General features: G+C 35.3%; 3 protein-coding genes and 1 long non-coding RNA gene across 6 annotated transcripts; 2 read left to right on the forward strand and 2 right to left on the reverse strand.

The window, feature by feature from the left end:
* Window positions 1-4516: 4516 nt before the first annotated feature.
* LOC136029179 (uncharacterized) lies at window positions 4517-42813 on the reverse strand. The gene is made up of 7 exons (XM_065707296.1): window positions 42686-42813; window positions 28076-28232; window positions 24759-24951; window positions 17821-18119; window positions 12999-14451; window positions 8582-8692; window positions 4517-5451 (listed from the first exon to the last, which is right to left on the reverse strand). Exons 1-7 carry the CDS (start codon window positions 42700-42702, stop codon window positions 4670-4672), a joined length of 3012 nt encoding a protein of 1003 aa, XP_065563368.1. The 5' UTR covers window positions 42703-42813; the 3' UTR covers window positions 4517-4669.
* A 13-nt stretch (window positions 42814-42826) lies between these two features.
* On the forward strand, window positions 42827-56476 carry LOC136029182 (U3 small nucleolar ribonucleoprotein protein IMP3-like). Its single transcript, XM_065707304.1, has 4 exons — window positions 42827-43014; window positions 49240-49347; window positions 55120-55399; window positions 56258-56476. The coding sequence occupies exons 1-4, from the start codon at window positions 42878-42880 to the stop codon at window positions 56276-56278; spliced, it is 546 nt and encodes a 181-aa protein (XP_065563376.1). The 5' UTR covers window positions 42827-42877; the 3' UTR covers window positions 56279-56476.
* Window positions 56477-56707: 231 nt separating this feature from the next.
* LOC136029184 (uncharacterized) lies at window positions 56708-71900 on the reverse strand. Its single transcript, XR_010617992.1, has 2 exons — window positions 71813-71900; window positions 56708-56852 (listed from the first exon to the last, which is right to left on the reverse strand). It is a non-coding gene; the product is annotated as an uncharacterized LOC136029184 (long non-coding RNA).
* On the forward strand, window positions 69226-110169 carry LOC136029183 (isoaspartyl peptidase/L-asparaginase-like). Of its 3 annotated transcripts, none has more exons than XM_065707305.1 (7): window positions 69226-69361; window positions 99036-99477; window positions 101014-101091; window positions 102093-102318; window positions 103275-103399; window positions 106730-106840; window positions 109909-110169. In XM_065707305.1, the coding sequence occupies exons 2-7, from the start codon at window positions 99288-99290 to the stop codon at window positions 110118-110120; spliced, it is 942 nt and encodes a 313-aa protein (XP_065563377.1). In that variant the 5' UTR covers window positions 69226-69361; window positions 99036-99287; the 3' UTR covers window positions 110121-110169. The 3 variants fall into 3 exon arrangements, with proteins under 3 accessions (XP_065563377.1, XP_065563378.1, XP_065563381.1); XM_065707306.1 differs by having other exon boundaries at window positions 69256-69341; XM_065707309.1 differs by having other exon boundaries at window positions 69270-69383.
* Window positions 110170-129755: the final 19586 nt, after the last annotated feature.

Here is a 129755-nt window from a genome sequence, read left to right on the forward strand (position 1 = left end):
GATAATGGAAGCGAATTTTCCTCCTTTTTATGGAAAAAAAGTCCAGACAGCTGAAAGCGTGGGACACCCGCCTCAATACCAAGACGCCACGTCGGTGATTCTCCTCTTCAAAAATTTCTCTTTTCTTTATAAAGACTGTCTTTTCTCCACACCTCAAGCAGCTATGGGAAGAATTCTATATAAGATTTCTTAACCAACGAAATATAGCATTTCAATTCCTACTGCTCTTCCCTCGGTTTATTGTTGATGCTATGTTAGCCGAGGCTGTGACAAAGCTACGAAAGTATAAGCAGTTTTGTTTCCCTGAGACTAGCCTCCTTGCTCAGCTAATTGTCAGGCAACCCAAATGGAGTTCTATTGGAGAGTCTCATCATTTTTTCTTAAACTCTTCTGAAGTTTCTGAAACTCTTAGTGCATGCAACAACTGTTTTTCCAGCTGTGCATTCACTCTTTCTTTTATTCTCCCTCTTTTCACAACTTCTGAAAAACGTTCATTTAGCGTGCTAAAGAAGTTTAAAACCCCCAAAATAAGACAGGAGAAGGCCGGATGAATGGTCTTGTACACGTGTCTATCAATCGTAATATCAATCTGGATACGGACGATGTTTTAAGAGACTTTGGAATGAAATCGAGACGGATCAAAATATAAGAAGCATTTGCAGTTCCTGTGTTGTTTTGTATCTCATTCATGGAGAAGCAAGATTAGAGCTCTTCAGTTTGCTTAATTGAACTTATTATATTATCATTTTTATTGGGATAGTAATAATTACGCTCAAAAAGGGGACAACGACTGTAATATACTCAGTTTCTGAACTTCAGGTAGCTTTTAGCTGATGTCCCCCCCCCTCCGGATGGAAATTCCGCCACTGTATATTAGCCATAATTGTCGAACAGCCATTGTTTCTATTTTTAGGTGTAACCTCTCAGAAAATTTGGTATTTTCACACTTGGAGCCTTTAAGGAAATACCTAAAGTAATATAATACAATTTTAATTGAAGAATTTCACAACGAACACGAATTATGCGTGGCAAGGCATATTCAACTTTCGATACATCAAAAATAACTAAAGCTAAGAGCTCATATGGCACTCGTGACGAGGTCGGAAGAGCCTCTTGGCTCTTCCAACCTCGTCACGAGTGCCATATCAGCTCTAGTAAAAAGAGTTCTGAGATACGGAGTTCTTCTGAATATCAAAATTCGTTAAGATCCAATCACCCACTCGTAAGTTAAAAATACCTCATTTTTTCTAATTTTTCCTCTCCCTTCACCCCCCCCCCAGATGGTCGAATCGGGGAGAACGACTTTATCAAGTCAATTTGTGCAGGTCTCTGACACACCTACCAATTTTAATCGTTCTAGCACGTCCAGAAACACCGAACTCGCCAAAGCACTGGACCCCCCTAACTCCCCCAAAGAGAGCGGATCCAGTCCGGTTACGTCAATCACGTATCTAAGACATTTTCTTATTGTACCAACCAGGTTTCATCCCGATCTCTCCACTCTAAGCGTTTTCCATGATTTCCAGTTTCCCCCAAATGTCACCAGTTCTGGTCGGGATTTTAAATAAGAGCTCTGAGACATGAGTTCCTTCTATACATCAAATTTCATTAAGATCCAGGCACCCGTTCTTAGGTTAAAAAATACCTCAATTTTTCTAATCCTCCCGAATTAATACCCCCCCCCCAACTTCCTCAAAGAGAGCGGATTCAATACGGTTATGTAAATCACTTATCTAGGACTTGTACTTATCCTTCCCACCAAATTTCATCACGATTTCTCCACTCTAAGCGTTTTCCAAGATTTGTCGTTTCCCCTCCAACTCCTCCAATATCAGCGGATACGGTCGGGATTTAAAATAAGAGCTCTGAGAAACAAGGTCCTCCTAAATATCAAATTACATTAAGATCCGATCACCCATTCGTAAGTTAAAAATACCTCATTTTTTTCAAGTTTTCCTCTCCCGCCAGCCTCAAGATGGTCGAATCGGGGAAACGACTGTTATAAATTCAACTTGTGCAGGTCCGTGACATGCCTACCAGTTTTCATCATCCTAGCACGTCCAGAAGTACCAAACTCGCCAAAGCACTGGAAATCCCCCACCCAAGTCCCCCAAAGAGAGCGGATCCATTCCAATTATGTCAATCACGTATCTAGAACTTGTGCTTATTCTTCCTATTAAGTTTCATCCTGATCTCTACACTCTAAGCGTTTTCCCAGACTTGTGTTTCCCCCCTCCAGCCCCCTATGTCCCCGGATTCGATTCGAATTGAAAATGGAACATTTGAAACATAAAATCTTTCTATATATCAAGTTTCATTAAGGTCCGATCATCCATTCGTAAGATAATGATACCTCAATATTCACGTTTTCCAAGATTTCCGGTTTACCCCTCCAACTCCCCGCTAATGTCACCTGATCGGTTCGGGATTTAAAATGAGAGCTCTGAAGCACAAATCCTTCTAAATATCAAATTTCATTAAGATCTGATCACCTTGTTCTAAGTTACAAATACCTCATTTTTTCCGAATTACTCCCCCAAAGACAGCGGATCTGGTCCGGTTACGTCAGTCACGTATCTTGGACTTGTGCTTATCCCCCCCAATGACACTGCATCCGGTTGGGATTTAAAATAAGAGATCTGAGTTACGAGGTCCATCGAAATATGAAATTTCATTAAGATCAGATCACTCCCTCGTAAGTTAAAAATACCTCATTTTTTCTGATTTTTCAGAATTAACCCTCCTCCCCCCCTCAGCTCCCCAATAGAGCGGATCCGTTCTGGTTATGTCAATCACGTATGTGGGACTTGTGTAGTTTGTAGGTAGGACGATACGTAGGTATCACGTATGTAGGACAATATCCTTCTAAAAGTCAAATTTCATTAAGATCCCATCACCCGTTCGTATGTTAAGAAATACCTCATTTTTTCAAATTTTTCCGAATTAACCGTCCATCAACCCCCCCCCCCCCATATGGTCGAATAGGGGAAACGACTATTTCAAATTTAATCTGGTCTGGTCCCTGATACGCCTGCCAAATTTCACCATCCTAGCTTATCTGGAAGTGCCTAAACTAGCAAAACCGGGACCGACCGACAGACAGACCGACAGAACTGGCGATCGCTATACGTCAATTGGCAAATACCAAGTGCCATAAAAACAATATAAATATACATAAGAAAAGAAGTATCGAAAAAATTATACATAAAACAATTTCTACAATACCCTTCTCTGTAATATCCATTTTTTATTTTCCAAGTACGAATGTGTCGAGCAGTCTCATAGTAGATGATTTCTCATATTAAAGAGACAAAACTGTCAAGACGGAAATACTTGAAATATAAATATTATTTGAGAATCTTAATTGACTGGAAAGATTTAAAATAACAAGTACAAAAATGAACTGTCCACTAATAAAGGGTGTTGCATTCTCAACTTTTTATGCGCCAAGTCTAATTTGTCCAGCAAGCAAATAAATTTCACACAGCGCGTCTGTTCAACCTTCTTCCGTTGCTAAGAATAAATATCCCCGTTCACAACACATTAACTAGTCTTTTAAAGACAATAAAAATAATCTTACTTTGTGTAATTGGCAAGTCACACGTTATGCTCTAAAATAGGTAACTAAATCGATTATTTCCGGCGATTACTTTTACAGTCAGAATCCAATTGACTTCCAATCATCACAAGAGAGTATAATCTGAATTATCTCACGGTCAGGGATTGGGGATAAGTGCACTTATAAACTTATTTTTTTTAAGGAGGCAATTTTTTTATATTTGTTCCTCACAGGAGAGCAGGCGTTACGGCTTGACATATCTTTTTATACCTGTTGTCTGACAGACTCCTTGTAGCTGACCAATTTCAGCCTTAGTCAGGAGGGCATACTGGAGGAGGTGAGAAACTTCAATACTTATTCTTCAACTGCAACATTTGCCTTCTATATACATCTTTACCCACAGACAGATGAATGTTCAATTCGTGGGAAAGGATGGTTCAAAGCTTCCCCAAGAGGGGGGGGGGGAGGGAGTTCAAGAAACAAAACATTCAGCTGGGGCCACAATTTCCATTTTTTTTGGTAAAAGATCTAAAATCTCTCTCCCGGGAAGGATCTTCTATACATTGAAAGAATTTATACAAACGTTGAGTTGCATAAGGACAATTGGATCGAAAAAATGTTTCTTTAATCATCACGTCCCATTGGGAAAGGTTTTATGAGTCCAGCCCAATACTAATTTGATATGATCTGTTTTATAGTCATAGATAATCTCTAGTTTTGTTTGCTTATTTAATTGCTACAAAGAAAAACGACAACATCATGTGAAAATTTAGTGGTACTTACGTAACCAGACAAAGTGCGACTTCCAGAACGGTATTAGCTTTTTTTGAGGGATGTTTTTGAGCGTCTTAAGGCAAAAGAGGTACAATCAAGAGTTTTTCAGTTTCTCGGGACGTTTACTGACCGCACAAACCAAGGTTACCATTTCAACTGAATACACCTTCGAGAAGAAACATATTTAAACGGTATTTAGTTTATATTCTGAACAGTTAATTACAAAGAAATACATGCAAATTTAATGTTGAATGAAATGTTCGATATAACATTAACGTTTTCACAATTTAGCTGTACAAAAGTAAAGGTTTCCATAAGCCGAAATCAATAGCAGTATTATGTTGTAGGTGCACTCTCCATCCGTTGATGCATCTCCACATGTTTTGTACAGTCACTCTCAGAAACAAAACCTAAGCCACATATTTCACATTGAAAGTTACTAGACTGAAACATTACTTCCTCTTTTATATGTTGTTTTCCTTCTTCAATTGGTCCCACATCCTGAACAATTCGGGATTCTTCTTGATAGCCAGACTCCACAAGTTTATTATCACCTTCTTTTTGGACGAAATAAAAACCGCTTTCTTCATTTGGAGGTGCATTCTCATCAGTCATTTCAATAAATGTATACCCTTCAGTTCCACTACTTAAAAATTCTAATTGAGACTCGGGAATGACTTCACCGGCTTCGTCAACGTAGATAACTCCCGGGTTTCCACTCACATTATTATCAGGAAGAAGTTCTTCCGACAGAACACCCACTGTTTCAGATTCAGGGGCGATCCCACATGTCTCTAGAACATCTTTAAGTTCAAGTGTTGTTTGATCGTGTTTAAGTGCCTCCAAAGAGCTATGTACTTCATCCACTTTAGAGCTATCATTAAAAAGCTCTGCCATTCTATCTTCTACGTCACTGAAGGCACCCTCCCCCTTGCATTTTCCACTCAAGTCTACATCTGGCTCTTCCGGAGCCTCGAACAGTTTAACGACTGGCAATTCATCAATTGGCTCTTTATCACTATTAATTTCATTTTCCAGCAAAATACTAGGCATAGGTTTCAAAGCGTGCTGCACTTTAGCCTTATACGTTGTACGGTATCGACTCTTCGAATTTTCTCCTAAAAAGAAAAAAAAGTCAAGAATGAGTAATTTTGTATCGGAAAACATACTTTGAGGCTATTGTATATTCTTAACTATCGTTAAGCGGACTTGATCTTGAACAAACTGATCATTTTTCCGTTAGGCATAGAGACAGTTTTTAACCTCTTTCCCCCTTTCTCGTGTAGTTCATTCTTTAGTTGATTCAATACTTATCATAATATTGATTTTGAATAGTTGATTTCAGTATAATGTATCTTATGGTAAGCAGGTGGAAGCAGGTATACCCTTACAATTTTACTAAATTTGAAAAGGGGAAATCAACAATAAAATGTTTGATTATTTTGAATTCCTGCAAAGTCTACTTCCAACACATTCATCAATGTCATGATCATGTTGGTCATTCGAAGAAGAATTACAACTTCTGTGCAGTTTCTTTTATTTTCAGACGTATTAAGACATTATCTCAGTCATAAAAAAAAGATATTCCCTTCAAGCGAATTTTGTACACTGTATATGATTATTAGTTCTACTTCATCGACAAGTGGGGTGACACCCTCGAATTAAAAATGTCTTCATTCTTATTTATCGTTGTCGCGAATACCGCACTTTTTTCATTTTTTGTAGAGTTTAGTGAATTCAAACTGGATTTCCTCAAGTCTTGTTTACTGCGGGGAATGCTTTTGATCTTGTACAGCCGATCTAGAATATAATTGCTCAGACTTAATATACTTCTCTAAGATAAAACTAATTCTTTTATTTTATGCTTTTATAAAATTTGATACTGTTTCTCTGTATACAATTTTTCTGTCAATGACATATGTATAAATCTTAAAGAACATTTCATTCTTCCGCTCTTGGGTTGCATATAGTTTGTTTTTTTTTTCGTTAGCTCGGTCTATTGGCGATGGTTTGAGGAAGTCCTTCTTCCATAAAAGAAAGATTCAACATTAATTAGTCATGCTTGTACCAAGACACATTTTTCTTATCTAGGTGAACTCAACGAAAACGTTTTTTTTTTATTTTTCTAGACTCTTTTTTTCATACTCCTTTTATTTATACCTACTTTTGCTATAAAAACTCAAAACGGTATTTATAGAAGATAAATATTGTCAAAATCTATCCACTTTCCGTTTGTATTTGTACCACAAGCATGCTAATGGGGTTCAGCTCTAAAGATCCTTATAGTGGAAAAAAATTTCTCAGTTCTACATTGTCAAAAAATTATACTTTTAATAGGACGAATCTTTGGCGCAGTGAATTTTGCAATTTCCTTCTGTAGAATTTTGCCTAAGTATACCCCCCCCCACTTTCCTTCGTTGCTTAGTCAGAACGAATATTAAAAGAAAAACCGATGGCAGTTCAGAAATGTTCGGAATTTGTGCAAATCGCGGATATTGGCGAATGATTCACTTAATTGTTGTTAGGTATTTGCTTTTAATTCTCATAATTGTTGGTCTTTTATTGAATTTTATTTATATTTAAAAATTTTTTGCCGATTTTTTCAATTGGCTTTTTAGTTTTTTCTTCGGCATTTTCCTTGATTATATTATTTTGTTCGCGCTGAAGAAGAGAGGCGGTTGTTCTCTCGAAATATCCGCTTTCTGTGTTTGTTCAACATTTTTTCGTTTAGCCTTTAAACACCCCATTTTTGATCATTTTCTTTCTTAATGTTGTGTGAAACAAATAAAGAATCATGTGTGAAATCATGCAAACCTCTGAGATTTCAGGAGAAATGGTGCTATAGTCCGCAGCACGATATCTCCGCGTGCGCCTGATTATATTAACTAGCATTGAACTAATACTTAATCTGCACTTTCAAGCGAGACAACCTGTCCATCTCCAGTATACTTCGTTATAGGTGTATTGCGTAAAAGCCCCGGGTTAATTATTTGTGTCAAGATTGGTGCTAATTTCGAGGATGTTCTTGATGTTTATTTCTGGGTTCTACCAGATAACAATATTGGTCATTATTCAGTTTATCTATTGAAATTTCCTTTGTTTTAAGCTCGTCTGTAATGCTGAGATAACGTAATAACTGTTTTCTTTGACCGTTAGTAATTCTTAAATGGGAAACGATTACAAAACCAGGGTAGGAGTATCCTCCAGGTAAATTCCCCCCTCGTACAAAATTGAGCAGCCAATGAGAAAGTATGACAAATAACAATAATAAAGAAAAGAAGGAATTTTAGAATATCCTATATATATTCCAAATATAAGTAAAAATCCTATAGCATCTATTTTTATATTTGAAATTTTTCCGATTCCATTTAATCGCCTCATCACTTAAATGTCAGCAAGTTTATTCCAAAAGATCAGCTTTTTCAAAGGTTTAAACAGTTTTCTAGATAATTTTCATCACCAGGATACGAAAGATAATATTCGCCGAAATCGCTTTGACATCAGTCCAGAATATAGTACAATCCATCATCTTGCCTTGGCGATGGATGCCATCTTAAAAGTATTTAGAAACTAAGGAATAGTTTGCCACAACTGTGTCCGTCCTTCAAAAGCCTTTGATAATCTGGACCATCAGAGTGTTCTTGACAAAATCGGACAATCTGATGCTCGAAAGTCTATTGAGAAAATAACATGGCAGTTTTCTGCCTGATCGTGATCTCTGTGTCACTCTTCCAAGCACAGACAAGTCTACAATTTTTTTTCGCGAGGCCCAAGGAGTTAAATTAGGTCCTTTATCCTTTTTGATAGTTTTAATAGTGTTATGAGCAATTAGCAAAATTGTTTTAAGCTTATAAGCAAAAAATAATACCCCTGGTACAGAACTTAGTCTTGACGCCTTACTTAAGATACAAAACCACCATCTGGGTAAAGCAAAGCTTTTTTGAAAAGTAAAAAAAAAAAAAAAGCTTTTACATCGACTTCTTCCCTTAGAAATTTTGCAACTGATCCAACTGTTTCATTGAACAACGATTTATAGTTTAATTTTCGTTTACCTAAAATGACCTCTATTGAAATAAAACGATTTGTTCCTCTTAAGTTTTGCATTTTATATAATTTTGCTTAAGTTTTATTTTTGTTCAACTATTTTTTAATATTGGCATGGTCATTTTACCTTAAAGCTATTGTAGAGATTAAATACATCCTATTAGCTACTATTTGTATAGGAAATGTAAAAGAAGAAACCAATACCTTTTGTCAAATGTACTGATGCTATATGCTTCGTCAAATACTGATGACCAGCGAACCATCCTCTGCAATAAGGGCACTTGACTTTCCGACAAGCGTGGGGAACAAATTTTCCTAGAATTTATTAATTTTTACAATCAAATTTTGGCAATAGCATAATCTGAAAAAAATATATACATAAACAAAGTCTTAATCCGGAGACTCTCGGAATAGCTTAGGATCAAGGTAACAGTTCACCTTTAAGATTGAAAATATCAACAAATTCTAAGCACTGACATTCTGAAACTTAATGAGAAAAAATTTTCCTTACCCCCTAGAATAAGAAAAAGAAAAGTTTTAATTTAATTACAGTCTATGCCGCTACACAATGACAGTAATTGTATGGTATCAAGTGACAGCTGGTTTGAAAAAAAAATTCTGTCTGTGTTTTTCTAATAGATAAATGTTAAAAAAATTGGCATTTCGCTGGTTTTGCCACACTTAGCGGAAAGGTAAAGTTCTAAAAATACAAACTAAATTTTCCGTTCATATGATATAGTCAATGAAACAGCCACACAATCAAATTAAATAGAAAGATTTCAGCGCTGAACTTTTAAACGAACTGTTCTCAATATTTGCAATACAATGCCACCTCTTAGATTAGTGGTTCTCAACCTTTTTTTTACCCCATGGACCCCTTTTCCATTCTTTTTATCTTGGTGGACCCCTTCATAGCTATTGGACATAAGAACAATTTTCTATTCTTCACTAATATAGATTTTAAGGTTTTAATTATCAGAGAAATAGTATACAATTAAGCTTTATTTTTAAATGAAAACTAATTTAATACAAATGAAATATTCTACTATAATAATAATAATTATTATTATTATTATTACTTTTATTGTGATAATATCTACACTATTACAATGTTTCTTCCATGGTGAAGCAACACAAGCTCATGGAGAGTAGAGCTCCTCAGGCAGTTTAATTCACTCCAACATTATGTAAACTGGATAAAAAAAAAGTGTTGAAATTAAGTGTGTGATTTAAAAAAAAAGGAAAAGGCATGTTTATTCAATGAAATCCCTGTGGTTGATTCTTCTCGGCGAGTTTATTTATATTTGGTTCTATTGATGTTAATGATAGTCAAAGATCACCCCTTTTCACAATGTCAAGTCTATTGTGATCTTTTGATAACATTTGAGAAACACGACTAAATGCCGCTTCAACAAGATAAGATGTAGGAAAAGCAATAACATAGAACTGCGCTTTATCCCAGAGCAAAGGGTACTTTGTAGCAACGTCATTTGTTTTCCATATATTGTACTTTTCATCTTTGAATTTTGCATGCATTATTTCATCACTCTGTATTTCGTTGAGGGGCTCATGCAAAGATATGTCTATTTTGGCAACATTAACTTCAAAAGGAATTGAAATCCAAATCAGTATATCTATCCCGAGTAGGTCGCCAACCCGAGTTTGCATATCTTCATGTATATTTTCCAAATATTTACAATATGATGCAAGATCTTCATCTTGCAAATCGCTGTTAACACAGGCCAAACAAGGAAACTATTCAAATGCATGAAGTTTGATATCATTCTTATACAGCTGTAGTTTCCTTAGAAAAGTAGCAATAGCACTTTTACTAGATATCAGATCAGAATTGTTTTCTTGAAGCTGTTTTTTAAGTGAATTAAATTTTTCAAAAATATCTGATAAGTAAAACACATCACATTTATTTGCAAGCAGTTTTGCTTCAAGTTTTGTGTTAGCAAGAAAGGAAACAATAGAATCCCAAAGTACAATGAAACGCTTAAGACAATTCCCCTTAGATAGCCATCTCACCTCTGTATGTAATACAATCCGCCCAAACTTTTCTCCATTTTGCTTACAGAATTCACGAAAAAGGTGGTCTCGGAGAGAATTTGATTTACTATGGTTAACTACTTTTATTACAACAGTAAGGGCATCATGCAGACATGCACTCATTTTCTTTGCAACTAAGTGTTGATGGTGTATCACACAGTGAACACAATATATAGTGAACAGTAAATTACAGCAGAAACTGAAATTTTAAAAATAAAGGGCGTTCTGAGTTCGTTTTCTTTATGGACCCCGGTTGAGAACCACTGTCTTAGATTAAGTTATTTTTCAGTTCTATTTGGTTAGGAAAGGCAACTGCATGAACATTAGACGTTGCTAGGAAAAGAAAAACAAACTGTAATTTAAAACCTTCAAGGATTTCCACATTTCAATTATTTTCTAATTCGATTTTATTTTTTTTTCTAATTTGAGTAAAAAAACGTTATTAGACAGTAAATAATTTTTTAATAGACATAATAAACCGTGTTCTAGAAAAAATTACAGAGCTTCCTTCCAAAATAAAGGATTTATAATAGGCTAATAAAAAAACAACAACTATGTCTTGCCTAGGAATATATCCAATTCTGATGTGTGTATTAAATCTACTCTACATCTAACAATACATATAACTACGTTATATGTGATGCCAATAAAATATCCAAAGAATGGAATAAACAGGTCTAATTACCTTAATTAGAATATCGAACAGCGGAACAGTAAAGAAAATTTTAAATTTTGTATTTTATATTTTTGTATTGCTATATATTTTTTAGTCTCCCAATCTGCATTAACTACTGCCTCTGAAAACTCACCGCAGTACCAAGCCGCCTGGGGATAACCCAGCTAAGCACACTATTTCTCCTCCCCACTCTGCTCAGGGCTATACTCTGTAATCCGTCCTATGAGATTCCTACCTATTTTGAAAATTTTTTATAGCCTTTTCCAGCACCACCGAATGTCCTGGTTATTGTGCAATTTTTGCGCCATATCATACATTATTCAGAACAGATAAGCCAACCATCTTAAGTTTTCTGTTATTGTACAGAGCCCGAGAAAGTCAAGCCAAACCATATTTTTTGTAAAGCTTATTGTTTGATATACAGTCATTTAAGCGAGTATCTAAACACAAAAGACACTTCCTAGCGAAACCATCTAGCATGTCTTCCTCAGTCTTTTGAGGCACTAAGGGTTCATTGCTTTACCTCTGTCATTGCCCTGGCTTCTGCTATCCTATTCTTAGATCCAAGACCCACCTCCCTAATCTAAAAAAAAAAATTAGGTGCATTCTGTACCTTGGTTATTCAAATTTTTATATCTTTAAAGCCAAAGCTCTGGCAAATATTTGTCCTCCGCGCCACCCTATTAACAGCCTCTCCCATGGCTGCCTTCCAGTAAGATTTTAGGTCTTTTTTTTGCAATCTTGTCCAGGCTGAATCTTGGGAAGTTCTGAATGTCTTTTTACGTCTTTAAATTCTCCTTCTCTACCTCTCCTTCAAAGAAGAAAAAAAAGAAAAAAAGGCGGAGGTGAAGAGGAATCTGCTTTTTTTCAATATGGTATATACAATCTTACCCTTTTAATGTTTATATTTTACTTTTTTTTTGCACATTTATGCAAGTTTCTACATATGAACCACTACTTGTATAAATCACAATCATTTCAAGGTGCTTAGGGTTTTAAGTATACCAGCTAGAAATATTGATACCATTAGAAAACATAAACCAAAGGGGATAATCCATATACTATACTTTAGTTTATTGCAATCCTTATTTTCCAATGTAAATTCAACATTAATTACTGAATAGTTTAATAATTGCGTTCTGATTCAATATTCAATAAGCTGGGGGCTTTCTTTTTAACAGTTCACTGGGATTCACTTCCCAAAAAATAATGGTATTAGAATACTAGCTAATATTAGCCCTTACGAATCGCGTCGTAACGATAACGTTAAATAGTCAGTAAATGGTTTGTCTCCGTAATTTTTTACTCTTATTTTCATGCGTAATTGCGTTAAAGGTAAGTCTGCCTTTTTACTAGATTTGTATCACACCTTTTAATAAGATAAGAAAAAAAACACTCAAAAACAAGAAAAAACAAGGATATTTACAGCCAGTGAAAACGAAAATGAAAATATTTTGGCCAAGACCTCTGCTCGACCGTCCTACGTGCAAAAACAGCCCCCCCCCTCCCCAAAGAAAAAGAAACACACCATAAGTAAATAAAAATCAAACCGCAGAAAAAAACATCCCTAAAATAAAAGTAAGACCTCTCCAAGCAAAGGCGAAAGGGTAACTTGAGTAACTATATTTCACGGTTAAGCTAGAGCAGTTTAACTACCAATTTAGGATGGACAAAATACATAAACGAAGACACACAAGATTTTATGCATACAGACATAGATAAATTATGAGGTCGTGGCTATCTCAAACAATAGCCTACTTTACTGTAGCTAGCATAGTTCAGAAAATTCTAATGTGCAGGCCACCATTTTTGTCTTTACTTCAACATTAAAGAATTTCCTAATGATATGCATCTATGAGTCTGGAGAAAAGAAATAAAATAGCATGTACAAACCTGGAAGCTTCTTATCACAGAATTTACAATATGAAACATTGAATCTGTAAGATTCGGAGAGAAGTTCTTTGAGCTCTTCCACGGTGTGCGTTATCATGTGGTCAAACAGCTGAACATTTGTTGGCAGTAAGGCTGTACAAATATCACAGGTCTTCTTCCTGGGGTTCTTGAAAACATGTTTCCTCAAATTTTCTAGTAATTGTTTGGGTAAGCTTTGCACTATCAAATTCTGCACTGAATCTGTAGGGCCTGATATGACTTGATTTGAAGTATCTGTTCCTTGATTATCACTGGTTTTGAAACCATGATCGATATCAATATGCATGCGCATTTCACTGCGAGAATGAAATTCCTCACCACAAAATGCGCACTCAAAATCACCACTTTCATCATGGTCATTTTCTATATGCCGAGACATGTCTTCACCTGTATCAAACTGAATGTCACATATTGAACACGATATTGGTTCTGCTGATTTTTCTACTTGTACAACAGGCAATGGCTCACACACGACATTATATCCGGCACGATCAGATTCATTATTTTGAGGAAGATCGTCAGTTTCATCATGACTGCTTCCAAGATGAAGAGCTAAATCTTCACTTGTAGCAAAGTGTATGTCACAAATTGAGCACTGATTCGACACTACAGAACTTTCTACTTCAACGACGGGCATCGGTTGGGGTAATACATAATAACCAGCACGACCCGAAATATCACGTTCATAAGTCCTCTTTGGAGGAATGGGTCTTAAAGGTGAAGACCCTTTCTTTGAACTATCAATTCGATGTTTTATTTTAAAATGTTGAGTCAATGACTCTTTGCATGTTAGAATATCATGGCATAGCTTACACCGATAATAATTCTTCTTCTTTATTTGTGGGACCCAACGGCAATCATGGGTGTCAAAGTTCAGCTGGCTTGAAAACTCCATTGAGCATTCATCACAATGCCACAAACAGTCAACACTATGGACTGCCACCATATGAGATCGAAGAATGTCCACAGACCGAAATTTCATAGGGCAACGATCACAAGGGTGATAACGTTGAATTGCTTTAGCACCAGCGCAATGTCCTTCGGTAACATGCTCAACAAGAAAGCGAAAAGTAGAGCACTGTTTCTGACAATGCTCACACATAAACATATAAACAACTTTAATGTTATGAGTTTTATACATGTGCAAAGCATAGCCGTTCATGTGAGCATACTGGGTTTTGCAAACATCACACGTGAATTCGTGCTTTACATCACCATATGTTTCAGGATGAAGTGTGATTATGCAAGTGTGATTTTCAGGAGGAGAAAACGGATCTCGATCTTTTGCACCTATCATGACAACCGCTTCACTCTCAGGTACACCAGGAGCCTGTGCCTCAAATACTTGTAGTGGTTCAGATACCGAGTGTACTGTTTCTGTTGCAATATCAAAATTATCCTGAATCTCTCCAACCTGCAAGGCAGTAACATAATTAGTGCATTCATTAAAAATTCTTAGCCAACATCAGTTATGCAGTGTAACATAAACGATGTCTAAAAAGCTGTAAAAAATGGTAAAGAACTAAGCCCATATTTGTAACTGATATGATAACTCCCCACTTTTCAGGTCCAGTTGAACTAGAAAATAAAAATATGGAATGACCAATCATCAATTTAGGAACAGATATAATCAGACGACAGTAATTCAGCTTTATGTTCAATAAATGGCAATAAAATATACCAATTTTCATGGTTTTTTCATGCTGAATGAACGTCGTATATTTTTATTGACTGATTTTCAATATAATTAGTGTTCTTACAATATTACCCGGGGTTGCTACCCATTTTACAAAAGCCCAATAGTTTATGATGATGTAATACTTTCTGATGATTGTCAGGATCTAAATGTTGTCTGAAGAAAGCACGCTTTAAACCGAGTGTTCACATAAATTAGCCATCCGTACTACCAAACAGTCATAACAAAGAGCTTGGTGGATCGCTCTATACTTAACAAGCCCCATTTTCAGGATAGTTTTTACTAAACCCTTTCATATTTTCTTTAAATTAATACGGACACTACTGACATCTTATTCACCGGTTTTTGCACCTAATGGTTCATTAAAATTTCAGAAGCCCAATGGCCATTCTGACCTCTCTTGCACCCAGGGCAAAATCTTGATTATCCCTTTCCCCTGTCCCACATAAATTCCATGCGGAATTTTAACAAAATTTTCAATCATTAACAAAATTATTTTCAATTTATTAATTAATTAATAATTAATTTTTTCCTTTTTTTATCTAAATTTATTATTACCTTTATTTAATTATTTTTAGTTTATAATTTATGTTATTTTATTTATTAATTAATAATTTATTAATTACTTTCATTTATTAACTGCACCCTCTACTTTATTTCAGCGAAATATAATTTCAAAAATTACAAAACGATTTTAACCGTTAGATCATTTATTTGAAATTTTGCTCCCCTCAAATGTCTGCACCCGGGGCAAGTACCCCCTCTGTCCTCCCCCTAAAACCACCACTGCGAGAACCTTCAGCTCCCAATATGAAGTAGCTAGTAATTTCCTGCAATTTCAGTGCAAGTCACTCGAAATAAACGGGGACATATAATCAAAACATCAAATTTTAAGTTTTATTATTTGACCACTCCATGCTCGCCATCCCGATCTTTCATAAACTGTTTCAATTTTTAACAGCATCTATTAATCAAAAAATATTACTGGAGCAAAGAATTTCCTAGTTACCTGTTTTGGGCATAGTTTTGGTCTTTATGACAATTTAGGAAACCAAATTACAAGTTAGAAATTTTAAAACATATTTTTTGTCATTCTGCCAGTTATTTAGCAAATATAGGCCATCAAGCTGGCAACATAGCTCTAATAGGAGGTTTTTTGCTGACAACTGGGAGATAAGTTCATCGCCCTCCAATACCTGACAAGTCCCATCTCCTATTCATATATGCAGGTAAAGGATTGTGTCAAATATTAAGACTTGATTGAGAAAATACATCTTAACGCATGACCTTTTCGGTGAGTTTCCACCTACCAAATTATTTTGCCCCTTATCATTTTCAGTACTTCAATTCGAAACACTTTACCGCACAAGCCTTGCAAACTTGAATCACTTATTGAAAGCTTTACGATCTCAGCTATAAAAGACAATCTAAAATATTGGTCATGAATATCAACGAAAAATGTTTATGAAAATCATTATCAGTTATACATCCGATTATTATTATTCGGAAAAATTTTGGTACTTATTTATGGAAGTAATATACGTAAGAAGAAGAAGAAAAAAAAGATGAAAAGCTAATTTAATTTAAATGGAAAATCATTTCTGAGATACTTGTCAGCGTTTGAGTAGATAAATCAACATAAAACTGGAATGGGTTCGATCAGGATGGAGTCAGTAGATGACAACAAAAATTATTAGAATATATTACTTTTTGGTGAATGTGCATTAATATCAGCCCTTTTCACTTCACTTTTTTTTGGACATATTTACGTTTGATTTCCACCAGAGATATTTTTCAGTCGTTAAACAGAAAAAAAAACCAAAAAGCTACTCTGCTATTTTAATATAATCCAGTTGCCTGAATAAACCAAACTTCTTACAGCTAGAAAATCCCGCGCTCTGGATCTTTGAAAAGGAAAAACTCGCGCATTAGCTTTAAAGCTCACTGCTAATGAAGACAAAGAGAAAAAAAAATAATAATAAAATACGAGGTGAAAAAAAGGCAAGTCCACCGTTGGAGTAGCATATACTTGGCCTACCCCAGTGGTTCCCAACAGATTTTGGGCCATGCCTCATCCAGGCATTTCTGAAATTCCCTCGTGATATTTAAATTTTGTTACTCAAAATTTTACGCGTATTCATCTGAAGAAAGCTTAATTCACCATTAGCTTGGTATCTTTTTTCGAGTCGTCCTCTAGGTATATTTTAAACAATTTTTTTCTAGTATAATATTCTAATTAAAAAGAATGTTTGCCTGTATAAACACCTTTCATACAATACATGACATCATTGCAACAGTATCATGTGTCTTTATTGCTCTTTAAATACGTATGAATGTCGCTTTATTCATATGAAAACACTTTTCCAAAATTAAGGCTATTGAGTATAATCAGCCGAAGGGTGTACGTCCTGCACATAACCCACCAAAATATTACCAGGCCCCACTCGTGACGCCTGTGTCCCACGTTGGGAATCTCGGGTCTAACCCCATGCTGTAAATATAAATATTAAACCACTGGATCTCTGGTTAAGGTGACGTGCACGCCTTCCGTATGGTAAAAATGTCAACTATTGAAAAAAGGGAAATAACTATTTAAGCACGCTTTGTGAAGATCAAGAACACTAATTAGATAAAATTTGTCCCAAGATGCACCATCCGTTACCAGCAATATTATGAAAAAAAAAAAATAATTCTCTTGGCTGTACCACAGTCAGACACAAATATTTATCAGGTAAACAAAGAAAAGAAGAAAAGTGAGATCACCATTTGGTGATACCCTAATTTTCGAATTACAAAATTGAATATCCTTCAAAAAATGCACACGAAGGTCTCAAGTAAAAAAAAGGGGGGGAGTATAACGGGACAAACAGGATATTGACTCCTACTAAGATACGTAAAGTTTATTTAGAAAGAGGAAGGTAGAAACTTGAAAAAAGATAAAAGATGCAGGGGAATCATCAGGAAACCATGAAAATGTATGGAGGGTTGAAGGCATTGATATAAGGAAGAGAATAAGGCTAAAATCTCAACCTCTTCGACGCAGTGTAAGAGCCTGTTAGACTAGTTAAAAGCATTTTAAGTTCTTACATGTTGCGGTGTTTCGATATACTCCATTACAACTTCTTCACCTTGTTCAGCATCAACATCCAAACCATTCGACTCCAATATGTCACTGGGTTGATGCCCAGAGTTGTCATAATTTTCAATATTCATCAGAATTTCAGCAATAGCTCGCTCAATTGGCTCAACTTTTCGAATTTTCTTATCATCTTGTTTTGTCACACTTTTGTATTTAGCCACTGTCTGGTCAATTTTGCAAGCATGAGCTGAGAACCCATTATAATCTGTGCTCCCATAATTACATGTGGAACAGAGATAGGTTGTAACTACAATAAACGGAATTTTGCATTAGACAAGAAGAAGTAATATAGTCAAAATACTTTAAAAACGCAGATTCATGAACTAAAACAACCAGATTATTAAAATAAGTTTGCATTCATGTATAGTTGAGCCCCAAATAATCGAGCAATTTCTACACATTTACACAATCTTTTAGAAACACGACAAACACAACATTTTTTAAAGCTATTTTCAGGAAAACTTAACCGTTGCGGAATAGAATTTTACTACAGTCAATCAGATTTTCTCTCATACTGTTAAAATCCGTATTTTATCCTAAAGCTACAAATACACAAGGGTGCATATGGACCTGAGAACAGATTTGTTTTACCAACAATTGTGGATCAGTAATGATTTTCGCAAAAGAGCACCAATTTTTTAATTGCTGAAATTAAAATTCTAAATCAGTCAAACATTCTTTTACTATTTTCAATTAAACTCATGTTTACTCCTTTATTTTTATATTTATACTCATTGACACTGTCCGATCAAATTCGGAAAGTTTCAGTTAAATCCAGCGAAATTTCTTCAGTCATTTTTGGAGGGGAAGGGAGTGAGTAATACAGAAGAAATATCTTTTCATATCTTATCTTAGGTAAGAGATGAAGCAAATAATAAATACAACGACGTTTATGGCGAAATGACTGAATTTCTCTTCTAAAACTGTAAGAACCAAAAAAAGCCTCCTGATATTTAGCTTTAAAAATTCCTGCTTAGATTTAACTAACAATATTGCCAAACAACGATTTCAACGGTGGGTCGTTTCCATCCACGAAGTTGATCGACAAAACCTTTGTTGGTCGCTAGAACAACGTCACCAGATTTGGCATAGAGCAATGATGATCCAAAAGTCAACTTTCGCCTGGTCGACGTAAATACTCACTTACTATTAGTAAATTTAATTTCAGACAGCATTGGAGGAGAAGTATAGGTGCAAGCAACTGGCAAATTTTCCAAAGTTTATCTCACTTCGCTTAACTATTACATAAAAGCCTTAATTCATTGCTCAAGTTCATTTTATTTCCCCACCTATTAATAAACATATTACCTTCAAAGAAAAATAGCTGTGTTTTTACATGATTCTTACCAAAAGCAAATATTACAATCACAATACAATTTCCATAAACAGCGGCGAAAACACCACCATCTTTTTGAAGTTTGATCACACACATTATAGATTTTCGCAGGCGCTTAAAGTTTAATCTATTCAACTTCAATTACTGTCAGCTTGTGAAATACAAAATTTGTTTTGTTTGCTTGGAAGACACACTGCCAAAGTCAGAGATTAAGAGTAAAATTCTCTCATTAGTCGTGTACAAGGCCGTATCCAGGGTTGAACTCCCTCCCCCAAAATGTTGGCGTGACTCGTAAAAAACGTAACAAAAATCAATGTAATCAAAAATTGACGCGCTTTTTAAAGTTTTTTACAGTACCCCCCCCCCCCCCAAAAAAAAAAAATATTTTGCAAAACCCCCTCAAAAAAAAAAAAATTCCTGGATACGGCCCAGTTCGTGTGCAAATCTCCATTCGATTTTTGCACATATGCACCCACCTGTTTACTAATCCTCTCACAACTACGGTAGTCATATGGTTACTGTTATGTAAGTTTTTTCTTCACTTACTGTTCTAGGTTTCAACCAATATCATCTACTATTCAAATATACATATAACTACACGTGTGGAAAAATGTGGTTATTCTTGGGATATTTACTGTATCTAAAATAGGATATGGAACATGTACGTCATCCCGGCGTAATTTATTGGTCAATAGCAAGCAAAGAGGCGACGATATTATAACCAATAAGATTCATATTTTAGGTTCGTTTAGGTCCCAAAAAATAGGAAAATATTGTCCCGGCTTTAAATCAAACAGAGAACCAACCCGGGTACTGGAAAACTGATATTAGTGAGGCTCATCAATTGGTCAATAGCAAGCAAAGAGGCGACGATATTATAACCAATAAGATTCATATTTTAGGTTCGTTTAGGTCCCAAAAAATAGGAAAATATTGTCCCGGCTTTAAATCAAACAGAGAACCAACCCGGGTACTGGAAAACTGATATTAGTGAGGCTCATCAATTACTATTTAAAAACTTATATTTTAAACAATTAAATGAATGCCTCAACAATTGAAAACTAAGAAAAAAATACAAAGAAAGAAAACAACTTGAAATTTAACCCCATAAAGAAAGAAGAAAGCAAAAACAGTGAAGACTGAAAGGAAAGGAATATGGACATGGCTGATTGTTTTTTCCGTGAAGATGCTACAAAATTTGAATATTAGTCACATTTACATGTTTTGTTTGAAAATAAAATGATACAAATGATCAAAACACGATTATACCATTTCTTATAGCTGTATTACCGCCTACAGCAATAATTTTCAGTGTATAGCTGAAACTATCGTCAGCGAAAGCGTCTTTCGCAATAGGCTGCTAGTTCTTGGTTTATCATCGTAAAATAAGGCTATTAACATAAAGCAAGAACGGAATTAACCCAACAACCCAAATTGCCGAACACTAAACTCAACTCTAGATGGTGATAGGAAAAAAAAGATATAACCAGGTGTGAGTATTTCTTTTCATACCATAAAAATAATTAAGAAATCAGAGTTAGGTGGGTCAACAAATCAAGAGGCTTTTTGGGTGTCCAAAAATATAGCTGCAGAATGAAACCAGACTTAAGAACCGAATTTAGAAAATCCAATGAAGTAGTGCAAAGATACTCGATTGAGCGTTTTGCTCTGAAATTCATAGATATAGAAAACACATTTTCGCAGATTTCACAATTGACATAGACATATGCATTATAAATATTGGTTCAGTTTAAGAGATTATTTCTTGAAAATGAGCTTACTGTCAAAAAATTTAACTCGGTCATGCAAAATCACCAAGGAATAAAATTGAATACAACACCCAAACGAAAACCAAACCAAACGTTCTTCTTATATAGAGCAGTGTATATATATTACAATATGATTATGCCGTTTTATCCTTTTTTTATGCAATTTATGCCATTTTATCTTTTTTATTTGAACTTAAATCCTTCCTTTCTTTAATTACATGGTATAAGTTTATTTTTCTGCAGCCCAATGGTTTAAATGTTTCATCATAAGATTACGACATTGCTAACATACAATAGCTGCGATTCAGCTTTATCCATCTATTAAGGCGAATTTAAGAAATTTAATCTGTATTTTCTTTAGACTAAGAAATTTAGAAATTTAAACTATTCATAACAAAAATTTAATTTGTATTTTCTTTAGACTCAGAAATACGTTGAAGTCCGCTGAAAAAGTACCATTTTTCTATTTTATAAGCAAGGTCTCGACTATTATCTACAAAAAGGTCTAAGCAATACCATAATTCCGGCTATTTTATAAGCAAGGTTCCGACTATTATTTACAAACAGGTCAAAGCAATACCCTAATTCCGGCTATTTTATAAGCAAGGTTCCGACTATTATCTACAAAAAGGTCAAAGCAATACCCCAATTCTGGCTATTTTATAAGCAAGGTTCCGACTATTATCTACAAACAGGTCAAAGCAATACCCTAATTCTGGCTATTTTATAAGCAAGGTTCCGACTATTATCTACAAGTCTAAGCAATACCATAATTCTGGCTATTTTATAAGCACCATAATTCTGGCTATTTTATAAGCAAGGTTCCGACTATTATCTACAGGTCTAAGCAATACCATAATTCTGGCTATTTTATAAGCAAGGTTTCGACTATTATCTACAAAAAGGTCTAAGCAATACCATAATTCTGGCTATTTTATAAGCAAGGTTTCGACTATTATCTACAAAAAGGTCTAAGCAATACCATAATTCCGGCTATTTTATAAGCAAGGTTCCGACTATTATCTACAAAAAGGTCAAAGCAATACCCTAATTCTGGCTATTTTATAAGCAAGGTTCCGACTATTATCTACAAACAGGTCAAAGCAATACCCTAATTCTGGCTATTTTATAAGCAAGGTTCCGACTATTATCTACAGGTCTAAGCAATACCATAATTCTGGCTATTTTATAAGCAAGGTTTCGACTATTATCTACAAAAAGGTCTAAGCAATATCATAATTCCGGCTATTTTATAAGCAAGGTTTCGACTATTATCTACAAAAACGTCTAAGCAATACCATAATTCCGGCTATTTTATAAGCAAGGTTCCGACTATTATCTACAAAAAGGTCAAAGCAATACCCTAATTCTGGCTATTTTATAAGCAAGGTTCCGACTATTATCTACAAACAGGTCAAAGCAATACCCTAATTCTGGCTATTTTATAAGCAAGGTTCCGACTATTATCTACAGGTCTAAGCAATACCATAATTCTGGCTATTTTATAAGCAAGGTTTCGACTATTATCTACAAAAAGGTCTAAGCAATACCATAATTCCGGCTATTTTATAAGCAAGGTTCCGACTATTATCTACAAACAGGTCAAAGCAATACCCTAATTCTGGCTATTTTATAAGCAAGGTTCCGACTATTATCTACAAAAAGGTCAAAGCAATACCCTAATTCTGGCTATTTTATAAGCAAGGTTCCGACTATTATCTACAGGTCTAAGCAATACCATAATTCTGGCTATTTTATAAGCAAGGTTCCGGCTATTATCTACAAACAGGTCAAAGCAATACCCTAATTCTGGCTATTTTATAAGCAAGGTTTCGACTATTATCTACAAAAAGGTCTAAGCAATACCATAATTCCGGCTATTTTATAAGCAAGGTTCCGACTATTATCTACAAAAAGGTCAAAGCAATACCCTAATTCTGGCTATTTTATAAGCAAGGTTCCGACTATTATCTACAAACAGGTCAAAGCAATACCCTAATTCTGGCTATTTTATAAGTAAGGTTCCGACTATTATCTACAGGTCTAAGCAATACCATAATTCTGGCTATTTTATAAGCAAGGTTCCGACTATTATCTGCAAAAAGGTCAAAGCAATACCCTAATTCTGGCTATTTTATAAGCAAGGTTCCGACTATTATCTACAGGTCTAAGCAATACCATAATTCTGGCTATTTTATAAGCAAGGTTCCGGCTATTATCTACAAAAAGGTCTAAGCAATACCATAATTCTGGCTATTTTATAAGCAAGGTTCTGACTATTATCTGCAAAAAGGTCAAAGCAATACCCTAATTCTGGCTATTTTATAAGCAAGGTTCCGACTATTATCTACAGGTCTAAGCAATACCATAATTCTGGCTATTTTATAAGCAAGGTTCCGACTATTATCTACAGGTCTAAGCAATACCATAATTCTGGCTATTTTATAAGCAAGGTTCCGACTATTATCTGCAAAAAGGTCAAAGCAATACCCTAATTCTGGCTATTTTATAAGCAAGGTTCCGACTATTATCTACAGGTCTAAGCAATACCATAATTCTGGCTATTTTATAAGCAAGGTTTCGACTATTATCTACAAAAAGGTCTAAGCAATACCATAATTCCGGCTATTTTATAAGCAAGGTTCCGACTATTATCTACAAAAAGGTCAAAGCAATACCCTAATTCTGGCTATTTTATAAGTAAGGTTCCGACTATTATCTACAGGTCTAAGCAATACCATAATTCTGGCTATTTTATAAGCAAGGTTCCGACTATTATCTGCAAAAAGGTCAAAGCAATACCCTAATTCTGGCTATTTTATAAGCAAGGTTCCGACTATTATCTACAGGTCTAAGCAATACCATAATTCTGGCTATTTTATAAGCAAGGTTCCGGCTATTATCTACAAAAAGGTCTAAGCAATACCATAATTCTGGCTATTTTATAAGCAAGGTTCCGACTATTATCTGCAAAAAGGTCAAAGCAATACCCTAATTCTGGCTATTTTATAAGCAAGGTTCCGACTATTATCTACAGGTCTAAGCAATACCATAATTCTGGCTATTTTATAAGCAAGGTTCCGACTATTATCTACAAAAAGGTCTAAGCAATACCATAATTCTGGCTATTTTATAAGCAAGGTTCCGACTATTATCTACAAAAAGGTCTAAGCAATACCATAATTCTGGCTATTTTATAAGCAAGGTTCCGACTATTATCCACAGGTCTAAGCAATACCCTAATTCTGGCTATTTTATAAGCTTAGACCGACTATTATCTACAGGTCTAAGCAATACCATAATTCTGGCTATTTTATAAGCAAGGTTCCGACTATTATCTACAAAAAGGTCAAAGCAATACCCTAATTCTGGCTATTTTATAAGCAAGGTTCCAACTATTATCCACAGGTATAAGCAATACCCTAATTCTGGCTTGGTTTATGGATAGACCTTAAACTAATAATTTCAATCATAAAACTATCTTGTCTTTTGAAAACTCACGTATTTCATAGAGAATATGAATCTTAGAAGCAACTAAGAGAAAGTCCTGGAAGGTCATTCAACATGGCGACAGTAAGTCATACAAAGCTCTTTCTTAGGTACTTGGGGGGGGGGGGGTAACCCAGCAGTAGGTAGCCTAAGCAGCACAAAGGCGAGTATATCCCATCAGCTTGGAGGACCGGTTTCCGGAAAATAGTAACTATACTGAGGATTATCTATTCTGATATTTGTTAACGAATTTACAGGTATGAATGCATGTATAATTATTAATAAATCTCACTCTCATCTCCAATGCCTTGTTGGGGTATTTCTTCAACAGTAGTTTCAGAAAAGTACGCTTTATCTTCTTGTCCAAAATATTTCCTGTCTTTGGAATCAAGAGATTCAATCCATTGTTCCGTGTCCATGTCAGGTGGTCCTAACAGCTTTTGGTAGGACTCCCCGGCATTCCACGAAAAATTCGCCAAAGGTACCTTCAAAAATTAGAATGGTATTACAGTGATGATAATTTCAAGCTGTAGGAAACAGAGAATGTTAATTCACGCTTTTACGATTGTAATTAAATTCTTAATGATTTGGTATTGAATACCAGATAACCATGGAAGGATATCTTTATCACTCATACTCAAATTTCCCTTTAGATTATTCAGACTAGTCCATGGAAGGAGGAGTAGGGGATACACTTCTGCGTAAGGCTATGCATACAGCGTAGCCGTGAAAATAAATAGAAACTCACTATGTCATAATCCCTGCAATGTTTCATGACAGGGAAATACAGAATGGGGTGAGAAAGAAATAAAGAAATATAACACCACAACAGAAAAAAACGAGAAGAGAGCACACAAAAAAGAAGAAAAACAAGCTACCCCCCCCCCAAGATAAGATGCTATAGCGATGGGGGAATTCCAGAATTTCTCCCGACTCTAATTCGAATCAAGAATTCCGATGCAACAGCTGAAAATCCGTAATTTTATTTTTTTGAATTTCATGTTTAAGAACTGTTAAATAAATAAATTCTCAAAACTTAATTGAGTTTCATACTTTTCACATTGTTCATTCCTTCAAGATTTCCTTAAGTAAAATCAATTTTATTTGTAATCCAGTGATTTACATAGTAGACAAAAAATTTTTAACTCATCTACTATTTTATTCATACGAAAGTACATAAACTTTAACCTCGGAAGGTTTATGCAGTAGCAAAACAGAAGAGCAAGACATTTTTGTATGGTTGAGTGGGACTAATGCAGAGGCGGTCTTGGGGAGGGACAGAGAGGGCACTTACACCAGGCGTAGAAATCTTAGCAGTACGAAATTTCAAATAAACAATCTTATCTTTATAATCGTTTAGTAATTTTTAGAATTGTATTTTTATTAAAATAAAGTAGAGGGCGCAGTTACGAGTAAGTATAAGCAAATTGAATTTAATATTTTCATTCTTTCCAATATCTTTTGCTGTATAAAGTAAGGAAAGTCAGATATAAATACATGAAAATTCTTGTTGAAATTTGGCATGAAAATTTTTCTTAGTTAGGGGAAGAGGGAGGGGCACCAATCCAGATTTGCCCCTGGCATAAAAGGCCAGAACCACCACTGGCCAGAACTTATTCAAAAAATCACAAAATAACATAAATATATGAAAAACATCACAGAATATTAACTTTGAAACTTAATGTGAGGGCATTCCTAAATAGCCCACAACATACATCTGGTAATTACTAAAATTTGACAAAAATAGAAGATCAAGAATATTGTTTTTATTATTAGACTAATAGAAGAATTTCAGTTCTTATCGCCATAAAATGATGAGGTTTTACAAACAACAAAAATGAACTCAAAATGAATATTTCCATCAGTCAAATGACACAAATAAAATAAAGACAAATAATGATTCTCAGGTTTTATCATAGCATGATTTTTTTTTATAGACAAAGGGAAGAACTACCGTAGTGTTGTTAGTCTTATCTATAGCTGGGTAATCAATAAAAAAAAAATAACGTGGCTTATTAATAGCTAATCCGGGACATATACAGGGAAAAGGATGCTCTCCCACCCAAAAGGGAAGGGAATACCTTATGTTTTTCCTATACACGTCTTTTCTAAGCTTTGCCCTCTACAGGCGTGCAAAAAGTGCAGTAACAAAGTAACATGCTACTTGGCAGTTTTCAAATCTGTTGACAGATTCTGTTCGAAAATATCATTTTTGCATATAAAAATACTTTTTGCTCAAAGAAAAGCTATCAAAAGACAAGTTGTACTGCTAAAGTGTCGGCAGTTTTTAGGATTTTGTTGAGTTCTGCTACTCGCAGTTTGGAACATTTTGCATACCTGGCCCTCTGATATAAACACATGCCTGTTCGTAGTGATGAACTGATGAGTCCTGAGTGGAGCAAATATTTCCATTGAAACAAACCCATAGAGCAATTAGGGTACATTAGAAAAAGTCAAGTCAGCAAACTTAATAAAGATACTACCTTAAATTTGCTGATGCATTAAGGAAAAACTTTTCTTTACTGGGCAAAAAAAAAACACATTAGCAAAATTCTGGACATAAATGTCCCAATTGCAACATAACTTTCATAGGTAGTAACAAAAAGAAAAAAACAACAACAAGTGAGGTCAAGCAAAAGTGACCACTTTTATTACTCAATTGACCTACTTCGTCACAAAATGACTTAACTAAACAATTTCAAGCATACAAATTTGATTGTTTGGTTTTGAAAACCCATGTCCTTTGAAAAACTACGATTATCACTATTATCCATCCCGATCTATCACACACTGCTACATTTTTCTTTAAAGTAGTAAGAGTGACACCATTGAACTAACATGGGCAAGGTGTTCCAAATTATACGCTACGCTATTAGAACATTATTTTAATGTGGTAGAGACTGTCTCGAATTTAGCCCTAAGGGGGGGGGGGGACTGTCAGAGACTATTAAATTCATTATTTCAGCTGCCATTTCTTTTTTCCAATTATATTGATTATAGGTGAAACAAACAAACGTCACAGGTTTCAGCTGACCTTGGCAGCCATACGTATTTGTTTGCTTTATTTAATGGTTTAATTTAGTAAATGGAAATACATGCTTTGCTGAGTAAATACATCTATTCTCCCTAACGCATTTATTATCAAATAACACATTAAATAAATAACCAAGTAAATATTTAAGCCAAATTTAAAAAACATCAATTGCAAGAATATAAAAATAGCCTACAAAAGGTGTCACAAATCTGGAATGTCTTCACTAATAATTATACTATTTAGTTCCCAAATCAATAAAGAACCATACAACCATTAATGGAGGCAATAACAAGAAGATACATTGGTTGTTTTGATTACATGATAAGGTGGGGGAAAAAAATTCAAGGACATTTTAGTTTGCTTACATGAATCAGTAAAGACAAAGTACATCATAGAATAGAGTTTGTTTAACCAACTGTTTTAAAGATTCATTATTATCCAATTATTTTTATGTTTTTTTATGGGAGAAATTTTGAACAGAATCCATAAGTCACTTAACAGAACTAATTACGGAATGATTTTTAGGTTCATCTAATGTACTTCTGAATAGCTCAAATATCAACATATTTTAATACCGAGACGGGTTGTGTTCCTCCATAACGCCCAGAAAGTAGTGCTGGCTTTCTTCGTCGAAGGATACCCCGTGGCTTTTTTGCTGGCAATGAAGCACTTATTTGGAAAGCATAACGACTTGCAATTGGCATGTTATGTCCATCAATATTATCAGCTTTCCTATAAAAATAATAAAACATAAAAACGTATTCTCAAACATGAAGAACATTAATCAGGCAAACATAAAAAAATAAGTGTCATGCAACTTTTAAGTCAAGTCTATAAAGTAGAAGATGGAAAATAAATTGTAACAATAAAGTAAGCAATTCTTGGAACCAAATAATCAAATGATGAACAACCAATGGGTTTCTCTATTCCCTTCTTCAAGCCCAAAGTTCTCTTCCCATGCCGTAGTGTCAACAGACCACCCCAATAGCCCCCTTAAGAGGGGTGGCAAATTATTGAGATAGAATGAATCCACCTTCACTCCCTCCTCAGAATAGTTTTCAGTGGACATTTAAGATTGCATCACAATTGATCAAAACAAATCCCCCAATCCCAACCTAAATTGAAATGCTCACATTTCGAATTGTTTGACGTAGATCTAAACAAAAAAAATCTATTATTTGTTTCACGTTGACAATGACATAGCCGTCTATCAGCCCAAAAAATGTTGTTAGCATTAAAATTAATATTTTCAAGTCCCTGTTTTTAAATACAATTTTGCCACCAGAACTAACACAAATGATGGTATAAATCTTTGGTTTCAAAATGAAGCAGATCTGAATGAGGCCCTACCAAGTAAAATTCATTGGAAGCACCTAAGTCGAAGCTGAAGTAAAAACCACCTATCAAACATAACAAAGGTAGAGTTAATAATGTGCTCTAGGAGCTAAACCCCTTCTGTTGCTAATTCTCAACAAGTGGGAAAAAACTATTTTTTTCAAAAATTTGCTGTTTCAGACATAAATAAGCTATTACAAAATTGGGTTGCTTAAATTCATTTATTAAGACCCATAAAACCAAGGTCAAATTAATTTAACAGTATGACTAGCTTATAAAAAAACCGAGTAAATTGGACTTGAATCCACATGGAAATAATGAGACAGTTCCTTTTATTCAGTAAAACAAAGCTTTACTTTACCATTTTTACATTTAGTTCTGGACCAACAACTAAAATAAGTTGTTGGCTTATCTTTTTCTTTTTACCAGTCACAGGTTATCCCTTGTCATCTCTGCTTCACAATCTTGGTTGATCAGCTGATTGTGAGACAGATGTATTGATATGGGAAGAGGATCATGGTTATATCTTTCTGGGACACAATGAGATTCAGCTTCCCTCTCTTACCCAGTAGTAAATACAGCGACAAACTTTGGAAGCCTTAATTAAAACAAATTTTTTCCACAAAAAAAATTTTAAGGAAAAGTAATGAGCTAAATTACATCAAAGACGAGCACAAATGAAGTAAATCAATATTTCAAGCATAAACAACCATAAATTACTATTAATAAATAAATCAGCCCAAAACGAACAGAAATTGCAATAAATAGCAAAGTCAAATTTAAAACAAGCAGAAACTACAACACAGAGGAGTAAGACTAATAATGCCCCTGTACCTTATAAAGAACAGAGCATGATTTGCACTTTACTGAAAACAATTTTTATTTCGACCTGCGTGTTTTCATTTCTCACAGCATCATCATCATAAAAAAACAACAACATAATAACCAAGATAGCTGAAAAGAGCAAATGAATGTGGACTAGTATATACTGATATTCGTTCCTGAAACTCTAAAGTATCTTGGATCTATTAACATTATGAAAGAAAAGAAAAATATTTTTGAAGGACATTTTGTTTTCAGTAAAGTTTAAATTATGTTCTATTCTTTAGAATGTACAGGAGGAATTGGCTATACCCTCTCGATTTTCCCTAAATTTTCAAGTTATCACCCTATTCTGTTCCTGAGATTCTGCCTCTGTATCATTTTTACAACCTGAATGCACTTGAAAGAGCAATAATGAGTTTTGATTTAGTTCAACAAAGTTCAAACTATGTTCTGTTCTTTAGAATGTACAGGAGGAACTGGATTTACCCTCTCGATTTTCCCTAAATTTTCAAGTTATCACCCTATTCTATTCCTGAGATTCTGCTTCTGTACCATTTTTACAGCCTGAATCCACTCGAAAGTGCATTAATGAGTTTTGATTTAGTTCAATATCCCCCTCAACATTCCCTGAAAGTTCCACCTTAATACTCTTAGCTTTAGAAACAATCTTAGAATTAGCAGTAGTAGAAATACTAGTATGCACATAGTGCAAGTATTAGTGGTAGTAGCAGCAGAAGAAGTAGTGCGCATACAACACCTTTTGGTTAGTTCAACATACACTGAGATTTTTACCTTCCCTTAGCCTTAGTAGTAGTGGTAGCAGCAGTAGTAGAAGTAGCAACAGTATGCACAGAATTTAGTTTCACGTTAATGCTCTTAGCCTTTTTAGACGCAACCAGGACAAAAAATCCCCCATTCCTCAATGATAAATCAAATTGCACATACCATTCCCCAACAATGGTCAAATTGCATAATTATAATCATTGCCCTGGATGCTTCGGGAAGGGGGAAGGCCATCCACAGAGGCATGGTTATTAAACTTCTTGACTATCCTGAACAAAACGGCTTTTTCAAAATGGGGGAGAGTATTTAAAAGGGAGCAGGGGGACCCTTGGATCATTTTCCAACATTCCACAACATACCCTGAAAGTTCCTTAACCATTGCTGATATATTACTAATACACCTTTTTATCAACCACCATGCACATAGTGTATTTTGATTTTTTTAAGTATCCCTCTCAACATTTCCTGAAAGTATTTGTGAGAACAAGCAGTTGCAAGTAGTCCAAGTTATAAGTAGTTGCAGTTGCATGAAATTGTGGTTTCAGTCACAGTAGTAGTGGCCCTAAAGGTTTCAAGTTAATACCCTTTGCCATTCCTAAGTTATTGCAGATATGCCTTTTTGATAACCTGGATGCATATGGTGTCATTTGATTTAGTTCAATATACCCCTGAACGTTTCCTGAAGTTTCTACTTCATACCTTAGCCTTTTTAAACACAATTAGAATAAAAATTGTTTTATTTCTAAATAAAAGAAATAAATCCTTGCCCTGGGGACTGTGGCCTTCTATGAGCAAGATTTCAAGTGAATCAGTTAAATACTTTCCTATTTTCTGCTGCTGCGTTGAATAATAGCTTTCTTGCACATTTCATTGGTTTTTTATTAACTTTTAATTGTATCCTCAAAATGTAAAATGTAAATATTGCTCAAGTTCTCTCTTACCAAACTGGCTGAAGTTTATGTGATAGTTGTGGCACATTTTTCAAAGAAAAAAGAACTTGTTACATCACAAGAATACAACTAAAATTGGGAAACCATAATTTTTTTCAGTACAAAAATTTATAACAAGCAAAATTTCTGAAATAACAGACATACTTCAATAGCTCAGTGGAAACTTTGACTTGTGAATGCCTATTTTACACATGAAGAGATAAGAGAAATAGGCATAACCAAATTCATGTGCTCAGTTCTTGGTATCAGTGATACTTGTGTAAAAAAAGGAACAATAATTGTTGATTTTGCAAGACAACTGTGATAAAATCAGAATCTTATAAAAAAATGACTGCAGTGTAAAATTCTTGACAATAAAATTCCACAAATTTGACATTTTGTAGAATTGTGCAAAAACCGAATTTTGACAGTCAATTTTCCAATGAGATTACAAATTTTCATAGGAACCATACAAAAACATTTCTATTAATTTCTGGCTTCAATGAATCATAATTCTAAGGACATCAGAGGTTTTTATATTTCAAGCTTGCTAAAATAAAACAAAAACACAAACAAAAAAAAAAACTGGATAACATACAAAAACGATTAGTGCGTCCTATAAAATTTCCCAAAGATAGAGGTTTTTACAGGTAAGTACAAAAATCCCATTTAATTCACTTTTGAACTGATAAAACCTAGCAGTCACTTGTGTATAAAAACAGTCGAAGAGAAAAATGAAAAAATGGTAGCCTAATTTGTTTCAAATTTTATGATCATTTAATTGTAGTTTATGTATCAAAGTATCTGTACTGCCCATTTTGTAAATTATTTTTTTTAACTAAATAAAGATGAGATAAGATTTTTTAGATATACTTCCACGTTCTATGCAATCCATTGTGTACATACCTGACGACAAAGATTATACAGTAAGACTTATTTTAAATGTAACTCACTTGGTGAGATAAAAGACCACAATAATAATAATTTTTAGTAATGTGCAGCCCAATTTACTCAATAAAATTTATTGCCTTGACTAAAACATGACTAAGTTGGGTGGCAACACACTTGAATGGCTAAACCTACTTAAACCTCCTGAAGATACTGCTACTAGCCTTAACAGGTTTCTAACCTCCACTGTCCAAAACTTTCCAGTCTTAACTTATTAAACAATACTTTGACCACATAATCCTCAGCACCAATATACTATGGGTGATAACCAGCCATGGTCCCCATTTAACTCTCAGTTTGCACCAGCACAAAAGACCTGGGACTCACTACATATGACCTTTTACAGTTCCACAAACACTCTGCACAAACTGCCTCCACAGCAAATTCGAGCCTCGGACTTACTAAAAGAACTATTACTAGCCAATCATATGGAATCTTTTTGAAGCTGTTTTAGGCAATTGCTAGATCAGTCCTTGAATTTAGAACCTGCCTTGAAGTCCAGGAAGGGAACAGTTTGACCAGGAACCAATTGCAAGAGAAATGATTCTTTGACTGCCCAGCCCAGAAAAATGTGGTGATTCCAAATATGCAAAGTTGGCTCATCTAGCTGTTTCACAAATATGCTTTTTTAGGTCGAGGTTGATTTTGAGGGGGTGAATTTTGTCTTTCCATAAATAGGCATACAACAACAAAATTGATGTCTAGAATAGTGTAATAGATCACAGTGATTATGAAAATCACCAAAATGAATCCATTTTGAAGCCCCCAAATTTCACAATCAGAGCTAAACACAGATCTTCATCTTACAATTGAAAATCTTTTTTATAAACTTAATGCTGTTTAGGCCTATATTTCTTAAACTACTTCTTAGTACATTCTATATTGCCCTTAGTCCTCTATTCTCCATTAGATCAATATGGCTTCTCCATTTGACAAAACCTTACACCCTAGGTATGCAAACTCATTTGAAATTTACAATTTCTTACCATTTGCAATGAAATTTTCCCTAAATTCCACCTTATTTCTCAATAACTACTATAGCTGACTTGTCAGCATTTAATCTTAGCTTTTTCATTGCTACATACTCATGAGTCAAATCTAAAAGTTTTTGCAATTCAGTGTCACTTTTTGCTACAAATACAATGTCATCACAAAAAGAAGAATATAATAATCAAACCTGATCATTTTTAACACTATTAATAGTTTTTAGACAGGTTTTGCAGCAAGAATGATACAAATTATATGCTAGTATCAATCGATTTTGCATCAATGTAAATTACATATCCATTTCCAAAAATTATAGAGAAGTATATAGACTATAAACAAGTCCTTTCACCTCTTTGACTCCTTCATCAGAAAAACTAGCCACTGGAAGCATTATTATCCTCCAGTCAGAAAATAATGAGGGCACACTATTATATACATTAATACATTATTATTGATTGTGCGAAGTGTGGGTACATAAGCTGCCTGTCCCCAGCAGTTTAAGGCCACTAGGCTGGCTGGTACCAATATAGCTCTTCCTACTCACTCCCGCTCTCTTCTGCATAATCAAACTTTATAAGTAAATCATCTCCTTTTCAGTTGACTTCTTCATGCTTTAATAATCACTAAACAATTTGTCTCTTCCTTATGATATCAATAGATGCCTTAAATATCTTGTGATCAAAGTGCCAAGGCAGGTTAGAATTCAGGATAGCTGTAAAAGCATTTGGAATCTTAGCTAAAGAGCAGAAACGCTATAGAGAAATAGTCTACAAATGGCACATAATTCAACAGACAAAATAGAAGATCCCAATAGGAGAGGAGAAGAGGTTCAAATTCAGGGATGGGATACATGCTCCAGCTCTCTCACTCTGGACAGATCCATCTGTATATATTTTTCTATGATTAGGGTATGCCTTTGAGATCTGTTCAGCCAAAATACTCTGGTTCTCATAATTAGGAATCAGGTTTTTTATTAGTTGAGGTAAGTTCTACTTGACAACATGGTGGAATCATTTCCCACAGTAAATGGATATGCATAAGGAGAGTATTGATTCCACATTTGGACCTCCATTTAAAATTGATTCCATGATGAATAGGCATTGGGACATACTGACTTCCTAGTAAAAGTCAGTATGCACACATAAAGCATGCTTGGTTCCATAAGCCTGGTTTTACAAGAAATATTTAATCCTTAGACAAGATGCTCTTTCACTTAGGGGCATCAAATAGCATAATTTTGTGAAGATTCAAGGATTTTAAATGAAGATGGGGATGAGCTGAGAAAAATTGGATTCCATATTTTAGATTTGAACAAATATATAATTTTTAGAAATCCAATATAAATTAGGACATCCCCATTTAGTTCCAGCAAGTCTCTTTAGAATACAGAAGTCTCTAAATAACCAAAAATTTCAAAGAAATAATATGTTCATGCCACTGCATTTTAGAATCTATCCATAAACTTCTGACTTTTGGCCAATGGTTAAGCTGCAAAAAATTTCAAGATGCTAAAAGTAGCAATGAAAAAGCTACTATTTTCCAAGAAACTTTACTTCAAAATTACAAGGCCTGTTTTGCTGAGAAGTCAACAAAACGTTTCTTGTCAGATCAACCATATATTACACAAGAAGTTAAGAAAATGGTAATGGAAAAGAGATGGCTTTTCCGTCATGGTAATACCCAACAAGCCAGCAGGTTGAAAAACAAACTAAGAAAAGTCACTCAAAAACACGCAAACAAATATGTAGAATGTGAAGTTAATAATCTGTTTGAGTCCAAACCAAGCCAATGGTACAACCAAATCAAAAGGATGACAGGCAAGGTGAAAAAAGGAGTCCATTTTGGCATTGATGAAGATGACATCATAACAGCCAAATCCCTTAATAAACATCTGGGTAACATTGTGCAATCCCTCCCACCTTTGCTGAGTGTGGAAGTACCCACCCCTCCTCCTGAGTCTTTTGATTTCCCTTTAATATCAGAGTCCCAGGTGTTTTTTTTTTAATTAAAAGGGCTTAAAAGAATAAGCATTACCCCTGTAGATATCCCATCAATCTCATCAAAGCATTTCCAGATTATCTTAGTGGCCCCCTAACACCCCTTTTTAATCAGGTGACAAAAACAGTGAGTATCCATCAATTTGGAAAAATGGGTTCATTACACCAATACCAAAAAAAGATGTGCCCAATTATTTTTTTGGGTGTCCAACCAATCACCATGACACCCATTTTTAGCAAACTGTATGAAAGTTTTGTTGCAGCATGGCTGAAAGACCACATTCTGGAGAAAATTGATCAAAGGCAGTTTGGAAATATGCTGAACACATCTACATCTCATTACTTAGTAAGTATAATTGACAGTAATTTGCAAAAACTTGATGAACCAGATTCTTGGATTAATCTTATTGCAATAGATCTAAGAAAAGCTTTTGACTTAATTTGCCACAATATTCTTGTAAAAAAAACTTCTAATTGCTGCGTTTAATTGCTAGTTTTCTTTCTGGTAGATGTCAACTAACAAAATATAAGTCCACCTACTCTGACCCACTGCCCATTCTTTGTGGAGTTCCCCAAGGTACCCTATTGGGACCACTTTTGTTTCTTGTCATGATAAATGATTTGGCAACAACACTGGATGACTGCTGGGAGTATGTCGACGATCTGTCACTCATTGAGTGTTGTCAAAAAAACCTACCAAGCAGAGCAGGTTCACTAATGAATGATATATGTCAAGAGGCAAAGGTGGACAAAATGATTGTCAACTTTGATATATCTGTAATTTAGCCATTTCTTTTTTAAAATCTATGCCAGTTTTTAATCCACTTATTCCCAGTGACAGTCATGTGGCATTCATATCACTTCCAATCTGAAGTAGAACAAACATGTTGAATGAATGTTTAAAAAAAACTAATTTGGCCATCAAGTCTCTGAAGTTGCCGGCTCACCATGGAATCCCTGCACCACATCTCCTATGCATCTATTTCTCTTTTATTCATTCCACACTTGAATACTGTTGCCCAGTATTGCATAGAGAGGGTGCAATGCCATGCCCTCCTAGTAATCTCAAAAGTACTATACATATCCCTCCTTAATCAGTTTCAACTTCAAACTTTTCAATTTGTTGTTTAAAACTCACCCTATCCTTTGCAATAAAATCCTGTCCAACCCTACACACTGAAACATCTTTCTGTCCCAACATCAACCAGCATGGGTAAGGCCAATCAGGGCTGTTGCAGAGCCTGTACTGAAACTTCAACCTGTGACTGTGTCACATGCTTGTGAGCTTAGTTTTGTGCCCTTGTTTGTTAAGTTGTTAAATGCTGGGTCAACTTTTTAATCCAGATTATTCTTGTTAATTGTATGTTTATAATTTTGTGTATTCTTGTCAACTTATTTTCGTGTGTATGTGACAATTATTGTTGTTAATTGTATATATTATAGTTTTGACTTGTCAACAGATTTTTGTGTGTGCATGACAATAAAAACTAATAATCAGCTCTGTCTGTTGCATATTTTATAAATAAAATGAATTTGAATTTAAACCAAGTAACTTCACTGAATTGCAGTATGAGATCTCCCTAAAGAAAATTGTGAGTGGATTAGGAGGATCTGTGGTACCATTAGTAAATATAATGGCTTTAGTTTTACTGATTGAGATTAGGAAGCCAAAAGCTAAAGAAAATCTCTGGACTATTCTTATATCCTGTTGAATAAGACTTTGAAGAAGGCAAATATCCCTTCCAGACTTCCAAATAATCAAATCATCTGCATAAAGGCCAAATGATGCATGAGATACTTGAAATTCATAGACATACAAGTTGAATAGAAGAGGACTCAATATTGCACCTTGAGGAAGATCTCTTGTAATGGGACTTAACTCACCTCTAGATTGATTTACTTGCATAAAAAAATCTATCTGTTAGAAAGGACTTTATAAAAATTATTAAAGAGTAAGGGAAGTCAAGATTAATTAAAAGTTCCAGTAATTTATTGTGACCTAGATTGCCATTTGACCAGTCAAACAGAACAGCCATTGTGACATGTTTTATTTTAAGAGAGTTACAAAAATCAATTTCTAGCTGGGTAATATTGTCTAAAGAACTATGTCCTTTTCTGAAACCCTAGGAAAGAGATTATTGACTTCAGCAAACCACTCAATTCTTGATAGGACAAGTCTTTCCAGAACTTTACTGAAAGCAGGTAAAACCAATATAGGATAGTAACACTTGGGGTCACTAGATGAGTAAGAGGGTTTTAAAGCTGGAAATATCTGAGCAATTTTCCAAGCATCTGGGAACTTTTAACTTGACCAATTGAGAATATAAAGACTTAAGAGGGCAGTATGAACCACCTTTGGGGATTCAAGAATCTGCTTCATATAAATACCACCATGACGTGGGGAAGACTTGATATTAAGAGAGTTAAGTGCTACACTGAATTTGTTGTGGGACAAATGTTTCATCAGGGTGCCTTTATATGAGCAGGTAAAAGGCAAAGTGCAAAAATTTGTCTGGCCTTGGATGCACTTATAAATTATAACATAGAATCTGGAAATATACTCTGTCTCTCTGGCTCCAAATCAGCATTACTATTGCTCCAAAATATTAATAGAATTACTAATGACAAGGATTTACATGATATTAGAAGACAGCTTCTTAATCTTAAGACTAAAGGCATTCAGATTTATTTTCCAACATGTTCCAAGTCATAAAGACATCAAATATAATGAAACAGCTGATTTTCTAGCAGCAAAGGTTTCCATGTTAATCCCTAGTTCTTCCTCTGACCTCAATTCATAAGATATTATCAGGCAAAGATCTAATGTTAATCATGGTATATTAATTTTAATCTCTATTTAATTCTAGACTAAGGCTATGCTATATTACCAGCAGAAATTATTATTCTATTAATTTATATTATTATTATTATATTATTAATTACTATTATATTATTATTTCCTTGTTTTTCTAAGAAATCTGTGAATTTCTTAGAACCTGTATATTCACAGAGTATATACCCTACTCCCCTGTGCAAATAAATACCCAAAATTATATCCTGGATCTAATTATAGCCCAACATTAATTTGCATCACAAATGAACTTTACCCTCATATTTGCCATATGGTGGATATCCACATTGTAAAAGGCCAATGTCTAGTAAAATTATAGCAGCTCATATAACTGGCTTACCAATAAAGTAAACATACCACTTGATGCCTTTTTTTTGCTCTTTACAAATATAATAATTGCTTCTACTGTAAATTCAAATTTAAGCACTATTTAACCTATCCTAACCTAACCTTATTATAAGTAATTTTAGCACTGAGAAAATGTAGCATTATTTTTTTCAAAAATGATTTATTTATTTATTTATTTATTAATACCAAATACGGTAAGCTTTCAAGCTTGTTGCAATAAATATAATAGATAGAAGTTATGACAACATAATACAACTGACAACATAGTACACACATATAAATCGATGAAAATAACGACTACAACAAACACTGACAAATAACACTATAAATTATTTAAAAATGATTTACTTTGAAAATTTGTTTCTGCTAGTCTTGTTTTGAATTTATTTATGTCATCTGTTAGAAATGTTTTAGGTGGAAGGTCATTCCATGGCGTCCACACCTTACTGTAAAATGAATGTTGGCCTATTTTCCTTTTTGAAAGTGAGGGGTAAAATTTATGTGGGTGATAACGGGTCCTGTTAGTGTCATTAAATGTGAAGAACTGTGATGAACTTATATTATCAATGCCTTTGATTATACGGAATGTGTTAATAATGTCTGCCCTATCCCTTCAGAATTGAAGACTTGACAATCCTAGCCTGTGCAGTCTATTTTCATACAGCAAATGTTACAAATAAGGTACAAGCTTAGTTGCTCTTTGCTGTATTTTTTCAACCCTTGCTCTGTCATTTTTATTCAATGGATACCATACTGACAAATTGTATTCAAGTATAGGTCAAACTGTTGATTTATAAATGGCAATGAATGAATGGAGATTAAACTTACGGAAATTCCGTCTAAGACATAATAGCTGATAGTTTGCCTTACAAGTTACTTCAGAGACATGCTTGTCAAACCTAAGACTAGAATCAAAATGAACACCAAGGTCATGGACATTTTCAACAGGTAAGATTGAATGTCCAGCAAGATGGTATTGGTAACTTTGTTCTACTTTGCCAAAGTAATGGACAACCCTACACTTATTTTCGTTGACAAACATGGAGTTAGCATTACACCAATTGTGCACTGCATCGAAGTCTTTTTGAAGCAATGAAGCTTCATCTGAATTTGTCAAGGAGCAGTAGAGCTTTACATCATCTGCAAACATTTTAATTGTGGAATGGTGGACAACAAGAGGCAAGTCATTGATGAAAAGGCAGAAAAGTACTGGACCAAGGCAACTACCTTGTGGAACACCATTTAAAACTATCTCAGCAGAGGACAAAGCATCACATACAATCACTTTCTGCATCCTGCCTGTTAGATAATCACTAATGCAATTCAACGTTCTGGCACCAAGGTGATATACCTCAAACTTTTGAAGTAAAAGTGGAATGGAAATTTTATCAAATGCCTTAGAAAAATCTATATAGATGCAATCAAACCTGAGACCTTCATCTGCCATCCTATGGAAGTCAGTAATTACTTCCAAAAGCTATGTATTACATGAACGTTTTTTACAGAATCCGTGTTGAGATGGATGCCAAAGAAGATTTGATTTGAAATAATTTTTTATTCTCTTGACAATTAGTTTTTCCATAACTCTGGAAAAAATTGAAGTGTTTGATATTGGTCTATAGTTTTTAAATTGCGTTTTTGTGCCACTTTTATACAGGGGTTTAATTATTGCTTTTTTCCATGCCAAAGGGCAAGTACCAGACGCCAGACACATATTATACAAATGTGTCAGTGGTTCAATGAGTACTGTTGCAAGCTCTCGGATCATATGGTTTGAAAATTCATGAATATCTGGTGATTTATTTGTGTCAAGATGCTTCAAGACCTCAAAAACTTGTTGATCATCAAAGTCAGAATCATCAAAATCTATTGTGAAATTGGTAGAAAAATTAGGATCAATAGGAGTTTCATTGTGAGGTCGTGTAAAAACAGATGAAAAAAGTTTATTAAAATGTTCAGCTTTTTCATTATCATTGTCTATATTTGTCTGTGTTTCAGGGTCAGTGAATGAAGTTGAGGATGGGGACTGTGATGTCTGGTTTTTTCTTAGATATTTCCAAAGCCTTTTTGGGCAACTTTGAGCTGATGCAATGACAGCAATGACAGTTGATGCAATGACCCACTACCAAAGCCTCATGAATCAGCTCAAATACTTCATTAACATTGTATTTATTTTCCCTCAACTGTTCTGTGATACATAGTGATAAAATGCAATTTTGGAAAGACTCATAATCACCTTTAGTGTAATTATATTTAAGAGTCTGTTTTTGAGGAATAGGATCATCACCTGAAGATTTAATGACAGTTTAAGAACAGTGTGATCACTTTTTCCTAATGGAGGTAGAATTTCAATATTTCTAACATCATCAGGAGATTTTGTTATTACCAAGTCAAGGACAGAAGGATTCGAATGATCCCAAAATTGTGTAGGCTCCTGAATGTGTTGGCATAGGTACGTGTCCTGCAATTTTTGAAGGAAATGATGCTCAAATGACTGATTAGAAAGCAAGGTTATTTGATTTTTCTAATCAATGGAGGGTAGGTTAAAATCACCCACCACTAATACCCTTGAACTAACTGTTGAAACATTGTGAAGATACTGTAATAAATTTGCATTATTATTTGGAGATAGCTCATTAACACTAGGACTTCTATACACTGCAACAATTCTAATACTATTTGTAGACCTAGGAAAATGATGGAAAAGATAGGGTAAAATTCTAGTTAATTGACTTCTTGCTATCTCAGAAAGGGTTTAGGTTAGGAAAATGAAACTTTGAGGGATGGATCTACAGGCTAAAGTATGTTCCGAGAAGGTATTTTGAAGTACCTATCTCCACTCCTTCTCCCTCTTGAGGGCCCTGAAATTTGCCTACATGGCAGGTCTATACCTATTGAAATTTTGAAAAAACAACATTTTACCTTAATTTTCAGTTACTAGTTGCTTTTTCTATGCATGTAGTTCTGAAAATGTAATTCCTGTTATTTGAGTTGAATTTTGAGCCATATCAATATTTTTTTCAAAATTTAGGAGATGTATTTGCATTTCTTTAAAACCTTATAAAATGGGATTGAGCAAAGTTATGAAGCTGAAAACAATTTTGTTGTACTTCAATTAAGCAGAAGATCTATTTTGCAAGGTCTCACTTTTATAACACACATATTTTTAAAGGTCAACAAAGGTCAGGGCCCTCTAGAGAGAGAAGGAGTAGAGATAGGTACTTCAAAATACCTTCCTGGAACATACTTTAGCCTGTAGACCCATCCCTGAAAGTTTCATTTTCCTAACCTAGACCCTTTCCAAGATAGCAAGAAGTCAATTAACTAGAATTTTACCAAAGATAGTGCTGAGAAAACATAGTATTATTTTGTAGAAAATGAGCAATAAGTCATACTTTAATTGAAAATTTGTTGTTTTTAAGAGCTCAAACAGTGCTTAAATTTGAATTTGTGGTAGAAGTAATTATTATTTATAAAGAACATAAAAAAGGAATCAAGTGGTATGTTCACTTTATTGGAAAGTCAGTTAATATGAACTGTTAGCCTATAATTTTTTGAAAATTTGTCATTTTTAAAGAGCCTAAGAAGTACTTAAATTTGAATTTACAGTAGATGCAATTATTATAGCCTATTTGTAAAGAGCATAAAAAATGGCATCAAGTGGTATGTTTACTTTATTTGTAAGTCAGTTATATGAACTGCTATAATTTCACCCAGTGTCATTTGGAAGGGGAATCACTGAGTCTTGGGATCTATTCCTGAAAGTTAGACCTATATCTAACTAACTCAACTGCTTTCCAAATAGTCACAAACCCCTAATCTAGAATTTTACACAAATATTTGTCATGTAAGCTTAGGCTTATTTAAAATCGAGCCTTTTATTATGATAGGCTAGTTCAGCTTGTTTAAAGGGCAATCTTGTAGATAGCCTAAGCTCCCCTTCTAAATTTGGTAGGCTACAAGGTCATTCTGTATAAAAATATTTCATATTGCCTTTTTCTTTGGCAGGTTAGCAAGAATTTGACTAGGATAAGTTACCAAGTCGAACAGCTTAAGCTAAGATTCAATTCTGGAGTAGGCTAGCCTAAGCCTGGTTCAACAGCTTTCCAATTCAGCAAAGCCTAAAGCTGCAAGACCCGGCTTTAAATAATAACTCATTTTTATTTTGATAAAATAACTTACTTGATGACAACCTTCATATTCTGCTGGTGATATTTATTTCATTACAATCTATCACGCAGCCTAAAAATCAAACTTCGAAAATGGCCTCGACTTGTTCATCCAATACTGGGATAAAAATCCAAGATTGCGAAATTATTCATCCGAGATATAACAGTTTCAAATTGAAGGCACGTGATCTCTCTCTAAAGCAAAATGGTTCGGAAGCTAAAGTTTTCAGAGCAAAAGCTACTAAAAAACTGCGATTTTCTATCATGGAAAATAGACGATAATAATCATGAATATAAAGTTCTAAGACGCTACCATATTCAAAAAAAGGAAGATTATACACAGTCAGTATATTTGCTAATTCTTGGTTGAGCTTTAGGAAAGCAAATACACTAGGCTAGTTTACTGAATATTTTCTTGCTGATCTATCCTATAACTGATCATTTTTTGGATGCTGCTTTCTTGAATAGGAGCTCTTGGTGCAAGATGTATTTTCTGAACTATTTAGGCCTGGCCTATAGCAACAGCAAGATGGTAGCCAACCATTTTTGATGTTTTGATGAAAATTTTCTAAGTAAAATATGGAAAACTACATGGTTTACCAATGGTAAAGGTTAAGAATCTGGTTTACTTAGAAGGAGCTAGCCCATGTTAAGAAAATGAATCTTAGCCTACTTCAAAGCCTAGTAGGCTTATGCAGAATAATTGTAGCTTACACATTTTGACTGCAGTTTCACTATACCAAAAATCCCCCCTAGTGTGCAAATATATATCTCAAACTTTTTCTCATGCATCTTGCCTTCCATCAGTCTTGTTTTGTCATTGTGTCATTGATTCAATTTATGGGTAGCCTACACAGCTTTGAAATGTTCTAAAAAGTCTGGTTTACCCATTGCACCTGCAAAATCTGTACCATTGCACAAGTACTAAACAGTGCATGCAAAATTAAGATTAAATGGTATTGTAATCCTCATGATAACCACATTAATCATTTAGGCCTTAAGCTTGGCCAAAAGCTCAAATTCCACCTTCACATTACTACCACAATAAATAAATGCTATAGGAAAGTTAGGATAACTTAATAAAACACTAGCCTATTATCTACATCTTGGGGTTCCAATGAGAAAACAAAACTCCAGTTTTATAAATTTCATACAAGACCAAAATTGAATTTGGGCTCATTATGTAGGATGCTTATGCAAACACTCAACTGCAAAAAGTTGAAACCTCACAAAATGATATGATCCACCTCATATTTGGTCTCAGGAAGATTACAATTATTAAGTTCCTACATAAAGAGAGTGGCTTATCAGCAATAAAGGAATAAAGAAAGTTCCTCCTAATAAATTATTTACCAAAAATACAAGCCAACAGATCACACACCCTGCATAACTGGCTAAGAACTTCATCAATATATAGAGGCATTGCACATGAGTTTATGCTTTACTTACACCATACTTTACCCCTTCCTGCCATCTAATTTCCAAATATATGGCCCAAACTATTTCACATGCATTCTACTATGCATCACTCTTGTTTTTCATGTTTTGTCACAGTTGATTCAATGTATAGGCACACAGGTATAGATTTTCTCAAAAGTCTCATTTACCCATTACTGCTGCAAAATTTACAAACATTCCAATCCCACCACAAGTATAAAACAGTTCATGTCAAAACTAACAGTAAATGACATTGTAACTCCTGATGATAACTACATAAATCATCTAGGCCTTAAACTTGACCAAAAATTCAATTTCCACCTTCACATTACAACTGCAATAATTCAAAGCTATAGGAAAGTTAGGATAGCATAATAAAACCACTTATCTGTAACTCAAGGTTGCAATGAGAAAACAGTGCTCCAGTTTTATAAATCTCATACAAGACTAGAATGATTATGGGCTCATTGTATATGGTGCCTGTGAAAACACTTAACTGTAAAAAGATGAAACCTCACAAAACAATATATTCCACCTCATATTTGGTCTAAGGAAGCTTACAATTACTAAGTTTCTGCATAAAGAAAATGGCTTATCAACAGTGAAGGAATGAGGGAAGTTCTAATGAATTTTTATCAAGAATTGAAGCCATCCAACACCTCACACACCCTGCATAACTGGCTAAGAAGTTGATTAATGTATAGAGGCATTGCGCATGAGTTTACAAATGTTCAAATGTAATTTCCCATGTCAGCCAGGTCTATGGCCCCTACATTCCCCCAAAATGTCACCATGGACCTGGATCATCCCTATAATAAATATATATTTATCATACTGGACAAAAAATCTTACCCCCATCCAACACATACAGAAAAAATTTGCTTAACTTAATAAAATTGATTATTAAGAGAATCTCCAAATTTTCATTGATGGGTCCAGAATGAATTGTAAGGTTTCATGTGGAGCTTATCTCCAATTATTTAATGTTAGAATGTGTAAGAAACTCCTTTGATAATTTTTTTTATCATGTCAGCAGATTTAAACACCATGAAATGGTTTTGAATTATGTTATGAATATTTATTAATTGAGTCCTAATATGTAAAATAGTATTGAATTATGAAAACTATTATTACTAATATGTAATAATGGTTTTGAATTATGTCATAAATAATTATTAATTGAGTCCTAATATGTAAAATAGTATATTCTGATTCCATGTCAAACCTGGAGCTTCTTGATATGTTATCTCATAATAAGATGTATGTATATACTTTCCATTGTCTCACTCTCACAAATGCACTTGCTTCAAGAGGAATAATGACAAATTTCTTGTATATTCCTACCCACTCATGCATTGTAGGTTATCATCAGGCTGATAAAATTGCAAAAAAAAAAAGAAATCCTAAATATGGACCTGCAAAGTGGGAGACTAATCCCCCTTTGGGATATATATCATTGGATATTATCAGATACCCATCTGACTAATATTAAGCCAAATTATTTATCTCCATTCTCCAATAAGTACCACTCCAGATTTTACCACCAAATCTGTCCAGGCTCTAATGGTGAATTGCTCACTCAGCAAATCTACTGTGTCTGCCAGATCAGTTGACAGCTTCAAGATTGGTTTTGACCATGATTAGAGCAGTAAGTCATGGAAACTGCATTGGAACAAACCAGTATCATCTAGCAGTAGTTGTGGATCCAGGGGGGCACCCCCTACTGATGTAATGGTGAATTTGTGGTTGGGTCTGCTTGCTCTGGTTTTGGTTGGAAAGAAAGTTATTTTTTCTGCAATTTATTTTTAATAAGTTTTCAATTATTAAGACTGTTTCTTTTTGCAAACAAGGTTTTAGTTACTTTGTGTGGTCTCTGTTAGATTTTACTAATGATGCAAACTGCAAAAAAGTATTCAATTAAATTTGGGTTTATCAAGGGAATCTGTCTGTTTTACCACAAAAGCCATCTGGGAGGCAAAAATCTTCATTTTATAATAACAAGGAGGGTAGATTTAAAGTACTAATAGGCTGTCAAAAAGATTTTTCAGGACTGTGCTGTCACAACAGGGCTGAAAAGCAAAATATTTAATTATTCTTATTGTCAAAAATTTGTTTTCAAGTCTTTCTATGGCACTGAGGCAAAGAAATTGGTATTGTTACTTTTTTTGGCTGTCTGTTTTGGTTTTTTGGGTTTGCTTTTTTGCAAATCAGGGTGGTTTTTACAATATTATTGTTTTTTTTAGAGGATTTGTATAATAGAAAGTAAACATGTGAAAAGTGCAAAAATTATTAATTTAAGCTTTGGATTTTGCTGAGCAAATGGTGGCCACTTTACTGCCTATTTTCATCTAATTAAAGCTCTACATTATATGACAAATCACTTCTGTTCATCCTAAAACATTAAAACAAGGACCATATTCTTTAAACTTTAATAAAGGGTCATATAAAGTATATACTTAAAACTAAGTATATGAGGCAAAATACTCCTTCAAGGGTTGGAGTAATCATTTAAGAAACATAGATTTTCGAAAAAAATTTTATGAAAGAAGGTAAATAATTGTATGTTTATTTTTTTTTTTTTTTGTCTAGCTGTTTTAGATTGGTCTCTGGATTCTCGGTTTGAATCAGTGGAATGTCATTGATCTTTTTCAAACATTCAAAAATAAAAATAAATGATAAAAAGGGGAAAATTGTAAAACTTCTAGTTAACCACAGAAAGAGAATGCAACTGCAATATTACTTCAGAATTTCTCACCTTTGAAATACCAACCAGTCACAAAATATAGTTATGTTTTTGAATAGAGGTTGTATATATTTGTATACAAATATATACAATACCTTCTCAATACCAACCGAAAAGCTTCTACTCAAATAAACAACATCTAGGAACATTTATTGATGTACTGCTTTGAACAAAACAATGTACCTTAAATATTGTGCAGGTACACTTCTTGTAGGTTTTGTTCTTGTTTGCACTTACAGTGCAAACAAGGTCATATAGCAGGGGGCTCCATAACTGGTGGACCCTATTAACAAAACTAAAGATTCTTATGTATCATTCAGGTTTGGTGGGACACTTTCATGTGTGTGCTGGCATGTCACCTGATGCATTGAAAATTGAATTACTGGACTTGGATTTGCATTATCAATGTCCCAGATAATATAAGCATTATTAATGTTGAATTGATTCAATCTAAATTCTAAGCTGGTGCCTCCATCCAGTGACGTACATCCAGTGGAAGTACATCAATATCTTTTGTAGAAGCAATCAGTCTGAGTCACTTTCAGCTTTTCTGTAAAGTTAAACTTGGTTTAAAAAAGCTCAATAGTTGAGTTTTTAATTACAGGGGTCAAATCATTCACTAAAAAACATGCCCTTTCCCCAGTTAACATCTCTACTGCTATTTGCCAAACTTTTGCCTCGTTATAAACTTCAATTAAGGCCTGAAAAAGTGAATAGCAAGGCAAATCCTCATTTCATGCCTTCAACTTTGATAATGTACTGGAAATAAGCTCATAAAACAAGCTAATTAGAAGACATATCATTGGTTTGCTTTGATATTCGCCAACTGGCTGATATCAAGTCATATTTTAAGTTGAAGCTTGGATCCTTTACAATTCTACTACTAATTTTTACATAGTCTACAATAATACAGCACTGGGCTTTTTAGCCCAGCACAGTTGTGAATACTCCCTCTTCTTCCCTGTCTATTCAATGACTCACTGTACACTAAAAATCTGGGGTCAAATAAGTATAACAAGTAAGCATAACACAAAGGAATAAATTGGTGGGTCATGCAATAGAAATATGTGCAATGCCAATCAAAAATTAAAGTGTCAAACACAAATTAGTGATTAATGGAACTTTTTCTTGTTCGTAATTTTTTTTAGGCACTCTTCAAAAATAAATCAATAAAAATATATGATTATTCCAGTGAAGTTATAATACTTATAGTTCCATGGGTCACACTAATTTAGTTTGAATCAGAGAGAAAGAGCTTCAATACCACAAACCCTCAATTTAAAAAGAGCCTGCTGTTCATATGTATATTCATTTTGCATGTGAAAAATTTATTAATTTTGCTTGATTCAAGCATTTAAGAATGGTTAATTTTAGCTTGCAAATTAGCTTTACATTTTGCTTTAATCAAGTAAAATCAAAGAGATTCAAAACTACAAGGATAATGGTTGTTGGGATTTGTTTGTTGCTGGTTGTTGGGATTTGACTCCTTATTCACTACCCTTTTGAAATGTAATGTGAGTAAAATTCTAGATGAGAGGCTTTCCTGGGAACTATTTGAATCCGGTGAATTGGTTTTCAGGAACAGATTCATGACCTAAATAATAGCCTATGGTGGTCTTTTGAAATGTCTAACTATATCCCTTGTTCCTTGAAAGGGCACTGACCTTTAATGAACTTAAATAAGATTTGTTATGTAGAAGTAAAATTTTGAGGAATAAATCTAAAACATTAATTAAGTCCAAGAAAAATGTTTTTGAACCCAGGATCTGTGTCCTTAAGTTTTTATCTTCATTGAGGGCCTTTTGCTATAGGTTAAGTTTTCTGTAAGAAAAAAAATGGGTGTCAATTTTTGTGTTGAAAAATCAGTGCAACCATTTTCTTCTTCTTTTTTCAAAATATCTTCTTGTCTTATAAAAATGCTTTGCCAGTTTACATGTCCTATAAGTTTAAATCCAAACAGTCAAAATAAATGCTGGCCCTTTTTTACTGTTACAGGTAAGTAAAACTATACTTTTGTCTTTAGTGAGGCTTCCTTGCTCCTGTCTATATGCCCTGTATGTTTCATGGCAATCAGAGAAAGGATTGTTTTTTTTTTGTATGGCAAATCTATATGACATTTTTTTTTTCTAATTTTTGTTTTCGCTGTGGTTTCCTTGGCTCTATCCACATGCCCTGTAAGTTTCAAGCCAGCCAGAGACAAATTTTTTTTTTGTATTTTCTTCTTTCACAAATCAATGTATCCATTTTTTTTTTTTTTTTTTTTTTTGTCACTGCGGTCTTATGGTTTACCAAAGTCCATATCAATTCAAAATTTATGTGTTACTTATTTATCATTTCCAAAGAATCAAACATATATACACTCGAATCTCTCATAAGGATTTCTTTAGGTATAACAAACTGTCAAGAGAAGTGAGGCAACTAGCTGAAGAAATTAAGAAACTAGATCCTAAAGATAAGTTTAGAAGTGAATCAAGTGCTCAACTGCTCGAAAAACTGTAAGTCTTTCTTCTAACATATTTCTTCTTTGATACATTTCCTCCCACCATGATCTCCTTTTACTTTTTTTTATTACAGGTTTCATGGTTCCATCACAAGTGAAGATATACTGATATTCCTGGTTATTACTTCACTTTTTATTTTAAGGGTTTTTTTGTACCTTCTCTTGAACGTCTCTTTTTCACGGAACTCTTTATTCCTGGTGGGGTGTACCCTGCACAAAGTAGTAACTGTGGAGCTGTAATTTGGCCAGTTGATTACTAGGGCTTGGCTCTGCCCAGGACAAGTTTTGATACTTCTTTAGATAGAGGCAGTGCATGTATTTGTTGAATACTGACATAGACACTATGTCCGCGGATCGACTGCAGAGGTTGGAATCAGAGTTACAAAAAATCTCTGTGTGAACTACTCAGTTTTAGACATGAAAAAGTGGAGTGAGGGGGGTTATTCAGAGCACTGACAAAGATAGGACATGCAAGTTTTATGACTGTTCTGATGGATAAACATGAAGGTAAAATTCTAGTTTAGTGACTTCTTGCTATCCCGGAAAGGGGTTAGGTTAGGAAAGTGAAACTTTCAGGGATGGGTCTACAGGCTAAAGTGTATCCTGGGAAGGTACTTTAAAGTACCCAGCTCCATTCCTTCTCCCTCTAGATGGCCCTGAAATTTATTGAAACCTATTGAAATTTTGACAAAACAACATTTTACCTTAATTTTCAGTTACTAGTTGCTTTTTCTCTGCCTTTAGTTCTGAAAATGCAATTCCTATTATTTGAGTAGAATTCTGAGCCATATCAATATTTTTTTTTCAAAATTTAGGAAATGTATTTGCATATCTTTAAAACCTTATAAATTGGGATTGAGCAAAGTGGTGAAGCTCAAAACAATTTTGCTGTACTTCACTCAAGCAGAAGATCTATTTTGCAAGGTTTCACTTTTATAACACACATATTTTTAAAGGTCATCTCTGGAGGGAGAGGGAGTGGAGGTAGGTACTTCAAAATACCGTTCCGGGACATACTTTAGCCTGTAGACCCATCCCTGAATGCTTCATTTTCCTAACCTAACCCCTTTCCGAGATAGCAAGAAGTCACTAAACTAGAATTTTACCAAGCATGAATAGTATCAAAACAGACTTGCCAGGGTAGGTGATTGTAGCTTAGGCGGACTCCTAGCCTCTGGGAGCAGGAGGATCTCATTTTGCTGAGTTGTTTAGCCACATAATATCAGACAAGAAATGAAATCCAAGGAGGCTTAGTGTGTCTACTCTTTTTATTTTCCTCTCCTTTGAAAAGGAAAACAAGGTGATCCGTAACAGTTCATGCCTTCGAAATTAAGAGCTTTTTTGTTTTTGATGCATTGAAACTGACAAGTCACTCATCTGCCCACAAGTCAATTTTTTTCAAAATCAGCCTGAAGCTTCTTACAAGGTATGCTGGGATCTTCTTCTTTTTTGATGGAGATCTTTGTTGTTGTGTCATCAGCAAAGAGATAAAGTTTTTCTCTAAGATATCCCCTAGGTCATGTATGGACACCAGAAAAAGATTCATCCAAAGGATTCTTTCTTGTGGTACTCCAGCTAAAACCGGGTGTTCTTTTAAAGTGAAGCCGTCATGGACAACATATAATTAACATTGGTGAAGGAAGTTAGTAAGCACCTCAAATGACCAATCATCAACTCCATAGACTTTTAGTTTGCATAAAAGGCCCATATGCCACATGCAATCAAAGGCGGTTGTAATTTCAAAGGAGAAAAGGCAAATGTCATGACAAAGGAGAGAAGGCAAATGTCATGCCCCTGAGGCAGGAGCTAAACCGCTCTCGGTGCTTCACAATTAGATAGTCTAGCGTAGATCATACATGTATTACTTATTATCTTATTTGCTTATGTATTATTATTACTTATGTATTACTTCATTACTTATTTATCAGAGTAGGTGCACACAAACGGAGTTGCTCAGTATAAATGGCATGAAGAATCAGTAGAGGGTAATGTTACAGAAGCAATTTCCAGACCATGGGTGGGCAAACTTCTTTTTTTTTAGAGGAAATGTACTGAATACTTACAGGGACTGCATTGCTTTTATAAAAGTGCAATATATTTTACAACTCAAAATGAAACAGTTTCTAAGCTGGAATAATATTTTGCAATGTATAATTATTGTCAACTATCATAAAAATTTTACAAGATTGTATCTATTTTACTTATAGTCTGACCACTCAGAATAACAGCACAATAACTGTAGATGTACAGTGTCAGTACCTAGATTTTATTTTACAAAAATTGCCAATATTTGTGGAAAAATCGAGGGAAAAAAGTGCTACAAGATTTATAAAAGAGTAGGAAGGTAAGATGCTAAGCTAGAGTTTATTACTTGTAGAAGATTTTGACTGTGTCAGACAACAACTAAGGGACTTGGCTAAGATCATTACTTTTTCCTAGCTTTTTCTTTCCCTGAGCCACTAACCCCAAATAAGTTGTATACGTAAGGACACTTTCAGGCATCTATAATTTAAACTTTTGTATTATAACCCTAGAGCATCACCTTTCTAGCATAACTGGAACTACTCCCTCCAATCGGCTACTGCAAGACAAGGGTACTATGCTTTCAGATGCTCAGAAACTTTAACTTTGGGCTGTTCGACTGTTTTTTCTGTGACAAAATTGTTTGAAAAGCTGGGTTTGCTTGTATTTATTATACAAAGCACATTTACATCATATTACTTGCGCAAATAAATGCTGAATAAACTTTAGTTTTGGAAAAGAAGAAACATGTTTGAGCAATGTAACTCGAATTATATCCGCAGAAATTGCTTAAAGTAAGCTTGTAGGCAGTTACTATGTTCTACTGTTTGACTGCTTACGCAATGACGCTAAATAAACCTAGATGTTACAAGTTTTGGCCCAAGTTACAAGTTTTTGCATGCAAAATCCTTATAAGTGCGATACAAGGCATCCTGTCTTGAGAAGCGTTAAATTCAAGTCATAAGAGCAATACTCTGTTTGTTTTCCCTCGGTGTATTTAATTAGTGGTCGTATAATACTGGTAGATGGCTCTTTTGAACGAAAAATACATTTTTAGTTCCCTTTTTTAGTAACAAAAGAGATGTCACCACCAGTAGAGTACCATTTTGTACCTTGAAACATTAATTTTTGCTCAAAGAAGGAAAACGTGCAGATGTATGCAAATTCTAAGATAATCAGTTTATTTTTCATAATCTAAAACTGCACACCTGAGATTTGAGCCCCCTATCTGTGAAAAAAAACATGGAATGTCGCTTTTCTGCATGGGTTGCAGTGACGTGTTTCGTTTTGATTCTTTCGTTTCGACCAAGACTACCAGGCCACTATAGGAGTGTTTCAACAAATATTGTTCAAATGTACGTTACCTAGTCGCATTCAGTTCCAATCGTAATAGCAGTCACAAGCGGCTGCAGTTGCCGTCGCAAGTATTTGGAGTCCCAACCACAAGTAGTCGTAGTCAAATGTCGAAGGTATTAATAGTCGCAGTTGTAGTAGTAGTGGTGGACTTTAAATTTTCAAATCAATACCTTTAGTCATTCCTGAGATATTGCGGGTATACCCTTTTGACAACCTGTGGACACTCTTTGACTGAACTCAAGCTTCCCTGAAGTTTCAGCTTAATACCCTAAGTCTTTTCAGACATACTGAGGATCAAACATTTCCCCCTTCTCAATCATAAATCAGGCATGTAAACAATGTGCAAAATGCATAGTTCGCAACCCATTCCCTGTGGACTGCAGGGGACATGACACCCCGGAGGCACAATTGTTATACTTTTGAATATCTTGAACAAATTGGCTATTTCGGAGTTTTTCTCAATGTTGAGAGTATGAGTATAAAGAAACGAGAAGTAGAAGTTTACCCTTCAAGTACTTTCAAACATCCCCTTCAACATGCCTCAGAAGTTTGAGCTTAATCCCGTCACCCATTTCTGAGATATTGCTGATTTGTCCTTTTAACAACCACAATGCACATTGTGTGTTTTATTTTGTTCAACATCTCTTTCAAAATTTCCTTAAAGTGGTCGTAAGTAGAAGTGGTCGTTGTTGCAATCACAGTTACAAGTAGTCACAGTTGCAGTCACAAGTATTTGTTGTCAAAGTCGCATGTTGTCACAGTTGCAAAAAGTTGCAGTCGCAAGTATTCCCAGTCGTAACAAGCCATGGTTGCATTCGTTGTAGTAATAGCAGTGAACCTGAAAGGTTCAAATTAATTCCTTTAACATTTCCTAAGATGTTGCAAATACGCCTGTTGGATAACCTGAATGCACATTGTCTCTTTTGATTTTGTCCATCCTCCCTCCCTCAGATATCCCTTGAAGTTTTGTCTTAATACCCTTAGCCTTTTGGAAACACTGAGGATCAAACACTTCCCCTGTCCCAATGATAAAGCACATATGTAAACAATGGGCAAGTTGCCTAATATAATGTCATTGCCCCCGTGGTTGTTTGGGCAAGGTTTCTCCGGAGCCAATGTTATTAGTCCTTTTTGATATTTTGAAAAAAATTACTTTTCAAAACTTGGTCAGTGTTGGGATGAGGGCATCTAAAGGGGCAGGGGGACAAACTACCCTCTGACCAATTACCGGTATCCCCCTCAACATGCCCTGAAAGCTTCAACCTCATACCCTTAGTCGTTCCAGAGATATTGCTGATACACCCTTTTGACAACTAGCATGCACATAGTATGACTTGGTTTTGTTTAATATCCCCCTCTACATTTCCTATTAAGTATAAGTAGTCGCTAGTACAAGTAGTCAAGGTCGCCAGTAGTTGTTGTCGAAGTCGCATTTAATCGTAGTCGCACTTGCTGTCGTAGTAAAAGTAGCTGTAGTGGTGGCCATGGAAGTTTCAAGTTCATAACCGCGGCTGTGACGGGCATAGTATCCCAGGAGGCATGGATGTTAAGCCTTTTGACTAGTTTGAATAAAACGTCTTTACCTAAAATTTTGTCATGTTAAGAGGAGGGATAAAAAAAGCATGGGGGAGGGCATAAGAAGGACTTTTGTTCTAGACTTTCTGAAAAAAAACCTATTCATTTGCGGTTAATGAAAAAATTGGGGATTTTTGTAATGTCATTGTTATGATGTATCTATAGTTGTTATGTTTTGCGTGTCTGGACTTTTTCTGACCTCCTCAAGGAAAGGGTCGCATTATCGTCTTCTGTATCTGGCATCCATACCTACCCATAAATTTAATAAATTTTTTGTAGTATTGCAGCTTCAGAGTGTTCGTACTAGCCGTCCTAGCTGAGTCGTTAGCACGATGTTTGTGCTATGTCTATGAAGATAAGGGTTCGAGTCCTTGTGCTGCTGGTTATTTGGTTTGGAACGGCGGTCAGTTGCGTGACTGCAAGGTTAGCTAGAATCAACACGGCTCTAAAAGGGAACCCGGAAAAATCGGGAGAAGGTAAACAGGGAAGGTGTGTAAAAGCACAAGATGGCTTCTCTTCAGTATTCCATTGCATCCCATGGCTAAAGGCCTGTGAAATGGGGATCAGCAATGCCGGTTCGGACTTGGCAGTTTAGCGCCACATCCTTTACCTTTTTTACTAGAGCGTCGGTGTTCAATCTGATAGGCATTGCCATTTATGTTGCCACACTCCAAGGGGCCTCGGTACCACTGTCGTTGTTACAACAAGTGTCGTTATTGAGAATAATTAACACCAATATTTTGACTTAATACCCTGCACCTATAAATTTAGCATCAAATGAATTACATTCATAATTCATAATCCTTTATTGTAGTTATCAGCTTGGTTTAATACCGACCAAATGGGATCTTTCTCTTTCTGACAAGATCACCGCTTCAAGTTTTTGCCGAAGACGTCTTCCAGTCGTTATCACGAGACTTAAAATGGTGGATTCCATAAAAACTGCCACGACAATGGTTGAGCAAGGTCATATTCGAGTGGGCCCAGAAGTAATCAAAGATCCAGCATTCCTTGTTACAAGAAATTTAGAGGATTTTGTAACGTGGGTAGACTCGTCCAAGATAAAACAAAAAGTAATGGAGTACAATGAAGAGGTAAGCACACAAGTATTTGCCAGAGCTACAAGTGCAATTTTTAAAGCGCAAATGACGATAATTAAAGTCTATTTTAAATTGTAATAAAATAAGCTGGATAAATGACTTCAGATATTGTAATTTGGTTTTCCTTGATGTTGTGCTTAGCTATTGATTTTTTTTTTGTACATTTCAGTAACAAAAAAAAAATGGAAAAAAGCCACCGATGAGAATATATTTATTTTATACAATTAAAGAGAGTACCTCAAAGATGGGTACTGTCAGGAAGTGAAAGACCTCTGAAATAAATGCTTTTTTATGATGTTAAAAAAAAGAACAATACTGGTCGTGTTATACGATGTTTTCAATATAAATATAACTAGTAGACGAAGAGCTCTTGTCGCGGCTGCTCACCCCAGTCTTATTTGGTTCCATCTATGTTCGTATATAAATAAACCCAATCTGAATTTGTTCAACGACTTTGCATGAGAGGAGGCCTGTGGCTACTGTCCTTCTCTAGTTTTGAAATGATAATAGTCTAGATCGCATTTCTATCGCTTAAATTAGCAGTGATAAATTATAACTGTTTGGAGGACAGCAGTTTTCATTATTAAAATTTAATGGGAGGGAGGGAGGCAAAGACTACTTTTTCTCTCTTATTTTCTAGAGGTAATGAGGGACAATAGCCCTTTAGCTCTTGTGGTCTGCTAATTCTTAATCCAACGTTGTCAGGTTTTTTAGCTCAAAAGAATAGATGTGCTGAAGTCATTAAGTCTTTTGTATTTAAGATTTTGGAGATAATAGTGCATGTTAATGACTTTTTTCTGGAGTAGAATTGAAAGGAAGTCTGTCAATTCTAATATGTTTTTTTTCTTTCAGAGAGACGATTTTTTGTTGTGACCATGGCGTGAAAGATGATTTTCGTGAAAATGCTTTGAGATGGAAAAGTTTTTTTTGTCGATCTGAAACTGTTATTAAGAAGAAAATATATGGCAAAAATTTTATAAAGTTCTTTGTCTTTTTTTATGTTTTAGCTTTTGATCAGTTTTTTATTTATTGTTTTCTTCTTTTTTTCCTTAAATGCTGTCGCAAATAGTATCTCTTGATCTTGTCATGCAGTAGGCAAAAAAAATTGGAGACGATACATATAATAAAAAGTCCAACAACCCAAAAGATCCAGGATGGATTTTTTCAGAAGTATCTTCCTGTGAATGTTGGTAGGGAATCTCTTGGAATATTTTTGGTTCATCCAAGAACGGTATAACCTCAAGTGATTATTTATATAGTTACCTTAAACTAGAACTACGCGGATTTGAAGAAGTCCTTGAATTATAAAATACATCTTCCATATTTAATAAACTTGAAAAACATACTCAAGTCAGAGCAATGGCGTCAACATAGTAAATAACGATGTTTCACTGGTTTGTTCTTTTGGGTTACTTCTTTTTGATTGTAGCCTTCGGCACAGTTACTCCTAGAAAGTGAGGCGGATTTCAACCTATGCTTGAGTGTTCGTCTAAAGTTAGAACCTGTTTTAATAGGAATATTTCAAACATTAAAAACAAAGAAGGAGTTGAGGCACATCAAATCCATTAGTAATGCCTCTTAGAATACAGACTCTACTATGCTGCTGAATCCATTCTTAGTAAGAAATTAAATAAAAAAACAAGTTTTTTTAACTGAAAGTAAGGAGCGACATTAAAACTTAGAACGAACAGAAATTACTTTATATATGAAAGGGGCTGCTTCCTCATTAACGCCCCGCTCTTTACGCTAAAGTTTGACTCTTACTTTCAACTCTTCTGTTTAAAACAGTAATGGACGCAGCATTCTAGGACAACTGGGTCGATACGATCACCCCTGGGAAAACAAACAAATAAACACGCATCCGTGATCTGCCTTCTGGGGAAAAATACAAAATTCCACATTTTTGTAGATAGGAGCTTGAAACTTCTACAGTAGGGTTCTCTGATACGCTAAATCTGATGGTGTGATAAGTTAAGATCCTATGACTTTTAGGGGGTGTTTTGCCCTATTTTCTAAAATGACTGCAAATTTTCTCAGGCTCGTAACTTTTGATTAAAAATTCCATTTTTTAGAGTTTTTGTTACTATTGAGCCGGGTCGCTCCTTACTACACTTCGTTACCACGAACTGTTTGACTTAGCTATTTTTACGCTTTTTACTTCAGTGAACTTTGTAGTTACACTTCCTTTATTCCTCGATTCGTTACAACTAAATTTTCATAATGTAAAATAGAAACTAAAAAAATAGATAGACGTCCCTCAAAATAAAATTTGCTCAAATCAGTATAACTAGAAAACAAAAATGTAATTCAGTCTGTTTTGTTGAAAGTGATAAAAGTTGACTTGATTGAAATGGTCTTTATTTATTAGTTAATCCTTGTGTGCTTAATGTTTAAGTATCTTTAGTATTTTTATGCTACTTGAATGCCAAGCTACTCTTCTCCCCCCCCCTAAAAATGTTTATTTATACTTCTGTCTTGTGTATTTGAAATTAGTAAAAATTGTCATGCCCAGGGCCTAAGCAACCTGAATCTTCTGGTTGAAGCAATAGCTGCAATCTAGTAGAGAGAAAACCATGGCTCATATTAGTCAAAAGCGTAAAGACAAGTCTGAAAAAGAACTGTATCTTAAGAAAAATTTGCTCTTAATGCTGATTCAGGAATGATAGCCGTTATTTAGATTATTCTTAATAGTAAAAGTTTATTGTGGGATATTTTTAAAAAGAACTGGAAACGCTGATAAGACTGCTTTTTTTTTCAGTACTAATGTGGCACTAGAACATCGTGGAGAGATGTTTTAAAATCATTTGAAAGCTAATAGTCACATTTTTGTGTTTTTAGAATTTTCTCTCGACACCGTCATCATAAGATGCTTCATGGCATCAAAACGTGGTCTCGATGTCATATATTGAATGTTAAGACTTGAGACTATAAAATTTCTTCCATGAGTTCTGAAAAAACTACCAAGGAAACAAATTCCTTTAAATGTAAAGCTTATTCGGTAATGACAGACGCTATTTATTTTCATCTCAACACTAAAATTAATTACGAAACAGATTTTAGGGAATTTAAAAAAAGAGCTTGATACGTGGACGTGTCTTGTTTTTTCTTTTTTTTTTCCAGGACTAGCGGGTCACTGGAACATGTAGGGGCGTCGAAATGGGTAACTATCCAAGATCCTCAGAAACAAGGTTGTATTTCTCCCATCAAACAGTTCGTGGTAACGAACTGTAGTTAGGAGCGACCCGGCTCAATAGTAAACGAAACTCTAAACAAGAGCTAAGAGCTCATATGGCACTTGTGACGAGGCGAGAAGAGCTAAGAGCCAAGAGATCATATGGTATGAGCTCTAACAAAATTCTATGAACCAATAGATTGATTTAAAAAGGAAAATAAGAGGCTTAATGCCGGTCAGGATTTAAAATAAGAGCTCTGAATCACTATGTCCTTCTAAATATCAAAATTCATTAAGATCCGATCACCCACTCGTAAGTTATAAATACCTAATTTTTTCTAATTGTTCCTCTCCCTTTAGCCCCCCAGATGGTCGAATCTGGGAAAATGACTTTATTAAGTCAAATTGTGCAGCTCCCTGACATGCCTACCAATTTTCATCGTCCTAGCACGCCCAGAAGCACCAAACTCGCCAAATCACTGAACCCCTCCCCCCAACTCCCCCAAAGAGAGCGAATCCAGTACGATTCTGTCAATCACGTATCAAGGACATTTGTTTATTCTATCCACCAAGCTTCATCCTGATTCCTCCACTCCAAGTGTTTTTCCAAGATTTCCCCCTCCAACTCCCTCCAATGTCAAAAGATCTGGTCGGGATTTGAAATAAGAGCTCTGAGACATGAATTCCTTCTAAAAATCAAATTTCATTAAGATCCGATCATCTATTCGTAAGATAAAAATACAACAATTTTCACGTTTTCCAAAAATTTCTGCTTTCCCCTCCAACTCCCCCCAATGTCACAGGATCTGGTCGGAATTTAAAATTAGAACTTTAAAGCACAAGATCCTTCTAAATATCAAATTTTATTAAGATCTGGTCACCCTTTCGTAAGTTACAAATACCTCAATTTTCAAAATTACCCCTCCCCAAATTGCACCAAAGAGAGCAGATCCGGTCCGGTTATGTCAGTCACGTATCTTAGACAGGTTTCTATTCTTCCCATCCAGTTTCCTCCTGATCTCACCGCTTTAAGTATTTTCTAAGATTTCCGGTCCCCCCAACTGCCCCCCCCCCCCAATTACGCTTGATCCGGTTGAGATCTAGAATAAGAGATCTGAGTTACGAGGTCCTTATAAATATGAAGTTTTATGAAGATCCGATCACTCCTTCATAAGTTCAAAATACGTCATTTTTTCTTATTTTTCAGAATTAACCCCCCCCCCCCAATAGAGCGGATCCGTTCCAATTATATAAATCACGTATGTAAGGCTTCTGATTATTTTCCCCACCAATTTTCATCCCGATCCCTCCAATCTAAGCGTTTTCCATGATTTTAGGTCCCCCCCCACCCCAAACTTCCCCCAATGTCACCAGATCCGGTCAGGATTTAAAATAAGAGCTTTGAGACACGATATCCTTCTAAATATCAAATTTCATTGAGATCCGATCACCCGTTCGTAAGTTAAAAATACCTCATTTTTTCTAATTTTTCAGAATAAATCCCTCCCCCAACTACCCCAAAGAGAGCGGATCCGTTCCGTTTATGTCAATCATGTATCCAGGACTAGTGCTTATTTTTCCCACCAAGTTTCATCCCGATCCCTCCAATCTAAGTGTTTTCCAAGTTTTAGGTTTCCCCCTCCCAATCTCCTCCCCCAATGTCACCAGATCCGGTCGGGTTTAAAATAAGAGCTCTGAGCCACGATATCCTTTAAACATCAAATTTCATTGAGATCCGATCACTCGTTCGTAAGTTAAAAATACCTCATTTTTTCTAATTTTTCAGAAATAACCCCCCCAACTACCCCAAAGAGAGCGGATCCCTTCCGTTTATGTCAATCATGTATCTAGGACTTGTGTTTATTTTTCCCACCAAGTTTCATCCCAATCCCTCCACTCTAAGTGTATTCCAAGTTTTAGGTTTCCCCCTCCCAATGTCACCAGATCCGGTCAAGCTTTAAAATAAGAGCTCTAAGACACGACATCCTTCTAAGCATCAAATTTCATTGAGATCCGATGACCTGTTCGTAAGTTAAAAATACCTCATTTTTCCTAATTTTTCAGAATCACCCCCCCCCCCCCACCCCATCTACTCCAAAGAGAGCGGATCCGTTCCGTTTATGTCAATCATGTATCTGGGACTTGTGCTTATTTTTCCCATCAAGTATCATCCCGATCCCTCCACTCTAAGTAAAGGTAAAGGATACGGCATTAGACTTTACAGTCCGTACCGGCGGTGCTGATCTCCGTTTCTTGGCCCTTCAGCCAGGAAGTGCAGTGTTTTCCAAGATTTTAGGTTTCCCCCCTCCAACTCCCGCCAATGTCATCAGATCCGGTCGGGATTTAAAATAAGAGCTCCGTGACACAATATCATTCCAAACATCAAATTTCATTAAGATCCCATTAGGGTTGCCAAAGGGACACTTTTAGTGCTTTTTTGATACTTTTCACCCTGGGTGACACCGTGCCACTATTGGGTAAAAAAAGGCACCTTTTTGAAAAAAAAGGACACTTTTTGGCATGCGACTTGCTCAAGAGAGTTTAGAAAAAGGTTTTTTTGATAACAAAAACTGAAGCAAGCATATAACTGCTGGTAAGTAAAGGCTTGTATTCTACAGGAGTATGCAGAGGTGCGGCCTCTGCACCGAATTTGATAAGGGATTGCATATGATAATGCATCTGGGGTTCATGGTGGACTAGGTGCATTGTTTCAGGAATCTTTACCACACCTTTTTACGCTTGGATGCACAAGCCATTCACTTGCGTTATGTGCTAGCTATGCATCCAAGTTTCTTCCGGACGGATTGGAGTTCTTCCCGGAAGATCTTATAAACTATGTTGCAGGGAGCCCCTTGCAAAGAACTTGACATTTCTTTGTTTTTTTAAGAATACATTAGCTTTATACAGAACAAGTGATATTTATCATGTCATTATTTCTCTCCTTATCAAGTTTGATCTCTTATTTAATTGATCTCATGAATACATTAATGTTTGGATGAAATAATGCTGTGGTTGTGTATTTTTGCCAGAACAGCGTTACCAAATGCGTTGGCGAAAGCCAGGTGAATGGGGGAAGAGAAATTCAATGAAGGGGGCGCAGGTTTTTCTAACATTATTATAAAAAAGAAACAATGAAAAAATAAGGATGAAAATTTTTTTCCAACTGAAAGTAAGGAGCAGCATTAAAACTTAAAATGAACAGCGATTATTACGCATATGAGGGGTTCTTCTCCTCCCAAATACCTCGCTCTTTACGCTAAAGTATTTTGGTGATTTCAACAATTTATTTTACGACCTTTCTGATTCAGGGTTCATTTTTAAAGAATTGGGACAAATTTTAAGCTTTAGTGTAAAGAGCGAGGTAATAACGAGGGGACAAACCCCCTCATATACATAATAAAAATATACGAATATAGAAGTTCGTTACGTAAGTTAATTCTTAAGCGTTATCATCAAGATAATAGACGAACCTAGTTAATCACAAAATTACAAAAATGTTCTATATCTCCTATTTCACCACATTTGCTCAAGTCGAATTTAGGTAAGGCTGGGTTAGGTTACTTTACCCCCACAGCCCCCTAATGTGCAAATATATAGCCCAAATTATACTATTCAAACTAAAGTATTATGTTTTATCGTTTTTTGGCATATTTCAGTGGGATTAACATAAGTTTACTTCTTGGGGTGTGTTCTGTATAATTAACAATTACCTCTAGAAGCAATAAAACCGATGCTTACCGAAATTTGTGAATGGTAGGACACATTTTTTCCATAAAAATATAACAAGACAATTTTGAAAATTGTCGCTGGTGTCCCAGTAATTCTGCTACCTCAACTAGAGTAGGGAGAAAATAGTTTCTGTATTTTGGGGAAAAAACTCGTGTTTTGGATGGACAAGGAAAAAAATAACCATAGGCAACGCAATAGCGCTACCTAAGTAAAAAGCGATGTGGGCACAATGTATTTTTTTTGTCTAGACCAGGGCACCTTGTATCGAAAAAGTTGTTGTAGAAACTTACAAAAGGACTTGTTTGATTGGAAATTGAAAAGGTTGGTGCCCATTTTAATAATCAAAAGTGATTGGAGGGCAACTAACCCCCTCCCACGCCCACTATTTCCCTAAACGTATCCGATCAGAATTTTCAGATAGCCATTTGATTCAACGGAGTTGAAAGATTTGGAAATTATGTCTTTGAGGATAGCAATCCTCCACAGCCCTCAGGGCAAGGGTTGTAAGTTATGCCGTGGGGACATTTAAGGTTTAAATAGAAAGGGTGATCGTATAAAATTTGGAAGGGGCTTATTGGGTTGCTACTAAGGAGTTTTAGGACTCTATTTAAGATTCAGAGTGATTGGATGATGGATACCCCCCTACACTCCATATTTTCCTGAAATGCATCTGATCGAAATTTTGATATGGCCATTTATTGTCGTAAAAACTTTAAAAAGAGCTCATTCGATTGAAAATTGAAAGGGCTAGTGCTTTTTTTAATAGTCAAAAGTGATTGTAATTTAACTAATCCCCCTCCCACACCCACCATTTCCCCAAACACATCCAATCAAAATTTCGAGATAGTCATTTTGTTCAACGTAATAGTAAGGTCCAGAAATTATGTCTTTGAGGATGACACCCCCCCTCCCAACCCCACAGCCCTCAGGGCAAGGGTTGTAAGTTATGCCCTGATGGAATATAAGGCATGTACATAAAAGGTGATCCTAAAAACTTCAGAATGGGCTCAATTGACTGTAAATCAGATATTCTAGTGTTCTTTTTATGATTCATAGTGATTGGAGGGTGGATACCTCCCCATACATCTCATATTTCCCGAAATGCATCTAATAGAAATTTCGCGATGGCCATTTTCTGTCTTAGAAATTTCAAAAAGACCTCATTCGATTGGAAATTGAAAGAGCTAGTACCCTTTTAAAGAGTTGAAAGTGATTGAAGGGCAACTAACCCCCTCCCACGGCCACCATTTCCCCAAACATATTCAATCAAAATTTTTAGATAGCCATTTTATTCAACGTAGTTGAAAGATCCGGAAATTATGTCTTTGAGGATGACAACCCCCACAGCCCTCAGGGCAAGGGTTGTAAGCTGTGTCCTGGGGACATTTAAGGTTTAAATAGAAAGGGTGATCGTATAAAATTTTGAAGGGGATCATTGGATTACTAACCAGAAGTTTTAGGGCCTATTCTGAGATTTAGAGCGATTGGATGGTGGACACCCACACCTCGTATTTTCCCGAAATGCATCTGATTGAAATTGTCAGATGGCCATTTGTTGTCGTAAAAACTTCAAAAAGAGCTCAGTCGATTGAAAATTGAAAGGGAAAGTGCTCTTGTTAATGGTCAAAATCGATTGGAGGTCAACTAATTCCCCTCCCACACCCACCATTTCCCCAAACACATCCAATCAAAGTTTTGAGATAGCCATTTTATTCAACGAAATTGAAAGGTCAAAAGCCCAGGGCATATAGTTAAAAGATCCGGAAATTATGTCTTTAAGGACGACCCCCCCCCCGCTAAATCCGTCAGGGCAAAGGTTAGTGAGCTATTCCCTGGGTGCATATAAGGTATATACAGAAAGGGTGATCCTATAAACATCGGAGGGACCTCACCGGATTGTTAATCAGAAGTCTTAATGTCCTTTTTAAGATTCAGGGTGATCGAAGGGGGGACACCCGCCCACACCTTATATTTTTCCGAAGTGCATCTGATAGAAATTTTAAGATGGCCATTTGCTGTCTTAGAAACTTCAAAAAGAGCTCATTCGATTGGAAATTCAAAAGGCTATTGCCCCTTTAATAGTCAAAAGTGGTTGAAGGGTAACTAACCCCCTCCCACGCCCACCATTTTCCAAACCCATCTAATCCAAATTTTTAGATAGCTATTTTGTTCAACGTAATTGAAAGGTCCGGAGATTTTGTCTTTGAGAATGACAACCCCCCCCCCAGAGCCCTCACAGCAAGGGTTGTAAGTTTGTCCTGGTGGCATTTAAGGTATATAGAAAGGTTGATCGTATAAGCTTTGGAGGGAGATCATTGGATTGGTAATCAGTAGTTCTAGCATCCTTTTTAAGATTCAAAGGGATCAGAGGTTGAATCCCCCCACACCTCGTGTTTTTCCGAAACACATCTGATAGAAATTTTGAGATGGTCACTTGTTGTCGATAAAATTTCGAAAACAGCTCATTTGATTGGAAATTGAAAGAGCCAGTGCCCTTTTTAATAGTCAAAAGTGATTGGAGGGCGATGAACCTCCTTCCCAAGCCCACCATCTCCCCAAACACATCCTAGAAAAAAATTGAGGTAGCCATTTCGCTCAACGTAATTAAAAGGTGTGGAAATTATGTCTTCGAGGATGACAGCCTCTCACTTATAAGGTATATAGAAAGGGTTAGCGTATAACCTTTGGGGGGGCACATTGGACTGGTAATCAAAAGCTCTAGTGCTCTTTTTAAGGATTCAGAGTAATTGGAGGTTCCATTTCTTGTCGTAGAAACTTCACAATCATCCAGAGCGCAAATAATGTCCTGGCCTTGAAGGCATAGGGGTTGTAAGCCTCAAGCATGAGGGGTAAGCACGAGAATGCATGAGGGGCTGTTTGACTTGGTCATTTATTGTAATTTCTGTTCGTTTCGGGTTTCAGTTACTTATTAATGCCGGTTTATGGTAGTTTTACGCTTGGTAGATTATATGATTTTAATTTTGTTCATTTTTGGTTGAATGGAGATCTTTACTTTCCTTGAAAAATTTTATCTTGTGGGAAAAGTTTTTTGTTTTGTTAATTGTCAGTAATAAATGGAAATATATTGGGTAAAAAATATTTTCTTTGAATCTTTCTTATCAAAGAAAAACTAAGACTGATGCTTATTAAAATTTGTTCAGTGTGGGGCAGATTTTTTTGATAAAAATGTAAAAAAAAGTCATTTTCAAAATTATTGCTGGTGTCCAGTAATTACACTAGCTCAACTAGAGTAAAAAGAAAATAGTTCCTATATTTTTTGGGAGAAAAAACTGAAGTTTGGATAGACAAGGAAAACAAATTAAAAAATAAATGCAAATTCCTCGAATAGATCACTGCGGGAATAAACCCAGGGTACCAAATCAGGAAAATACAGGGAAGAAGCGAGGGTTTTGTTTTATTCTCTGCATAAAGATACAGAAAGGTATTTTTCAAAATTTTATGGGTAATTTTATTTGAAAAAAAAAAATACCAGTCTAAAGGTATTTTTCCACATCTAGAGGGGTATTTTTACATTTTTCCCATTGCGAGTCTGTATAGAACATAATAAAACAGTAAATCACCATTCATCACACTGAGAAATAGTTTTATAACTCTAGCAATTTGTTGGTTGATTTCTTCAATAATCTAGTGTTTATGTGCTAGTTTAATGATATATAATTAATAATAAGAATCTAGTGATTTTTTTTTCACAGGGCAGTGACCCAGAAAGAACTTTCTAGGAAAAGGCTCTAGGTATTTATCCCCACCCCCAACCCCCTTGGAAAATAGGATTCTCTAAATTTGAGAGAATTTTTTCAGACATTTTTATTAGCATAAGCACAACTCAATATAATAAAAAAATTCAAAACAAAAATAATACTTGAAAAAGAGACCGGTTGGATATCAGTCATGCCAATTTTCATACCAATTCAAATAAAAATGAAGGTGTTGCAAAAATAATAATAGAGAAGGAAAAAATAATAGCAAAGAAAGAAAAATAATTAAAATGTATTCATATGGTTCAAAATCTGAAATCTGGCATCGGAATCTATAAAGCAAAACCTAACTTAACTAGTCGATAGATACGAAGTATTTTTTGTACGTCAAAAAAAGATTTTTGGTACAAGTAAAAGGTCTTGAGTTGCAGAATAAGTCGCCTTGAACAAATGCTATTAAAACTCAGCATAATAAGGCTTTACTTGTGACTCGGAAAGAAGTTAGAAATGGGGAAACTTTTAGGGATTTTAGCGTTGAAAATAGGGGTTTTTAGGGGCTTTTCACCAGGTTTTAGGGATTTAAACAATTTGTGGCGGAAACACTGCTTCTAATATTCTTTCAAATAAGTCTATCATGGTCATTGGTCTGATAACTAGGCTGCCAAATTAACATATTTTGTGTCAAAATGACACAATTTGATGTTGAGTGACACAATGACACATTCAGTCGAAGTGATGACACAATCGACGCAAATGACACATTTTTCGATAAAAAATGACACAATCGACGAAAATGGCACATTTTTCAAGAAAAATGACACAATTTTGTCATCCAAGTCTTGTTTTTTAAATGGTAATAAAAGAAAAGTAAAATTTTAGTTTTCTATCTCCAGGAAAGCTACAAATTAATGGAGGGGAATAGCACTATCTAACGGTGGCAATAGTACACAAACAGCGTGGAATACAGAACAGATGCCATCACCATATTTAAAATTTAAACCACGAGAAGAAAACAGCCATAGGTGGAAATTTCTAATCAAAATGCACGTTGAATATCTGAACTTAATTGGCTGCTTAATTGAGTATGTGATGTAGCCAACTGGTACGTAATTATACTACTGGTACTTAATACTGGTACTTAATAACCAGTAGTATAATACTGGTACCTAATAGTAAAAAGTAAACAGCAAACAGTTTACCAAAGCTGTTTGCATAAGCAGCAACTCACATTTTTAAGAGTACAGGAGGGGTATCCCACCTCGGACAAGATTACAAATTTCCAGAGAAGTCTTTCCTTCAGAATAATACATCTGGCTTAAAAAGGCACCAACAAATATCACAAAAATACTAGATTGAAGCTAGTTGAATGGCTTACATATTGAGCAAATAAACATAGCTTCAAAATTTTCAACTGAACATACTTCTATTTTCAAACAAGATTACTTCATTCTAACCTTACCTTGTTTCACTTAAAAATGATGAAAGAGGTCAACAAGATCAATTGTTTGAATTTGGAGTTCCAGAGTAGTGACACTCGCATTCACAAACTCCTTTCCAGCTCAAGGGCAACCATGAAGTCTATCATGAAGTCTTTTGTCAAAACTGACATCTTAGAGAATGATGATGCTTTTGTCATAACCATGATCTCAGGTTGTTTCAAGGAAATCTCCGAGATTTCTTTTGGTCCAAATACCGAAATACACGTGCTGAAATATAAGGATGTGATACCCTCGAATGATCTCAAACAGTTTAGGTTGAACTCCCTGAGCTTCCTTGTAGAAGTTATCAAACAAATGAGGAAATGAATTGATTATTCTGATCCCACTTAAATAGCTCTGGCTTGTAAAAGTCTGGCCCAGTGGCTGCTTTGAGTGGAAAAGTTGGCACTCTAGTGGGACTGACTGGTCGGTCCAGCAGCTTACTTGGGAAACATGAAGGTGAAGTGGAAAGATCAAGGAATGCAATAGAGACTCAGTGGATCTTGATGAGTGAGCACAGTCATTATCAGAACCATGGGAACTGAAATGTCTCCTTCGATCTTTTGGAAGACGTTATTGAATACAAAAGATGCTCAAGGCAAGCCACAGTTCGAAGAGCTGTCCCCTTTCGTGCTAAATCTGTGTGCTCTTCCACATTCCAGTGCAGCTGCAGAGCGTCAATTTTTAGTTCTATCAAATATAAAAACGAAACTCAGGAGCAGTCTACTTCTCGACACGATAGACTCACTGATGCATACAAAGCAGCTGGTCTCTCGTACCTCAGGAACCGTGCACGACTTGGAAATTCCTTCCAATATGCGGAAGAATTTTATGGCCTGGTACAGGGAGAAAGAAGAAGAGACCAATGAGCCCTACATATAGCCAGGGTCGAATATACTTGAAATTATGGGGAGGGGGGTCTGTGTGTGAGAGGTTACCAAGTTGTTTAGTGCTTATATATCTGATATTCATCTGTAATTTTTAGTACAAATATGCGTTTGATTTTGGCTTACATTTTCCTCGGACTCTAGGTCCATTAGAAGTACGATTTTAACCAGTAAGACAGGAAGGCGGCTTAGTAGTATTGTTGGTTCAAGCTAAGCTTCAATGAGGGCACAATGAACCACAGACAAGTTGATAGACAGATAGTTGGAACTGTTTTTTTCTGGGAACTAAGTTCCGATGGCCGAGTCAAAGTGACATACTGTACAAGAGAAGAAAAGTAGGCACAAAGCATGTTAAAACAAAAAAAAATGTGTGTTCAGGAGTTATACTTCATTTGTACGAATTTCTTCTCGATTGAATACAGGTCTCGGACAAGTTTTTGCTCGCAAACTCAAAGCTCAAACGTCCTTACTGTGGTTTTATATTTGTCCATTTTCGAAGGTGTCAACTAAAGCTTAGCCGATTACGATTACGATGTCATGCGAAAAGCCTTTAATTTACTGTCGGAATTGATTGTTCCTAAAACTTTTATAAATGTAAACTTGCCGCATTAGCCGCCCAGACACAAATTCACAATGTGTAGCATTAATTTAATCAAATGTTCCTAATACTTTCATGACGTCATAAAAACGTCTCGATCCCAAGATAATAGTTTAAGGTTAAGTCTACTCCTTTTTGAACTGATTTGGAAAATCAGTTTTGATATTGATTTGATTTGTTACCACCTGTAGCAAAAAATGACACATTTTGTGACACATTATGGAATCTGAGATGACACAAAAAGCACATTTTTGAAAAAATATGACAAACTCCTTAAAAAAAAATTAGGCAGCCCAGTCGGATAATGGATTGAGCGAGATGAAAAGGGATCAAATCGAAAAATAAATTTTGCCCAGGCTTGTTTTCAGATTTATTGGCAATATAATGTTTTAACTTGGGTATTTAGAATAATTAGATTAGGATTCATTAATGAATCCCACCCTTTAATGGGGGTTCCCCCTGGGGGAAATATCACATTGGGTACTAGCCATCCACAACAGACAAACCATAGTCTATAACCAAAAGAGTCAACACCAGCACAAATAGGATTCTCATTTCTACAAACATCATTTTCACCTCCACACATAGCATACTCACCACCTCACACCCAGGCATTTCCAGTAGCCTATACTCTGGACAGCCCCATCACCCACCTAAAAATTTTCACTTACATTACCCTCAGGCAACATATCAGGAAACACTAGGGCCCCCCACAGTTTACTATGCACCCCTACCATATACAAGTCATCAAGGTCATTTATAGGCTATCAATTTGAATTAACCCAGAGTTACAATTTGTACCTTCAGTAGGCCTAAGTGTCTGTAATAGATTTTCAGGGTTATCAGTTGATCATCCTCCCTTCCCCCATGAAGAAGAGGAGGACATCACAAATTTTGTAAATCCTTTGGAGGCTAAAGGGATTAGTGATGTACTTAAAAGAAATGGTAAGACAAGTGGCTCACCTCTTGAGCAAGAAATCTCTAAAACTGTTAAACCTCCTGTAGTGGCAAGATTTTTAGAGACATACAATACAAGGAATAATAGAATAGAGAGGATTGCTGATTTTATAAGCAGTGAATCAGTGGCTAATCTAACAGTGTTTTTCACCTCATAGGTAAAACTTTCATCAGACAAAGCAATTACTCTAGAACTAAAGAAAATTCTTCAAACAGAAAAGTTTGACTTTTATTCAAACTATGATAGGAATAGGCTATATGTATATGTCCAATCACAAACTATATTGGATACTTTAATGAAAATAAAGAAGCTTGACAATGTTGATATAGCACCTGAAGAGAAAAGACAGGTCAGCTATGGTGTAATTGAGCAAGTAGCACTAGATTACACAAAGGAAGAACTACTGATAGACCTCATGGCAGAAACTAATATTGAGATTAAGGAACTAAAGAGATTGAAAAGATACAATCAAGAGACCAAAAAATTAGAAGATAGCCTGAGTATTTGTGTTGTATTTGAGAGCAACTCTCTTCCCCAGTGTATTTGGCTTTATGGAAAAAGAAGGAATATTGAGAGGTACAACCAACCAATGATACAATGCTTTAAGTGTTAAAAGTATGGCCATACTCAAGAAAAATGTAGGTCACCACATGCTGTATGCTTGAGATATGCAAACAAACATGCTTCTAAAGAATACCCATAAAACTAGAAACAAAAGAATCTGGAAAATATAAAAAATATTTCTGTGCTAACTGTGGGAAAAACCATTCAACAACATCTGGTAGCTGCCCAGCCCACCAACAAAACCATGAAATCATAAAAATTTCAGTTGCCCAAAATTTACCAATGAAAAGAGCAGCTAGGGCATACCAGAATTATGCAGATGCACTGAATAAAAAGGCTTTGAAAGAGCAATCCCTCCTTGAACCTAAAAATACCCTTCAACAGCTAGTGTTATTTGTATCTAAAGTGCCAGAAGTAATAGAAATCAAGGAATTAGAAATAAAAGATAGGATTGTGAAGTTATGCCATCTTATGCACTCACTATTCAAAGTTGAAATCAATGTTGAAGAAGTTTGGATTCTAGCAAATAAATAAGAATGAAAGTGCTCTCTTTTAACATCCAATCTATTCTGAAAGGGAAAAAGGATTTATTAGATTGCTATTTAGAAAAAGAAAAAAATTGATGTTGGGTGCTTTCAAGAAACATGGCTACAGCCCCAGTATTCATGTAGACTTAGAAATTATGAAGTAATAAGAAAAGATAGAGCAGAACAGTCAAGAGGAGGAATATTGATGTGTGTTAAAAAGTGATTAATGTTTCAAGAACTAGATACTGAAGAAATTGCAAGTTCTAAAATTGAGATGGTAGCTTGCCAAGTATTCCTGGGTAAGAAGGATACAATGGTTATTGTTAATGTATATAACCCTGATGGAAACAAACCAAAAACAGAGGACATATTTAATAAAGTAAAAAAAATAATTAAAGACAAAGAGCCTTTTATAATTACTGGTGACTTTAATGTCCATACAGATGCCTGGTGTTTATGTGGATCTCAATTGTAGTGGTATAGGTATCCTAAGTGCTCTTGATAAAAATGATGACATTGGCCTAGTGACCCCACTTGGACTCCAAACTAAAAGAAATCTAATTACAGGAGTCTACTCTACCATTGATTTGACATTCTCAGCAGTAGCAGTAATCAATCAACTAAATATTAGCTTAACTCCTGAACCACCTCTAACCAATGATCATGAGCTAGTTATATTTGAATATAAAGAATCTATGCATTGAAATCAAACCCTACCAGCACACTATACATTTAAATTGAAGAAAGTTAACTGGAATTACTTCCAGAAAGAACTTACAAAGATAAGTCTTGAAGAAGAACTGGCAGCAGTAATAACCACAGAGAAGAAAATTGAGAGATTCCAGGATCTGCTGCTGGAAGTGGCTAAGAAGACTATCCCTATCAAGACACTGGGCAACAAAACTAGAAATGAACCAGTATGGTGAAATGAAGTGTGTAGCTTAACTAAAAAGAAACTCAACCAAGCTTCTAACAAATACAACAAGATTCTGATAATAGAAAACTATAGAAAGAAAACATTGGCCAAGGCAGAATTTAGAAAAACAATAAAAGAAGGTAAAGAAGAATCTTGGAAGCAATTTGTTGAGAATCTCAGCTTCAGAGATCCATTTGGAAAAGTGTACAGCTTCATTAGAAAGATTAATAGGAGAGAATTTTACCGCCATCCACAGGGGCTAACAACCTACCAAGGACAAGTGATTGCTGATAACAAAACAAAAGTTGAAGCAGGAGCAAGTCATCTCCACCAGACAATAGGTAAGAAAGATCCATTTGAAGGAACCAGCCTATACTCAACAACTTTCATTAAAGCAAGAAAACTTTCTATAGAATAATCACAATCAAATTAAAATAAACCCTTCTCAAAAGCAGAACTTGAATTTGCCCTAAAGAAACTTCCAGAAACTTCACCAGGCTGTGTCAATGTACACCCAGTTTTCTTTAAAAAGTTGACTGATAAATGGAAGGTTAATTTGCTACAACTTATCAACAAGTTGTGGCAGAAGGGCAATTTCCCTACAATTTGGAAGAATGGCACAGCTATTGTGATCCCAAAACCAAACAAAGTAGAAAATTGTCGTTTTATAACTCTCCTTCCTGTTGGATATGAAAGACTAGTAAAGGAAAGGCTGAAATTTGCCACAGAGGAAACTAACCAGCTGCATGATATTCAGACAGGTTTTTGCAGGGAGAGAAATACAGTAGATAACCTGATCAGAATGCAGAGAGACATCATTCATGCACTTGATAATGGTAAAGTAATGATTGCAGTGTTCTTGGATGTTAAAGGAGCTTTTGATAATTTTATTCACAGACAGATACTAGAAGGTTTGTCTAAAGAAAAATTAAGGAAAATCTGATGAAATTTACGCTGAGTTACCTGTCAGATAGGAAAATTGTTGTGACTGTAGGACAAGACAGATCAGAAGAAATAAGGGTGGAAAAAGGTGTTCCACAAGGTAGTGTTCTCGGGCCAGACTATTATAATGTTGGAGAATTTGATATCCCTCTAGAAGACAATAACTGCAAAGGAGGAACCTTTGCAGATGATAATAATACTTGGACATTCCAACAGGACTCCCATACAGTAGAAGAAGCAGAAAAAGCAATCCAAGAAACATTGGATCAAATAGAGTTATGGTCCCTAGGAATAGATCTTGGAATAGATCTTGGAATAGATTTTGTTCACATCCAAGAGGAATATTAGACCTCCCCAACTTACTCTATTTGGAGAGGAACTGCTAGTAACCAACTGTCATGAAGTCTTTGGAATACACATTGATGATAAACTTCAATTTAGCCAACATCAAATATTTAAAAGAATCCTGTGCAAAGTGACTGAACTTGATGAAGATGCTTTCATGTGGGAAGCATGGTGTCAACATAGTTACATCAAGACAATTTTGTATCAATCACATAAGACGTAAATAGATTATGGGAGTTTGATATACAGCACTGCCCCAGAATCCACTCTCAGAAAACTTGATTCAGTACAGAATACAACTCTAAGATTAGCATTTGGAGCTCACTAGAGTACCCCAATTCCTTTTCTCCTGGGTGAGTCTGGTGTGAGAGACTCAACACAAGAAGGGGAAAATGCTCATAATGTACATAAACCATCTATGAAAAACAGATCTTAATCACCCAGTTAAGAAACTGATAATTAAAACTAGACTGACCCACACTTGAAAATCACCCTAGGAAAAGGAAATGTCTGAATTCTTTTGAAAAAATTTGAAGAACTACTTACTCAGGAAGGTATAGAAGTACCTATTACCCAAATGCTACATTATGAAAAACCACCAAAAATTCCCCCTTGGGATCGGGTTGAGATTGAGTGTGAGATTGATTTCATGGAAAAAACAGGAAACAACCACCTATTAATGAAATATGAATTCTTCTCAGTATTGAATAGTAAGTATGAAGAATATGTGAACTTTGTTAAGATATATACAGATGGGTCAAAAATAAATGGTTTAGGAGTGGGCTGCTCAGCAGTGGTTCCAGAATTCAATACAGAGGTAACAAAGCCACTTAGCAAAGAATCAACTGTTTTTGAGGCAGAAATAAAAGCAATTGAAATTGCACTAGAATGGGTATTTGAAAAAATTAGTGAAAGTGATAAAAACCAAAATAAGTTCATCAAATGCAGTGACTCAAAATCAGCCCTCCAGTCCCTAAAGAAAATTTAAAGAAAATCAGTCCATAAAGAATTTTCCAAATAAACCAAAGGATGAGGTCCATAAGTGTTATAGCTCTATTCTGGAGATTGTTGAGAAAGGAGTTGTGATACGATTTTTGTGGTGTCTAGCCCATGTGGGGGTGGTGGGTAATGAAAGAGTGTTTTCTTGTGATGATATTGTTCACTTCAAAAATGGATGATCTTGGGTGTTCTGCCTTATCTCAGTTTAGGGTGTTTTGCCAAAAGACAGTCTAAATGCTATTTAAACATGTGCTTTAACAATTTCTAACTTAACCCAGTAGCATCCAGCATTCCCATTTGGGAACACCTTACTTTAAATTTTTATGACTAACACGATAGCAACTAGGGCAAATTTTAAGCATCCCTTAAAGTGTCATAAGTATCAGAGAAGTTCTCAAATTTTTTTGGACTTGAATTTGGTTTAGCTTGGTTCTCTGGATTTTTTGCAATATTGAAAAAAGAAAGTTTTTGAAAGCTATCTGTTTCTAATGGAATACCAGGGAAGGCAAGTTGTTGAAACGTCTTGTTCTAGCGTTTTGTTGTTCTATTATCAACACTCTTCGAATCTATGAAACATTTGCTCCAAAATATGAGCAAAAAGAAGGATGCAGTATCAGTTAACCAAAAGTGTTCTTAACCAGGAAATTTGGATGTTTCACAGACCTAAAAATTTTCCAAATGCTTTGTAGTAGGTGATCACTTCTTTTTTGCAGATAGGTCCCAAGAAATGTGCTTCTATCAAAGAAACTGTAGCTGTGGTAGACAAAATAATATATGATGAGACAGACATTGATATGGTCATGATCTATTTATCCATCATATTTTCGGGGTAATAATAAACAAAATATGGGGGTAATATCAAGATTGACAATGACGAAAGGGAGGGAGACAAGGGCAATAAAAAAATTCAATAGTCTTCCAAGTTGTCTTGCAGATAGTATTCTACCCTGCATCTTACTACAATCAGGCAGCTCAATAAGATAGGGCATTGAATTAGCTCTCCCAAATCCCACACAGCAGACTCAAATGTCCAAAAATTTTCCCCAAAACCCGCTTTATAATGTGTCTCCCCTCCTGTGACCCATCCTTATATCCCTATCAATGACTCCCAGAAACCATACCCTAAATCAATGGACTCTTAAGAAAGAGAATAAAAATCTGCCAAAAAAAGAAAACACAATCTGAAGATGAAGATCTATCAAGCAAGTTTAATTAAATGATGAATTTTTCCTGAAAACGAGGTTGATCTTGTAATTTTATGACGAAATGATTCGTAAACTGATTGTGCAAGCATTTTCATGTCTGAATCTCTAGCAGATCAAGAGCAAAATCTTGGGTAAGGGGGCCACTGGACCAAGGGTGCCAATGTGACTCAAGGTGGGCACCAAATTAAAAAATGTATTTTGAAAAAGATTAAAAAGAACAGAATAAGGGCGCCAGAAGTATCTTGGGGTGAGGGTCACCCCCCCCCCCCAACCCCATGGATCTGTTCCTGGCTTAAATTGCTTTTAAATCTTTCATTCATCCAATTTCAACCACATTAGCTATATAGTTAAAGTGAATAGATAGACAAATTTGTCACACAAAAGCCCTATTGGGCCATTTGCTATTTAATTAGTCACAAAACTAAAATTAAGAATTTTTTGAGTGGGGAGTGGACAGGGGCAGCTAAAAAAATTTACTCCCTAACATAAATTAATGTTGCAAGTTGCCTTGTCATACCCCATCATTGAAGCCCAGACACCATACCCTAAATCAACGGGCTCACACAAGCTAAAACGAGGTTTATGTTTTAATTTCATGACAAAATGATTCGTAAACTGGTTGTGCAAGCAGTTTCATGTCTGAATCTCTGAGCAAAATCTTGGGTAATGGGGCTGCAGGACAAAGGGCGCCAATGTGACTTGAGGTGGGGGCCAAATTAAAAAGTTTATTTTAAAAAGATTAAAAACAGAAAAAGAACAGAATAAGTGTGCCAGAAGTGTCTTAGGAGGAGGGTTGCCCCCTCCAACCTCATGTATCTGTTCCTGGCCTAAATTGCTTTTAATTCTTTTATTCATCAAATTAGCTATATAGTTAAAATAAATAGATAGATTGATTTATTCACACTAAAACTCTATTGGGCCATTCACTATTCAATTAGTCACAAAACTAAAATTAAGAATTTTTGAGGGTGGTGGGGGTTTATTATTAGTCAAAACTTACCTTTTGATTTCTGGGTATTTTCGGATATTTTGCCAAAATATCCGGATATATCCTTTGATCCGCTTGCACATTCAGCCACAAGTCTTCCAGATTTTTTGTGTCAAGATTTTTTATTTTTATCCATTTTGAACTTTTAACTACAAGGCTACTTTTCAATATGTCATTGTGAATAGAAAAGTAGCTATAACTGTGTTACCACGTTTGTGAAATGAATTGAAGATACCCTTTTTATCTTCAACAGGTGTTTCCATTTTCAGGAAATAGGTTAAAGTTCCATTTTCGTAGAAAAATCTTTGCAACTATCAAAGATTTTTATACCAGTTTTGCAAATATATATATATATATATATATATATATATATATATATATATATATATATATATATATATATATATATATATATATATATCTATATATATAAAAATAAGTTGTCTGTCTGTCTGTGGATGGATCAGGTGACGTCACCTGAAAAAACTGGATCAGGTGACGTCAAAACTGAAAAAACTAAAAAAAGGCAAAAACTACAAAAAAAACTAAAAACTAATAAAAAAATAAAAAAGCTAAAAAACTAAAAAAAGGCAAAAACTACAAAAAAAAACTAAAAACTAATAAAAAAGCTAAAAAACTAAAAAAACTAAAAAAAGGCAAAAACTACAAAAAAAACTAAAAACTAATAAAAAAAATAAAAAACTAAAAAAACTAAAAAAACTAAAAAAAGGTAAAAAACTAAAAAAACTATAAACTAAAAAAAACTAAAAAAAAAGGATAAAACTGAAAAATAAGCTAAAATAAAGGTAAAAACCAATAAAAAACTAAAAAAAAACTGAAAAAACTAAAAAAAGGCAAAAACTACAAAAAAAAACTAAAAACTAATAAAAAAAGTAAAAAACTAAAAAACTAAAAAAAACTAAAAAAACTAAAAAAAAGGTAAAAAACTAAAAAAAATAAAAAATAAAAAAAAACTAAAAAAAAGGAAAAAACTGAAAAATAAGCTAAAATAAAGGTAAAAACCAATAAAAAACTAAAAAGAAAAAAAGGAAAAAACTAAAAAAAAATTTCATCTAAAAAACTAAAAAAAACTAAAAAAGGTAAAAACTAAAAGAACTAAAAAAGAAAAAAATAAATGACGAAACTCAAAGAGAAAGCGACCAGGACAAAAGGAATGTTCGATTAGCAATCAACAAAGCACCGGGACACAGGGAGTATAAATGACGACCAGGACATAAGTAAAAAAAAAAAACTATCTATATATATAAAAATAAGTTGTCTGTGGATCTGTGGATCGTGGATCAGGTGACGTCACCTGAAAAAACTGGATCAGGTGACGTCAAAACTGAAAAAACTAAAAAAAGGCAAAAACTACAAAAAAAACTAAAAACTAATAAAAAAATAAAAAAGCTAAAAAACTAAAAAAACTAAAAAAAGGCAAAAACTACAAAAAAACTAATAAAAAAAGCTAAAAAACTAAAAAAACTAAAAAAAGGCAAAAACTACAAAAAAAACTAAAAACTAATAAAAAAAATAAAAAAGCTAAAAAACTAAAAAACTAAAAAAACTAAAAAAAGGTAAAAAACTAAAAAAACTAAAAACTAAAAAAAACTAAAAAAAAGGAAAAAACTGAAAAATAAGCTAAAATAAAGGTAAAAACCAATAAAAAACTAAAAAAAACTGAAAAAACTAAAAAAAGGCAAAAACTACAAAAAACTAAAAACTAATAAAAAAAGTAAAAAAGCTAAAAAACTAAAAAAACTAAAAAAACTAAAAAAAGGTAAAAAACTAAAAAAAATAAAAATAAAAAAAAACTAAAAAAAAGGAAAAAACTGAAAAAAATTTTCATCTAAAAAACTAAAAAAAACTAAAAAAGGTAAAAACTAAAAGAACTAAAAAAGAAAAAAATAAATGACGACACTCAAAGAGAAAGCGACCAGGACAAAAGGAATGTTCGATTAGCAATCAACAAAGCACCGGGACACAGGGAGTATAAATGACGACCAGGACATAAGTAAAAAAAAAATTAACAAAACTAAAAAAGGTAAAAACTAAAAGAACTAAAAAAGAAAAAAATAAATGACGACACTCAAAGAGAAAGCGACCAGGACAAAAGGAATGTTCGATTAGCAATCAACAAAGCACCGGGACACAGGGAGTATAAATGACGACCAGGACATAAGTAAAAAAAAAATTAACAAAACTAAAAAGAAGGTAAAAACTACAAAAAAACTAAAAAAGAAAAAAAAACTAAAAACTAATAAAAAAAACTAAAAAATCTAAAAATCTAAATAAACTAAAAAAGAAAAAAAAAGGAAAAAAATAAAGGAGAAAAACAAAACTAAAAAACGAATGTATATACAGACCGGTACACCGGGATACAAATGACGACCGGGACACAGGGAATATAAATGACGACCGGGACACAGGGACACAACTACAACGGGGACACCGGGGGAAACAGGGGGATATAAATGACGACCGGGACAAAAAAACTAAAAAGAAAAAAAAACTAAAAACTAATAAAAAAACTAAAAAATCTAAAAATCTAAATAAGCTAAAAAAGAAAAAAAGGAAAAAAATAAAGGAGAAAAACAAAACTAAAAAACGAATGTATATACAGACCGGGACACCGGGATACAAATGACGACCGGGACACAGGGAATATAAATGACGACCGGGACACAGGGACACAACTACAACGGGGACACCGGGGGAAACAGGGGGATGTAAATGACGACCGGGACACCGGGACAGGGAATGGTCGATTAGCAATCACCATCAACAAAGCTCAAGGGCAATCATTAGAATCATGAGGTATAGATCTGAATACAGATTGTTTTCCCATGGACCATTATATGTTGCATGTTCAAGAGTCGGTAAACCTGACAATCTATTTATATGCAAAGACAATGGGACAGCAAAGAATGTTGTATATTCGCAAGTTTTACGTAGTTAAAACCATATATATATATATATATATATATATATATATATATATATATATATATATATATATATAAATATATATATATATATATATATATATATATATATATATATATATATATATACTAGCTGTTGGGGTGGCGCTTCGCGCCACCCCAACACCTAGTTGGTGGGGGCGCTTCGCGCCCCCCCCCAAGCCCCCCCGCGCGCGTAAGTCGTTACGCGCCATAATAGTTACGCGCCATTGTAGTTGTGTCCCTATGTCCCACCTGTGAATATAGATATATATATATATATGGTTTTAACTACGTAAAACTTGCGAATATACAACATTCTTTGCTGTCCCATTGTCTTTGCATATAAATAGATTGTCAGGTTATCCCCCTGTTTCCCCCGGTGTCCCCGTTGTAGTTGTGTCCCTGTGTCCCGGTCGTCATTTATATTCCCTGTGTCCCGGGTCCCGGTCATCATTTGTATCCCGGTGTCCCGGTCTGTATATACATTCGTTTTTTAGTTTTGTTTTCTCCTTTATTTTTTTCCTTTTTTTTTCTTTTTTAGCTTATTTAGATTTTTAGATTTTTTAGTTTTTTTTATTAGTTTTTAGTTTTTATTTCTTTTTAGATTTTTTGTCCCGGTCGTCATTTATATCCCCCTGTTTCCCCCGGTGTCCTCGTTGTAGTTGTGTCCCTGTGTCCCGGTCGTTATTTATATTCCCTGTGTCCCGGTCGTCATTTGTATCCCGGTGTACCGGTCTGTATATACATTCGTTTTTTAGTTTTGTTTTTCTCCTTTATTTTTTTCCTTTTTTTTTCTTTTTTAGTTTATTTAGATTTTTAGATTTTTTAGTTTTTTTATTAGTTTTTAGTTTTTTTTTCTTTTTAGTTTTTTTGTAGTTTTTACCTTCTTTTTAGTTTTGTTAATTTTTTTTTTTACTTGTGTCCTGGTCGTCATTTATACTCCCTGTGTCCCGGTGCTTTGTTGATTGCTAATCGAACATTCCTTTTGTCCTGGTCGTCATTTATATCCCCCTGTTTCACCCGGTGTCCTCGTTGTAGTTGTGTCCCTGTGTCCCGGTCGTTATTTATATTCCCTGTGTCCCGGTCGTCATTTGTATCCCGGTGTACCGGTCTGTATATACATTCGTTTTTTAGTTTTGTTTTTCTCCTTTATTTTTTTCCTTTTTTTTTCTTTTTTAGTTTATTTAGATTTTTAGATTTTTTAGTTTTTTTATTAGTTTTTAGTTTTTTTTTCTTTTTAGTTTTTTTGTAGTTTTTACCTTCTTTTTAGTTTTGTTAATTTTTTTTTTTACTTGTGTCCTGGTCGTCATTTATACTCCCTGTGTCCCAGTGCTTTGTTGATTGCTAATCGAACATTCCTTTTGTCCTGGTCGCTTTCTCTTTGAGTGTCGTCATTTATTTTTTTCTTTTTTAGTTCTTTTAGTTTTTACCTTTTTTAGTTTTTTTTTAGTTTTTAGTTTTTTTAGTTTTTTACCTTTTTTTAGTTTTTTTAGTTTTTTAGCTTTTTTATTTTTTTTATTAGTTTTTAGTTTTTTTGTAGTTTTTGCCTTTTTTTTAGTTTTTTTAGTTTTTTAGCTTTTTTATTAGTTTTTAGTTTTTTTTGTAGTTTTTGCCTTTTTTTAGTTTTTTCAGTTTTGACGTCACCTGATCCAGTTTTTTCAGGTGACGTCACCTGATCCACGATCCACAGATCCACAGACAACTTATTTTTATATATATAGATAGTTTTTTTTTTTTACTTATGTCCTGGTCGTCATTTATACTCCCTGTGTCCCGGTGCTTTGTTGATTGCTAATCGAACATTCCTTTTGTCCTGGTCGCTTTCTCTTTGAGTGTCGTCATTTATTAGTTTTTTCCTTTTTTTTAGTTTTTTATTGGTTTTTACCTTTATTTTAGCTTATTTTTCAGTTTTTTCCTTTTTTTTAGTTTTTTTTTATTTTTTATTTTTTTTAGTTTTTTACCTTTTTTTAGTTTTTTTAGTTTTTTTAGTTTTTTAGCTTTTTTACTTTTTTTATTAGTTTTTAGTTTTTTTTTGTAGTTTTTGCCTTTTTTTAGTTTTTTCAGTTTTTTTTTTAGTTTTTTATTGGTTTTTACCTTTATAGTTTTTTTAGTTTTTTAGCTTTTTTATTTTTTTTATTAGTTTTTAGTTTTTTTTGTAGTTTTTGCCTTTTTTTAGTTTTTTCAGTTTTGACGTCACCTAATCCAGTTTTTTCAGGTGACGTCACCTGACACATCCATCCATCCATCCACAGACAGACAACTTATTTTTATATAGATAGATATATATATATATATATCTATATTCACAGGTGGGACATAGGGACGCAACTACAATGGCGCGTAACTATTATGGCGCGTAACGACTTACGCGCGCGGGGGGGCTTGGGGGGGGCGCGAAGCGCCCCCACCAACTAGGTGTTGGGGTGGCGCGAAGCGCCACCCCAACAGCTAGTATATATATATATATATATTGAACCAGATGAAGATAAATAATTTTGGTCATTTTAAGTTTCAACTTCGCTCTTCACATTCATAGGAAAGCTTTGCTTTTTGTTGTTAATTGGGTAAATCACCTACAAATAATTGATCAAATTGACAAGTATAATTAAAAAAAGAGTAAAAAAAGAAAAAAGAACAGGAATGCGAATGAGGTTGCCAGAAAAATCTTGGGGGCCTAAGGCCCCCTCGACCCCCCTAGATCCGCCCCTGATGGGAATAGAATGCAACCCTTTTAAATTTCCTGGTTCAGTACAAAACCAGGTACTAATCTCATTTCCTACCTTAACTGCAGCAATGTTATTCTTGTACATAGCACTAATCACTTTAGTCTATTTATCTGGTAAATCATACAAGGATAGGTCCTTAGCTAAAGCTATTCTATCAGCTGATTGAAACGCATGCTCGTGATCTATAAAATTGTGGAATAAAGGTGTTTGTTGAACCAGATACTTTTCAACTATTAATCTAAGATTGAAAATGTGGTTGATGCATTCTCTTCCCTTCCTAAAACCACACTGTTTTTCTCTTAAAACTTTATCTACAGCATCTCTTAAGTTTAAAAAGTATCATCATACTAAGTAATTTTCCTCCCACAGAAACCAAGTAATACCTTTGTAATTATCACACTCACTCTGATCACGTTTCTTATGGAGGGATTTAATTAAAGCTGATCTAAAATTGCTAGATGCCTCCCCTTTTTTAAAAATCACATTTATAATCTTCATTAATTTATGTCTAACTTCACAACCACCATCTTTAAAAAACTTGGACCACACTATTGGTACCTGCAGCCTTATTATCTTTTTATCATTTTAGCACCATCACTAACTCTTCTTTACAAAATAAATATCCCTTCACATCCATAGTTTCACAAACTTTTTCACTGTTCTTTTTATCTTTTCCTGCAACTTTACCATGGTTTATCAGTAATTGAGGTACTATTCCTATCTTTAACTGGTACAAGTCCAGGTTGACTTTTCCCTCTCAATTTATTACCATGTCAGTATAGTATTTTATTATTGTGCTGTCTAGCTGTATATTCCAGATCTTCAGCAATTTTGCCCATGGTTTCCTGTTCACATGCCCTTAATTCATATTTTAACGCTTTCTCAATTTTCCTTACCTTCCTTTTATTTTCAAATGATGTACTAATCAGATAATTATTTTCCAAGCCCCTCCTCATCTACTAAACATGAAGTGAAATGTTTTCACTAACATTCCTAGCTCTGTTGCTAGCTTTCGTCCCAACAACGCTATCAGTAACTTCACAAACTATCTTCCTAAAATTGTTTCATCCATCTTCTACGAACAACAAAGAGAGATAAAACTCCACAAAAAAAGGAAAAAAAAGAAAAAAAAACTTCAAACGAGACTGCAGCCAGTAGAGAGAAAAGACTAAAATAACGCGGATATTTCGCCTGCATCTAAACTAGGCGTCCTCAGCGCAAGATAAAAAGAAAAAACACTAAACTAAAAACAAATAAAACCACCACCAATAATAATAATTACAATTGTCGCTACTTATCCACGTAGGGAAAAGAAGCTATTAGAGTTACTTCAATGATAACATCAAAGCAGCTGAACTTTCATCCATCTTCTACATTGTCAAATTGTAGACCCTCTTGTCTAGTATTGACCTGTCTGTGAAAAGTTTCTACAATTCTCATCCTGCAGTCTACCAACATCATATGCTCCCTGGAAGGTAGTTACCCTTCCTAAATTTCAACCCCTAGAGAATACTAGATTGACCTTTACTTTTACCATCAATAAAAGCGCTTCTATGTGCCTTAGTATCCTGTATTGATCCTGCCAGTCTTTGGTTTATAATAACAGAGGCTAATCAATAAAGTTAGCTGTCTTATGATCATCGGAATACCATGCTAACTTATGGGCCATTTTATGATCAAATACTGTATTGGTTATAACTCGATTTTTATATCTACAAAATTCCAGCAGTCTCTAACCACTACTGTTTTCTTTTCTTGCGACAAATTTGCCTATACTAGGATACTATTTATACCTATTTCTTCTAACTTGGGTATTAAAATCCCCTAGTAAAATCGCCATATTTCTGCCTAGGATGCTGAGTCTTTGTTCCTGTAGCTGTAAGTAAAATGCATCTGTGTGATTAGTATCTTTATCAGTTAGTTCTGCAGGGGTTGGTATTGCTACAGCTGATACCCTGTAGTTTTCATATCCGTTTGCCGAAGCACCCACACTTCAGAACCATACTTGACCACTGTCATTACTGTAGCTTCCAATATTCTAATCTTGGTTTGCAGGACATATCATCCTATGCTTCCAAACTTCTTTCAATTGGAAAAAATACCCTGGGCCTTGGCTATTATAATTTTAACATCTTCAGCGTGCCCACCATCTTTGCTAACAATAATACCTAGGTAAGGGAAGCTTTCCACTTGATCGATCTTCTTGTTATCCAATCTCACCTCTCCACCCTCACTTATTCTTAGTCTTAGCGACACAGTCTTCTTGCCATTAATTTTAAAACCTACTCTTGTACCGTGAACTCGCAAACCTCTAAAAGTTCATTCAATTTGATAACATTATCATCTAGGATGCTTGCATCATCAGCATAATCTAAGTCTAGGGGACTTTACTTCCCCATTTGATTCCATATGGTCACATTGCCCTTGCCTTACGTCTTTGGACAAAGTCTATCAAAATGACCCATGTAAATGGGGATAAAACATAACCCTACTTAACTCTTAATTTAATTCGAAACCAGCTTTTAACTTTACTTCCTACCTTAACCGCAGCAATATTGTTGTCACACCTTACATTAATCAATTTAATGTATTAATCTCGTATACCATTAAATAAAAAAAAGTTTTTCTTAACTGAAAGTAAGGAGCGACATTAAAACTTAGAACGAACAGAAATTACTTCTAATATGAAAGGAGCTTTTCCTCCTCAACGCCCCGTTCTATACGCTAAAGCTTGACTCTTACTCTTAACTCTGCTTTTTAAAACAGTAATAAACTTTAGCGTAAAGAGCGGGGCGTTTAGGAGGAAAAGCCCCTTTCATATTAGGAGTAATTTCTGTTCGTTCTAAGTTTTAATGTCGCTCCTTAATTTCAGTTAAAAAAAACTTTTTATTTAATTTCTGAACGTTATTGAATTAATGCATGTTTTGATTTTGGCTCTCTGCACATAAATAATAAAAAAAATTGCCTGTTAATTTTTTTGCTAAATGGCTTTCTCATAGTTTTAATCGGAAGATTTTGAGAAAAAAGGAGCGGGGGAGGAGGCCTAGTTGCCCTCCAATTTTTTGATTACTTAAAAAGGCAACTAGAACTTTTAATTTTTTACGAACGTTTTCATTAGTAAAAAATATATGTAACTTACGAATTAATTTACGTAACGAACTTCTATATTTGTATGATTTTATTACGTATATGAGGGGGTTCACCCTCTCGTCAATACCTCGCTCTTTACACTAAGCTTGAATTTTGTCCCAATTCTTTAAGAATGACCCATAAATCACAAAAGCCGTAGAATAAATAGTTGAAATTACTAAAAACACTTTAGTGCAAAGAGCGAGGTATTACGAGGACGTGAGCCCCTCACATGCGTAATAATTTCTGTTCGTTTTAGGTTTTAATGCTGCTCCTAACTTTCAGTTGAAATAACTTTTCATATTTATTTTTTCATTGTTTTTTTTAATAATGCTAGAAAATCCTGTGCCCCCTTCATTGAAATTCTCTTCCTCCATGGAAAGATCCTCCCACATAACCCCTCTCCCAAACCAAAAAAATTCCCCTGAAAACGTCTGTACACTTCCCAATAACCATTACTATATGTAAACACTGGTCAAAATTTGTAATTTGCAGCCTCTCCCACGGGGACTCTGGGGAAGTATGTCGTCCCCAAAGACATAGTTATTAGGTTTTTCAACTATGGTGAATAAAATGGCTATCTCAGAATTTTGATCCGGTGATTTTGGGGAAAACATGAGCTCGGGAGGGGGCCTAGGTGCCCTCCAATTTTTTATTCTCTTAAAAAGGGCACTAGAACTTTTAATTCACGTTATAACGAGCCCACTTGCAACATTCTAGGATCATTGGGCCGATACGATTACCCCTGAAAAAAAACAAAACAAACAGACAAATAAACACGCACCCGTGATCGGTCTTCTGGCAAAAAATACGAATATCCACATTTTTATAAATAGGAGCTTGAAACTTCTACACTGGGGTTCTCTGATACGCTGAATGCGATGGTGTGATTTTCGTTAAGATTCTATGACTTTTAGGGGGTGTTTCCCCCTATTTTCTAAAATAAGGCAAATTTTCTCAGGCTCGTAACTTTTGATGGGTTGAACTAAACTTGATGAAACTTATATATTTAAAATCAGCATTAAAATGCAATTCTTTTGATGTAACTATTGGTATCAAAATTCCATTTTTTTAGAGTTTTGGTTTCTATTGAGCCGGGTCGCTCCTTGCTACAGTTCGTTACCACGAACTGTTTGATACAAGGATAGGACCTTCGCTAAAGCGTTTCTATCAGCTAAATCAAATGCTTGCTCATAATCTATAAAACTGAGAGCTAAAGGCACTTATCAATACTAGTCTATGAGTGAAGATGTGGTCAACACATCCTGAAGCCACACTGTTCTTCTCTTAAAGCTTTATCTATAGCATCTTTAATCCTAAAAAGTATCATAATACTAAATAATTTACTTCCTACAGAAACCAAGCTAATGCCTCTACCCGCCGTGCAATAAGCAGGGTAGGAAAGTAGCATGGTCTGTAGGTCTGTTTACGTCAGGTTACCCCCCCCCCCCTAATATGCAAATATATAACCCAAATTGTTTCGTAAAGTATTATATTTTCATCGTGTTTTGGTGTTTTTTATTAATATTAACCTAACTTGACTTCTTGAGTGTTGGTGGTATGATATATAAGTACCAATTAAAGGAAATGATCTTTTTGCCAGGAATCTTCACCATTAATAAATTTGATAAATTTTGCTTCATTAGGTATGTAAAATTATATACTTTTCTTTTTTCCTCCAGAATTTCATTTTGCATATAACCATTTATCTTCAAATGTATTTCCTCATCTTCATCCTCCCCTCACCGTTGCTATTTTGATGCCCTCCTCCCTGCAATATTTTCGGTGGGCGTTCATGCTTGATTGAGTGGTTCAACTACAGTCTAGGATCTTCTTGCAGCCTGGGAAAGTTTTTAAGTAAGTGAATGAAATTTTACAGAATAGATGTTCTGCTCAAAATAGGACATTGGAATTTTTTTTAAATACCTAGGCCTACATACACAACCTCTTTATGCTTGAGCAACTATTAACCCTGTATGAAGGCTAATCCTGAGATTAAAACAATAGTATTAAAAAAAATTGTGGTAGAATTGGATTTGCCATTCAAAACTTTTCCTAAACATGATCTTATTATCGTAAGAATTGTAGCCTTTTCCTCTCTGCCCCTCTTAATGAGACAAAATTAAGCCATAGATCAGGGCGAATCTAGCCTTTCGTTCTAGGGGGGGGGCGATTCTTACCGAAAAGAGTGGGGGTAGTGTCCTTTTTGTCGGCCACAAGGCTGACTTTATTTTTCACGTTTTAAGTGTCCCTGGCGGTCTCTTGTTTAACGAAAATGTGGTTTTCATATATTAAAATAATGATTGCAAAAACTGCACTTGATCAACTGACAACTGTTTACAAGCAAAATTCAAGCTTCCTGGCTCCACTGTTCGCAAACCTGTCGATTACTCTGTCAATGCTGATATCGATGTCACGGTGCACATTAAGGAGGGCCAAACCACTGAGTCTAGTTTGCCCCATCTGTGCTCTGAGCCAGGTTTTCAGTTTGCGTAAAGTTGAGAAGCTACGCTCGGCAGATGCCACGCTCACTGGAAGAGATATAAAAATATCAAGAAGTGAGCTGACATAAGAATATAGGTGTTTGTCACATTCCTTGGCAGTTTCTTCCATGAACTAGGAAAAATACCTCCTTCTCTCTTAACCCGAAGCCATCTACTTCTCGACACATGCACCTTTGCCAAAATAAGTGTTGCCCTGGTAGACGGCAACACTTACGACCTGTCTTTGTGTAATCCTTGGAACTTCAACAGCCAATTGGATTTTATCTGACAATTCTTTTACTTGCTCGAATACTAATGCGAACTCTTCGTCACAGGTTTCCCTTCGCTTTGCTAGAACATCCAAAAGATCTGAAACGTGGCCATCGGCAGCGCCCAAGTCCAAAGTCTTCTTCTGGAATAGCCGACTAAGAGGCAAGGTCAGAGCGCAAATAATGTGTAGACACTGAAGGGAAACCACGAATTCCGCACTATGTAACGCTGTTACAAGTGTCTTTGCCTTCGGAGCGGTCACTGATTCACTCCAGTGACTAATATGTTCCAAAGACTGGATGATTTTCGGAAGTTCGGACACAAACTACATACGTGACTCGTGTCGCTCGATCCAGCTCGTTTCGCCGATTCCCGTGAGCTGAGCTTTTAGAACCTTATACAAAACGTAATTTCTCTTCGCAGATGCATTAAAAAATGCAACAACTTCTTTTATAATGCCTATGGCATTTCTGATGCTCGAAACAGCTGAGCTTCTTGACAAAGAAAGGTTCAGGGCGTGGTTAAAGCAGGGACAACGAAACACATTTTTAGCTTTTTTCTGAATTTCAACTGCAGCAACGCAGTTATTTGATACCATCATTGCACACCCATCCGTACCGATTCCAACACAGTCAAGTAAATTCAAACCCATTTCTTCTAAAAGGCTTAGAACTAGCTGGCCAATCACTTTTTCGTTGACAGTCGGCTCTTTGTCTGCAGTGGAAGGTTCAAAGGTGGCATGATGAACGTCAACAGAATCTATGAAGTCCTCGCGTCCATTGTTATCGAAGGCATAGCAGAGAGCTAAACTAAGTTGCAATGAATGTGACACATCTGTTGTCTCATCGAAAATGAAGCTGAATACCTTGCTGACTTTACTCTTTCTAGAATGACACCTATAACTTCTTTCCCACAACACTCAATCAACTGGTTTGAGTTGTTTTGCTGGTATAGGTAGTATTTTTTCCTGATGTTTTCAGTTGTTCCTTTAATTTACTGTCGCCACTTTCAGCACAATAACGTAGTAGTTCACGGAAGTTTCCTTCATTGGAAAGCGGCATGTCATCCAAGTTTAAGCTGCCATCATCCCAATGGCCCCTCAGTGGAATATTCTGCCTTCCTAGAAATATGATTGATTCCAGAATCGGCTTAAGCCTCTCTCGGTTTTCTGTTACTTGCTTCATTCGCTGTTCGTTGACGCGATTATTTACAGATTCGTGCGGAGAATGGTAGGCTCTTAGAAACGACTTTCCAGCCTCTACTGCATCATGATCGTACTGGAAAGTATCATGTACTGTCAGGTCTCCATCTTTTCCCAGTAACTTAGCCAATTTTGTGACAGGCGTTGTGACCAGCTTTTGTACGGGAACCTGTCTGTTCGAACCCCCGCTAGCCCCAGTTACAAAGAGAGGGTAATATTTGCAAAAAAAGGCCTTTCTGGGCAGCAGAATAAACAAGCCAGTGGAAACTCTGCAAATGAGAATCGTTCAAGTACCTTTTTTCGTCTTTCCCCCGCTTTAAATGAACAGGATACGGCATTTGGCATCCAAATCAGGAGTTTCCATGGCCTCTCCAGAAGCTCGCACTTAATTCGGTCGTCAATAGCATCTTTTGTACCAAAGTGGATCCCAATATCGATTTCCGGAAACAGGGTAGGGGGCGGAGGTGTTGTTGGATGATCACTCTGAACGCTAACGGGGTTAACAGAAGGTTGCAAAGTGTTAGGAATTTGCAATGGAATTTGCCCGTCGTCGCCACTTCCAACTGAACTAATTGAAGAGCTACTTGCAGTTACAGTTACACTATCCGTTCTGCGAGACTTTGAAATGACAAAGCTGTCAAGCGTCTTTTGTCCGCGTTTTCCCGACATCAATATCGCTTAAACGACGAAAATCCTCGTGACACATGCACATTCAAATTTCATTATACACTGGAACGAAATGTTTGTTTTGACACTTCAGTTCAGGTCCGGTTGCGTACGCAACCCCACCTACTTCTAATGTTTTCATCGAACAGGGAGCGAGAACTAGCTAAAATTTACCGGGTGAACTGTTGTATTGCTATGAGGTGACAAAAAACACTCGAGGCTAGCTTGATAGTGGAAAAGCTGTGGAATGAACGTAATGTAAAAAGGTTTTATAGCCTAGTTACAATAGTTAGAGCATGCGTTAATACAGACTTCCGTATGTGCAGTAAAAAAAAATTCAGCCCGTCTAGGGGGGAGAGGGATCGCCCCCCTGGATCCGCCCCTGCCATAGATAATGTTCAAATTCGGGGAATAGTTGATTAAAACGGAAGCAACCCCAAGACATGACTCATAAAAGATTATGTATTATAGTCGAAAGTAAAAATTTGGTTATTATTTCCAGACAGTTTTCTTGTAAAGTTTTTTTTTACTATTTTTAGCTTTTTTTGCAAATTGTTGGTCTTTATTTCTTTCTCTGCTACCTGATATCTGTGTTTGAAGATTGATCAAACAGTTTGTGGTAATGAACTGTAAGTAACAACAGAAACCCAACAGGGACCACAACTCTAAAAAAGAGCAACTACAACACAAAAAAGAGCTGTTTTCGTTTTGATTTTTTTTTTAATTTTATTTTTTTTAGCAGGTGTTATATCTGTTGTTAAATATCTCTTCTCACGAGATATATGCATCTCTTCTCTATTGCAAGAAGAAATGTATCTCTTCTCACGCTGCTGCTTTTTAAAACTTGTTCAAAGAAAAATCTCATTAAGTTTCAATGTCGCTATGTGAAAATTTACTTTTAAATCGTTGTTATCCTTCGTCCTTGTGGACAAGTTTTTACTTACTCTGCTTCTCTTCAACTGAAAGTGAATATTTGTCCTAATCTCGTACAAATAACCATTTTCTCGCAGAGCTCTTTATTCGTCAGCTGAAAGAATCTTAAAAGGGCTGGTAGCTAACAAGGTGTACATACAGTTAAAGCACTTATTGGGAAAGCTGGAACATGGAAGACTAGTAGCCTAAAAAAGCTACACTACAATATAGCATCAATTCTTTGTTTATTTTGGCGATTCGATTAGGGCAAAAGTAATATCACAGCTTCGTAATGCATGTGACTGCTAGGTGCCAATCAATATTGTTTTCCCTGAAAATCCAATGGTGCTTTTTATAGTTGTAGTATAGGGGTCAATGAGTATCAAGCATGTAGTTTCGTATTATTTTTATAATACGAATAGCATTGAAGTGTACAACTCCATCCATAAAGTAACAGCAGTAAGCAATATACAGTATACTTCAGACTTGAATACTATACTCCAATAGCAGGCATTAGAGTAAATTGACACAGTACTTTTGATAAAATGGTACATGTAAAATTATGAAGTATGATTTTTATGGCTAGTATATGGCTTGCCAATCAATTAGATTACATTGTTTTGATTCAGAAAACTGTTGATAATTCTAACTGCAAGCTATACTAAGTTACGTTTGCTACTTTTCTGGAAATTTTACGTATAAAAATACTTTTTGCTCAAAGCCAAGTTGTCAAAACACAAGCTGTTCTGCTAAAGTCTCGGCAGCTTATGGAATTCTGCTACTGGCAGCATTACAGCTTTTTGCACACCTGTCCTCTATAATTACCACGCTCGCTCTTAACACCTTTCTTACGGAAAAATTGCTAAGTACTTCTCCTTTCTCAAAAATAATGTCCATAATCTTCAGTAATTTATGGCTAACCTCACAACAACCATACTTAAAATACTCATTTACCACACTATCAGCACCTAGGGCCTTATTATCGTTTAATCCTTCTAGTCACTAGTTCTTCTTCATAAAATAAAATCTTCTTCTATATCCGAAGCGTCACAAACTTTTTTCATTCTTTTCCAATGTTCTTTTCTATATTCTATCCTTTTCTTTTCTTATTCTTTTCTATATTCTGTCGCTATTTAGCACATTCTCAAAATGTTCTACCCATCTTTCTTTAACTTTTTTCTTCTCATCAATTGTGGCCCAGTTCCTATCTTTAACTGGGTCAAGTCAAGATTGACTATTTCCTTTCAGTTTTTTGATATTCCAGTGCAATGTCGTTGCATTCCTACTTACAATTTTCATAATTTTTTAATCACTGAAATTATTATGGCCTCAGAAAAGCAATAGTCCCAGATACAAGCGCAGGAGGAGGACTAACATATCTTCTCAGGTCTACACAAAGGGCTTAAATTGGCTTAGAACCGGTCAGCAAGAAGTCCCTGGGATCTCCAGTTGAATGGGGGCTTTGTGCAAATCTAGATCCATCTTCGTCACAACATGGTTTTACACACTTGGCGATGCTTTTCTATCATCAAGAGTCGAAACGCTGGACAGACAATCTCAAGGCTGTCACCTCTGACTCGTTATATCATCATGCCTAGAAATATTATGCTACTAAACTTTAAACATATAAAGTAACTGAGCATAATACAAATTCTAAAGTAGAGGATTGTGGGCAATGGCAGTTTTACTTGTGGCAAATTTGTTGATTTGGTTTCTTTCAAGTTTACTCTAAGAATCCATAACTACATTTGATTTCACTTACAGATTAGTCTTACATTTTGCTTGATTCTGACAAAATTAGAAAGGGTTAAAATTTGAAAGGCTAACTCAAGGTGAAACAAGCTTGCATCAAGCATGCGTGCCTTCTGTACGGTTCCCTGCCCTTTTTATCAGGATTAAATAAATAAAAAAAATTCTTTTAACTAAAAGGAGCGACATTAAAACTTAAAACGGACAGAAATTATTCTATATATGAAAGGGGCTATCCCCTCCTCAGCGCCCCGCTCTTTACGCTAAAGTTTTTTTTATTATTTTTAAAAGTAGAATTGTGAGAAAGAGTCAAACTTTAGCGTAAAGACCGGGGTGTTGAGGAGGGGACAGCCCCTTTCATATACGGAATAATTTCTGTTCGTTTGAAGTTTTAATGTCGCTCCTTACTTTCAGTTAAAAAAAAACTTTTTTTTATTAATTTCTGAACGTTTTTGAATTAATGCAGGTTTTGATTTTGGCTCATCGTACATGAATAATTAAAAACGAAATTTGCACAATATTTTTTTTTTTTTGCTAAATGGCTTTCTCTAAGTTTTGATTCAACGATTTTGAGAAAAAAGGGGCACAGGAGGGGGCCTAGTTGCCCTCCAATTTTTTGGCTACTTAAAAAGCCCGTTAGAACTTTTAATTTCATTTACGAACGTTTTTATTAGTAATAAGTATACGTAACTTACGAATTAACTTACCTAACGAACTTATATATTCATATTTTTTTACGTACACGAGGGGGTTTGTCCCCTCGTCAATACCTCACTTTTTACACTAAAGTTCGAATTTTGTTCTAATTCTTTAAGAATGACCTTTAAATCACAAAGGCCGTTTAATTGGAATAAATAGCTCTCTTGAAATTACTAAAAATGCTTTAGCTTAAAAAGTGAGGTATTGAGGAGGAGACAAACCCCCTCATATACGTAATAATTTCCGTTCGTTTTAAGTTTAATGCTGCTCCTTACTTTCAATTGAAGAAAATTGATTTTTTATATATTTTCTCATTATTTTTTTTTAAAATAATGCTGGAAAATCAGCGCCCCTTTCATGGAAATTCTCTTTCCCCGTGATAAATTCCTCTATGGAAAGATCTTCCGACGCAACCGCCCCCCCCCACAACCAGAAAAATCTCCCCTGAAAACGTCTGTATGCTTCCCAATAACTATTACTATATGCAAACAATGGGCAAAGTTCGTAACTTGCAGCCCTTCCCCCGGGGACTGTGGGCAATTAAGTCGTCCTCAGAGACATAGTTATTAGATTTTTCGACTATGCCGAACAAAACCGCTATCTCAAAATTTTGATCCGGTGACTTTGGGAAATAATGAGTATGGGAGTGGGGAATAGTTGTCCTCCATTTTTTTTCGGTTACTTGAAAAAGGTACTAGAACCTTTAATCTCCGTTAGAATGCTCTCACGACATTCTAGGACCACTGGGTCGATACGATTATCCCTGGGGAAAAACAATATAAAAGCAACAAATAAATACGCATCCGTGATCTATAAGGCTAAACTTGATGAAACTTGTATATTTAAAATTGGAATCAAAATCCGATTCTTTTGATGTATCTAATGGTATCAAAATTCCGTTTTTTAGAGTTTCGGTTACTATTGAACCGGGTCGCTCCTTACTACAGTTCGTTACCACGAACTGTTTGATAGGTTCTTTTCATTTCAGTGTTTCAAGATCCGGACCAGTCCGGATCTTGAAACATTTGTTCGAAAATAGGGTATGATAGTAAATGCGATCTATCGAAGGTTTAATCCGTGGTTTGTAGTTCAGTTTTTATGCAGGTAATGACTATACGAGAGCCCTCTCATATACGTAATAATTTCTGTTCATTTTAAGTTTTAATGTTGCTCCTTACTTTCAGTTGAAAAAAATTGTTTTTTTCTAAATTTAATTTCTTATTGTTTTTTAAATAATGCTGGGAAATCCAGCGGCCCCTTCTTGGAAAATTCTCTTCCTCCATGGAAAGATAATCCCACGTACCCCTCTGCCCCCGACCCTCCCCCAGAAAAAATCCCCCTTGAAAACGTCTATATACTTCCCAATAACCAATACCATATGTAAACAATGGGCAAAGTTCATAACTCGCAGCCCTTGCCCGGGGACTGTGGGGGATTAAGTCGTCCTCAAAGACATAGATATTAGATTTTTCGACTATGCTGAACAAAACTGTTATCTTAAAATTTTGATTCGTTGACTTTGGGGGTAAAATGAGCGTTGGAGGGGGTCCAGTTACCCTCCCATTTTCTGGTCACTTAAATAGGGCACTAGAACTTTTAACTTCCACTCAAGCATTTTAGATCTCCTCGGCGTTGAATCTGGGTCAATAAATAAAAAAGCACAAAAAGCCATGAAAACTAAAAGACTGGCAAAACAATGCCAAAACTAAAATTTTCAGTATGAAAATCCATTAATTAATTTTGTTTAAACTGTAATTGTCATAACTCAAGAAAATAAAAATAAAAAGTAAAAGAATAAAAAAATGAAAGAAGTGTTAAAAGGGGGAAAGGAAAAAAAAATGATCAAAGAGAAACAAAACGTTGGCAGCGCCTGTACCTAGGAATAAGAGGAGGAAGAGTAGTGGGATATTTGTTTATTTTTTCCGTAGTATAGGGACAAAGGTATTTTCCACATGTCAAGTACAGCTGCGAACAGAAGACAAGATAGGAATAAGCTAGGAAATGGCCTGAGGAGGGTGGAATCTGGGTGGGGAATGTCTTTTGAGAAAAATGTATTCCTTGCAAGGGTTTCTTCTGCATTTTTTTTTTTTTTTTTTTTGAAAAATGGAGGTACAACATTACCTGTCCTGCACTCAAGCGTTTCTAACCTAGCTTTTTTTTAAGGAAAGAGTATGGGGCTTTACTTTCTTTGAAAAATATTGGCAGGACTCTTTGGGATATATTCAATTTTATCTGACTCTTCCATGGAAATGTCAGGGTGTCAAACTGGGCAAGCATATTTGAGATGATGGCAGACAAGGGAAGTTTTAATTCTTAAGAAATGGGAAGGGGAATGCCAAAATTATTTGGAAGTTTTAGGAGGAAGATAGATACATTAGCTTTATGGATGATATTTAACGTAGATTTACCCACTTTAAATTAGAAGAAATCGTTTCGCCAAGTAATTTAAAGGATGCGGGAATTTCAGGAGGGATAGGTTTGAGAAAGTGGGGTGGGGATTTAAGAAAACAAATTTAGCTGGGTCTTTTTCACTTTGTTGCAGGCAATCCAAGTTTAATTGTGTCGTCCTTGCTGTTTCTTCCATTCTAAGAGAGGAGGGGAGCTGAGGGCTTTATTAAAGAAAATACGATGTGGATATGGAAGGAACGGCTGAACCATTATAGTTGTCGTTGTTTGACTAATGTAGCCAGGTAATGGCATTGCTTGGAGGTTGTGTAGAGTTCATCATTGTTGTCTTAATCACTGAGTTTGCGATAAATGATTTGCCTTACACGTGGGTTTGTCAAAGCATTGAGGCTGCTTTCAGAGTCCATTTCTTTCAGCTTTAGAGTAGGACTGTCCAAACAAGAGCCTGGTACATCTTTATCCTTGTCTTCAGAGAGACCTTTTTCTGGTCCACGGAGATTTAGGTGGACACAGACTCAATCTTCAGATTCAATTTTCCTAAAATTTCTTACATGCATCCTCCAACTGACTCTGCAAGGGAGCCAAAGTACTTGGTTTGAAGTGTCCTCCCTATGAATGACTGTTCTTGTCTGGTTGTTGATTCTGAGATGAATACTGCTTCGATAAGTTCTTTTTTGAGGGGCTTATCTTGAGACACATTAGAAAAGATAAACCAGCCACATTGTTAGGATAGGGCAATACCGTTGGGACAGTCCTATCTGTTGATCAATGATCCAAGCAATGCCATGATCCAATCTTCAAAGGAATTAAATAAAACAGCAGGCAATAAGATGAAACATCCTTACTTTACTGAAATCTAGGATTTTAGATAACATATATCCCTATCGCACACCATGTTAATGTAAAAACACTGAGTAAAATGCTCACTCAAGGCTCTTGTACATTGGGACAAAATTGTGAAACATCGCAATACAATCGGTTTATTAGGTCCCAAAAATTGGCTTTTTTTTGTCCATTAAATAAAAAAAACAAGTTTTTTCAACTGAAAGTAAGGAGCGACATTAAAACTTAAAACGAACAGAAATTACTTCGTACATGAAAGGGGCTGCTTCCTCATCAACGCCCTGCTCTTTACGCTATAGTTTGACTCTTTCTCTCAACTCTTCTTTTTAAAACAGTAAAAAACTTTAGCGTAAAGAGCGGGGCGTTGATGAGGAAGCAGCCCCTTTCATATACGAAGTAATTTCTGTTCGTTTTAAGTTTTAATGTCGCTCCTTACTTTCAGTTGAAAAAACTTGTTTTTTTTATTTTATTTCTGAACGTTTTTGAATCAATGCATGTTTTGATTTTGGCTCTCCGCAGAGAAATAATTAAAACGAAACTTGCATATTTATTTTTTTTTTTTTTTTGGCTAAATGGCTTTCTCATAATTTTGATCGAATGATTTTGAGAAAAAAGAGCGGGGGAGGAAGCCTAGTTGCCCTCCAATTTTTTGGTTAATAAAAAAGGCAACTAGAACTTTTAATTTTTTACGAATCTTTTTATTAGTAAAAGATATACGTAACTTATAAACTAGCTTAAGTAAAGAATTTTTTATTCTCATGTTTTTGTTACACATATGAGAGGGTTCGCCCCCTCGTCGGTACCTCTCTCTTCACACTAAATCTTAAATTTTGGCCCAATTCATTAAGAATGACCCCTGAATCACAAAAGCCGTAGAATAAATAGTTGACATTACTAAAAATACTTTAGCGTAAAGAGCGAGGTATTAGGAGGAGGTGAGCCCCTCATATGGGTAATAATTTCTGTTCGTTTTAAGTTTTAATGCTGCTCCTTGCTTCCAGCTGAAAAAAACTTTTTCATATTTATTTTTTCATTGTTTTTTTTAAATAATGCTAGTAAATCCTGCGCTCCCTTCATGGAAATTTTCTTCCCCCATGACAAATTCCTCGATGGAAAGTTCCCCCAGTATATCCCCCTCTTTTCAACCCCTCCCCCGAACCAAAAAATCCTCCTGAAAACACCTGTACACTTTCCAATAACCATTACTATATGTGAGCACTGGTCAAAGTTTGTAAATTGTAGCCCCTCCCATGGGGACTGTGGAGGAGTAAGTCGTCCCCAAAGACATAGTTATAAGGTTTTTCGACTGCGCTGAATAAAATGGCTATCTCAGAATTTTGATCCGTTGACTTTGGGAAAATAATTAGCGTGGGAGGGGGCCTAGATGCCCTCCAATTTTTTTGGTCACTTAAAAAGGGCACTAGAACTTTTCATTTCCGTTAGAATGAGCCTTCTCGAAACATTCTAGGACAACTGGGTCGATACGATCACCCCTGGGAAAAAAAAAGAAAAAAAAAAAAAAAAAAAACAAATAAACACGCATCCGTGATCTGCCTTCTGGCAAAAAATACTAAGTAACACATTTTTGTAGATAGGAGCTTGAAACTTCTACAGTAGGGTTTTCTGATACGCTGAATCTAATGGTGTAATTTTCGTTAATTTTCTATGACTTTTAGGGGGTGTTTCCCCCTATTTTCTAAAATAACACAAATTTTCTCAGGCTCGTAACTTTTGGTGCGTAAGACTAAACTTGATGAAACTTATATATTTAAAATCAGCATTAAAATGCGATTCTTTTGATGTAGCTATTGGTATCAAAATTCCATTTTTTAGAGTTTTGGTTTCTATTGAGCCGGGTCGCTCCTTACTAGAGTTCGTTACCACGAACTGTTTGAAAAGGGAATAGAAGAGGCTACATGGCTCATCCACAAAGCGGCAAGCAGTAATAACAACATTTTTATGTACTTTGATATCTTGACTCTGATATTAAGGTCAAATAATACCTCAGACATAAAATAATATCTGATAAGAGAAAATTACCCCAATTTTTGCCTGAGCATCATCTAATGATAATATGCTGGTATTTTATTGAACCTAGTATCTGGTGATGTATTTTTTTTTTTAGCACAACTAATTTTATTGATATAGCCGAAGACCCAACATTTAGTTTAACACAAAAAGTTCACTCAAAATACTCACCAAATATGCGTCCTAGGGTAGACCAAGGTGAGAAATTTTTCAGCAACAGAGAGGGAATTGTGACAAATGATGGAGCTGCTAAGAACTTGCTGTCTTTCAGACATCAGTGGGTGGGCAGTGGGAAATATTGTCTGATTTGGAAAGTGTGTTGTAGATTAATTATTCATTCTTTCATTTCTTATTTATTCTTTCATTCTAAATATTCACTCTTTCATTCTAAATATTTATTCTTTGTGGCCTCTATTTAATTTCTGTTATATTAAGTAATAGGCTAGAATAATTGTCTGGATCCGCAGATTTGATCTGTATATGATACTTACTTAAAGTTACTGGTTTTCTTAAAATTTTACTTTTCAGGAAATCTAATGTCAAACGTCTCAGATCAAGCTTTAGTAGGAGCTTGCTTGGTTTCATTTGGACTAGGAATATATGTTGGGTACAAATTGAAAGGATGGAGGATTGAATATTTAACTCGCAAAAGGGAGAGACTGGCTAAAAAACTTTTAGATACCCAGAAAGAAATTGAGCTTCTCTCAAAAATTGGATAGCTTCTTTGCAAATAACTGTCAATCTCTATCTTAAAAGAAGAGAAAAACTTAGTGCAATACAATGAATCAGCCAAAAATTATAGTTCATGGGGGAGCATGGGCGATTCCAGATGACTTAAGGGAAGGAGTATTACAAGGTGTTCGGCATGCTGCTAATGCTGGATTTCAGATTTTGAAGCAAGGGAAAGCCTCATTAGATGCTGTGGAAATAGCTGTTAGGATTTTGGAAGACAACCCTGTTTTTGATGCAGGTAAAAATTATTCTTTGATTCACCATTCGCATAATATTTGCATGAAAGTATATACTTAAGTGCATTTTCCCTTTAAATCTATGTTGGTTTTTCTGATCTCTTGTACAAATTCAAAATTTTTGGCAAAAGATAGCTTGTTAAAATTAAGCTATAGCCTTTTAAAATAGATGCTTGGTGGATTGTCAGTTTTACAGAAGTAAACGTATTTTACTTTCTTAATCTTTTTATGCTGATTTTTTTTTATCAAACTAATGAAATTTGTTGTGACTACTGTCAAAAATTGTAGATATATTTATATTGAGAGATATGGTACCAAACTTAGTTGTAGAGGGCGGCAGGGATGTTTGGTTGGTAGAAGTTTTGTCTGATGTTAGAACTACTTTCTTTTTTTCTTTTTAATATAATTATATTTTTAAAACATTACAATGGAAATTTTCTTAAATATCATTAACTCATAAATTCTTATGTTATCATAATGTGACTTTTATGTAAAGTAAAGTTAAATTTGCTCAGGTTCCATTCGTCACTGATAGCTGTCTAAAAAAAAGTATAGCAAATTACGCCCCTTTTATGTAACGTAAAGTTAAGCTTGCTTTGTTTTTGTTTTTGCCTTGACCTTTACCAAATTCTGCCACATTTATGGTGCCAGTTTTTACCACATTTTCTAACTCCCCTCCGTCTCTATTTTTGAAGTTAGAAGTTTTCCATATGTGTTAATTTTTGCGATTTAGTAGGAGAAGCCAAAAACCCCAACCTCACGAGCAGTGCATAAGCTCGGACAAGAGACTTGGGCTTCTGGGCACACCCCTGCTTCAACCAAATCACCTCTTATTTGTTTTATATTTTCCTTTGAGCCTATTTTTATCTTTATTTTGAGTCTGATTTTACTTAGACTTCAACGCGAATTAATGCTAGTAACAAACGCGATAAGTCCACGCAAATCCCTGCTACAATTCAATCAGCTATTATTTATTATGTATCTTCTTTTGAGCCTATTTTTATCTTTCTTTCGAGTGTGGTTTATTTGAATAGTAAGGAAAGCTAAAGATAGGAACAGACGCAATAGATCGACGTTCAGCCCTGCTACAATCTAATCACCTATTCATTTCATATTTTTATCCGAGCCTAGTGTTACCTTACTGTCAAGTCTTACTCAATATTAAAAAAAAATTCTGCCGATAGCGATGTCAATGTGGGGTAGTCATGAAAAAGTTAAGCACCCGTATATCATAGTTTTTCCCCTATTTTTCACTTACAAGTATATGAGCTCTTATTTTTCATCTTATGATATTTTTGTCGGCATCACAATTTTGTTAGCTGGTTATCTGCATAAAGCATCTCGCCGTTTATTGTGGTCTGGCCAACTTTCTCTTAAAATATAAGCCAGTAAATGTTGGTTTTTGCAAAACCAGACATACACCCCCCCCCCGTCTCTCTCTGAAACATCCTCTGAATTTTATGTTTCCAAAATTTAAAAGACTGTTTTGAAAAAATCCATTCTCAAAATTATAAATTCAGCTTAATTTTATTTTTTAGGACGTGGCTCATGTTTGAATGCAAAGGGACAAGTTGAAATGGATGCAGTCATAATGAATGGCAGAACACTGGCAGCAGGTACTGCAATGACTATAGCATATACTCGGGTTAGATAACCTATCCTTTGCGTTTTATGCAGATATTTACATACAAGGTTACAAGGAAAAATAATGTTGCATAAGTACGTAGAATAAAAATGTCGCTAGTAGTTATGCGTTGTTAACGATTCGATTTTTTTACTAAATCAATATTTAATTTCAAGCTGAAGGAACATAAATTGCTCAAGAAGATGACGAGAATTTTGAATAATTTTGAAGTTTAGTAGTTAAATAAAAGATTAGATGGCCCTTTTCAAGCTTGCGAGTTATTCAGTATGAAAAAAAGTTCTCAAATGCCTAAATATATCTCACTCAACGTCTTGTCCGAAGCAACTATTTCTTGTCTAAGTCTCTTTCAATGATCTGGTTGTCAAATTATGAGATCATAGTATTGCCTTTTTGAGCTGATATTTTTTATAATGAGTACAATTTGTGATAGTAATTTTGTTGCACATAGCAACGTCAATTAAGTCTTATTTAGCTTTCCTGTCTTGACTAAGAATGGCTGGTACAGACACTTGTCACTTTAGAGTTAGTTTAACATTTAACCATGAAGAATAGTCAATAATGAACCAAAAATTGCAATAAAGCGATTATTACACAAAAATGTAACCTTTATATCTAGAAACTTCGACTGTGTATTCAATGCCCATATTCTGTGTGAAAACGAAAGAAATGACTGAATTCAATCAACTTGAAACTAAAAAGCGAGAAAAAAAGTAACGGAAAGCTTCTAGCTACCACAAAAAAGCCTTCATGCAAGCTAAAACCCTGCTACAGCGGAGCTTCCATGCAAAGAAGTAGCGAGTCATTTCATTTCTCTTTCCTCCCCTCCCCCCCCCCCCTAGGGTTACCCATGAGCCCTTTCTGGCTGTTTTTAATGTAACCAAAATATAAGTTAGCCAGATTTAGTTTTCTGATTTCTCTTTTGTTTCTGGAATAAATCAAATTTTTATTAACTCAAATATTGTTTCTTGACAGGTGCTGTTGCGGGTATCGATTGTGTGAAAAATCCTGTTTCTCTTGCTCGAATGGTTATGGAAAAGACCAAACACGTCCTATTAATTGGAGAAGGAGCAAAATTGTTTGCTGAAGAAATGAACGTTGAGATGGTGGGTCAAGATTATCTAGTTACTAAGTATGCCAGAGAAGAATTAGAAAACTATAGAAAATATGAAAAGACAGTGGGAAATTTATTCAATAACAAGTAATTCTTTTTTTCTCATTGCTTGGTTTTGTATCGATTTTCCTTTTACCGTGATTACTATTAATGTTATATACCTTTCATTTTTATATGAGTAGCTCATACTGCTCTCAGATTGGTCGAGCTGTGGACAAATTTTACGACATGAGAGCACTACCCCCTAAATTCTATATAACAGTTAAGCCATACAGCAGTTACTTTTATGAACCATCCTAAAACAAGTAGTAATGTAAAACAGATTTTCATACTAATATTTTTCTTCTGTCATAGAATATTATTTATGTCGACGCCAAATTTTAGTAATTTCAAGTGACAATTTTTTTTTTTTTTTTTAGAGAGAGAGAGAGAGTTTAGCTCTTGACTTAAGGGTCCGAAATAAAGAGTTTGATTGCTGTTTTTTTTTTTTTTTTTTTTTTTTTTTTTTTTTTTTTTTTTTTTTTTTTTTTTTTTTTTTTTTTTTTTTTTTTTTTTTTTTTTTTTTTTTTTGAAATGGTCTTCATTGACATCTATATACCTCTATTATATGAAAAAAAAATATACTGCGGTTGCTGCAGCCTTATGAAACCGCATTTATGAAACTCAGAATGCGTTTTGAAAAATACCCATACTAGCATATATTCAAATAAAGGAATTTATACCCAGACCCAGTTTTATGGTATTGTATAATCACAAAAAGCGAGTGAGGACTTAATTAGCTTTAGCACTGAGCCAGGACTTATCTTGTCTGCGCACCGGATCGTCGAATACCCACGGCTTGGACTTCGTTTTGATAAGTGGAGGAAATCTGCCCCCTATTCTTTTATTATTTCAGTTCAAGATTGGTACGTTTCGTTTTTAGCTACAAATGGCTGGCAAATAAACTGAAAATTTATTTCTGTTGTTTTCTCCTTTTATGATGAAAAGAAATTTATTTCTTTTCTATTTTCATAGTTAGTTACTGAATTTTTAATATGTTCTAGGCTTAGTGGATGCGACACAGTTGGGGCAGTAGCCATTGACTGTCATGGAAACATCGCTTGCGCCACATCTACTGGTGGGATCACTGCCAAACGCGTAGGAAGAGTTGGAGATGCTCCCATTGTTGGTATTACGTTTTTACCTTATTGCCGAGAGAAAATTGATTTGGTAGTCACTGAGAATTATGAAATTTAGTACAAAAAATAATGTTTGAGAAGACTTTGCGAACATTACGGAAAACTATTAAAACTGGAAACTCAAGTTGATCTCTGACCCAAAAATTATTAACGGTCTCTACTGTCCCTGACTAAGGCTGTAATGATCTCTATGCTTTTTAATCCGACTCTGCACCAGTGTTAATGTAACGCTTAATTTATTATGGTGCTAGTAGTTTTTAGTATCTGCAAGCAGAGGGGGGAGGGGGCAAGTAACCTTGCTTTTGGGTGTTGTAAGACTAGAGTGTGTTATATTTTCTTAGTGTCAGTTTACTCCCGTTTTACTCCTTCATAATAAATACGTTGTCATTGCATTATGACTCGTCAGGTCCTGCTTCAAAGTTTTTATTTCAGTAATATTCTATGATAATAGCTAATGAGTACTGGAATAGGTACAATATTTCTTCTTATTTCCTTTGAACGCAAATTTGAAGTTTCGTGACCTATTGAATTCAGAATAACATGTGAAATCTATTAAGTATACAATCTCTTGGGATGTTTGGGATAGGACAAGAAAAATATAGATGCATGAAATAAATATATATTTTATATATATATTTAAATAAATATGTATTTTACAGAAATAAATATATATTTATTTCTATTGTATTGTTCTTATATAAGACCCTGTCTTGAATATACTTGCCATGTCTGGCACTCTGCATTGACCAAAGATCAATGTTGTAAAATTGAAAGTATTCAAAAAGAGCATTAAAAATTAGGCTGGAGACTGTCCTATACTACACACGATGAAAGTTGGGCTAGAGTTAAACATAATACATCGGAATCTCGACGTCACATCCTCACTATGAGCTTTGGTCTCAAGTGCCTTAATTCTGACTATCATCAGCATTCACCCCCCGCCCTCCCCTGAAGAAAATCTTCCAATCCTTCCAAATACAGGACTGAGTGCTCGTAGAGCTCCAAATATCCAACTTGATTTGTATCCCAGATGTTGACCATGAGGTACAAAAACTCTTGTACCCTATTTTGTTTCCTATTTTAATAATTGATTAACCTTTTGTTTTATTGTTTATCCCCTAACATCTGTTTTATCATTGCAATTGTGCAATTGCGTACTTATGCTAGCTTTTGTGCTGTTTTAGCCAGAGTGATGCGGGCGATGTGAAACCTCAAAAACTGATTTACTGTATGAATGTGGGGGTGAAATTGCATTTTAGCAACTTTTTGTTAACTCGTAAGCTGGGTGAATGACATTTTCACGAATTGACCTGTTGCCTAAAAAAGAGCCCGGAAAGGTGTCTTCGTCCACTTACCTCCACGCCTTCCCCTACTTGTGTGCCCTCATGTCTTCCCTCCAAATCTTTCCTATTTAAGGCCCTTGGGGATTATTATTGTAAATTCAACAGTGGTGACCTATTAAAAACCGCTGTGCCTCCCATATTTTTTTCAGGGCGTCATCGTGTAGAACAGGTGTTTGTAGAAGCTTGAGGAAGGGTTCATTCGATAATAAAATTTTGGCTTTAATGCTCTTCTGAAGGGTTGCAGCTAGTGGGAGGGAAGCACACCGTGCCTCGAATGCTTAATTTTTCGCCTTATGTCCCCGTAGCCCATATGGTAGTGGATAAAAACTTCTAGATTGCCGTTTCAATCTAATCAGCCGTAAGACCCAATAAATTTACTTTTGGTGGTGACATTATTAAATAATTCAACCCCAAGCGTAAGGGCCACAGATCATACTAACTCTTATAAAACATAGTAATTGTATGAACATCTTAATAGCATTGTGGACATGTTATATGTTGTTGAAATCTAGTGAAAATTTCGAAATGTAACGTTTGTGACAGTCAATTTAGGTTTATTATTATAAAAGTACAATTATTTTCATAACTATTTTCATAACTATTTTAATTCTTTCAGATTTACATAAATTTTCAATGAAACCAATCTATTTGCTTTTCAATAAGCGTAAATGGTACTCTGGTCATTTGAGAGATTTTAGGGAATGCAGCCCCACACTATTGATTAATTTAAAAGTCTTTTTTCACAAAACAAGTTTTCCAAGAAAAGTAAAGAGCTCCACTAAGCCAAAAATGAGAATTAATAAAGTCAAATAACTTTCCAAGTGTAAAATTACTGCAGATCATTATCAGTAAATAAATTAAAACTCGGAATGAACAGAAATTACAATAAAAGTTTCAATGAAAGCAATCTATTTACTTTTCAGTAAATGCAAATGGTACTCTAGTCATTTGAGAGATTTGAGGGCCCCATACTACTAGTGGTAATTTCTTTTCGTTTTGAGTTTGGCTTTGTTGTTTTCTATTAATTTTAGTTCTATGTCTATGTTCATAGCAGTTTGTCTTCGTTGCGAGCTTTAGATTGGTACTTTACTTTTCAAGAAAAGACATTCTCTTTTTCTTTTTCTTTTTTTTTTTTTATTAGCTTCCAACGTAATAGCATTGACTTGGTTGAGAGTGATTATAAAGAGCGGGGTGTATCCCACTTTTTTTTCATCGGGCCTCAACCTATAGAGATAATGGTTTTAGAGGCTTGGAAAAGGAGTCATTCGAGCACAAATCGAAAGTACTAGTTCCCTTTTGCCTCTGCAGGTCGACATGACGTCAAGTCAAAGTTTCAAGAAAGTCATTTTCTACAGAACAGATGATAAAAAAAAACCTACCAGGGGGACATTGTCCCATGGGCAAGGACCCCGACTTATGAAAATCGTCTGTGTTAAACAGAGCCTTCATAAATACATTTTAGTTGGAAGGTGGTCATGTTACACCTTGTGTAAATTGGAACTACTCAAAGATTTTCAATTGGTATGATTAAAGAACCCTAATTATGGCTGTGTGTCATCTACTATCAATTTCTAACCCTTTTGGTTTATATTACGTATGTTCTGTCTATCGTCTGTTAGAGTGTACGCTCTGTCTACAACCCTTTTAGAAAAAAAGATTCTTAAGCTCGGGCGACAGACACCTTTTTGCCAACATTGCGTGTGCTTCATTTTCGATCCATTGTTAAATAGTACTCACGTCTAATCTCCAGACCGTCTTGGTCGAAAGTGTCTACACTCTGTCTACGAGCACTACTGGTAAATGGTGCCTAAGCTCCGTCTTCGAACTCTTTGGCCAAAAGTGTAAAATTTTTATCTCCCGCTTTCGTCGAGATTGCAGCCTGAATGGTCTAAATGAAAACGAACTAAATAGCAAACGCACTTTACAAATCTGTAACATTTTCTCATTTACTGCCAACTAAAAAGTTTTTATTTGTAGGGGCTGGAGCATATTGCGATAATCTCGGAGGAGGTGTTTCTGCAACAGGGCATGGCGAGTCCATAATTCGAGTAAGCTTAGCCCACCAGACTGTCGGATTGATGAAGAGCGGTAAATGCTTTTTTGTATCGACTTGTATGTAAACGCCATCTATTATGTTAAATGTAGTCAGTAGAACATTCTTGTTCTTAATAAAAGTAAATGAGCGATATTAAAACTCGTTCTGAGTTGGGCTGCTTGCCAATTGAACGCTGTCATCTTGAAGTATTTAAGTGATATTCACACTCAAATATATAATAAAAGGCTAATCATTTTTTTTTATGTCACTTGGTATTTACCAAGTGACATATAGCGATCGCAAATTCTGTCGGTCTGTCTGTCTGTCCCGGTTTTATTAGTTTAGGCACTTCCAGATTAGCTAGGACGATGAAATTTGGCAGGCTTATCAGGGACCAGACCAGATTAAATTATAAAGTCATTTCCCCGATTCGACTATCTGGGGGGGGGGGGCGGTTAATTCGGAAAAATTAGAAAAAATGATGTATTTGTAACTTACGAACGGGTAATCGGATCCTAATGAAATTTAATATTTAGAATGATATCGTGTCTCAGAGCTCTTATTTAAAATTCTGACCGGATCCGGTGACATTGAGGGGAGTTGAATGGGGAAACCTATAATCTTGGAAAACGCTTAGAGTGGAGGGATCGGTATGAAACTTGGTGGGGAAAATAACCACAAGTCCTAGATACGTGATTGACATAACCAGAACGGATCCGTTCTCTTTTGGGGAGTAGAAGGGGGGGGAGTAGTTCGGAAAAATTAGAGAAAATGAGGTATTTTTAATTTACGACTGGGTGATTGGATCTTAATGAAACTTGATATATAGAAAGATCTTCTGTCTCAGATGCTCTATTTTCAGTTCGAATTGGATCCAGGGACATAGGGTGTTTGAGGGGGGAAACAGAAATCTTGGAAACCGGAAATGTTTGAAAACGCTTAGAGTGGAGAGATCGGGATGAAACTTGATGTGAAGAATAAAAACAAGTTCTAGATACGTGATTGACATAATTGGAACAGCTCTCTTTGGGGGAGTTTGGGGGGTCCAGTGCTTTGGCGAGTTCGGTGCTTCTGGACGTCCTAGGACGATGAAAATTGGTAGGCGTGTCCAGGGACCTGTACAAATTGACTTGATAAAGTCGTTTTCCCCGATTCGACCGTATGGGAGGCTTAAGGGAGAGGAAAATTTAGAAAAAATGAGGTATTTTTAATTTACGGGTGGGTGATTGGATGTTAATGAATTTTGATATTTAGAAGGACCTCGTGTCTCAGAGCTCTCATTTTAAATCCCGACCGGCATTAAGCCTCTGATTTTCCTTTTAAATCAATCTATTGATTCTTAAAATTTGGCTAGAGCTCATGCTATATGAGCTCTTGGCTCTTCCAACCTCGTCACAAGTGCCATATGAGCTTTTAGCTCTTGTTCATTGTTTTATATATTCTTAGTGTTAGAGACAATAGTTGAGCAAATGGGCTCTCTTAAATCCGTGGGAACAGTTCCAGTTGGCATTAGTGTCTTGGATCAACTCGCAAATGGTGCATAGGGGTTGTCCCCTGTACCTTCAGTGACTGCTGTGATGGAACCTGTAACATCTTTTGAAGCTTTTTGAAACATGTATTTCGTTATGTATAAAAGTATGATGTTTTTAGAGCTATAGTTTTAATCATGTTCTTTTAATGCCTATATGAAATTATTTTTGGGAATATAGATACCCTTCATTATTTTTTGGTGTAAATAAATAACTATAAAATATCTAAAGACGATGGACATTACGATAAGCCTTCTGCAACAAATAGGCTAAACATCGGTTTCTTTTTAACAATCTGTCTAGTATTTCAAAGAAAAATTGTTGAGATGAGGATGAAGTAGAAAAGAATATATTCAAGAGTGTCATTAATAAATTTACACTTCGTAAGAAGCTCGTGTAATAAAAGCTGTTCTCCAGCTTAGTATCTGGTTTCGAACATTCAGTTCTTATGTTCTAAGAATTTTTACTGGTTGAGTTTGAGAACAACTAACACAAAGAAAAACCAATTGTTAAAGCTGGTTAATCGAAGAAATTCAACATAATCATACAAAAATAATATCATGTATCTCTTTGCTTTTCTTTATCACCAGTTTAAGATCATTTGTGTAAAAATCTGGTTTCTAAGATCTAGTTCTTGTGTTCTAAGAATTTTTACTCTCTACTGGTTGGATTTGAGGATAACTAACACAATGAAAAACCAATTGTTAAAATTGATTAATTGACGAAATTCAACATAATCATATAAAAATAATATCACTTATCTCTTTGCTTTTCTTAATCATTTACCACTTTTTAAAATAAAATCTAAAAATAACCCCCCATTTCTATGCTTATCATTGACTTCTTTAATTTGCGTTACCAAAGAAGGTTAAAAATTTGTCCAAGATTTACGCTTTAATAATTAATATCGTGTTTATGTAATTTTAAAGAGTATATTCTTAAATAAAAGATGAAAATAGCAAAAAAAAATTCTTTAGTCTGTCATCCCTAAAGAATAGGGTAAACGGTCGTTTTCTGGACAAACTCTCTCATAGATCTTTTTAAGAAAGTAGTCGAGTAACGTAAACGAAACTTTCAGGAATCAGCTCAAATATTGAATGCTGAATACCTCTGGAAGTTTGTTTATCCAATCATAAAAAGACGGAATGAGATAGGTTCAAGTGATGAAATATTATCTTTGTCCTTCCATTTAAACAAGAGACAATGTTTTTTTGCTGCTAAGATTTGCCCGGGATGTAGGGGAAGGCTTCTTGGTGTTGACACATTTTCCTAAAACCGCAAAAATTACACAATTGTGCAGTTCACAGATCCTGCTCCTCTAAGAATCTATCGAGCAAATTATAGCAGCCCTCCCCCTCTTCCTGAAGTACTTCTTCCCTAAGTCGTGGACAAATGACATCTTTTTGCAAATTTGGATCTATAGGTCCAAATTTGCAAAAACCAAGCATTTCATTAACTAGCCCACTGGCCATGAATTGAAAATAGTTATTTCCTTTCACAAAGCGAGATTCAATACGGTCAGTCATTTGACGTAACATACACAATCTGTCAACTTGTTTTATTTTGTAGTTGTAGCACAATTTCTACTTTAGGAGAAACTGCAGATGACGCATGCAAAATGGCCCTGTCTGACATGGCTGAAAGAGTTCATGGTGCTGGCGGTCTCATAGCAATCTCAAAGAACGGAGACATCGGATATCATTTTACCACCGAGAGAATGGCCTGGGCCTATGCTTCTGACGATTTAGTTACCTCTGGTTTGGATCCCGGCGACTCCGAAGTGTTTTCTATGAGCAAGCTTTAATAAAAATGTATTTTAGATTAAAATATTAAAAGAAATTAAAATGAATAAAGTTTTATAGTAATAGAGAACTAGACGTGGTGTCTGGTATTTCAAAAAACAGAAATTTTCTGTAGTGTGCTGCTTCTTCCTAAACATTTTTGTGGGATTGAAGTGCGTTTGAACTGGCTAATTCACTAATTTCCCTTTCCAACTATTTGCAACTCAAGTATTTGCCATCCTAATTTTTTCAAGGATTTACAATTCGATTAGAAATAATTTTTAACTATGTCAAAAGGTCGAATCAATTAAAAAATAAGCGTATACGTTTGAAAATTTTTATTTCACAATTATAAAAAGAATGAGCATCTTTAACCCTTGGGGGACTTATTACTTACCCTACTCCGAACTAGTGAACCTGACTTTATCGTGAAGAGTGGGGATGGGAGGAGTAGCAGCCTTCTCCTTATCAAGGAAAAGCTGGGAGTTTAAAATAAAAGATTAGTTTCTCTCTTTTTTTTCTAATTTGCATTGCTTTTTCTTGAAAGCTTTTTTTAATGACATTTAAAAAAAATCACAATTGAAACATGAAACGAAAAAAATTAAAAAAGATAAAGGAACGATATTTTAAAAAAAAAACTGAAAAGGAATATATATTATCCTGAGTTAGCGGTGTCCACCACTCCCCTCAACTTCCGTGTTCTAAAAGTAGTATCACGCAATGGCGAGAACAATACACATTTTCGGCTATGTATTTTTGGTCAGATATATTGAGTAATACTCCCATTTTTCAGTAAAGCTGAATTGGCATTTTAGGGTTAATTATGGTGGTTGAGTGGGGTGGCAACTTCCTTTTTATTCAGAAATGTTTTCTGGTTTGAAATTATGTGTTCCCTCCATACTTTTGTTCGTGGAGGTTCTTTCTTTTCTCTTTCATAAGGAAAACGCCACCTACCTTTTATTCCCATCCCTTTGTTCAGAAGAGATTGCTGTAGAAACTTAGGGGACAGCTCGTTCAATTGTAAGTTCTAGTGCCTTATTTAAGAATGAAAGTGATTGAATTAAAGTAAAATTCAATTTCTAAAAAAAAACTCATGCTTTGATAATTACGTACTACATGAGGATCAAAATACCGAGGAATGGAAATTCTAAAATAGCCAATCGATTTTTAAAGTCTAAAATTTTAACCAGGAGATTCAGAGCCCTCCCCCACCTCCTCACACCTTGAAAAATATCTTTACAGTATACGATTCAAACTCTACTGTGTGAGGTGGGTGCCGCACTGGGTTCGGTGCTCATTCATAAATCGCCGGCTGATAAGACAAAATGCTCAGTTATTCGTTATTCACATTAATTAGTAACATAATATTATATAAAATATCAGTTTTAGCCCACCTTCTGAAGATCCCGCAATTAAGTTGTTGAGGTATACGATCGCCCGGAAGCGTTCAACTAAAATTTTCAGCAGAGTAGATGGAAAAAACTGCAAATAGATAAACAACAGTAAAACGACAACTGGTCAACACGCCTAAATAATTCCCTAATTTTATCCTAAATTCACTTGCATTGTGCATATCGTAAGTAATAGAGTTAACAGAAGTTATATTTGTCAAAAGGTATTACCCTCGTCTTTTTATTCTTGTGTAATCCATAAAAAAGGTCTTGTTGGATGTCAAGAACATAGCCAGGAAATTTTCCTAGGAGAGGGGATAGGCACTATAAGAATTTCTAGTCGGGAAATTGTAGAGGATGCATACACTTCATGTCTTAATGCCATTTATACTGATGCTTAACGACATTTTCGATCAGCATCGATTTAAAGACAAGACTGTGGTTTTAACGAGACAGACCGGAATTAATCGATATTTAGTAACGCCACCCGTCGATACACTGGATGTACAATTCCCGTACCGTTATACAAAAACGTGTTAAGTCCACTTTTTTGCGTTTAAGAATGCCATCGAGAATTTTTTTTTCTGCGTCGATTGGTCTATTTTATAAGTGTTTCTGTCCATTAGTGTCCAAGCTAGAGATTTTGTATTTTCATACCTAGTCCTATTTTATCAATTTGTAATTAAGCATAAACGCGTTCAGTTCACTTCAACTTGCTTCCCCGGACTGAGCACGATTATGCATTTTGGCGATTTATACAATCTGGGACTAAGCACATCTAGTTTCACCTTTATCATCAGTGTTGCAGTGAAGAGAAGGACATTAGTCAAATATTTCAGATATTTTGTTTATGCATGCACACAGGCTAGTGCTTCAGCTTGTTTTGTGAGCTAGGTATCAAGCAGATTATGTTTTTATGCGAGCTGGCTGACTCAAGAAACGAAATAGAGTTTGACAAACAGCTACCCTACAAGATGGTGGTGGTGACCTGGGTTTGATCTGATGGTGATATTCTAAAGCTATGCACGTCACCTAAACAGAACCTAAGAGATGAGACAACCCCAGAAAGGTCCAATAATTTTGAATATTATTTGATAGTTTGCTTGATAAGAAGAGAGCTGGGAACTCTAAAAGGTTAAATAAAGGCATTATATCTTCTATTTCTCCAAGAGCAGTAGTTAATGAAATTTCTGCAGAAAGTGTGGAAGAAATAAACTGGGAGTTTCCCAGCTTATGAATCTCATTATTCAAGACAGAGTACTCAGATAAAGTATCTCTTTTCTAATTTGAACATCAACAAGATGTATGTTGAAGCCCAGATAACTGTTGGAAAGGAATTGTTTCAACCTTGCTTTTTCTGCACCTGCATAGGATTTGTATGGCGTCTGCCACCAATGTCAGGGCTACAGAGACAGTCAGAATAGTAAAAGCCACCCATCATTCTGCTTTCACCAATGCCTACTATTCAGAAGAGCAGATATAGTATCAGCCAAAATTAATGATGGAAAACAAGAAGTCTGGTACTTTGACCTTCCGCAGTGCTTACCAACACCAAATGTTAAAACCAAACTTGTTTTCTATAACTGGTGGCTTGAACCTACAATCTCACAGTTCATGTTATCTCTCATAATGATATACGGTCCAGTAACGATCTCTGGCATGAAGCAATGAGGGACAAAGGGGCAAGTGAGGTGGCATCATGCTTGTTTCTCGGCTTATCTAATCTTGCTGAGTCTAGAAATTTTGACACTTTGTTTTAACACCTGTGGCTCACGAAACCGAAATATGTTTCTACAGATAATGTTTTGTTGCTACACATCTCACTTAGCTGGTAATACCTTGTCACATTTCGATCAGTAATCCCTAGAGACAGGTATACTCACTCAGAGTGTGACACTGGCAATTTCCGAATCGAAAAGGCAAAGAAAATAACTGACATTCTTGTCAGAACCCAATGAGATTGGGTCATGTTGTGCGATGTGCAAGAAGTAAAATAAAAATGATTACACATAAAATGAAGAAATACTTGACTGGGGCAAATTTTTAAACAGATGTGCATCAAACGAAGTGTCAATACAAAAAGCCTAATTTTTACCACATTTTGTAGTATAAAAGTTTTTAAAAATTTAAATATAGTCCGCATTTTACTTAAATAAAGAACTGTGAGTCTGTCATCCATAGCATTTATAAAATTATGCTTACCTGATAAACAGTTAGATATCTATAGGTATTTGACTGAAAATGAGCACCATGTTTAAATTCTTAGAAAATTGTTGCAAGTTTGAGTAAGATTTCACAACATTCAAAGTATTCAGAAAAATTTGAAGTTTGAATATCAGAAGTATTCTTTAGAACCGAAAACTTATTTTCCCTTTTTAGTCCATTTGTAAAACGTGGTTTTTCAAAGTTTTTTTTTATAGAGTGTTTTCGTGATTCGTTTTATAAGAACTTCATGTACGACACTTCATCAGTAGACTTCCTGACTGAAGAATCAGAGCTCCTTGAAGAGCTGTGACCCTTATACTTCTTGTTCCTATACTTTCTGGCTTGTTCTTATATTTTATACTCGATACTGGTTTCTTGCTTTTGTCATTTTTACTTTTGTTTATCATAAAGAATAGAAGTTTGGCTGACTAAACACGCTTATGCGATCTATTTTTCCTCTTTCAGGTAAAATCATGTTTTGCTTAAAGGTGTTCACTCCATTTCATAGGAAATTATAATCAGTAGACTAATTACAACATTGTCACAAGAAAAACCAGGTAAAGTTTGCCTAGACAGTTGTTTTGAAAGGACCTATCAACCGTTGTTCGATTTGCCGGAATTGTTTAAGCTTGTTTTCTCTCTCATGTAAAATTTGAAAAAGTGGACTGAATAACGTTTATGCATAACGGTACGAATTTATAAAGAGTCACCCAAAGGTGGGCTTAAAAATGTGTCAAACGCCCTTAAAAAAAATATTAGTTCTTCTTGGAACGTGGCTCAACAAAGGGCATATCAACTTTTCTTTCAATGTATTTGAAAATAAAATTGACCCAATTGGATCCTAGAGTACAAAAATAATTTTAGCTATGGAATGTTTGCCCCAAAAAAAGAGCAATATTTTTTTTTTTTTTTTCCAGCTTGAAACTTCTATTCTTGAGCAATTGGGCCATGGGAACCCAAATCGGAAAGAAAATCAAAAATAAATTGTATTTCCCTCATAAATAGGACCATAAAAAGGGCTTAAATATTTTTTGTTGGGTCAATTAGCCTACCCCTTAAATGTAGGGCATAAAATGGTCCATTTTTTCCCCTGATACTCTTTTGAAAATAGCATCCTGGACCAAGGAGACCAAACATTTAGTTTGTAGGTAGAAGGTTAGAGGGAATGCCCCTCCCAATTTGAAATTTTTTCACGATCAGTTGAAACTTATAGCAGTAAGTTCCTAAGCCAGGCGGAACCTATTGTAAAAATAAAAATAGTTTAGGGACACGGTCTTTCCCCCCACCCAATCCCATCTCCCCAAAAAATTAAGGCCAAAAAAATTTCTAACCGACTCGAAATTTATATTTCTGCGTCCATGGAGTTAAGGGGGAAATATCGGTTCTCCCGAAAAGGCTAAATAACTTGTTCGTCCAAACAACTTGAAAGTTACACTCATAACCTCGTGGGACGAGAGAACACTCATACACAAAAAAAAGAAGAGGTTAGGAGCTCTAACCCCCTAAATAGCTGAAACTGGAACATGTTTGTGATTTGTTTGAACCTTGTAACTGAAAGTCCTTGGGTCCAGGGGCAAGGGGAAAATATTACTGCTTCGCCTGAAAATGGAGTCCTAAGAAGTCAAAAAACTTTTTTTTTCTGAATAGCTTGGATTTTAATATCCTAGGTGCCTGGCCACGTAGACCAGACTGTGGAAGAAAAATTTTAGATTGTTGGTACAGAACCCCTCAAAATTGTCGCTCAAAAACAGCCAACAAAGTTTATTAATGGTTGACACGAACCTTTCAAGGATCACTGTCTGGGTTAAGGGACCACACATTTGTGTTTATATTCTTGATCCCATCGACCAAGAGGACTACACCAGACAATCGTCCATAAATTGTTCACAAGACAATATTTGCTTTCCGAAAAATAGCGAGGAAACTTTTTTCTGAAAAGATTCAAATTGAAAGTAGAAAGTCTGTGGGCCAACTGGATTTTTCTAAACTTAATGCATGAAAAAATTCTAGTTTGTAAGAACGGTCCGGCTCTAAAAATGAGGTCCCAAAGAAGTCTGAAATATTTTTCTTCCGATTGGCTTGAAACTTTCGAGGATTGTTACTCGGCTAAGGGGATCACATCTTTTCTGATGGGAGGTTGAGGATGTTAGAAGATTCCAAGTTGTGTGGGAACTTGATGCCCTATATTTGTTTGAAATATACATCCACAAGTCTCCGGACCAAGGAAAGTCTAATTTAAAAAGAAAAAAAAAACTCGGCCTGAAAGAGGGCCGAAAAGTTGTTTTTTTCCAAACACAGATTTGGAAAACCGCAGATAACTGTTTGTCGTTTGGCTTTAAAATTACATGTCGACAGGGTCAAGAAAATCTTAATGAAGACATGAAATTAAAAGAAAAAAAAATCTCGTATCCATTTGTGAAGTCAGAAACCAGACGCAATATTTTTCTGAGTCTCGACCAATTGGTCGACCAATCTGGTATTGTACTAAAGTCGACCAATTGGTATTGTACTTCGCGTGTATTGTCAAATATTACTTATTCTTGTAATGTGGTTTAAATTAGCATTGCTTTAATAAAAGTATACAATCCCCGTCATGCAAACTTAGTACAAGCTCAAGCTGCACTGATTTGAATTTACTTTGTGTTTGAAAGCTGCAAGCTACTTTGAATATGTCACAAATGCAAAACTGAACTGATTTTTGACTCACAGCCTTAAATAGAGGCGACGGTACACAACAATGTAAGGCTGGAAGAGAATTTTTCAAAAGTTGCATAATGAAGATACAAGAAAGGTATCTTCCAAAAATTTGAAAGGAGAATAATTGCCCCCTCTCAGTTTTTGTCCCTGGTCCTATGTTTTAGTTATTAAAGGAAAGAACACAGTAAGCGTTAGGGATAGAATTTTATTTAAAGATAATAGACCAAATTTATAAAGTTAAAATTTTGAAAGCAATACTTTCGCAAATGAAACAAAAATTATGCCAATTTAAATTAAGAGATATTTTAGATTAATCATCAGTCAATCATTTTATTAATACTGAAACACGATTACAGACATAAAGAAGTTATTCGACCCAAGAAGTTTTGCTTGTTAAAAGTACCCTAAATAAAAAAATGCATGTGAAATAATGATCAAGGAGAATAAGCACTAGCAAATAGTAAAAAAAAAAGTAGCAATTATAATAACAGAAATAAATAAAAACCAAGAAAGTAGATAAATAGGAAAGACCAATTTGACATTGGAACATCAGAAAAAAACAGAAAAAAGACAAATAAACAAGGACTCTAAAAGTAAAGAATCTGGGCTTTCTTTTGTTGACAATCAAACAGTTCGTGGTAACGAACTGTAGTAAGGAGCGACCCGGCTCAATAGTAACCAAAACTCTAAAAAATTGAATTTTGATATCAATAGCTACATCAAAAGAATTGCATTTTAATGCTGATTTTAAATATATAAGTTCCATCAAGTTTAGTCTTACCCATCAAAAGTTACGAGCCTGAGAAAATTTGCCTTATTTAAGAAAATAGGGGGAAACACCCCCTAAAAGTCATAGAATCTTAACGAAAATCACACCATCAGATTCAGCGTATCAGAGAACCCTACTTTAGAAGTTTCAAGCTTCTATCTACAAAAATATGGAATTTTGTATTTTTTTGCCAGAAGACAAATCACGGGTGCGTGTTTATTTGTTTTTGTTTTTTTTTTTCTTTTTCTTTTTCCCAGGGGTCATCGTATCGACCAAGTGGTCCTAGAATTTCGCAAGAGGGCTCATTCTAACGGAAATGAAAAGTTCTAGTGCCCTTTTTAAGTGACCAAAAAAATTGGAGGGCATCTAGGCCCCCTCCCACGCTCATTTTTCCCCAAAGTCAACGAATCAAAATTTTGAGATAGCCATTTTGTTCAGCATAGTCGAAAACCATAATAACTATGTATTTGGGGATGATTTACTCCCCTACAATCCCTGGGGGAGGGGCTGCAAGTTACAAACTTTGACCAGTGTTTACATATAGTAATGGTTATTGGGAAGTGTATAGACGTTTTCAGGGGGATTTTATTTTGTTTGGGGGGTGGGGCTGAGGGGAGGGGGCTATGTTGGAGGATCTTTCAGCATAAAGAGCGAGGTATTTAGGAGGAGATAAATACCTCGCTCTTTATGCTAAAGTATTTTTAGTAATTTCAACTATTTATTCTACGGCCTTTCTGATTCAGGGGTCATTTTTAAAGAATTGGGACAAAACTTAAGATTTAGTGTAAAGAGCGAGGTATTAACGAGGATACAAACCCCCTTGTATACATAATAAAAATATAAGATTATGAAAGTTTGTTACGTAAGTTGCTAATTTATAAGTTACGTATATTTTTTACTAATAAAAACGTTCGTTAAAAATTAAAAGTTCTAGTTGCCTTTTTAAGCAACCGAAAAATTGGAGGGCAACTAGGCTTCCTTCTCCACCCCTTATTTCTCAAAATCGTTTGATCAAAACTAAGAGAAAGCCATTTATCCAAAAAAAGAATTAATATACAAATTTCATTTTAATAATTTATGTGGGGAGAGCCAAAACCAAACATGCATTAATTAATTCAAAAACGTTCAGAAATTAAATAAAAAAACTATTTTTTTTAGCTGAAAGTAAGGAGCGACATTAAAACGAACAGAAATTACTCCGTATATAAAATGGGTTGTCTCCTCCGCAATCCGAAAATTAGGGGAAAACAACCCCTAAAAGTCATAGAATCTTAACGAAAATCACACCATCAGATTCAGCGTATCAGAGAACCCTACTTTAGAAGTTTCAAGCTCCTATCTACAAAAATGTGGAATTTTGTATTTTTTGCCAGAAGACAAATCACGGGTGCGTGTTTATTTGTTTTTTGTTTTTTTTTTCTTTTTCCCAGGGGTCATCGTATCGACCAAGTGGTCCTAGAATGTAGCAAGAGGGCTCATTCTAACGGAAATGAAAAGTTCTAGTGCCCTTTTTAAGTGACCAAAAAAATTGGAGGGCATCTAGGCCCCCTCCCACGCTCATTTTTTCCCCAAAGTCAACGAATCAAAATTTTGAGATAGCCATTTTGTTCAGCATAGTCGAAAACCATAATAACTATAACTATGTATTTGGGGATGATTTACTCCCCTACAATCCCTGGGGGATGGGCTGCAAGTTACAAACTTTGACCAGTGTTTACATATAGTAATGGTTATTGGGAAGTGTATAGACGTTTTCAGGGGGATTTTATTTTGTTTGGGGGGTGGGGCTGAGGGGAGGGGGCTATGTTGGAGGATCTTTCCTTGGAGGAATCTGTCATGGGGGAAGAAAAATTCAAGGAAAAGGGCGCATGATTTTCTAGCATCAAACAGTTAGTGGTAACGAACTGTAGTAAGGAGCGACCCGGCTCAATAGTAACCAAAACTCTAAAAAATGGAATTTTGATACCAATAGCTATATCAAAAGAATCGCATTTAAATGCTGGTTTTAAATATATAAGTTTCATCAAGTTTAGTCTTACCCATCAAAAGTTACGAGCCTGAGAAAATTTGCGTTATTTTAGAAAATAGGGGGAAACGCCCCCTAAAAGTCATAGAATCTTAACGAAAATCACGCCATCAGATTCAGCGTATCAGAGAACCCTATTGTAGAAGTTTCGAGCTCCTATCTACAAAAATGTGGAATTTTGCATTTTTTGCCAGAAGGCAGATCACGGATGCGTGTTTATTTGTTTTTTTGTTTTTTTGTTTTTTTGTTGTTTTTTTTTTTTCTTTTTTCCCCAGGGGTGATCGTATCGACCCAGTTGTCCTAGAATGTTGCAAGAGGGCTCATTCTAACGGAAATGAAAAGTTCTAGTGCCCTTTTTAAGTGACCAAAAAAATTGGAGGGCACCTAGGCCCCCTCCCACGCTAATTATTTTCCCAAAGTCAACGGATCAAAATTCTGAGATAGCCATTTTATTCAGCGTAGTCGAAAAACCTTATAACTATGTCTTTGGGGACGACTTACTCCCCCACAGTCCCCGTGGGAGGGGCAACAAGTTACCAACTTTGACCTGTGCTTACATATAGTAATGGTTATTGGGAAGTATACAGGCGTTTTCAGGAGGATTTTTTTGGTTTGGGGAAGGGGTTGAGAAGAGGGGGATATGCTGGGGGAACTTTCCTTCGAGAATTTGTAATGGGAGAAGAAAATTTCCATGAAGGGAGAGCAGGATTTACTAGCATTATTTGGTAGGTCAGTTTAGATATAAAAGTTTAAATATTTCAACTTTGGGCCAATCTATGGCGAACATACAGATGGAAACTCCAAAAATCACCCCGAAAATTGACCACATGCCTGAAATTAGATTGTGCATATTAAAATGTGCATATTTGTTCAGTTGAACATCACTTTCATGATGCCCCGGAAATTTCGCCTTGACACGTTAAGCCGTTCCAAAAATATTGTTGATGTGTGCATTTGACACCCTTTTCATCTTAATACTCTAAGCTTTACACGTGAAATTAGCTACAATTTGATTTATGATAATATTTGCTTGTGTTAATTTTGAGATGATTATTGATCTTAATTTTTTTACTTAATTATTACTAACAATTAATAATTAATTATTCATGAATTAATTATTGTGGAGAGACAAAATAAAACATGCATTAATTCAAAAACGTTCAGAAATTAAATAAAAGAAAAATTAAACGGAAAGTAAGGAGCGACATTAAAACTTAAAGCGAACAAAATTATTCCGTAAATGAAAGAGGTTGTCCCCTGCGCAACTCCTCACTCTTTACACTAAAGTATTTTTTTAATTTAAAAAGTACAGCTGGAAAATAATAACATGCATTACTTCAAAAACGTTCAGAAATTAAATAAAAAAAACAAGTTTTTTAAACTGCAAGTAAGGAGCGACAGTAAAACTTAAAACGAACAGAAATTACTTCGTATATGAAAGAGGCTGCTTCCTCATCAACGCCCCGCTCTTTACGCTAAAGTTTGACTCTTTCTCTCAATTCTTCTTTCTAAAACAGTAAAAAACTTTAGCGTAAAGAGCGGGGCGTTGATGAGGAAGCAGCCTCTTTCATATACGGAGTAATTTCTGTTCGTTTTAAGTTTTAATGTCGCTCCTTACTTGCAGTTTAAAAAACTTGTTTTTTTTATTTAATTACTATAAGAAAACAATGAAAAATAAACATGAAAACGTTTTTTCAAATGAAAGGAAGGAGTAGCATTGAAACTTAAAACGAACAGAGATTATTACGCATATGAGGGGTTCTAAAAATACTTTAGCTTAAAGAGCGAGGTATTTAGGAGGAGATAAATACCTCGCTCTTTATGCTAAAGTATTTTTAGTAATTTCAACTATTTATTCTACGGCCTTTCTGATTCAGGGGTCATTTTTAAAGAATTGGGACAAAACTTAAGATTTAGTGTAAAGAGCGAGGTATTAACGAGGATACAAACCCCCTTGTATACATAATAAAAATATAAGATTATGAAAGTTTGTTACGTAAGTTGCTAATTTATAAGTTACGTATATTTTTTACTAATAAAAACGTTCGTTAAAAATTAAAAGTTCTAGTTGCCTTTTTAAGCAACCGAAAAATTGGAGGGCAACTAGGCTTCCTTCTCCACCCCTTATTTCTCAAAATCGTTTGATCAAAACTAAGAGAAAGCCATTTATCCAAAAAAAGAATTAATATACAAATTTCATTTTAATAATTTATGTGGGGAGAGCCAAAACCAAACATGCATTAATTAATTCAAAAACGTTCAGAAATTAAATAAAAAAAACTATTTTTTTTAGCTGAAAGTAAGGAGCGACATTAAAACTTAAAACGAACAGAAATTACTCCGTATATAAAATGGGTTGTCTCCTCCGCAATCCGAAAATTAGGGGGAAACATCCCCTAAAAGTCATAGAATCTTAACGAAAATCACACCATCAGATTCAGCGTATCAGAGAACCCTACTTTAGAAGTTTCAAGCTCCTATCTACAAAAATGTGGAATTTTGTATTTTTTGCCAGAAGACAAATCACGGGTGCGTGTTTATTTGTTTGTTTTTTTTTTTTTCTTTTTCCCAGGGGTCATCGTATCGACCAAGTGGTCCTAGAATGTCGCAAGAGGGCTCATTCTAACGGAAATGAAAAGTTCTAGTGCTCTTTTTAAGTGGCCAAAAATATTGGAGGGCATCTAGGCCCCCTCCCACGCTCATTTTTCCCCAAATTCAACGGATCAAAATTTTGAGATAGCCATTTTGTTCAACATAGTCGAAAACCATAATAACTATGTATTTGGGGATGATTTACTCCCCTACAATCCCTGGGGGAGGGGCTGCAAGTTACAAACTTTGACCAGTGTTTACATATAGTAATGGTTATTGGGAAGTGTACAGACGTTTTCAGGGGGATTTTATTTTGTTTGGGGGGTGGGGATGAGGGGAGGGGGCTATGTTGGAGGATCTTTCCTTGGAGGAATCTGTCATGGGGGAAGAAAAATTCAAGGAAAAGGGCGCATGATTTTCTAGCATTACTATAAGAAAACAATGAAAAATAAACATGAAAACGTTTTTCCAAATGAAAGGTAGGAGTAGCATTGAAACTTAAAACGAACAGAGATTATTACGCATATGAGGGGTTCTAAAAATATTTTAGCATAAAGAGCGAGGTATTTAGGAGGAGATAAATACCTCGCTCTTTATGCTAAAGTATTTTTAGTAATTTCAACTATTTATTCTACGGCCTTTCTGATTCAGGGGTCATTTTTAAAGAATTGGGACAAAACTTAAGATTTAGTGTAAAGAGCGAGGTATTAACGAGGATACAAACCCCCTTGTATACATAATAAAAATATAAGATTATGAAAGTTTGTTACGTAAGTTGCTAATTTATAAGTTACGTATATTTTTTACTAATAAAAACGTTCGTTAAAAATTAAAAGTTCTAGTTGCCTTTTTAAGCAACCGAAAAATTGGAGGGCAACTAGGCTTCCTTCTCCACCCCTTATTTCTCAAAATCGTCTGATCAAAACTAAGAGAAAGCCATTTATCCAAAAAAAAGAATTAATATACAAATTTCATTTTAATAATTTATGTGGGGAGAGCCAAAACCAAACATGCATTAATTCAAAAACGTTCAGAAAATAAATAAAAAAAAACTAATTTTTTTAGCTGAAAGTAAGGAGCGACATTAAAACTTAAAACGAACAGAAATTACTCCGTATATAAAATGGGTTGTCTCCTCCGCAATCCCTCGCTCTTTACGCTAAAGTTTGACTCTTTGCCACAATTCTACTTTTTAAAACAATTAAAAGCTTTAGCGTAAAGAGCGAGGGATTACGGAGGAGACAACCCATTTTATATACGGACTAATTTCTGTTCGTTTTAAGTTTTAATGTCGCTCCTTACTTTCAGCTAAAAAAATTAGTTTTTTTTATTTAATTAAGATAAAGGACCAATTAATATACATGTAAACTTTGAAAATGAGATGATTATGCTAGAAAATCAAGTAATTCGGAGTAAGGAGGTGAAGAATGTGGAAGCATTAAAATTTTAGAAAGGTGTTGAGGTAGGTTATGGGCAGGATTTCTACCTTCAGCTGAATTTACCAGCTAGATCTCAGTTATTGGCTGCAGCTCAACGCTAATTACATTTTAACTGGTGACCGGTGTTTATATCCAAAAAATACCTTCCTGGAAAATACCTACCGCTGGAAATACCCCCCCCCCGCGGCTTGCAGTTCTCCAATCACTCTCGACTTACATAAAAGGACTAGAACTCTCAATTTCTGATCTAATGAGCACCCTCTGACGTTTCTGCGACCATCAGGTGGGGTGCGGATGAAGAAGGGGCAGTCCCCCCTTCTATACGGAACAAATTATGCTCACTGTGGGGTTTAATGGTACTCTTTCTCTTTACTCTCATAATAACAGCGTAGACCATAAATATTCCCAGAAATTATAAGGGAGTAGATATCAATTTCATATTTTGATGCATTTTTTAACTTTTCTTTTTCATTTTGATGCGTTTTTTAAATTTCTTTTGTACCCCCCCCCCCCCCCTGAAACAAAAATTATGGTTACATCATCCTCTCCTACCTTCATCCTCTCCTCGTCTCTCCCTTAGAAATAATTGTGTATTTTTCTGATGGCTCAATGAGAGCTGGGATAATTCGGCATTAAATGTATTTTTTGAGGTATCTCCCTCCCTCTCTAACTACAAAACAATCAGAGAACTCCGTTGTAGAAGTTTAAATGCCTTTTAATTTTTGTAGTTTTTCCATTGCTTACAGGTGGTATTTGATAAAGGGGAAACATACAAACATTTTTCTTGGGGAAATTTTATGCAGGGTGGGAATTGTCCGGGGGAATAATGATTTATAATCCCCAGGGATTTCTATTTGTTTTTCAGTCGAAAGCGATTGGAGACCAACAAGCCACTAGGGTTATTTTCAGGGGGTGGGTGTATTTTCTGGAGGAGAGGGTAAACGCCTAGAACCCCTCCAACTAGAGCAAGAGTTAAAAAGTTGTAAAGAAAAGAGGTATATTTGTCCACTTTGCAGAGTTGAGCCCTCCTAGCTAACTGCTGAGCGCGCTGGGTTGTGAATCCTTTTTCAAGGGGCACGGGTTCGATTCCTGGTGTGGCCAGCTATTTGGTTTGGAAAGGGGGTCAGTGGCGTGACTCTGTAAACTCAGCCAGAGACGACCCAGCTTTAAGTGATTAACTGGAGAAATCACGGAATGGTAAGCAGGAAGTGCGTGCCAAAGCACAGGGTGGTTGACCCCTCCCATTCTCCTTTGCACTTCCTGACTGGAACACGACGAAACGAAGATCAGCAACGCTGGTTTGGACCTTAAGGGTCTAGTGCCATCATACTTCTTACTTAATTTTTAAAGATGAGTAGGACGATTTGGTGCATTGCTTTAGCCGCTGCTTTCTACGATAAGGCAGGGGCGCAATTAGCTATGGGACAGGTGGGGTAACTACCTCCTCAAGACCCTAGTTTTCTAACAGAGCCTAATTTGCTCCCTCCCCGACCTAAAGTTCAATTTCCGCAAAAAATCTTGTCAAGACTGAGATAAACCTGTATAATTCAGGCATCCAAGAGAAACAAGTCAGTTTTCTTTAGTATATCTTTGCCTTTATGGTATTAAATGGCTGTTTATATGGTACTATTTCACTGTCATTTTAACTTTACTTGGGAAAATTAGCTCCAACTTATTCTCGTCCCCCCAGGATTTTAAAGAAATTACGCCACTGCGATAAAGGCAGGTATATTTGAGAAAAACCGGGTTGATACTTCTGGATGTCTTTAAAAGTACGTCTCCACAGTTTATCTGTAGAATAGCGATGCATCTTGAAAATGTCTCTATTAAAAAAAAATTATTGATTAAATTAGGTGTTTCATTTATTTGTTATATCTGATAAGAATTGGGAAGAGTAGACATCGCATCGCTATACGTTTTTTTTTTTTTTTTTTTTTTTTTTTTTTTTTTTTTTTTTTTTTTTTTGCTTGCCTATATGTATTGTTTTGTTTGTTTGTGTATATGACACTTTTTTGGCTTTAAATACATTTTACATCATCTTATCTTTTGGCTTTTGGAGTATTTAAATTCCCATAGATTGAAACAGTAATCTAATGTTACATTTTAAACTATCGATCTATTTTATTTGTTCTTTCATGTGGTCTTTTTATCATCGTAATTGCACACGTTTCAAAATATAACAAAAATACTTCAAAACATAGATTGTTTCTATCAAGTGCAAATGAAACGCAAGTTGCTTTGAGGGCTCTGAGGGGGGGGGGGGGGATGAAAATATCCTTAAGCTGTTGTCACGGAGTTAATCATGTTCACATTATGAACAAAACGAAATTAAAATATTGAAGAAGGTGTATAATCTTTCTAAAATTACAATGGATTAGGGCTTTTTCAGGCGAAGTAGTATGTGTTTTTTTTTACTTTTTCTGGGAGTTACAGTCCTCGTTGATATATTTGAAGCTCTAAGGACAAATGAGGCGCAATTGAAGTGACCTTTTTTCAGGTAAAATTATGAATTATGTTGGTTTAATAAGATCTAAGCTGCACGCGGTTACTTTTAAAATAAGCTGTTTTCATCTTACAAGAGACAACAACAATTTTGACAGTTGAACATAAAACTATTTCATTAAACCAAAAAAGAAGAAAGCTACCATTTTCGTGTTTTTAGCCAAATGCGACCGCCATTTAACTTAAACACACGTAACGAACGGCAATTTCCAGAACGTATAGGTTTTGGTATTTTAAACCATGGTATTAGCGATTGCAAAAGCAAGCGCTACAGGTTAAATCAGGATATTTTCAGGCTTGAGTGACAAATGTTACCCACGCTTTCTTACGCTGATTTTCATCAAATTACGGCTATCGGCTATATATATATATATATATATATATATATATATATATATATATATATATATATATCTATATATATAAAAATAAGTTGTCTGTCTGTGTGTCTGTCTGTGGATCAGGTGACGTCATGTTTCTGTGTTGACTGACGTCATGAAATTAGTTGTCGTCATTTTTGCTTTGACGGTGACGTCATTCAAGATATTTAAGACATATGTTCACGTAGAAATCTATTAATGTTTAAGTTTACAATGACTGATGAACTTACCATGGCAAAAGCCGATGAAGATGCTCAAAGAGTCTATGCCAAAAAACTTGCTGCTGATAGAGAAAGTCAGAAAAGAAAGCGTGCCGAGGAATCAAAAGAACAGCAAGGAAACAGGCTTGAGGCTGATAGAGAAAGAAAGAACAGAAAGCGTGCCGAGGAATCAAAAGAACAGCAAGGAAACAGGCTTGAGGCTGATAGAGAAAGAAAGAACAGAAAGCGTGCCGAGGAATCAAAAGAACAGCAAGGAAACAGGCTTGAGGCTGATAGAGAAAAAAAGAACAGAAAGCGTGCCGAGGAACTACCAGAGCAACGCGGAAGCAGACTTGCTGCTAAAAGAGAAAGTGAAAAAAGAAGGCGTGCCGAGGAATTACAAGAACAGCAAGAAATCAGGCTTGCTGCTGATAGAGAAATTAAGAAAAGAAAGCGTGCCGAGGAATCACAAGAACAGCAAGAAATCAGGCTTGCTGCTGATAGAGAAAGTAAGAAAAGAAAGCGTGCCGAGGAATCAGAGCAACCTGAAAGTTATCGCCTGGCATTCAGGTACAACCCAGTCGATGATTATAGCTTGAGTAGATGTGATCAAATCGAGACAATGTCTAAAATTTGTCCCTATTGCAAGGCCTTGAAATTCAATGGTGAAACAATGGGAATGTGTTGCGCCTCAGGAAAAGTTAAACTTCCTCTATTGGCTGACCACCAGAGCCATTGAAGACGAATGAATGCTTGCCTGAAAAATTCTAATTTATGGGCACACGTAAAAATATTAAAATTAACTACAAATATGCGTGTCCGATTGCAAAACGATGACTCTGGTCAAACATTTTCAGATCAATTGCTGACAATTGGAAACGGAAAGCTCCCAGTAGACTCAATTTCAGGACGTATACAACTACCTGCTGATTTCTGTAATTTAGTGACGTCCAAAAATGAATTGATTGAAAAAGTATTTCCGAATATTCTAAAAAATTATAAAAATAATAAATGGCTAAGTGAAAGAGCGATTCTCGCACCCAAAAATATAGACGTCCACGAAATCAACAATATTGTTTTGACCAAGATTCGAGACCAGGCAGTCCTTTACAAGTCAGTCGACACAGTTTTGGAACCAAATGAAGCGGTTAATTATCCATCTGAATTTTTAAATTCCATAGATCTTTCAGGGTTTCCACCACACGTGCTACAACTAAAAATAGGCGTACCAATAATACTTTTAAGAAATATAAACCCACCAAAGCTTTGCAATGGCACTCGACTTGCCGTAAAAAAAAACAATGGAAAACCTAATAGAGGCCACAATCTTGACAGGGCCTTTTGAGGGTGAGGCTGTTCTTATTCCTCGCATTCCCATGATTCCAACGGATCTGCCTTTTCAATTTAAAAGATTGCAATTCCCAATTCGATTAGCATTTGCAATAACCATTAACAAATCTCAAGGTCAATCATTAGAAAAATGTGGTATAGATCTTAATACTGATTGTTTTTCCCATGGACAATTGTACGTTGCATGTTCGAGGGTCGGTAAACCTGACAATCTATTTATATGCAGCGACAATTGGACAGCGAAGAATGTTGTATATTCGCAAGTTTTACGCAATTAATTTGTATTGTATCTATCTATCTATCTATCTATATAAAAACGAGTTGTGTGTATGCATGTTTGTTTGTTTGTAAAAAGAGCGTTTGCATATGATGTCATTATTAGTACATACGGCTTTGTATATGCAGAGACAATGGGAAAGCCAAGAATGTTGTATATTCGCAATTTTTACGTAGTTTAACTCCTGCAGACGAAATGAATGCTTGCCTAAAAAATTCTAATTTATGGGCACACGTAAAAATATTAAAATTAACTACAAATATGCGTGTCCGATTGCAAAACGATGACTCTGGTCAAACAGTAGACTCAATTTCAGGACGTATACAACTACCTGCTGATTTCTGTAATTTAGTGACGTCCAAAAATGAATTGATTGAAAAAGTATTTCCGAATATTCTAAAAAATTATAAAAATAATAAATGGCTAAGTGAAAGAGCGATTCTCGCACCCAAAAATATAGACGTCCACGAAATCAACAATATTGTTTTGACCAAGATTCGAGACCAGGCAGTCCTTTACAAGTCAGTCGACACAGTTTTGGAACCAAATGAAGCGGTTAATTATCCATCTGAATTTTTAAATTCCATAGATCCTTCAGGGTTTCCACCACACGTGCTACAACTAAAAATAGGCGTACCAATAATGCTTTTAAGAAATATCAACCCACAAAAGCTTTGCAATGGCACGCGACTTGCCGTAAAAAAAAACAATGGAAAACCTAATAGAGGCCACAATCTTATATATCTATATATATAAAAATAAGTTGTCTGTCTGTCTGTCTGTGGATCAGGTGACGTCATGTTTCTGTGTTGACTGACGTCATGAAATTAGTTGTCGTCATTTTTGCTTTTACGGTGACGTCATTAACGGTATTTGAATGCAAAACCGCGCAGTTAGATGAAAATCCACCTGGACAGCGAGAGTCAAAACATATCAAAACTGAAAATGATAGCGATGATGATTGGGTTTGGGATTTTGACTTGGATAAGGTCATCAATGCCTACCAGAATTAAGTTAAAAAAACAAAGGTTCGTCGATATGTACTTCATAGTGACGCTGAAAAATAAAGAAGAAAAAGAAAACTGAAAAAGAAAAAAGGTAAAAAACTAAAAAAAAACTAAAAAGAAAAAACACTCAAAGAGAAATTACAGACCGGGACACAAATGACGACCGAGACAGAGGGAATATAAGTGACGACCGGGAACCTCAAAGAGAAATTACAGACTGGGACACCCGGACACAAATCACGACCGGGACACAGGGAATATAAATGACGACCGGGACACAGGGACACAACTACAACGGGGACGCCGGGGGCACAGGCGGGATATATAAATGACGACCGGGACACAGGGATTGTTCGAATGGAAATTACAGACCGGGACACCGGGACACAAATGACGACCGGGACACCGGGACACAGGGAATATAAATGACGACCGGGACACTCAAAGAGAAATTACAAACTGGGACACCGGGACACAAATGACGACCGGAACACAGGGAATATAAATGACGACCGGGACACAGGGACACATCATTAGAATAATGAGGTATAGATCTGAATACGGATTGTTTTTCCCATGGACAATTATATGTTGCATGTTCAAGAGTCAGTAAACCTGACAATCTATTTATATGCACAGACAATGGGACAGCGAAGAATGTTGTATATTCGCATGTTTTACGTAGTTAAAAACATATATTTATATCTATCTCTATTCACAGGTGGGACACAGGGACACAACTACAATGGCGCGTAACGACTTACGCGCGCGGGGGGGCTTGGGGGGGCGCGAAGCAGCCCACCAACTAGGTGTTGGGGTGGCG

This window comes from Artemia franciscana, chromosome 7, assembly GCF_032884065.1.
Source record: "Artemia franciscana chromosome 7, ASM3288406v1, whole genome shotgun sequence".
Lineage (NCBI taxonomy): Eukaryota > Metazoa > Arthropoda > Branchiopoda > Anostraca > Artemiidae > Artemia > Artemia franciscana.

Bases quoted from the DNA above. Each gene is read 5' to 3' on its own strand.
- LOC136029182 (XM_065707304.1), top strand. From the start codon at position 42,878: ATGGTTCGGAAGCTAAAGTTTTCAGAGCAAAAGCTACTAAAAAACTGC. The intron at 49,348-55,119 runs GTAAGTCTTTCT...CCTTTATTGTAG, and splicing joins GCTCAACTGCTCGAAAAACT to TTATCAGCTTGGTTTAATAC. The intron at 55,400-56,257 runs GTAAGCACACAA...TTTTTCTTTCAG, and splicing joins TAATGGAGTACAATGAAGAG to AGAGACGATTTTTTGTTGTG.
- LOC136029179 (XM_065707296.1), bottom strand. The intron at 24,952-28,075 runs GTATTAAAATAT...TAATTTTTGAAG, and splicing joins GAGGAACACAACCCGTCTCG to GTACCTTTGGCGAATTTTTC. The intron at 8,693-12,998 runs GTTTGTACATGC...AATAAATTCTAG, and splicing joins CTGTGATAAGAAGCTTCCAG to GAAAATTTGTTCCCCACGCT.
- LOC136029183 (XM_065707305.1), top strand. From the start codon at position 99,288: ATGAATCAGCCAAAAATTATAGTTCATGGGGGAGCATGGGCGATTCCA. The intron at 101,092-102,092 runs GTACTGCAATGA...GTTTCTTGACAG, and splicing joins TGGCAGAACACTGGCAGCAG to GTGCTGTTGCGGGTATCGAT. The intron at 102,319-103,274 runs GTAATTCTTTTT...AATATGTTCTAG, and splicing joins GGAAATTTATTCAATAACAA to GCTTAGTGGATGCGACACAG.